We start from the raw sequence: 144,179 nt of genomic DNA, 5'->3' as shown, positions 1-144,179 counted from the left end.
GAATGATAAGAGTCTGCTGTCGAGGGTTGTGCCTCACAACGATAGAAAGAAAATAACACACACGTTTATGGTAAAAGCAGCACCATTAGTCATGCTGTCGCCATGCAGAGAGCAGCACGGGCCCTGTGTGAAGTAGATTACATATTCACTCATACAGTGTAAACATGAGGCACGCGGAAGGACATTTTTCTTTGTTCACTTTATTACTCACTCACATAGTCTGTTTTTTTCATGACGACACTTCACTGAAGCTGCTGACCGGCAATAGACAGTCAACCACTAAAGAACCAATGCAGCCGAGTATACACTTGTTTTTATGCTCAGCTTTGATTGACACTGTCATGCAAGTATTCATTTAATATTGGTGTTTTTATGTTTAAAGTAAGTGATGATACAGAGCCGTTTCACATATATATTTTTTAGTTTCCCACCCTTTAATGAGCTACGGCACATATTTTACACTACAAACATCTCCAACCCCCAAACAAAAATGGAGGTGAAGCGGCAGTAAAAGAGGCCAAACTCCTCATGTCAGGTGTAGACAGTCGCCATTGTTTTCGATAGGCCAGTGGATGACATCAACCATTATTTCCATGAAGCCGTCAAAAAAGATGCTAACATTGTTAAATTGACTCTGTAACAAATACTTTTTCATTACCCTATTGAACTACATGAGAGGGGTTTGTATTGGATCTAATCTTCCATCTATCAATTTTTTATGCCGCTTATCCTCATTAGGATCATAGGTGTACGGCTGGAACCTATCCCACCCAACGTTGGGCGAGAGTACACCCTGGACTGGACACCAGCTAATTGCAGGGTACATATAGACAAACGTGGACAAACAAGCATTTATACTCACATTCATAACCAAGGACAATATAGAGTCTTCAATGAACGTTGCATTCATGTTTTTGCAACGTTTTGTTTCTAACCAGTCGTCCTCCGTGCCGCCTGTATGTACTTTATAAAACATAAATTTATTATACGATTAGATTTATTGCATTAATATAATACATTGCATACATTCATATTTTATGTCACCAAAAATGACATACAGCGTTCCCCGCATATTTGCATTTCGCTGCCTGAAAAATCATCTATTTGCGGAAATCTTTTGGAAACCTTTCCTCCGTTATTCACTAAAAAACTCACCTACTCACTATTTTTGTACTCAGGCCAAAACCCTGTCTAATGCTACCTCAACACTACATTCCCAGCAGCCCCGTTTGCCTGAAACGTAAAGCAGCGTGGGATTTTGCCATTTTTACCCCCCCCTCTGTATTCAAGCCTTGCTAAGTTTAATTACTGTCTATCACGGTTAGATTGGCTTTCGAAGCGTTTTAAGTCACGAATGGGAGTTGTCCGTTTAAAAATGTGCTTCCCGTCCCATACGGAAAGATTTTGAGATTTTGGCTAGCACAGCAATCACGACCTGTCATGATTTCCGATTACCGCCCACCCCTCCCCGCCACCCCCCCAACGTGTTGTCTCAAGACCATCCAGTTTTGCTCACAGTGGGAAATAGTGTGAATGTAACATAATATAATATAATATGCCATCTTGTGGCGTCTTAGTGCCAAGGAACGATGTTGAAATAAGGGGTGGAGCTTCATTTAGACCCTGTCTGATAGAAAAGTAGTGCTTTGCCGCCATGTTGTAACACCCATAGGAAATTCTATACCTTTTTAGGCGTGTGTAAATTACTTGCAGATTTATGTAATTTAAAATTCATGATGAATCTCTGGTATGAAATTTCTGTATTTTATTTCATTCAAATTGGTGTCTTGAGTGACCACATATCGTCCGTCCCCTGTTCTGTGTTGTAGTAAAGGCGAGGCAATCGCCATCGAGACAGAACTCATGCGGGACTACAAGTTTGGACAACAGCAGCTCATTGAGATCTGGGGACACGCCTGCGCGCTCGCCGTCTCGAAGGTTTGCACTTTATCATGTTTCAGCAGAGGACCAAAACATCTCATTCATCATCCATCCACTCCCAGGTATTTATGTAAGAGTATGTTTTAGAATTGGAGACACAGCGTTACAAGTTGAATGGAATATCTTTTGTTTTAATTTTGAAATGATAAAGGTATAGTTAGAATTTTATCACCCCTATATTCAACATGGCACACACAGATTCTTCTTTTTAAATGTAAAATTTAAATCCCTTGACAACTACAATGGTGCCTTGAAATACACCTGACTTAAGACAAACCGTCGCTTGGCCGATTTTTTGCTTTTGTGAGCAAACATTTGAGGTACAAGCACTTCAAGGTGTTTACCGCCACTCCCAGTTAAAATGTACTGTCAAACTAAACAAAAAAGAATTTAAAACAACCATATAAAACTTTGCCTAAAGTCCGCTAGCTTAAAGCTAACACATAATCGGAAAAGCCATGGATGGGCGAATGTGGAGGTGTTATAACACTTTATGCAATGGCTGTTTGAACACAAACGATGCATCAACACTGGTAGACAGACAATATAACAATACTCAATGGTATATATTCTTTATACTCTGCGAAAAAATTGAAATCGGCAATTACTGCAGATTACTGAGTCAATTACAATAGTTGAGCGAAACTCTTCTTCGTCTCGCTGCATGAATTTATTATACTGCTGCCAGGTGGCCAAGTAACACACAATAAATTCATTATGTTATTACTATTTTTCAATTTAAAAATTCAGAACAGAAATAATGTAGTTGCATAAGTGTGCACACCACCATAAAACTAGGATGTGTTCAGAATTATCCAATCATATTCAAACTCATGTTAAATGGGAGTCAGCACACACCTGCCACCACTTAAAGTGCCTCTGGTTAACCCGAAATAAATTTAAAGTTGTTTTTGTAGGCTTCTCCAGTCCGGACCATAACAAAATCTCCCAAACACGTGGGAAAATGTGTTCTAGTCCAATTTTTGGCCATAATTCCGGAAGGTATCACATCACCAGATGAACAGCTAACCTCAGTAAAGAATGGTGGTGGCAGCATCATGCATTGGGGCTGTTCTTCTTCAGCTGGAACCGGGTCCTTAGAAAAGGTGGAGAGAATTATGAACAGTTCCAAATATAACTCAATCTTTCAGTTGTATGCTACAAAGTTAAAAAAAAGTCTGGAAAAGCCTACAAGAACACCTGAAATATATATTTTTTAAATATCACAAAAAGTCATTTAAACAGAGGTGTGTTTTTTATATCAACTGTAAATTAAAGGTGAAAAATGTCAAAATGGGCATTGCATCCTTTAATTTATCTATGAGGCCCCTTGAAAGTAAAAGTTTGGACACTCCTGGTGTAGGGAATAATGACAGTTGAAGATGTGAGTGTGAGTTAAGACAGGCACAGTGGCATCATCAGTCGCAACCAGACAGGAAGTGTGCGAGTCAAACCACCAAATCCACTTCCCCTCTTCATCCCGGTCCAGTGGCCAAGCTCGCCAGCCTAGCCTGACTGAACAAACACGGCCGGACCGCCGCCGCTGGCCGCAGCCACCCGCGGCACGCCGCCGCTCGGATGACATCACCGCTATTTGAAGACAATTACAGTCGAGGGAGATGCTAGACAGTCTGATTTGGCCGGTTTCACTGTCGACCTACTGCTGTTACTGTGTCCAGAAATACCACACCAATAACACACGCGCATACACCTTAGCTTGCCAGACAGATTATAGGTTCTCTGTAAATCAATCCCTTCACCGCCGCCCGCACTCAGCAGAACCAGACTATGGGCTTCTGTATCAGTCTGAAGCCGTTCATCACCTGAGTGCAGACAGCAGACGTTTTGTTGCGCCGCAACAATAAATCTGCGCTTTACACGAGCTCAGACGCTACACTTTCTCATATAAAAACCTCTAGGCCGGGCTTGAAGGATGACCATTTTTGTTATTTTAGGGGCCTGATAGTGTTTTCTCCAGACTTGATTGGAGGTGTAAGTGCATGCGTGGTATCCCCACGGCGGTGGTACAACCTTGCTGACATTCCGTCCGTCTCTTCATCTTCTCATCGAGGCCTCGTTAACATTGCAGTCGGACAGGCACTTCCAAGAAACATTAAACCTTTTTTGGTTTGAACTGTGAATACGTGATTGTTGTATTTTCTTAAACCTTATCTGTTTGCCAGCTGGCTGTGCTCACTTCTACCTGGAAGGCGATTTGACATATGCCGAATAGGTGCTACAAGATGGCTTTATGACTATAAACCACTTGTAAATCTTTTCAGTTATAAACAACAGTGGAACACAATATCTTTTGAGTCACTGGTCAACCTCCGATTTGTTCATATTTACAGTAGAATCAAGTTTCCATATAAGAAAATTAATTACAGTGAACAGTGAATTATTGTCGGGGGATATGTACCAGACCCACTCGCGATATTTGAAAATCCACGATATAAAGGGATCCAATAAATGTTTTCATAGTGTTACCCCTCCCATACACTTTAAACACATTTTTTAAAAGTATTCCTTAGTGCTTGCCCTCACTCTCTCACTGTTAAGAAATGGGAGACTATCGTATAACATCACTTTGAGGAAAGGGAAAAAAAAGGCTCTTGTCAAATAAGAAGCAAATTGTGCCTGCTTCAAACTGTCTATTTGTCACTACCAGCTCAAGTTTACTCTAAAGGCGAGCCATAAAACAAAAGAGAATTAAACGTATACTTCAACACCAAAATGTCACCATTTTGTCTAACAAAAGTCCACTAGTTTAACGCCACAGGTGGGCTAACAGAAATTATCATAGATTAATTATAAACCTTCAAACAACTGCTACTTTAACACAAATGGAGCAGTAATATGTACAAACACAACATACAATACAGTACTCACAGGCGTATACGTTCTCTGGGAACAATTTATATTAATGCATCTTAGTAGGGTACCTTCTCTGCCTCTTCTTCTTGCTCTTAATTACACAGCCTCTACATCCAGTAGAGCTTAGTGCTACCCGGCATGTTGCGGCACAGCGTGGTACTACACTGAAAGCGCACAACTCTAAATTTAGACTTGCCTGTATACGTATTGTACTATAAAAACCATTGTAACTGCATAATAATCCACAAATAGCATCGACGCGAAAAATGAATTGCGATATAGTGGAGGTTCACAGTAGTTCAATCTGTTGAGCAATGGTCTTTCGATGCAGTCAAGAAAATGCCTGAGTCTTATCATTAGCATAATATCTGTAAAACATCTACACGTTTTCCCAACTGTTCTCACGTGTTTAATAAACTCTGAAGGCCTCATGTTAGAATTAATCAGTAGTTCTGTTAGTTTATGCTGAGTTTATTTTGTAATTACGATACGACATATGCATTAAATGTGAGCTATGTACTCTGCTCCCTTTATAGCGGTTCACTTCCAACAATATTCGACTGATAATAGTTTCTCCAGTAAGCATGGAACGTTTCCACAGCCAATATCAAGCATCCTCCTGCTCGCTTGCTCGGATGAGATGTTGAATAAGTGCGTGCAATAAAAGGAGGCCGTAGCCTAAAGGGAAGAAACAGACATTCTAAAAGGAGCAAAGAGAGCAGCCAAACAAATGTAGTTTGATCATCCAAACACGCAACATTTGAAGCTGATATTATTGTTATTTTTTTTTTTGTAGGGCCGTGAACTGTGCAGCATGCGACTTCACCAGCTGAACACACAACACACGATACTTGTTTTTGTAAGGTTACTAAGCACTACTGGGCTGTTGACACATCCAAACATTAGCCTAGCATAATAATGAAAAAAAAAGTGTTGAGCGAGAGAAACATGATTGAAGTGTTCATTGACCACCAGTTTGAAGGCGTGCATGACGTTTTTCACATTGGCTGCAAATTTGAATGTAAACAAACAACTGCAGCTATCTAACAACTGTTACTTCGTCCGTTGGCGAGGAGCACACATACAGAAACAATGGTTCAAATCCATCCATCCCATCCATTTTCTGAGCCGCTTCTCCTCACTAGGGTCGCGGGCGTGCTGGAGCCTATCCCAGCTGTCATCGGGCAGGAGGCGGGGTACACCCTGAACTGGTTGCCAGCCAATCGCAGGGCACATAGAAACTAACAACCATTCGCACTCACAGTCATGCCTACGGGCAATTTAGAGTCTCCAATTAATGCATGTTTTTGGGATGTGGGAGGAAACCGGAGTGCCCGGAGAAAACCCACGCAGGCACGGGGAGAACATGCAAACTCCACACAGGCGGGGACGGGGATTGAACCCCGCACCTCAGAACTGTGAGGCTGACGCTCTAACCAGTCGGCCACCGTGCCGCTTGGTTCAAATCCCCTTTCCCATTTAGTTGTCTTGTTCTCTCTCTCTCTCTCTCTCTCTCTCTCTCTCCACTTTACTTAATTTTGGTGTCTACTCTCATCCCGCTCCATATCTCCTGCCAGTTCCATGTAGGAGCGAAGATAAAAGGCTAAAGTCCAATAGCGTCAATATTGTCTGCAAAATAAATATTGTGGCTAAGACGCTGTAATGGTGCAAACAGTTTAGCACAACGCAAAAAGAATTAGCGGGTGCAAAGTACAAATAAAGCAGACAACGAAGCTGTTACGCACGGGCTGCCAATTCACAGGCGCACGCAACAACAACAAGCGGCAATATTCTCCGCCGAAAAATGTCACTGCTAAAATGCTGTAAACAGTGCAAAACCGTTTAGCGCAACGCATGATTTTGGGAGCTGGAATGGATTAATATCGATTTAATTTATTTCAATGGGGAAAATTGATTTGAAATATCAGTAAATTGAGTTGTGACCATGGTAACGGAATGAATTAAATCTGTAAAACAGGGTTCCCTTGTATTCTAACTTTACTACTACAGACTGAAAACAGCCAGTTCAGTACGAAAAACTATTTACCAGTAACTAATATACTTGAACATAAACTCTACCACTAGAGTTATAATAATACTTGTCACATGTACTGTTAATTAGGTATGGGCTTACTAGTGCCTATTTTAAACACTCCATGATTATGTGTTCACGAGCTAGCCGCTAACTTAGCATTTTAGATCCTAGCATAGTTTCATAAAGCTAGTTAGCTGCCGGAGGGCTCTACTTATTGGAAATGAAATACATTTCTTCGAGTCTTCTGCTCCTCCGGCCTGACCGTGTAACACCATCTGCCCCCGTGGCTCCTGAGGGCCACGGGGGCCTCGTCTGTTTTTCCATTGAGACCGTGCCATGATGGAGATAGCGGCTGCCGTCTCTTCTGCTTGGATTCTCCGCTTGTGTAAATGGGATCCAGAGGGAGATGACCTATTTACCAAATGACCTTATTATTATTAATAGGTGGAGAAGTGAAATTCTTTTGTATCCCATTTACCGGTAGTGGTGAAAGCCAAAATGTGATGGCAGATTTTTTGGGGTGAGTTGAATCAAACCTGCATGAAAGCTTTAGATTTTTTTTAATTGGCGTTGAAAGGACTAAACAGGATTTCCCCTCAACTGAACTAAAGATTATGGTCCCGCTGCAATTTTCAATGGCTCATTCATAGACCTTCAGCCATTAATGTATATCAGAAACAAAAACAAAAAAAGACAAAAAAAAAATCCTCCCACAGGTGCATGGCTTTTGTTAGAACGAGACAGGCTTTGTTGGGGTCACACTGTTGCCTGCCACATTATATGACTTGATTTAATTGCTGACTGTGGTTATTTTTGACTACGGTATCACCATAGAAATTGTGATATCTACGGAAGCATCCCATTGTAAGGGCAAAGGTATTTCCTAGCGATGGCGAGCCTAGCATGCTGATGGGATGGCATGGGCGCAGATCACGATACAATGCATAAGAATCCTTTAAGCCTGATGGCTACAAACTGCATTCTTCTTTCTATTTTTCTCCCCTACAAGCCTTTTGTCCTCGTTTCTAAGCATCAACTTTCTATTTGTGCACTTCCTCCAGGCCTACCCTCTCAATTCTTTAGCGAAGAAGCAGCCAACAGTGCTGGTGATTTGCGGGACAGAGCAGAACGGCTCCATCGGCCTGGTGTGTGCACGACACCTGCGCATGTTTGTAAGTACAAAACATAACACGCACACCCCAAAAGTTGAACTTATCTGTTTTGTATGTGTACAATTCAAGACGAGAAATTATGGGTCACTGGCGAATTTGCACTTGGGGCAAGTGGGTCAGTGCCCCAGCAGATTAAGCAATGTTTTGTGATCATTTTTTTTTTTTTTTACATATATATTGACAACAATGTGAACAAAAACACACAAACAGACAAATGAATAATAAAGTGTAGTCAAATGCATTTTTGCCACTGATAGCCCCAAATTAATAATATCAGCATATGTATTAACCGACTGAGCCCGAGTAATTGTGTGTCCAGCATAGAGCCAATATGTTTTTGGCCACTGCGATGCCCGTAAAAAAAAAACAACCCAAAAATATTTTCCAAATTGTTAAATTCAGAGACGTGGTATCATTTAAGAGTAATACAATGGGGAAGCATGGCACAGACACATTCAAAACAAAACTTAAAGAAGCACAGATCTTTATACTCCCAATACATATGCATAAAGGTACGCATAAGCCAATCTAAGCAAATGTTACCGATCTGGGACAATATACACTTCATAAAGTAGCTCTTATGTGTAGTAATTTTGCTCCTACGGACAAAATTAATATGGGTCTGTTGATGGTCTGGATTTTTAGAAGACAGAACAATTGAAGACCGTATCTCATCCCAGTACAGAGAGTCACTGCAGATGTAATGCTTCAGTTCCTGAGACCACATTTGAGTAATACGAAGAGGTTTATAAGCAACATCCCGGAAGACTGCATATAGTCTAGCAACCAAACCACTTTTCTGACCCTTGTTTTACAAAATGGAGTTTAATGGATGGATGCTGAGAGGGGTGTTCCATGGAATAAGTTTTCATAAGGGGCTTTTCCACCAACCAGCTCAGGAACTTAGAGCTTCTCGTAGCAAAAGGTTCCTGTGGCCCATGTGGTTTGTGTTTCCATCGCACTTATTAGTTCAGGGTCGCTTAAGCAAATAAGGCTGATGTTTCTCAATACTGACATCAACTAGATCTAAAAAAATGCTGGTATTTCAAGCTTTCAAGTTCATGTCTTATTTTACATTTTAACAGTAATTAATTAATTATATTTTAGTTCCAAATATCATCATACCTTTACAACCTAAACATTTATCCAGGTGAGGCAATTGAAAACTGATCCACATTTGCAATGCCAACCTGGCTGCAGACAGTCTTCGAGGTAGGGAGTTTTATTATATACAGGTACATTTCAATAAATTAGAATATATTTATTCTATTATAGTGAGATGACATACCTAAATAGATTGTGCAACAGAAGCTTGCAGATGACGATAGCTGGAAAATGCACACAGTTCCACTACATATTTGAGAACAATAAATCACATCTATGGCCATCTGCAGCCTTCCACATTTATTTATATATTTATTCAAAAAGACATGTTTTTTTTTTAAAGTCTTGGCATTCAGGCTATTAGATTTGCAGTTTCTCCAGCTTTAGAGAACATCTGCTCATATGCCTTTTATGGACCTTTTATTCACCATGTGCTATGATGTGATGTAATATTTAACTTGTTACTACATCACATTGTACATTTTGTATATGTACAGTATTTTCTTCTGTTTTGCTTTGTTTTACTCTGCTGTCTGCAGCCAGGTTGGCTCTTAGTCAGTCGTTAAATACAGCAGTGTGAAATATTTAGTATCTGCAAATGTGAAAAATGTGGAAAAATAAAACAGACTGTACATTGCAAATATTCCTTTGTGAACATACAAACACAGACAAAAAGCCGGGCTTCATTTCCTTGTCTTGCACTATGCCAAACGTGGCATCGTTCAAACACATCAGCTCGCATTTAGTAGTCCAAGTTGGGGGCGAGAATGGGATTCCCTCATTAAGGAGGCGGTAGTTGTTGAAAAAGGGGACTATTTGAACTATGGGACCATATCATGATTTACTCATTGGAGTAATGAGATCCTCTAACCTGTGTGGGGATACCAAATAAACTTCCATTGCTTTCCATCAAGGAGCCGAACCAGGATTAAGCCAACGGTCTTAAAACAAATGACCAGAAATAGTTTTTGACTTTGTTAGACAAGGAGAGTCCACCATCGATTTATGTTGATAGTGTTGTCATCATAAAACGAGGTCGCGTCCTACCCGAAATAAAACTTGACACCAACCAACGAGTGGAGGTCATCAGTTGGAGGTGGTCATGGTAACATAGATGAAGGGAAATTTATCAAAATGTCCATTTTGATAGTCAACAGGCAGCTTTGTAATGAGTTGGGCATGTTAGATCGAGGTTGATTAGAACTCTGTTATAAATGCCCACAACATTTTTATTGACAACACTAGCTAACGAGGGAAAAATTACGATACCTAATTACAGTACTTGAATTGTTTGATGATTGCAATGTTTTGGTAGAAAGCTGAGATCCAATCGAGAATTTAGAGGAAATAGAGACGATTTCCACAGTTAAATTTGTAACAGGACAGAGAACTGAAATGATCAAAGGTATCCAATATATGTGGTATTGAAATATAAGCTTTAACAAAAAAATGATATCGTCAGCGTACAGTGATATAGAGTTTTCAGTATTGTTAAAGTTTTATGAGGAAAATAAATGGATGTTGATCGTGCAATGTTGGAAAAAAAGGGGGCGAAAAATTATGTAATTTACATTTATTACAGAGTTGCAATTCAATTGTGGAACTGACTGTAAATTAACTTGCCTCACAATCCTTATAGTGCTGTCGTTGGAGTCATTTCCTTAGTTTGTGTCTGACCGTTGCTGCCGACTCTCTTTGTTGTTCTGTGTGATCCAGCACAGTCCTCTGTCCCAAGTTTCCCCGATAACAGCATAGTGAGCATGGTGGCTCATGTTGTTGGTGCAGCATAAACTCTGCCAAGCAAACAAGAGGAAAAAGAATGGGAATGTCGTACAGCATTTTCTAGACATTTTATGCTAGCAATAATTTTTTGTGTGTGTTCAGATACATTTACAATATGTTTAAAAAGTGTGTTTTTTTTAAATGTATTTTTAAAAATGTGTTAAAAAGCATGTGGGTGGGGTAAAACTGTGAAGGTTTTTTTATGTGGTCTCTCTGAATCTCTGTATTGGAACGTAAGAACGGGTCAAACGGATTCACTGTCAAATTCTAAGCACACTTATACGCCGATGAAGGCTCTTCAATTTTTCACTTTTGGGAAACACAACGTGACATCGCCAACTTCTGGCCTGACGTACATATTGCAGCTTCTAATCAATTTTTGCACCGTTTTAGACAACATTGTCATCTTGACATGAACAAAAACCCTTATAATGTTACGTGTTCATTGATGTGTAAATGTATCCTAGGAGCGAGTACTGTAGTTTTCCTGCTGCGTAGCCTAACCAGCCTGCCTAAGTAGTTAGCTAGCCATATAAAAAAAACACCACATGATCACTCATTTTCCCAAAAATTAAGAACAAACTGTTCTCGATGATATCAATAAAATCGACGCTTAACTTGCATCAGGATTAACAGGCTGTCCCAGAATATAATTTGAGCTCCTATAAACGTCTCCGAGTAGTTATCCCATTACTCTCTCGGCAAGAGTGCTCAGACAGTCATGACATCACGCCGTTGTTACTCTCGTTAATGCTGTCTGCATGTGAACGTCATGAGCGTCATGTCTGCCCATCGGACCTCGCACTCACTGACATTTCAAAACAAATTATTCTTTTTGGAAGCTAGTTGGAGAATATCAAACACGAAACTGAAAACAGATATGGATCTTTGATTTTTACAGTTGAATGGATCTGCATACTTTTCCATATGCCTGTCTCAAAGCCACAATTTATTGGTGGTTAGAACTGTGTCAGATAGGCTATATAAAATAAACTATATTACGCCATGGTACCGCACAAGTGAATACTTTAACTCATCACTTATGTCGCCATCTTTTCTATATTTTCGTTTTTCAATGTTAGCATTTGTCCTTTCTCACATATGTTCTGCCCCTCTGGGTCCACACTCTTCCTAGTTTTCTCTAAGTGGAGAAACTTGATCACTTTGGCCCAAGGAACACTCCGCTGGTGCCAGAATGCGTGTTGCTCGTAGCGCGTCGTGATTCATGTCAGCTGGAAGACACACGGGCACACACGTGAGCGTGGTGCACCCAAAAAACTAAACAAAACAAAACAAAAACCACCACGATCTGTGAATGTGATAAGAACATCGTAATAAATCAGCAGTTGTAAGACGACTTTAGGATATTTGCAAAATCAGCTCGAGCCACATAATCACCACTCATCTTTCATTTTCACCTATTTTTTATTTATTCACTTTTACTTGCTTAGTAATTCAGAATTTTAATCAAAAATGAGCCTGGTGGTTGTCATTTTTGAAACTACGGTACCATAGAACATCTAAAGCTGTTATATCCTTGTATGATTCTGGGGATTCAGTATCATAGTTCCCCAACTGTGACACTGGTACTGTATATTTCCCGATTTTTTTGTGTGTGTGTGAAACGTATCTGCTTGTCTGTCCCGAAGATCTGCAGTTTAAAAGTGATAATTTTTTTTTATAGATTTTAGCTTTTTACACAAATATTTCTTAAAATAGGCGGCACGGTGGACGACTGGTTAGAGCGTCAGCCTCACAGTTCTGAGGACCTGGGTTCAATCCCCGGCCCCACCTGTGTGGAGTTTGCATGTTCTCTCCGTGCCTGCGTGGGTTTTCTCTGGGCACTCCGGTTTCCTCCCACATCCCAAAAACATGCATTAATTGGAGACTCTAAATTGAACGTAGGTGTGAATGTGAGTACGGATGATTGTTTGTTTGTACGTGCCTTGCGATTGGCTGGCAACCAGTTCAGGGTGTACCCCGCCTCCTGCCCGATGACAGCTGGGATTGGCTCCAGCACGCCCGCGACCCTAGTGAGGAGAAGCGGCTCAGAGAATGGATGGATGGATGGATTTATTAAAATAATTATTAAAATGCAGAAAATAGTCAAATTGTTGTAACCTTCTACTAATAACTTTTCTTTTCCCCTCCCCCAACTCTAAATCTGATAATCGACATATTGAATTGGTCAAAATGTATATTGGTCCATCTCAGGCAACTTAATTTTGTCATTGTTTTATTTTACTGAAAGTCTTTATTTGAGCATTAGCAAATACTTAAAATATACAGCCACATGGCATTCATGCTAACAGCATGTTGAAATTAAGCACATTACAGTGATTCAACTAAAACTAATTTCGTAAACTGAAAATAATTAAAACTCAGTTCTTACTCAGTGACGGTGCGAATGGTTGTCCGTGTCTATATGTGCCCTGCGACTGACTGGCGACCAGTTCAGGGTACAGTCCGCCTTTCGCCCAAAGTCAGCTGGGATAGGCTCCAGCGCCCCGCGACCCTAACCGGGATAAGCGGTGCTGTTAATGGATGGATGGATAATTAAAACTGTGATATGCTTCGGGAAAGATGGAGTTAGCCAGCTGTTGCAACTATAAAAACAAAGTATTCAGTAGTTTATAATGTCTCTCTCTACACCTCAGATTTTCACATTATTGCAGTTGGGGGCTGGAACAGTGATAAAAAGTGTGTGTGTGTGGGGGGGGGGGGGTCATTGTATATCATGTACTGTATATCAATATTATAACATTATGATCCACTATGTTACAATATTGCAATATTGTCTTCTCACTTCTGTAATAAACATTGGGAAACTGCAAGTGTTGTCTTTATTAGTGGATTCTTGCAAGAAAAAGAGAGGTTGCATAGAACAAACGCACGGAAAGCAGTGTTCAAGGTCCTCTGACTAATGCGGCAGCTGCTGTCACTCGTATACTAAACCTGAGCCACCCCATAACTACAAACAGACAATTGTTTAGTTATTTGGAACATGGAGTACAAAAATATCCTTGGGCAATGAGCCACATGCTGCTTCACCAAGTCTAGATACATTATCTGATCACATGTAAATTTCCATTACAGCAAAAGTTTAATATCACCAGAAGTTTCAATGATTTGATTGAAACTCCACTCACAACTTTTGTACAGTGCGAGCATACTCGTCCAAGAGACGGGCAACGTGCGTGTTTAAAGATTTGTGTCAAGGTGAAAGATCACAGGTGTTTCCTGCCGAACATTACAGACCTTTGGTTTTGTGGGCGTCTGGATTTCTACTCTCACTTCTATAAGGCAGACATTCACCCACGATCAGACAGCAGAAAACCGCAAGTGCCAAACATTGGTCAATGTACGTGTCTCGAGCTACCGACCCGATGTACAGTGCACCATTTGTCAAAAAATAATAATAATCACAGGCTGCTGGCTTGACGGTAACAGAATTCCCCCCCTCTATTTTCCTCTTTTTATTCTCCTTATACTCAGGAATATGAGCCCACCATCTACCACCCAAAGCGATCCCCTCACAGTCTGCATCAGGATTTCACGGTTCAGTGCGAGAAGATGGACATCCCTTTCCTTTCCTATCTCCCCACAGAGGTCAGCGCCATCTTCACAGCATTCATTTTACTGCTATGTAACAATTTAAATCAACATTCATCCATCCTATACTGCTTAACACATTCGGGATTGGCTGATTTAGGAAAAAGAACTTAACTTAAAATTGATTGCCAGTCAATTGCAGAGCTATGACAACCACTACATTTCCATTGAGCACATGAAAAAAAATCCACATTATATAAATAATCAGTCCCATAGTTTAGGTTGTGCTTCACTGGAAAATGCAAAAATTCCCTGAATGGAGTTTTTGCAAGCAGTTTAAGAAGCAGTCATGAACAATTTAGATTATTTCAGTTTTGTTCCAAGGCATGACCTGCAAATTTTTTTTGGAAGCATTTTTGCCTAATTCTTGTAGGTTACCTTTGTATTTTTCTAATTCTTTAAATCTAAAAACAAATTAAAAAGTTAAACTTTAAATGTGCAAAGACAAATGTAATAATGTCTGCTTTATGAACAGTATAATTTACTGTAAATTTAAATTGTCACGAAAACTTGCCAGATCAAAATACAAGCCAATTTCATTGCAGTTTACCTCGTTACTTCATCAATTGAGGTACAATTAACCCCGCATATTTGCGGTTTTGGTGTTCTCAATTTTTTGGTGGCAAGCAATCCTCCATCATCGACTGAAAAAACTATTTGCTGTTTTTGCTCAGGTCGAAGCCATGTCTAATAATATAATATTGTTTTGGTGCCATCTGGTGGCATTTTGGTGCCAAGCAGCTATGTTGAAATGAGGGGAGGAGCTTCACTTAGTCAGGCCATAGCCTTGTCTAAAAGGAAAAAAAGTGCTTTGCAGCCATCTTGTGGCATCCATAGGCAATAACAAACCTTTTTGTGTGGGAGTCAGTTACACACCGATTTTCCCAATTCGCGGCAGTGCTCAGTCCTTATCCTCCACAAATAGTGGGGGTTCACTGTACTTCATTCTGAACCCCTTTCTAGTGAAAGTATTTCCTTTCCAGCCTTGGAACTGTTTCATATAAGGAATTAAGTCATTCACCCTGAGGGAGGTGTGGTTTTCACAGGTCCAGCTGATAAACGACGCCTACAACCTAGTGATTGACGCCATGTTGGGCCCCGAGGACGACGCCCTCGACATTAAGGAGCCTTACGCCGGGATTCTGGTGACCCTCAAGCAGGTCAAGATCCCCATAGCCAGTGTGGACGTACCCTCAGGTGAGTATTAGCCAATGATAGCACAAAGGGCCTCCCGGCTCTATGGGGTTCAGCTTTTCCGAGTATGGAGGCGCATGTGGAGGATAAATCTGTTACAGTCAGCACAGTGTGAGCTCATCATACTTAACTGAACACAACTTGCTCTGCATTGGCTGCACAAAACCATTTGCCACTAAAATGCTGCTAAGGAGAGTGTAGACCTCTTAAATAAAGATAAAGTATGTGCACCATCATGAACATTAGATTTTTTTGGGGGGAATCTTTGGAATAGACCGTGGGTCCGCAAGAGACCTTGACTCGGTCTGGACCCGGACCGCGGTCTGCCATTTGAAGACACCCGACTTATGCAATGATGCTATGAGGCTAATGAAATGGAACAGTCGCAACATGATACCCTCACGACTTGGTCCAATTCGCGGTCAAATCATAAATGCTGGCTTTACCTCATATTGGGTAGTTCCTCTCAAGGAAGGTTCCAAAAAAGAGCAGTGATCCAAGACTCGCCTCAGGCCAAGAGGCCCTACACAGCACAGTAACCAAAAAAAAAAAAAAGGTTTAACCAAGGTATATTTGTAGTTCTTTTATCAGTTATATGCACTTAAGCTTATTTTATGCACTTAAGCTTGTGGCCAGACATATTGCTAGCTGACCGTCAGAACCGAGGGTATCCAATATCTCTAAGAATGGATAGAAGCTACAAGAGTCAGTATGCGGGAGTGCATTATATAGTCTTTATGAAGGTTCCCCATTTTCCTGGGCGGAGGACCTTTTTTTCCCTTGGTCTAGCCTTTACTGATGGTGGTGTGGGTGGGAAAAGTGGGTAATCTACTCCCTTGTAAGTCCTTATTTGCTTATCTAACCTCCTCTTGTTCCTCAGGTTGGGATGTCGAAGAGGCAGGTCAGGATGGGATAAACCCAGAAGTGCTCATCTCTCTGACGGCACCAAAGAAGTGCGCTATGAGTTTCTCGGGGAAGCATTTCTTGGCCGGACGCTTCCTGCCTTATGACATCCAGAAGAAATATGACCTCAACCTCCCAGAATACCCGGGCACAGACTCTGTCATTGAACTGTAAAGCACGAGAAATATTTTGGGAGCGTCTCTTGTTTTGCATCTTACTGATGAGAGCAAATAATGTCTCAGTCGTGTCTTTAGGAGTAGGAGGATTTAGAACCTGTGATCTGGTATGCTGCTTTTTAGGGGTATGCTGGAGGTGTTTCTGTATCAGTCTCCGCATATGAACTGTAGCATTATACATGTTGGATTTATTTAACAAAAGAGATTTATTTCACCAAACTTTTTCTTGTTTGATACTGAAACGTGCAACAGTTGGAATTTTTTTTCATTATAGCAATATTTTTGTCTCTCTTCTTTTGCTTTTACAAAAACGGTTCTTGTTGTCTAATAATAAAATATTAATTAAAAACTGAGTTGAGTTTTTTTCACTGACTTTGATATAATCAATGAAAAGTTTCATTCAAAGGCAGATATTTTCACTGCAGCAGGTTTAACACTACATGATTCCCCTGTGGCCGCTTTGCAATATCTGTCATGGCAGTGGAAACAGAACAAAACACATGGATCTGGACAACCACAATAGTATCTTCCAACTGCCAGATCAAATCTACGCTGTCACTGGGAAATACACTGACAAATAATATATGAACTAGTGGCAGGGACTAAATCTCGTGAATGAAAATTATTATTATTATTTATTTATTTTTAAACCCGTCCCTCTTCACTGCTTGATCATACAGAATGGAGGATCTGTATACCTTCTGTGCCAGAACAGTTTTTCTGTGTAACCGTGGATTTTTATACAGTGCCTTTGTGGTTATTTGCATTATGATGGATATCTATAGAAAAGAGAGAGCCTACGTCTTTTGGCTGGCCTGGGAATGCCTTGGGATCCCCCCGGAAGAGCTGGATGAAGTGGCTGGGGAGAGGGAAGTGTGGGCGTCCCTGCTAAAGCTAATGCCCCCGTGACCCGACCTTGGATAAGCGGTAGAAAATGGATGGATGGATGGCTCTATAAACAATTGCAGTCAGACAGAATGAGGTTTGAGAGGTGAGAGACAGACAAAAAAGAAAGGACAGAGAGAAAAATAAACATAAGACAGCTGTAAAAAACAAAACAGAAAAACAAACAACATATATATATATATATATATATATATATATATATATATATATATATATATACGATTACAATGTTACATTGGAGTTTGGTTATATATTGGACAGTAGTGCTATACACTGTGAGGGACAATATAGGACAGGACAGGGACAGGACGGGAAGAGAACAGGACAGGGGTCGTGAACCCGGCAGTCCATTTGGAGTATGGTGGGAGTGCCTATGTCATACTGTATCTAAACACATGTAGAAACAGAGTGCGTCCAGGAAGTTTGCAAAGTCATAAGAGTTGTGTTTCAGAATTAAGAAGTGGCCCCACACCAAGCAACAAAGTCCCATGGGTATCCGTCTACAGACATAATGCAAGGGAATTGACAGTGTCACGCATGCACAATACATGGCAGAAGTGCGCTGGATTTACTGTGCGGCCACGATGAGGACAGAGGACCTCACCCCACCCATCCAGAGCGAAGGGCGGACCTGGGCTCCCACCCACACGGACAGCACCCACGCCACGGGATCCAGGGTGGTCCCCACCTTAAAACCCTTCTCTAAATTGCAGTGAGGTGCTTTGAAGGAGGACTTGTAAAGACGATGCACGTCTGTGATGGATAGTTTGGGCTGGTCCTGTTACAACACCGCATGTGCAATAATGTAATTTTTCAAAACAGGAAAATACCAAGCTGTATTTCAGCAATGCGGAGACTATATGCAAAGACCCCATCGCTTCAAGACCTGATTCATCACTAATCCAATAATAATAAAAAATAATTCTAAATCTGTTGTGTTTAGTACAAGCACGTCTATCCAAACAATAAAACACACAATATCAGAATGGGGGTAATAAAATGGGTCACTGATGGTGTAGTGGTACACTCGCCTGACTTTGGTGCGGGCAGCGTGGGTTCAGTTCCTACTCAGTGAGTGGGAATGGTTGTCCGTGTCTAAATGTGCCCTGTGACTGACTGGCGACCAGTTCAGGGTGTAGTCCGCCTTTCGCCCGAAGTCAGCTGGGATAGGCTCCAGCGCCCTGCGGCCCTAACCAGGATAAGCAGTGTTGAAAATGGATGGATGGTAATAAAATGTATGTACGAATCCAATTTTGAGGTCAGGCTACATGTTTTAGTTTATTGATCCATACCTGGGCTTGATTTGCTAGTAAACTGGTGAGATCCGCCTATAAACAGCTACAGACAAAAAAATGTCTGTAATTACAAAGCTTAGAACTTCTGGTTTCAATAAGAATGACCAAGGGAAGCTCCATAATGAATGAGGTCATTGGTGTTTATTGTACGAACAGGAGCCTAGTTCGAACGCTAAAGCACTAAAACTAAGTTTATGTTATTGTGTACAAGACTGAATGTCAGTCGCCTTTTTTTCTCCTTACTCGCATTTTAGAAATATGTCTAAAGGTCCTTCATGGCTGTCAGGAAACAAGGCCTTTTCACCACTCTGACATTTGTGATTTTTTTTTTTTTTTAAAAGCACACTTAAACTAAAAGGGTTTGGCTCTCAGCTGCCCGAGGAAGTGACGCGTCAGGAGTTCTCAAGAAATGTGGAAAGCAAGTAAGGGATGGGCGTAATAATAATAAAATAACAGTCGATTTTTATTTGTGGTCAAAAGAACAACATGACGTTAGATGCGGGAAGTTGAGCTACATCCACGCAATGGCAAAACACCTCCGGTCAGCATTATTTTACACAATACGACACTAGCATGGAAATAAGAGAATGGAACATTCACACTGACTCAAAACCTATTTCAAACATCCAATTTTGGAATTTTCTCAACAACCGATCGAGGAACTGTACTCAAATGCCCATCCCTAGAACAAAAAAATAAATACAATTGGCTGTAGTCCCAATAAATTGCTTATTTTATCTCTAAAAATCTATTTAAAAATAACCCCTTTGGAACATTGGTTGAAAAGGTTGGCAGACTGCACATTTGGTACCTGGGCCTTCAGTTGGGACTTACCTGACTTGATCCACCTCTTCGAACACCACAATTACAGAAAACACAATACAACAAGCAAGCAACCATGTCACGAACCATCTGGTTTCTGGAGCTGTTCGGAATCAAGATTTATCTAAAACGACCAAAGCATCTATCTGTCCATCCATTCGTCTTCTTCCGCTTATCTGGGGGGCGAGGCGGGGGGGTCGGGGGGGGGGGCAGTTGCCTAAACAGTTAAGTCGTGACTTCCCTCTCCCCAGCCACTTCATCCAGTTCTTCCAAGGACACCCCGGAGCATTCCCAGGTCAGCTGAGGGACATAATTCCTTCAGCGTGTCCTGGGTCTTCCCTTTTGGATGTTACACCTCACCGAACAAGATGCCCGAGCTACCTCATCTTGCTCCTCTCGATGGCATATAAAACATATCAAAATAAATTAAAATACATCATACCCACCACATATGCTTATTATTAAATGTATTCAAGCGTGCACATCGCTACAAACGTGTTTTGCTAGTCAAATTTGGCTTGCTCTGACCGACCTTGTTCCACTGGTACTGACCAACGTTACCTTTGACCTAAACTACCGTGGCCGTCTTAGGCCAGATATCCTTTTAAATCAACAAAGGATGACGACAAAAGGAAATAATCAGTGAAAATGAGAAAAGATCACTGTCCAGACATGGACATGGTCGATTAAGGACAAATGATGCTTTCTAGTTCCAATAACAGATTCCATGAGGTGAAGACAATATAACAAAAAAAGCAAGTTAGTAGTTTGTTCCTGCGCTTTTAGACTTGTAAAAGTCCTCCATCGCGTCATTATTTGAAGTGCTACATAATGTTTTCAACTAAACATTACCAAGAAGAGAAAGATAATGCAGATGATTTTTCTAAACATTTCCTTGACTTTCAGGCTTCGTGTAACTCTTCACTGTCTACGTTTTTTGTCAACAAAGCCAAATTAGCATAAAAGGCCTTTGCCGGAACATTAAGACTGTAATTGGTCACTGTAAACATGACCTCACGTTGCATAAACAACGTACACATGTAAATAAATCATCTACTATCCACATAGCTGGAGGGTACAGGGATAAGCGCTTTTATTTACAAAATTCTGGTTCTGGATAGTAAAAGACTTCATCATAGCTTCGGTCTGCTTACACAGATGGACTTTGGAATGTCGGAGTCATCACGCGCAATGTGATCAACAGCCTTGTGTTTCGATAACGTAAGTAAGTGGAGAAACACTGTGAATATTACATTACGCAAAGATAACTGGGCAAACATTGTCTGAACAAATTGTTGATTGTGCCTTGGACTTTTGTTAGAACGGTACCCATCTGCTTTTGCTAAATTCATTTTTCTTTCCTTATAGGAGTTATGAAGTCTATGGGCTCTGTTTTCGGGACGGCGCATCTGCGTAAGTACGGCAGTAAGTGAGCGTGCCTTCTTGTATTTTTAAGTATTTTAACGGCGCTGTGCAAACAGTGCATTGCGTGCCGTTCATAACAAAACGACACATATTGTCAATACATAAAATACATTTACAGTAAATCAAGATTAGGATGTTGTACAACCCTGTTCCAATCCCTGAGGGTGTGTAAAACAGATGTAGTGCTTGCTGTAACCGAGGCTTTAACAAGCAACATATCATTAGCTGTGCTTCACGTGCCGCAAACGAGCCCATTATTACGCCTCATAAGCACATGTGGAGTCTTTGCCTTCGCTGGACTTTTTCCTGACTGGCGTGACATATGACGCCACTTCCATTCTTTTGGCAGCACATAGCCGCGCAATCAGCGACTGTTAAAAACGTTACGAACGTGAACCGCAAGTGGAAGCAGAGGCCGAGCGCAGACAGAGAATGTCAAAGAAGAAATGAACTGTCGGAATACAGCATATGTGAAAAAAAACAACAACAAAAAAAACGTCTGTCAGAAACAGCTGTAGCAACCAGATCACCAGATGAACACATATCTTCTTAGAGGATTTTGATTATGATACATACTTTACAAATAGGTTCGCATACTTTAAACCAGTGGTGGGAAATGTACGGCCTGTGTGCCATGTTTGGACAGTGAGAGCTTTTTATCTGGCCTATCATACAATTCTAAAAAAAACAAAAGAGCATCAGAGAAATTCTTTGAAAAAGCCCCGACATTTAAAGCAAAAATACTCATAATATGTACAGCTCCGGAAAAAATTAAGAGACCCCCCCCTCCACCGGGCAAAAATAAAATAAAAAACAAAAAAAACAAAACACTGGATCTTTTTGATATTTTGACCATTTGTCATGTTCTGCAAATAAATGCTCTATATGATAATATTTGTATTTGGAATTTTGGAATGTTGTGAGTACTTTATAAAGTACAACAAAAATGGTAATTTTGCTAAACAAATTATGTATATATACCTATAAATAGCAAAATCAGACAAACTGACAGTTTTGTAGGGGTCTCTTACTTTTTCCAGAGCTGTATATCATAGCATTATATTTTGTACTTGACAGGTCTTTATTACAATAAAAGTAGTCCTTTGCCACCATCTTGTGGCATCTTGGTGAACAGCATTGAAGTGAGTTGAGGAACTTCAGTCAGACAAAAGTAGTGCTTTGGCGTCATATTGCGGCATCTGAAAAGGAACCATGTCGAAGTGAGGTGAGGAATTCCATTCGGACAAAAGTAACACTATAACCATCTCGTGGCTTTTTTTAGGCAATTATAAATCTTTTTAGGGGGTATTTTTGCTATTCGCAGCAGGGCTCAGTCCCTGAATTAAAAGTAAAAAAAACAAACACAGACACACGATGAGCACACATGAGCTGCTGTTAGCCACAGCTCACGCCCAGACAGTCACACGCAATCTCGCCATCACATGCCACCCCACCAGGACCTTTTATAAGACGTACATCGAACACAGACATTCCAATTGATATATTTTATTATTTCATATATATATATATACACACACACATTTTATACTTGCAATTTTGGGGGGTTAAAATACGTTTACAATGTGTATAAGAAGTGCGGTTTGACAATTTTAAATGTGTTTAAAGTGTGTGGGAGGGTTAAAACTACATAACAAAATTGTATGGTATTTTCATATCAGAGATTTTCACCTATAGTGGGTGGTTCTGGAATATATTCTCCGCAATAAATTGGGGTTCACTGTATTTATTAAGTATCGTATGGGCAACTAAATATTGTTAACTTAAAAACAACTATTTTTAGCATCCACTCCCTCCCCCTCTCACAATGCTTTGTGAGTGTTCACCCCCCCGCCCACCACCGGTCCCCCAACCCCTCCTTTATACCTTTTTGTGGAAGATGATACAGGGGACCCAGATGTTTCCTCGGCTTGACCAATGGCGAGTAGAGAGGGGCCGGATTGGCGAGCGCCCACGTTGCTCCATCTTTTTAAAAACCATCGGTCTCCCTCCTCTGACTGGACAACTGCTGCCTGAGCAGTGACGACGCCTCTCAGCATCTCGCACACCTGACCAGGCGCCAGTGACCGGTTCACTCCGCTGTGCTTTTGAGTCACAGCGTGGCATCATGTCGGGATTAAAAACAACGGCCTTTCTGCTCTCTTTCCTGGCTTCTGTTGCTCTCGGTCAAGGTGAGTAGTGACTGCCATGGAAGAATAAAGTTTAATCTTATGTCAATGAGATTATGAGATGATAGATTTGGGAGGGGAAAAGGGCGAGAGCGCACGTGTGCATGCATGGTACTTTTAGGACCACCACTGCGGCTCGTGCGCTCCAATATTATGTCACGAGCACGCTCCACCGACAGGCTAATCCACAACATGTGCTGATAGCAGAGGAGGGGCTCACTAAAAGGAGAGCCCCCCACCCCACGACACCTTGGTGTCTTCACTTTTCAAAGGTTTAACTTTATAATACTGCAAAGTATCTTTTCCATCATCATTGCCTTCTTTCATTGAATTATTTCATTGATTAACTAGATCAACTACCTTAAAGTTTACCACATGATATCCATTTCACTCAATTACAAATGACCTAATATAACTAAATGAAGGAACACAAACGAGCATTTAAGAAAACACTGGAGTACTTTTGATCATTTTTCCGAAATGGACCTTCACAGTTGCTCGCCGTGTAGCTTTAATTAGGGGTGGGGGTGGTGGGGGGGAGTAGATTAAAAAGACAGTTCCTAAATCCAAGCGTGAGTGACATTGGAAAATGAAACATGCAGGGGCTGCAGAGCCCCACTAGATGTAGACAGTTTATTTGTACTATTATTTATATTCATTACTTGTGTCAAAAACATATTGCTTATGTTTCTTTTCCATTTTATATAGAGCAGTAAGTCAATTGGAAGCTTTTTACTACTTACTTCTTCAGAATATTTGGGTAAACCTTTGTGCCCAAGGGCCATATTTGATTTTTAAAACAGACAGATGGGCCAGGTCATTTGCAGATGATTTATTTATTTTTTTTAATGCTCAAATGTGTAATTATTTTATTATTTATAGTAAATCAATTCAGCAATAATTTACTAAGTGACATAAATAAATTATAAATGAATAAATATGTTTTTTTTAAAAAGGCAGCCAAAATAATGAAACAAATATGACAGGACTCTTGATAATGTAAATGCTTGTCGGGCCACATGCTGCCCACCTGGTCAAAGACATAAAGTAACTGCTGAGCTCATTTGACATCCGTTGCTAACCAAAACAGCAGTCTCGCAAGTCTTGAATATGAAAATGGAGACATCGTATAAAGTAAACTTAAAAGGAAAGTCCCCGTCGCAGTAATGATCTTATGTTATGTAACAATTAGGGTTTTATTTTGTTCTAAAATCAAGTTTCACTTGACATACTGTATACATACCGGAAACATTATCAAATATCATTCCAAAAATGCAAATAAAGGCCAGCCCAATAATTGACACTTTATGGTTAGTTGCAGTCGGGAGGTGTTCTCATGATTCATTAATCATTTGTGTTGTCTTTCAATTTGTAATATTGCTATTGCAGGATGATAATAAAAAGAAAAAGTTCCAAAAACAGGAGAGAATACTGTAGCTTATTTGAAGTTGTAGTGGTATATATTTAGATTTTTAGGTATATAAATGCCACTGATGTGAGTCCAGCTAGGCCTCAATAGGTCTCTTTGGACTGGATGACCTAAGTAAACATATTGCAGAAGCCATAAATGAAAAAAAAAAGAAAAAAAGAAAAAAAGTTCAGCAGAGGAACTTTGTCCTGAAATAGTGATGTCCTTCCAATTTATACATTGGCACCTTCAACAGGAACTCCACATTAAAGTTGCAGTGAAATTTGCTTCATTTGTCCTCAGTAGCCAGTAGCGCCAACTAGAATCATAAACTAAGTAGCCCATTTTTCCACCTGTTGGCTTGAAGTCCAGCTAAATGAGAGAGTCGAATAAAAAAGGGACAGGTAGTGTGGAGTTTAACCAGCCATAAGGTCACTAGCACTTATTTTGATGGCCTTTCTCACTCGGCCTTTATGCCTTGAAGCGTGGTGGTTTACGATTTGTTTTGCTATTTGAAGGCGGCCGGCTACTTGTGCTGCAGAGCTAAAAGAGGAGCACTGTGGCGATCGGGCCGTTTGATGCTACTGTAGATGGATGGTGACAACCAGTTGGAGGACCGCTGCGTATCCAGATGTTGACCAGCGTCTGCTTCGATACTCTTGGCCACATGACTTTATTGGCTTCCAATGGGATAAGAGAGGGCTCATTAGAGCTGGCACTATTGCTTAAGCCACAGGTGTCAAACTGGTGGCCCGGGGGCCAGATCCGGCCCGCAACATCATTTTATGTGGCCCGCGAAAGCAAATCATGTGTGTCGACTTGGTGTCTTGTATAATGTTGATATTACAAGCATTTTATGTTGCCAATCACCTTTTTGAAATAAATGTAATAACAGTGGTGGCACGGTGGGTGACTGGTTAGAGCGTCAGCCTCACAGTTCTGAAGACCAGGGTTCAATCCCCGGCCCTGCCTGTGTGGAGTTTGCATGTTCTTCCCGTGCCTGCGTGGGTTTTCTCCGGGCACTCCGGTTTCCTCTCACATCCCAAAAACATGCATGCAGGTTAATTGACAACTCTAAATTGCCCGTAGGTGTGAATGTGAGTGCGGATGGTTGTTTGTTTGTATGTGCCCTGTGATTGGCTGGCAACCAGTTCAGGGTGTACCCCGCCTCCTGCCTGATGACAGCTGGGATAGGCTCCAGCACGCCCGTGACCCAAGTGAGGAGAAGCGGCTCAGAAAATGGATGGATGTAATAACAGTTGAAATTTTTTTTTATTGGCTTCTGATTTTAAAACTAGTTATCCATCAATTTGTTGTGTATATGTCATTATATGAGACACTATTTTACATGGGTTCACAGTCATAACGGCCCTCTGAGGGAAGCCATAACTACAATGTGGCCTGCGAGAAAAATTAGTTTGACACCCCTGGCTTAAGCCATAACAAATCATTTAAAAAAATTAAATAAAATTCTGTGTTTATTACTTTTTCACTCATGCAACTTTGTCATTTTGTTTGTTTGTGTGCAACTTCCTGTCGTTTTTCACATGGCGAGTTTATTGCTGTACTTTGGTGCAATTATATGTTTCAGGGTTATTGTACTGACTTTTATTTAGGGTGTGCCAGTTCAGTATGGATGTTGAAGGTGGTGCGTGGCTTGAAATTTTTAGAAAAGACTGCTTGAGCACTAAGCCTCTTACCCTAAAGTACTTAAAATCATAAATATAGAGTGGTACGAGAGGTGCAACAATTAAACTAATTGATTATCAAATTAATCAACAACTATTTAGATAATGAATTCATCATTTAGAGACTGTTTAACTTAAAATTGTCCAAATTCTTGGAATTTCATCATCTCAACAGTAAATATTCTCAGATTTCTGCAGTCCTCCACGCAAGCAGGCTGATTATCTTCATGTTTGATCAAAATAAGACATTTGCAAACATCTGCATTTACTTTGGAAAACAATGATCCAAAACAATGACTATTGCCTATTTTCTGACAGGCTGCGGCCCAAACCATTTGTGCATTTTCTCCACTGCCAGTTGGAAATAATGTCGTGCTTTTAATAAAGGGATGGAAATTTAAAAAATGTTTTTTTATCCGATTGATTATTTGATTAATAAAAAAATGTATCAACAAAATACTTGATTATTAAAATTATCATTAGTATCTTGACTTATGACTTGATTTCATTGTGTGACCAAGCTCATAACTTTACTCATTGACTTATAAACAGAAAGCAAAAAAAGAAACTGGTATTATAAAGTGTAATTACTGTACATACTGTAGTATTTGTTTAAGGGGTGTGGTCTAGTGAGTGACATTCAGTTGGGTTGGCACGTTAATTCGGTGTGAGTGTCTGCGAGTGACATTTTGTATTTGTGTGTTTGACTGTTTATCCCGATAAATGGCTTAAAGTGCATCGGCAGCTGTGGCTCTCCTTTCCCACATGCGGGGGCATTAAATAACCTTAATTGCTCCATTTTCCTCCACTTCAACGAAAGCATTGTCGTATCTGAAGCTCATTCGTAACTAAAATTTGATGATTTCTATGCCAAGATACCACTGTATAGGGGGCCGTCAGTTTACAACGGTACCAAAATACGACGTTTCAACTTTACAAACTAGTTTTCACGGCGGCGTAAGAATAGTTTTTTTTTCTCCTACAAATATTTGCTACGTTGAGCGTAAACTAGCGATACGACTATGGCATGTTCCAACTTACGTACAAATTTGGGTAATATTCACTCCGCCGTAGGAATGGAGAGCGAGGACCCCTGTATAGAATTTTTAGTGCATGTTTTTCTAGTACTAAGGATTTTTTTTTTTTTTTTTTTAGGTGTGATTTTCTACTGACTTCTTATGTAATTTCCGTTTACCTGCAAGGAGCTTGGTGGGAGTAATTTATTTCTAATCGGATCCTCTTTGCTTTGGGCAATTTTTGGCTGTCGTGTATCAGTTCAAACAAGGACAATAAAATAGTTTGAATGTGCCCAATCATGTGTGAACGCTATCAGGAATGAAAGCACGGCTAATACTTTATCGTACAGTATAAGAAAGAAAGAAAAAAAAACTTGAAAAAAACATCACGCGGCTGATGTGCATCATTAGCTAATGTCAGGAGCGAAATTACTCGTCTTAATGAGGCGCAGATGCCTTAGGAGTCCAAATTTGGACATTTGGGGGAAAGGAAAAAGACTACTCACACCTTGATGAAGAAGCCAGCCAAATGCATAAAAGGCTTCCATACGACATGGCAAACAGTTCCTCCCACACACACACACACACACACACACACATGTGCCACAGTTGCCCGCACTCTCAAGCATGCACAGACAGCCAGTCCGTCTGAATCAATTTATGCTCCAACTGCAGTTTCGGCAGTCTAATCCAACAAGTTATGTAACATAGGAATGGTGGGTACGTCGGGGGTCGATGTCTTCTCCTGGAATATACATGTAATAAACAAGCTCCATACTTCTATACAGTATAAATCTGGCACAGTCATACCTGCTGTGACACCAAGGTCTTTTGTGCATGGTCCCCTTTTATTTATTGGCACCCGCTTAGGAGCATGATGTCACAAAGAGCCGCTGTGTCGCAAATGCAAGCGGTAAAACCTCTAAAATAAGAGTTGCGGTTGTCACGGGTTAAGACGTCAAAAGAATCGTAATCCGGTAGCTCGTGTGGCACGCGGGTGTCGCTATAAGCGGAACCGGGTTGCTAACCGGGCCCCAAGCGCCACATCATACCCTCCAGCCTTTGACGACTCTTTAGCATTGCTTTTTCCCTTCCTGCTTTACGAGGGGTCACCGCGGGGGTTAGCCAATGCTCCGTTTTAACACTTGACAAGTTGGTGGAAATGTCCAGGTTGAAGATAAACCTTCATGAGTGTGAAAAGCGTAAAAGCAGACGGAAATAGCACACATGAGAGGTTTAAGGACAAAGGAGACAAATTATATGCAAGAAACTCCTGCCGGCTTGTGTTATAGCTCAGTGAGGTAAAGTCATGTGACGCAGCACGTGCTAAAAACGCCATAACGTGACGACATATTACTTCACAACACAATAAAGAAAAGTCTTTCACAGCTGCGGTCACCATCGCAAAACAATTGGCCGTGGCCAATCTGAATTTCCTCTCTCAACTTTATTAAAACCATTAGGCACCTTGTAAAACTTGCAGCAATTGCCTAGCTTACAGCCTCTGTCAGCAAACATCTTGAAATGATGATAAACTGCTAAAATCCCCACAAATGAAAAGTAGAGGAAGGTTTTTTTTTTTTTTTTTTAATTAGCAACTTGTTTGGAGCACAACTGAAAGCTTGACTGATTAATTACAATATGTTGTAAACTGTAGCCAGTGGAGTCCCTAAGGTCAATCACATTCACGTTTTGAGAAAAAAATAAAAATAAAAATCCACTGGAAATAATTGGAAATCAGTCTTAACCTATGGTCAAAAGTCAAAACCTTGATAAGTCATTGTGTTTAAACTTTCTGTCCTTCATGGGAAAAAAACCCCAATAAAAGGCTACCATTGTTAAAGATGCAAAAAAAATTAAACACTCAACACTGGTAGGACTTTTTCAGTAATTTACTGCAAACTTGAATTGCAGTAACTTAATACAGTGTTAAATCAAGGTTATACAAGGTAAACGGAAGCTCTTTTAGGAGACCAAGTAATGCCTTGCTTAGCATACAGCAGAACTGACTGGGATGTCACTCTATTGCAGACAACCCACAGTCAGGGTTTCATGAAAAAAGTGCAACATACATCCATCCATCCATTTTCTGAGCCGCTTCTCCTCACTAGGGCCGCGGGCGTGCTGGAGCCTATCCCAGCTGTCATCCCAGATTGAACCCGGGTCCTCAGAACTGTGAGGCTGACGCTCTAACCAGTCGGCCACCGTGCCTGCAACATACATGTAAAATGTTAAATAAGACACACATTCAATGAACTACGGGTAGCATAAATACACGATTAATGTTATGTTAATCCTTATCGTTCATGAACATTAAGGATTCATGTCTTTATTATGGCAACAGATCAATATTTGATGGCGCAATGCATTCTGTAAGTTGGAATATGATATAGTCTATCACCAACCTACGCTAGCAAAGTATTAAAGCCATAATTACAGTTTATATTTGTATGAAAACACTTGTAGACCATAAATATTTAAAACATCCAATAGAAAACACAAAGTACGGCAGTAACTGAGCACGTCTTCTTTGACCATATGACGACGTATTCTTCTTCGTAACCCGAAAATGTCATATGCCAGCACCGTCGTAAACTGAGGACCCCTTTCTTGTTGCAGCCGCTGCTGTACCGATTAAATGCAGATATCAGTAGAAAGCATTTATTTTTCTGCAAATGACTTGTTTACGCTATACTAATGACCTGCGAATGATTGCGTTTGTTGTTCTGGGTCGCGACCAGAATGGAATCCAATCTTTAGTCAGTAGCTCCATTTTGGCTCATTGAGGCCAGAATGTCTTTTGATCGGTTGCGCTGACATCTCACTTTTCTCAGTTCATTGAGTAAATGTGCTGCTGGCATTGTAATAAAGGCTTGAAGCGAAGCCATAATAACCATCAGCCACTGGGAGTGATGTTCACCTCTGGAAGTGCGAGTTATAACACACACACGCACATACGGCACATAAGATCCTTTTTGTTTGCGCTACGGGCCGCGACATTTAAGTTTGCTCGCCGGTCTAAATGAAGTCTAACTTTTTTTCATGTTCATTCATTCTTGATGTCCTGTTTGCGCATGTGAGTTAGTAACCAGATGACTGTAAGTGTGTTAAGAATAATAAAGTTAGTGCATAGTTAACAAAAGTATTTTCTTTCTGTTTGCAGAATTTAGAAGAGAGAGTGCCTCAGTCAGGAACAGAAGAGCAACACCGAACAGTTTTACAGACACTCGAACGACAGGTATGGAGCCACTGAAAGCTAACCAAATAAAAATATCAATCTATTCTGAACTGGATCCTAACCAGCCAGTGGAGCATATGCACGGCAACAAGTTAAGCATTTCCAGTCGAAAGGTTGGGCGGGATCACCGTTCCCGCTGTCAATATGTTCCAGGCTACTGGGACGTCATCTGACGAAAAAATAACCTTCTTCGTTAAATGGATGATAAACTCGGATTGTGAAATAAGTGTATTCAGTGTTGGGAAGATTACACTGGAAATGTAGTTGGTTACTATGACAAATTACTCTGTTGAAAATGTAATAGCAGTGTACATATTTCAATTACTTTCTCAAAGTACTATAACTAATGACGTTTGATTACAAAACAAAACATGATGAAATTATAATACATAATATATCCATCCATCCATTTTCTACTCCGCTTATCCTCACAAGGGTCACGGGAGTGCTGGAGCACATCCCAGCTATCTTCAGGCAGGAGGCGGGGCACACCCTGGTTGCCAGCCAATCGCAGGGCACATACAAACAAACACTCACATTCACACCTACGGTCAATTTAGAGTCTTCAATCAACCTACCACGCATGTTTTTAGGATGTGGGAGGAAACCGGAGTGCCCGGAGAAAACCCACACAGGCACGGGGAGAACATGCAAACTCCACACAGGCGGGGCTGGGGATTTGATCAGAACTGTGAGGCAGATGTGCTAACCAGTCGTACACCGTGCCGAGTGCATAATATAATGTTGCATTATACATAACATACATGTGTACAGCATGTGGAAAACATGAAAACAGGTTGACCCAATGAAAAATGTGCACAATTTAGACAATATCGCTTCATATGAAAAACCAGATAAGTGAATGTTCCATAAAAAATTCCAAAATTATATATATATAAAAATAATAATAATAATAAAAAAATTTGAAAAGTCAATGTTCTTTTAATGTGTTCAAAAGTGTAACTATGAGTCTAACCTTTTCAAAATCTCAGACAAACTAATAGATTGCGCCACAAGGTTCTTTGAGGTAATGGAAAAATATGTCATGTTTGAGTCTAGAGCAGAATGGCACATGAGCAGAGAGAGTCAATCGTAATTGTCGACTTCAGAAGGAAGTGAAACGGGGAAAAAAAGAAAGAAATCTCAGCTTTTGTGGTGATTTTTCAAATGTAACTAAAATTGTAAATATGGAAATTTTGTGTTTTATCCCTCCTTATTCAATATTTTTGGGGGTTAATAAAAAAAAAAAAAAAAAAAAAAAATATATATATATATATATATTCATTTGGCTGGCATAAAAAAGTTTTATTAAAGACGAGGAGCGAGCCAACAATGCAGTGTGCCGCCTGCTATGTTCAGCGATCCAACTCAGCTGTGACTTTTACGATGTTTCCCAGTGACCCAGAACTACAAAGGAGATGGAAAGTTAATATTCACTGAGACAAATTTACCATCACAACTAATACAAGAGTGGGCAGCGGTCAAAGCTCCGTCTCCCTTTCCGCTCCGCTTGGCTCCGGCCGGCCGAGCCAGCCGCTACTGTCACGAAACTCCAGTCAAGGGGATCGAGAAACTCTCGAGCCGTGAGCACATTGATCCTGCCAATGCCACATTACAACAAACGCGGAAATAAACAAACCTATTGACAATTTTGAGTCTTCAATGAACCCAATATGCACGTTACATACAATACAATGCAGGAAAACTACTGTCCCTTCAAAGTAACAGAACAGGAAGGTTTTTACAGGCTTGCATGCTAGTCATTAGCCATTTTGTTTTCAACGATACTCTATGTGCTGTGTACGTTAGCAATGGCATTGTGCATTTAATTTGTGCATTTAATATGTATGATTAATATTTAATCTAATATTAATAATGATGTTTATATAAGGTTGAAATGTTAAAATGGACTATAATATGGTCAAAATTCTTCTTGGACAACAGACAAAACTGTATCTGATAATCAGCAAGTAATGCAAAAATACATCGTTGCTATAATTTATGTACTGTATGCTTCAAACAGAAATAAGGGAAACTTCCGGCTTCTCTCTCTATGGCACGTCTTGTGTGGGGCTAATTTGTTAGCAACATTAGGCGTTAGCAACATTAGGCGTTAGCATCACAAACTCACCAAGACGCTGTTAAAAATGGTTAAATCTTGCCATGTGGTCTCATACAGTATCCCTTTAAAGTTTAAGACTGACAAAGGTCCAACATACTGTAAATATCTTTCTAACGTAACTCTCGTGACGACCGACTCTCCCATGCAGGTGGGTGAGGCATGCTCAGTCACAGCCAATCAGATTTCTCTGTTGCCTACAACAACCAATAAGAACCATATATGAACAGTTATTTTGATTGGGACATTGACACAACATAACATATGCATGGCTATAATTATCTTGGATAAAATAAGAACAGTATTTGAATTATACGTGCAGATTAATCAGTAATGTAGCCCTTTTTTTTTTACTATTAATTTTTAAAAGTGGTTAAAAAAAAGGTTTTGCTAATTTAAATCATTGGAGAGAAATTCAGTGTATTCAATGTATTACATTTTGACATCTTGAGCTATGCAATCTCATTTAATCAGGTTATAATTTGAGTTTATGACATTTTCCTATCTGGGATCCAGAAATTCTCATTTGAATGAAACTGGAGCTCCTTTTAGCTATTAAGATCATGCTGTCTAGTCGTCCACTCATCGATTTCACAGGTGACAAATGTTTTAGGCCTTGAGCGGAGGCCTACGCTGTTTTCTATGAATACGCTACATTCCATGAATGGGTTGCCAATGCATTCATTTAGAGTCAAGTACTCTCATTTTCCTGCCTGAAGGCTCCGCAGGCCTCATCTGCTTCATAATGACTCCCTGAGGTGTGTTGGGCTTAAATGAGATGAGCAGATCTTTTCTGATATGAAGTCTGAGATCCATCTCAGATTTTGCCCCACAGATGCAACGATTGAATTCTTGCGTTTCAATTGCCTCCAGGTCTGACAGAGTGGACATCTTGGTTTAATATTGACCACCCCGGGGGGAACGGGGACTACGAGCGCCTTGAGGCCATCCGCTTCTACTACCGGGAAAGAGTTTGCTCAAGGCCCACGGCGATGGAGGTCCGCACCACAGACTGGGTGGCGGCGGTAGACACGGGAGAAGTGGTCCACTCCAGTCTGGAGAAGGGCTTCTGGTGCATCAACAAGGAGCAACCCTACGGACGAACTTGCTCCAACTACCACGTCCGCTTTCAGTGCCCACCAGGTAGTCCGAGCCCAGGAGTAGTAATTGCAAATACACTTATCCCTCGTTTATCACAGGGGTTAGGCTTCCGGACCAACCTCGCGATCCGAAATCCGCAAAGTAGCGACCACATTTTCTTTTGATTATTTATACATATTTTAAAGCTGTATGAACCTCCCCAGACTCTTATTCATTTCCCCACATTCTTTTTAGCCTCTACCATACTCTTATAAACACTTTCTATACATTTAAACACATTTTAAATTCTTAAACATACAGTAATACACTGTAGTACTGTACACTACAGAAATTGTATTCCTTGTAATAGGTGTTATAAAGAATTTGTACGCTAGGGAGCGTTTATTTTAGGACTAAAAAAATTACAGCAATTTTTTGGGGTGCTTTGTGTTGCGAATGAGCTTTAGATACTTCCAAAACTCATGCCCAGATGCTCCAAGTCAGGTTGGGCCAACCCGATTTCACTACCTGATGTCATTCACTAGGCCACACCCCTTAAATGCACACATACCAAACTACATAACAGAGTGCTATTTTTCTTTATTAAAACTCACACAAACATTTCTGGGGTGCTGGAACAGCACTAAATTTCAATAAGGAAAATAATTTTAATCAAATTGAGTTACAAGTCAAGTTACCAAGTTACCACTTGACATCTTCGCTCCCTTGTGACTGCACTCTTCTTCTTGTTTGTGCTCAGAGCAAAGTTTCTGGAGCGAATGGGGCGAGTGGGGTCCATGCACGACAACCGTTTGCAACGATGTCGGCATCCAGGTCCGCCAGAGGAGATGCATGAGCTCGCAGCCAATGCCTTTGCTCTTGGTTCCTGCCTGCCAGGGCCACCATTCAGAGAGGAGGGAGTGCTCCACCCCTCCATGTACAGGTGATTGCAACCTCTATTTTAGTCACATGAGAGCTAGTTATCTGTGGCACTAACAAGCTTAGATAGTTTATGTTACGTGCTACGGGTTGCAAGCGTTGTCTTCTTCGTCATGATGTTGCAAGAAGAGGGGAAATTGCACGACGTGGAATGCCGTACTCAAGGTCTTCTGACTAACGTGACATATACAGAACATGAACCACCTCATGATCACAAACTGTTCACCATAGCTTGGAACAGAGTGCAGCAATAACCTTGGGCAATGAGCCACAGGCTGCTTCACCAAGACATTATTATGGATTTTTTTTTCTTTTAAAGTTACTGTATTATACTAATTATAATCCCTCAAGGGTATGTAATAATGTCTTGCAGCGTGATTTGGTAAATTTCCCTTACAGTATTTCATTTTTCAATTGTTTGCGTGTGGGCAGCCAAGTGGAGTCCGTGGGGTCGCTGGGGGTCTTGCTCTGTGACATGTGGCGGGGGACGGAGGATCCGAAGGAGGACTTGCGTCAGGACCTCGGAGACAATAGAATGCACCGGACGTCCCGCTGAAACTCAAAAATGTGGCAAGAATCCATGTGCAGGTATGATGCAGGATGCCGATGTAGTTCATCGTCACGGCCAGCGCGCCTCTTTGACCTGGCCTCATTGTCTCGACAGTCAAATGTCAACGCGTGTGCGCCGAGGGCCGCCCTGACGACGACTGCGGCCGCTGCGTGTGCGACGGCCATGTTCTTCACGGCGACGTCCACAGTGTGACGGGGGTCCCTGTGGCGGGGGCCTTGGTGGCATTCGCTGGCCGTCCCAAAGTCATTCGTGCCCGGACAGATGCCAAAGGCCACTTCAGGCTGAAGGGAATCTGCTCGTCCAACGTCACTTCACTCATAGTCAGGAAGGACAAGTTTGCCCCCGTCACCGTCTCCTCCACCAGTAATAGCACAGGCCTATCCTGGGTGTCTGCTGTCCTCAGATCAGCTGGTGAGTAGCTATACTATACATCCATCCGTTTCTATCCCGGCTGTCCACATTAGGGTCGAAGGTGAGCTGGAGCCTATGCCAGCTCACTCCAAAATGTTTTGAAAATTACAAACCTGAATATAGGCAGAAATTCTGCCTAGCAACAAGTGTGACCAGAAAATAGAATCTCCTAAACACTTTTTTTTAGCCAACATTGTAGTTTTATAATGAATCACATAGACTGCTGTATTCGTGTTCTAGTTAGGTATAGTGCATTGCTATCGGAATAGAAATTGAAAGTAAAACAAAAAAGGATGAGACAATACTGTAGTTTTCCTACTGTATGTGGATGCCCTGCCACTTTCTTCTTAAATACAATACCATTGATTTCTCCACAACATTTCAAGTACTCTCATAAGGAAACTGAAAAACGCATCAAGAACAATTTCTCTACTCATAAGACCACACAGCAGCATTTATTTGGTTGCATGGAAACTACTAAAAGGCAAAATAAAAGTAAACCCCGTTGTGCTGCTTTAAAATGCCCAAATTCCCCTGAACAATCCTTCTCCAAAAGCACACGGGCAAAATGTGTGAATCACGTGTAATATAAATGAATGTTACGAGCTCTCAAAGCTGCTTCCTGCTTTCCCACAGAGAAGCCCTACATTGTGAAGCACCCCGAGGACAAGGTGCGTTACGAGGGTGGGCGCGTGCACCTGTGTTGCAAGGCAACGGGATCACCAACACCTGACAAATACTACTGGTGAGTTGAATACTAGTACCGACGTATTACAACCTTATCTCCTCAAATGGTGGCCTGCGGTTGAATTGGCAACGTCTAGTTTATATGTTAATTATACATATTTTTTACAGACATTTAAGGAACATTTTGCGATGTATTACATTGTTTATTAACATTGCAATTCTGTATGGTCAAGGTATCACAATGGCACTCTCCTGGACAGAAAGGTGTACAAGTACCAAGAGGAACTTGTACTGAAAGACCTGAAGCATGAGCAGGCTGGACAGTATTATTGCAAAACCAGCAGCTCTGCAGGCAGCATTAAGTCCTCCCCAGCATCCCTCATTGTCATTGGTAAGTCTTGAATATCTATCATGCCCCAGCTACTGTGTGTTTCTTTTCCCAACACATAAACCCAGCCAAAAGCAGCATCCAACTGATAATACTCCATTTTTTTTTAAAATCCACAGTGGTACAATAAACTTGAGGATCTGTCTGACTCCACAAATTTACTCTAAATCCTTCAGAGGATCAAGCAAAAGCACAATTCAGTCTAGGTCTTTAGAGACGGAATATTACAGTTGAAGTGACCTCAAGCTTTAGACCTCATCTGTGTGTCGTGTCCATGCATTAAGAGAACAAAAAAAAAAAGACATCTGAGAGAGGGGTAAAAACATTTAACGGCCAATTTCATTGGGGAGATACAGGGAAAATAAGCACACAGTCTGACTGCAGTTCAGGACCTTTTCTTTCATTGTCATTACTTTTTTTGAAAAAGCGATGCAGTTCAACAACAACAACAAAATTCACAAAGCAGCTAAGGAGCAGTTTAGAAGAGTTTCAAACAGCGATTCCCAACATTAGTGCACCGTAAGAGATCTGGTGTGCTGCGGGAAATGATCCAATCACATACAGTACTGCAGTTGGTCAGAAAATTATTATTTCGGATGTCAGTGGTTCTTTTTTCAAGTATCAGCTTTGTGTACAGCTCAACAGGCCCACATTTCCCACTGAGTAAGTCAATTTGTGAGTAATGGGAAATAGATCATTATTGTTTTAGTATACAACAATATACTTTTCTAATATAAAACATGTGCCTTGGCTTAATAAAGTCTGTGAAACACTGGTTTAGATTTATCAAATAGTATTATAGCACTAGAACGTTATTATGGCTTGAGGTTCAATGAGTTTGCAGGTCCATTTCTTTTAATATTGTGTATATTGCTGAATTTAATCATCCATACTTAAAGCTGATTTTTAAGAATGATGAGGCTTCAACTTTGACTACAGTATATATATTTTTCCCCTAAGTAAGAGTTGCGCCCACAAAACTTTGTTGACCATGCTACTCCACTGCATAGCAGATGCACACAAGACAGTTTCAGATTGTGTTTTTGTGCAGGGATTTTTGTCTGTGTGGTGAGAACAAGTAGTAATGTTTTATGTGTCTCCAATGTATCATTTTTATGTGCTGTATCAACATAACTTACTCTGGTTTATCGCAAATTCACAGCAAAAGGAGCTCCAGCGTGCAATTCCACTCCTGAGGCACATCTGATCAGACTGCCGCTGGATTGCGTACAACCCGGGACGAACTCCAAGTTTTACAACGCTGGCCGCTGCCCTCATAACAAATGCGCTGGCTCTCTAGAATTCGATATGCGCTGCAGAGATGGAGCCGGGTTCTGTTGTGGTGTCCAAGCGCTGGAAAGTCGGACAATTGATTGTGGGAGCTACAGCCTTCCAATCCGGTCTGTATCCGAGTGCGGCTGTCAGAAATGTGTGCAGCCAACTGTGCTGGTGCGTGGAAGAGTGGTCACAGCTGACAATGGTGAGCCACTGCGATTTGGTCACATCTACGTTGGCAAAGAGAGGGCAGGCACCACTGGATACCAAGGAGGTTTCACCATACAAGTTACTCCTGACACACAGAGATTGGTGGTGAATTTTGTTGACCCCACTCAGAAATTCATTGACACTCCGAAGGTGTTCATTTTGGACAAGAAGGGTGGATCCATTTACCACAATGTGAAGGTGATGAGGAAGCAGGCTCCGATTGATATCGAAGCAGGCGAGACCAATGCTATTAACCTGGGAGAAATGAAAGGGGAAGACCCGATTGGGCAGTTAGTCATTCCAGCCAACTCCTTTCACAAAGACAATGGAGAAGTCTATGAGGGAACCGTAAAAGCCAGTGTCACTTTCATAGACCCAAGAAATATCACCACGGCTTCTGCGACCCCTGGTGACCTCAACTTTGTGGACACTGAGGGTGACATGCTCCCTTTGAGGACCTACGGCATGTTCTCTGTCGACTTCCGTGACGAGAGCAACAAGGAGGTACTTGGAGCCGGAGCAGTCCAAGTCCTTCTCGACACACAGCATGTGAAAATGCAAGAGCACATTCCCAAAATGAAACTGTGGTCTTTAAATCCCGACACTGGAGTTTGGGAGGAGGAAGGCGACTTCTCGAGCACGACAACTACAGGTGGACACGGACGGAGCAAGCGTGAGGAGCGCACCTTCCTCATAGGCAACATGGAGATTAGAGAACGTAGACTCTTCAATCTGGATGTGCCTGAAAACAGACGGTGCTATGTTAAAGTCCGTGCCTACATGAGTGACAAGTTCCTCCCTGTTGAACAGCTGGAAGGTGTTGTGATCAGCTTGATTAACCTTGAACCCAAGCCTGGATATTCCTCAAACCCAAGGGCATGGGGTCGGTTCGACAGCGTCATAACCGGCCACAACGGGGCCTGTTTACCGGCCTTCTGTGATGCCCAGCGGCCTGATGCATATACAGCATATGTAACAGCAATGATGGGGGGTGAGGAACTGGAGGCTGCTCCCTCCTCCCCGAAGATGAATCCAAATATCATCGGAGTGTCTCAGCCATATCTGGATAAAATAGACTACCAGCGCTCAGATCATGAAGATCCAGCTCTGAAGAAAACAGCCTTCAGAATCAATCTAGCAAAGCCCAACCAAAATAATCTGGATGAGACTAATGGACCCATATATCCATATCAGAATTTAATAGCATGTGAAAATGCTCCGGTTGATGCGAATCATTTCAGATTCTTTAGGGTGGAGAAAGACAAGTATGAATACAACGTTGTACCCTTTGAGGAGACTGATCTGACAACCTGGACAGGGGACTATCTATCGTGGTGGCCTAACCCTCAAGAGTTCAGAGCATGTTTCATCAAGGTTAAGGTCCATGGACAAAAGGAAGTGATGGTCAGGTCGAGAAACTTGGGAGGATCACACCCAGAGACGAAAGGCCAACTTTATGGCATCCGAGATATACGCAGCACTCGGGACATGCGAGAGGCCAACACTTCAGCTGCTTGTGTTGAGTTCAAATGCAGCGGCATGTTGTTTGATCAAGCTGAGGTGGATAGATCCCTCATCTCGATCATTCCACAAGGGAACTGTCGCAAGATCGCTACCAACAGCCTTCTACAGGAGTACCTCATCAAACACCCTCCACTTGCACAAAACAACGACTCCCATGCCTTCACCATGTTATCCCCTGTGGATCCTCTGGGACACAATTATGGCATATACACAGTCACAGACCAGAATCCCAGGGTTGCTAAAGAAATCGCCATCGGCCGCTGCTTTGATGGCACCTCGGACGGTTTCTCCAGAGAGATGAAGACAGACTCGGGAGTCGCTTTGACCTTCAGCTGTCCAGAGAGGAAAATCAACAGAGAAAGCCTCTTCCAACGGCTGCAGACCAACCCAGGACAGACACTGTCACAGATGGCAAGGGACATGAGGGAGATGGAAGGCATGCAGGTACAGAGGTCAACCACTCGAGTGATGGCCTATCCCGCCGAGCAACAGGGCAGGACCCAGGGTCGTAGGGTTGTCACTACAAGCAGGAGGAGGACGGTTGTGCGCACACAACAACGCCAATGATAGAGTCTAGAGGTAGGTTTGAAAGAAAATTTATTCCTATTGGCAGTCATATCAGAGTAATTTATACTCTTTTTTTTAATGTAATTTCTAGACCTTCACTCAAGACTACTCATGTTGTGGAAGTAAAACCTGACATTCATTCGGCTGAAGGAACTTCCTCTCTACTGTGGAAATTACCAAACTCAGACACACAGCAAAATGTTGAGCCTGGCTGAAAATATCCAATAATCATATACTGACTTGAAAAGGTTTGCTATATTAATTTTTTTCCCCGTCCCTCCTGAAAGACATACATACATCTTGTGACTATATGAAAAGTAGTAAATGCCGTGTATCTACAGGCTCTGGTCACATTTTTTGTCTGAAAGTCGTATTTGACTTTTGAGAATGTACATTTTATAGGTCTCATTTGTGGTATTCGGTGGTATTTTTTTTTTTTTTTTTTGCAGCGATTGTCTCAAAAACATACTGTTTATGGTGGTGGCACCCAATTGTGTAAAAATTGCTTTCCAATGAACGTTTCTAAACATTACAGACACTGAGCCCTTTCTCTTCAAACAGAGAGAACCAAAAGAGACCATCTGTCCAGTCCACCAGGTAACAGAGGACGTTTTCAGACATTTTTCTCAATGTTGTGCATGGACACGCCACTTCGTCAGCTGAGATTCAGCAATACATCTGTCCGTACCAAAGCAAAATGACATCATCCAAGAGAATAATGGCATGACTTGACACATTTGCTGATTTATTCAGCTGTGTTGTGTTTACCATTTTTTTAAAAAACTTTAATCCTTGACAAAAAAAATCCATCCATCCATCCATTTTCTGTACCGCTTACCCTCACTTAGGTCGCTGGCGTGCTGCAGCCTATCCCAGCTGACTATGGACAAGAGGCAGGGCACACCCCGAACTGGTCACCAGCCAATCGCAGGGCACATAAAACAGGTTCTCAGAACTGTGAGGCAGATATGCTAACTAGTCGCTCACCGTGCCACCCAAAAAATGTTAATTGAAGCGGCAACTCTGTCGTATGGCCAGTGGTGTGGGATTCCACCAGAAATTTCATGTGTTAGGCGTTAATTTATTTGACTGCATCTCTGTGTGTGTGTGTGTGTGTGTGCATGTGTGTGTTGGGGAGAGGGGCTTCTATTAGGGAGGAGACCATTAATTGGAACAATATTAAACAAGACACATAGCTCCCCAGTACAAACATGGACGCACACAACATTGCAGAGAGTCACGTGTTAAGAGTCTACTGGACTCTGTGTCTACATAACGTAAGATCATCTTTCTCTGCACAGGGAACCTGTTTACAACCAGCAGCAAGGCTCCATAGTCACATACTTTAATATATGCTGCTGTTTTGGTTAACAACAGAGTTCAAATGGGCTTAACAGTTGACTTTAATGTCCGTGTAAAAAATAGCATGTAAAGAGCTCATTAGAGTTCCTCCCCCCTTTTTTTCTTTTTCTCACAGCGACTTTTAAGGTAATTTAATTTCTTTAACTACTATTACTTCTAATCTTGCTTCCTTTAACACTTAACTTTCAGCTTTCAACCACATTTAGACAACCCTCAGCATGATTTTTTACCAATTGCAGCAATAGTTTTACATGTTTATGTAAGTCAGAAGACAGTATATTAAGTGTACCTTTAATTAATGTCATAACTTCACACTTTCAAACTTGTTTATCTGAAAAAGGAACATTTGCAGCGCCAATAATAAGATTACCTCTCCAAACTGAACTAATCTGAAACCCCGCCAAGGGTGACGGGGGTCCACTGGGAAACCAGGATAAGCTGAGACGTAAACACACTTGTGCAGTTAATTAAAGAATAAACTGTGCTTTCCTTTGGGGGCCATTAGAACAATATGACCCAGACATTCATTAACAGTCAAACAAGCTCAATTATACGAGATTAAAAAAAAGTAATTAAAGCAAGAAGATTAAGTCCATCACAATGGCACCGGCCTTCTATCAGGTAGTGTTCACCTCAATATTGTCCATGATGCATGAAAGGTTTATGTGGAGTATAAACAGTGTCACATTGCTGAGGGTAACAATCTAATTGGTATTTGGCAGTTGTCTAATGGTCGCACTAGATTAGCCTCCAACTACCACCGACCCTAATGAGGACAAGCACTATAGAACATGAATGGATGGCTGGATACTAGCCAGTATATGGCATCATTGGTACATTTTGCAAAATGACAGAGATACCTGCACACACTCTGACCACAAGCACAGTCTGGACTGAGAACAAATATTGCACTGCAGCAGATGTACCATCCAACCTGCAAGGCAGATAATAATTGAATGCAGGAGCTATAGCAACAGTCTGTCAGGTCATCATGACATCAAACATCTGCAGAGCAACTGTCGGAAAAGTTAGACCTGCAGAGACATCCGCTAGTGACGGATGAAATGTTTGGTCAAGGAGGAAAAAGTGAAGTAATTGGGGTCTTCACAGTCCAACAAGCGGTTGCACATGCAAGCTGGAAAGATGCTTTGACAGCAGTGGCGGCTTATTCATGAGAACTTATCAGGGGGAGTTTGAGCGACAACGTAACAATAACAATAGCCCGGCCAAGGCCTCGCATGGGAAAGCAAAGCGTGCTGTTCAAAGTTTTGCTTAGAACATCAAAGGACACTTAAGAGGCAAAACATTTGCAGCATTTTGAGGATGAAATGATGCGAGTTTAAGCCCCATTCCAACAGACAAAGCACACAAAAACCAGATTGATCCTGTGTGGAAAGAAAATGTTGATCTCAGTGGGAAGGGTATTCATCGTAATAACATTTTCACTTGGCGGAGAGTCATACAATGTTAGCCTGACAAATCATTGGTTGGAGGGTTACTGTCTATTAGCGTTGAGAACGGGAATCTAAGAAAACTTTCTGGAACTCTACACAGCCTGACTGGCAACATTTTGAATAGTTGAACACAAGTTGTTGAGAAAGTGTTGACATTTAACTGCATAAACCTATTGTTTTCCCATGATCCAGTAGATCTATCTTCTTGCAAGCGCTGTCCTCTTAGATAACCAGACTACATGTTAAACACAGACACAAAGAAAAATACATTTTATATAAAAGTATATTTATATATTTTTGGGAGGTTAATATAATCCTTGACACAAAATGGTCAATGTAATTTCAGCTCTTTCGTACAAGTCATAACAGCCTTATTTTTTTCTGGCAATTTTCCACCGGAGGTGGCACCAGAGCTATAAAATTGGTTAATGCTTCATGTGAGTGTGAACCCAATGTTTTTTGAATGATTCGGACCCAATATGCTTGAAGTAACTGGGGCTATAGACAAATGCAACAAAATTAACATTCACCAGATACATATATATTTTAAATCTTTTGCACAGTCAAGCTGGTCTCAGAGAGATCATAATTTATTTCGGAGGTCATGCTTGAACATTTTCCCACTACTTCGAAGTGAAAATTTCCTCATGCCACTCTGCTTGCAGGAAGCCACCTTGAATTGCAGCTTTGATAGCATTAATGTTTGCATGGTGACACCAGTCACTCTTCATGTGTAAATGGTGTATTGTATAAACTTTGTATGATCAAGAGACTGTAAATAAATGTTTTTGATGAATCCTTTTTGATTGGACTTTGTCACATTCAAGAAATAACAGAAATGATAGTTTGCCATCATTTACTTATGTGCTGTGGATAGTGAATACATTATTGTGCACATTCAAAATTAAATTCAATGTATAATTCATGCAAGCCAAATAAACAACCACTGGTTGAAATGTGTTCTTGCTAACAGTTGGTTGCTTTTGATTCCTGTCTTGCTCAAAGCTCAATGTTCCTCTTCAGCTTTCTAGCAAAAGCCTGATGGTTTTGTGCTAACACTGATTGCTCTCGAACTGTTCATAGTTCCCTCAACTTGTCAAAGGCCCCAGTTCCAGCTGAAGAAAAACAGACCCAAAGCATGATGCTGCTACCACCATGTGTCACTGTAGGAATGGTGTACTTTTGATAATGAGCAGTGTTGTATTCGTCCCAAATATAAGTTTTGGAATTAAACCTTGGTGGCGTCTTAAAAAAAATTCCCCACATTTCTTTCGTGTATTTTGTACGTTTTTCCTTGTAAAATAAAGCTTTTGTCTTGCCACCCTACCACATAGTCCAGACAAGAAAAAGCAGAGAGATTGTTGTCAGGTGTACTAAACTAGCAGGTACTTGCCAGCTCCTTCAATGCTGCTGTCGGCCTCTTGGCAGCTTCTGTTTTCACATTTTTCAATTTTGGAGGGACATCTACCTGTAGTTCTTGCTAATGTCACACTGTGCCATATTTTCGCCACTTGATGATGACTGTCTTCGGTGTGCTCCAGGGTATATACTGCATGATGCCTTGGAAATTCTTTTGTACTCTGTTACTGCATAATAACTTTGAAGAATGCGATCCCTCTGATTGTGTGGAAGCTCTCTGTGGAGCATGACTTGTGCTGTAAGAAAGATGTGACTACAAAAATGTCAGGGTAATCCAATTACCAAGAGCATGCAGGCCACAACAAGCCTGCTTTTATATGCTTGGCAGTTTTTTAATCAATTCAAATTTGGCAGGATTATTAACAACACTTCTCTGTGGTGTGTCAAATTTACAAGACATTTTTATTTTGACTTTTCATAGACTTCAAGACAGCTGGTGCCCCAACACTGGCAGGATGAAGTAAGGGGTGCCTGGTTTAAAAAAAAGTTCGGGAAAGACTATTAAATAAAACAATCAATTTTATGCATCTACACAATTTAACACCATGTCAATTGTGTGTACCCATCACGGATGATTAATAAAGCCCACAGCAAGACCTGAAATGCTCACTCAAGTGAGGTTTATCCAATGAAATTATGATTGTAATAAAACAGGGAGGAAGGGCACCAACAAAATATAGCAACTGCACGCGCAGCTAAAGATAAGAAAAAAACCATACACAACCGGTGAATTATTTTTTTTCTGTCAATGATTCATTAGCGGTTGAGAACCTTCCCATGGTGCCATTCAAACCAGCCTTAAATCCCACTACATCAGTAGAATAGTTTATTAAAAAAAAAAAAAAAAAAAAAGGTCATCATTTTCAAAGACAGAGAACCTTATTAAGGTCAATTTGGAAGGGGACATGTGGGCTTTGTGACATCAGTGAATGTCTTCTTTAAAGGCCACAGGTCTCCTGGCAAATCATAGTAGTGGGGAAGAAGGCAATAATCATTGGACTTGAAGGGACAGAGACAGTCCGAGTTACAGCGAACATCCCTTAATTTATCACACATCATTTATTTCATCAGAAAGATTTAGAAAAATGCACACAAAATGTTTGGCATTATAATGATAATTTAACATTATTATTTACTAATAAAGAAAATCACAACAAAGATTACCATCTCCTCTAGAACAATGTAACTACACTCATCTTCAATTCAATGTGAATGCAAACGAACATCCATGTTTGGTACATTGAAGAGTTACATAATTGCCCATAAGTCTGAATGATTGTTCTTCTACATACCCTGCAATTGGCCACCATTCCAGGGCGTACCCCACCTCTCGCCCAAAGTCAGCTGTGATAGGTTCTAGCTCACCCCAATGCGGATAAGTACAACAGAAAATGGATGGATGGATGGATGGATACACACTCACCCAGAATATACTCTAACCTCAGGTTACTTGTTAAGTAGCTGAGGCAGTTATGGTCCAGATATGAGGTAAAAACACAAATCATCAACTGGAAAAACAATTTTGAATCCATCATTGTCTGTGGCAGTTGAGAACAGTAAAATATTTTTCTTCTGCACAGAGTTCAAGTTTTGTTCAAGTGTTTTTTTTAAGTTTAGCAAAAGGTTTTTCTGTCTATATGAAGCAATGTCTTGATGTCTCCTTCAGACAATTGCCTGATATCATCGTTTGATTTTACTTGCAATCAAAGTACAATGTCTGGGTAACTGACAGATAAGGCTTAGGAATGCTTTCAGACGGCTGGGCTTTGCGGGAAAAAGTCTTATAAATAGCCCCGAATGTGCTCGCTACCGGCAGGACGTCCCGTAATCAGTGACTTGGCGTCCCGGCCAGGAGGATGGAAGGTTGAAGCTCAGTTCTTGTGATGGACAGGAAACGGCTGCAAGGAGAGACAGCTTGCGTGCTTCACGTACACGTCACCATCCTCCAGCTTGACTTCATGCACTTGTTGCTGAACCAGTGGAAACATCAAGACATTAGACCATGGGTGTCAAACTCAAGGCCGGGGGCCAGATGCGGCCCGCCACATCATTTTATGTGGCGCGCGAAAGCAAATCATGCTCGTCAACTTCTGTGATTTTTGCTAGAATTTGTACCCAAATTCCAAATTGTCATAATAATAAACAATAATGTTGAGATATTGCATTTTTCTGTTACCAAACCCTTCTTCTACAGTAACTTAAGCAATACTCGAACAAACTTTTATCCTTGTCTTCTGTTTTCAATACTAGTTATCCCTCAATTTGTTGTGTAATGGTTACAGCACAAATGACACGCATCAAGGTTTCATGCATATTTATCTACCATGTCCAACATTTGAGGGTTCATACCTTGAGTAAAATTGTTTTACGCTTATATCTTGCTTTCATTACTGACCTTCAATGAGGTCCCCGACTTCCCGGTCCTGAGGTCAAAGTCGTAGTCATGCCATGGACAGAAGACTCTCAGAATTCCATCCCCCTCCTCGATGTCCCCCTCACACAAAGGACCTCCTGGGAAAGACAGATGTTTATTAGGCTACCATATTGCTTTATTAAAGGTCCCATATTTTGGATAGTTAGACCTCCATAGAGCGTCTCTCTCAGAATCAGAATCATCTTTATTTGCCAAGTATGTCCAAAACACACAAGGAATTTGTCTCCGGTAGTTGGAGCCGCTCTAGTACAACAGACAGTCAATTTACAGAACACTTTGGAGACATAAAGACATTGACAAAAAATAATTGTGCGAAAAGATGCAGAGTCCTCTCGCACTTAGAGCAGTTCGAATGACTAATATTGCAATAGTCCGGTGCAATGACTATTGTGCAAAGGGCGCTGAGACTTCAAGGAGTGTATGTGGTTTAAAGTGACGAGTAGTGCGATAATCTGGGACAATGTTGGTTGTGCAAAAGTTACAGATACTCCTCAATCAGTGTGCAAATGGAGCAGATGCTATTCTGGCATGAGTGGCCAGTATATGCAAATAGTGCAGCATGGCGAGGCAACTACAGTGAGTGCACCGTAGACTTACTGTAGTATAAAAGTGTCAATTTCATTTTTAAAAGACACTTGTACTAGTATCCAGAAAAGGCTCCCATGACAGCTAGTTTGACCCACTTTTGAATCCGCTTTGGCCATATTTGGCTAAGACCGCACTCTTTCCTCTGGTTGCCTCTGTGTAGAAGACCTAACCCTCACTACTTGTGAGAGCACACGTGTTTGTTATGTTGACAGCGCTGACTTTGGAAGGAGGGGTAGGCGGAGATCTTCGCTAGTGACGTAGATAAACTTGAGAAATTCGAATGACCTGATTTCAGGCCTCTCGGCAGAAAAACGTCTGGAACTCAGGAATGCATAGATGATTTTCATTCCTATTTCATGTTTACTTAGGCACCACAGAGCCAATATAACATTCATAGTATAAGTAGTAAAACTGATTCTGGACTTTCAGATCCCACTGAAATTATGACCTGTATTTTATTTCTGTTATTTCAATAAGAAAATACTTTCCCTTGTGTTGTTTTCATTGTGGAGACGACTGTAACAGTGAATGAATCAATCTATCTGGACTATGAACAAACCGGTGCTGAAAAAAAACCTGAATGCCGAGTCAGAATGTTTGGATTCGAATCAAAACAAATCAAAGAATATCAAATTATGACAACAGCTGCAATATTGCCACACCGCATTTACTTCCTTTGTTTACAGCCGCTGCCATTTTGACTTACTGAGCATGTGCATATGCACAGTTTTACAGTAGCTACTGTACTCATGCAGCTGATCATAGAGCACGAATGCACCTAACAGTCTCCCCCGAGACGCTAATCTCTGCGGAACGAGGTGTCCGAGGACCTGCACGGATGTTTATATCTGTGACCGTGGCCGAATGAATCAGAGAAAGTTGTGCAAGATTAATTCAAAACTTCGTGGCATATGATTGCTCGCGGCTAACTAGCGGCTGATGTTATCAGCCAGCGTGGATTTACGGATTTTACACCACAGAGACGGGTGTAAAACAGACCACGCCCATGATACGACGAGGGATCCTGGTTAAAGTAAGCCATTTGACATTAAAAATAAGCGTTTTGGTAACCTCTTTTTGACAGTTGCTAAATGTGTACCTTCCTTCTCGTGTTGACAAAATCTGCGACCCCACCCATAAAAGTTGCCAGGATGTACCCATGGGGCTATACATAGTTGAAAAAAAATCCGACTTTCATTTCTTTGACAGTGATATCTTTATTTTGTCATAGTACAAGGAGTAAGATTCAATTGTGATGCGCTAGTCATTTGTTACTGTCAAAGAGAATAGTAATTGGGGATCCAACATGCCATCTATCTATCTCTGTTCGCTCTCTCTCTTCTCTCTCTCCAAAATTTGGACAATTGAATGAAAATACAGTGCATAGTGTATAGTTTTATTTATTTATTTTTTTTAAAGACTGTAGGACTTTTATTTTGGTTTGCTGTGATGCATTCTGACAGAGGATTTCAAGAGACTTTTACTTTGAAATGCCACGTCAGAATGAAATAATAATAATAATAAAACCTAAACGTCACATTTTACTTTGAAATCCGCTTTGACAACGGGGAGGGGAAAAAATAGCCCGCTGTAACCAAGACGTGGCTTTTAAGACGAGCTTTTATTTTATTTGTATTATTATTTATTTTTTATTTTTTTTACCGGAGTGTGCACAGCGGGCATCCATGGCGAAGAACTCCCCCTTGACGAAGAAGAGGCACACGTCCGACTGCCGGCCGAGGGAGGAGTGCACCAGGCGGCACCTCTTGGCGGAAAGCTCCGAGGCTGCGCCGATGAGTCTCCACGCGACGCCCCTCGCGTTTCCTTCTCCCTCTCCGGGGGATGAAGCCATTTTAAAAAAAAACGGCGTCGCTTGCTCCCTTAATGTTATAACGTCGCACTAATCTGCATTTCCACCTTCATTTGTCGTGTTTCGTTGGCCTTTTACAAAGGCCGAGTGCCTCACAACAGGAATTCCCATTGTCGCGCGTGCACGCGCACGGTGCTCGTGGTTGTCATTTCCTGTCCATTTGCTCACATGGACGTAATATGCGTATTAATAATATCAAAAAAAAAACAACAAATTCTCATTTTTATTTGGATCTGCTCCATCAGTTAATAAATCCTGTTAGTAGTTGAACAAGGAAACAAAACTGCTTGATGACTAGATGAGCAGGAAGGTTTTTGTAGTCGATGCGAATGATGACAGCCAAGTCGGTGGCCGACTAGTTAGAGCGTCAGCCTCACAGTTCTGAGGTGCGGGGTTCAATCCCCGTCCCCGCCTGTGTGGAGTTTGCATGTTCTCCCCGTGCCTGCGTGGGTTTTCTCCGGGCACTCCGGTTTCCTCCCACATCCCAAAAACATGCATTAATTGGTGACTCTAAATTGCCCGTAGGCATGACTGTGAGTGCGAATGGTTGTTTGTTTCTATGTGCCCTGCGATTGGCTGGCAACCAGTTCAGGGTGTACCCCGTCTCCTGCCCGATGACAGCTGGGATAGGCTCCAGCACGCCCGCGACCCTAGTGAGGAGAAGCGGCTCAGAAAATGGATGGATGAATATATTATATATATATCCCTTTTTTGCACCACAGACCCTTTTCATAAGACATAGTTTGACAGACCGGTAAAGAAACAAATATTTAAATGAAGGATTGAAAATACAACTCAACGTTACGCTGAAGAATAAGAATTTTTATTGTGAACATGCATTTTTCCTCTGTATTAATCCCATCACAGTTGTGAACACAGCAAACAGTTCAGGGTATCGCTGCCTTCCTCAAGGACACTGCAACTGTGGGTCTGGGAGATGTTGGAGGTGGATACTCCTTAGCTGCATTCTCTCAAGGTCTGTCCATACTTGATGGAACTGACATCTTTTTCCCACACTGACACAGTTGATTTTAGTTGATAAAATTGAAGAAATTAGCGTTGGAAGCAACAGAAAATTGGATTAATGCGAGCAGTTCGATGGCTTTTCCAGTTGCAGGATCCAAGCATGAACAACACACGGACAACAGCGGATACACACATATATAAATTCCGTTCTTACAAGCACTGAAACGGAATAAATAGTAGTAAAACTGAACAGTAATTTAGAGCATTAGTCCATTCATTAGCAAATTCCTGATTTAAGATATCATCCATCCAGTTTTCTATACTAAATATCCTCATTAAGGGTGCCGGGCGTGCTGGGGCCTATCCCAGCTGACTCTGGACGGGAGGCGGGTTACACCCTGGACTGGTTGCCAGCCAATCGCAGGGCACCTATAAACAAACAACCATTCACACTCACATTCACACCTACGGGCAATTTAGAGTCTTCAATTAACCTACCATGCATGTTTTTAGGATGTGGGAGAAAACCACGGGAAGAACATGCAAACACACAGGCAAGGCCGGATTTGAACTCGGGTCCTCAGAACTGTGAGGCAAAAGTGCTAACGATTCGTCCACCGTGCAAATGACTAGTATCAATACGTTTTGCATGTTGGGTAAAAGATGTGACGTTTGACATTTGTTTTAAAAGCTGATCCTTCATTATTTGTGTGCGCGCATTGTCTGAGGTTGCTCGAAATAGGTTTGCAGAGTACGAATAAAAACAACTACGAACATATTGATGAAGCACAGCTGTCCGCACGATTTAAGCACAAAGTCGTGCATACGCACGATCAGTGAACGAGGCCCAATGTTCTTTTACGTGTTCAAAAGTGTAAGTATGAGTCTAATCTCAAACAAAAACAAAAATCATGTTTGAGACAACAGTAGAATGGCACATGACCAGAGAGAGCCAACCACAACCTTCGGCTTTAGAAGGAGGTGGCTATTTTTCAAATGTAACTAAAACTGTAATCATGGAAATTACCAAAAGAAACTGTTATTGAACTAAACATTTTTCTCCCAGTAAAGTAAGGCATTACAATTACATACATTTTGTAATGAAATTACATAACTTTGTGTCATGTAATAAATTACTCGCCACACTGTGTATGAAGATTGTCTTGAATTGTTGTTCATACATTTTGCTGCCTCACAGAATATTAAGAATTTGGCAGATTATCTTTCGCCAGCAACGGTAGCTGACGGGTGAGTCGAAAGCCTTCTGATTATTGGCCGATTGGAAGACGAGATGCCCAAAACACGTGATTTGCGATTAGTCGACTTCAAACTCTAAACTTTCAGGCGGAGTAGTAAAGTCGACTCGTCAACTAATTGACTAGTCCAACCCCTAATGGTTATTACAGTTGCCTCACAGTCGAGAGGTTCTGGGTTTGAATCTTTGAAAATTGAAAATTCACTCATGGATGGCTAGACACTTCGCCCAAAGTTAGCTGGGCTAGGTTCCATCTTTACCACGACCCATAATGAGGACAAGCGTGTGAGTGATGAACAATGAAATCTGTACCGCGCTCAACCATGCTTGATGTCTAAAGTTTGGATTGTTTGAATAGGCAGGGGAGGGAGGGAGACGTTACTGTCCATCAACATGGTATGGTACAATCGTCTCATGTGAGAACTTTCTTGGTGGAGTTAACAGATAAAAACTGCAATGGCATTCAGTTGAGCACAGACAAAACCAAAATAGGTTTCTACCTTTTGCATGTGTCTGAATTTTGTCATTACCATTCATTCAGTGAGAAATTGAAGTAAGGTGGCCAGACCTGACCTCCTTGATGGAGGTAATGATCAATACATACCAACTCCCTGACTGCAGCGACTACTTTGGGAAACAGCTGGTGCAGAAATCAAAGCAGACATCAGCCAAAACAAACGCTCATGCGGAACTTTGCACACCCGCCACCGGTCACAACCCAAATGCTGAGCCTGCTGCCGCTGATCAGAAGTGCACATGTTGCATTATTACACGCACACAGACCCTTTCCTGTTCCCTGGTGGAGGTCAGTCAGTGACACGGAAAGGCTTTCCCGGTGGCCTGCTCAGATAAACTGGCCCGAGTGGCAAAGAGTGAGGTAAATATGGAAACATTAGTTATTCAAAATGTAATTGTGGATATACAAACATAAAGCCTGTTATTGTTCTGTTGATGGCAGGCTTGCGTTTGAGGGGGTTTAACTTTCCACAGCGCGGCTTAACATCACAGTTGTTTTGGAGCTCTGCGTCTTCTGTTGAGCCTCACTGTCAAATATTTTTTCACTGGGAAAGCATTTTTTTTCCAAATAATACTTGACCCAATAGAGCAAAACTAACCTCTTGAAGATGCAGCCTGTTAAAGGAAATCAGCCATGTGAGACAAAATCAACCACTTTAATCTTCCAATGACTGTAATAAATCCTTCACTGTGCATTCAAAGTAAAACTAAATCACTTTAAATCCATTTTTACTCATTTCCCCACCACAAATGTGTTTGGTGTTGGTGGCCAGAGTGCAGGCCTGACCGCTATTGCCAAGACAGCTGTCAGTAGACTGATGCATAACAGAGACGGCTTTTTGGACTGCGAGAAAGCAACCTGTGCAGCTGGAGTGCAGTCAAAATCTGAATGCTGCTTCAATATGGACCGTGTTTACGTGGTCAACCAGCCACATTGTGCGAAATGACTAATATCAATATGAACAATCGTGCATGGGTGAGGTTTGATACATGAGGTCTGTGGACATACTTACAGTATGTCACCCGCATCTATCACCAGCTCATATTGTATTTACGTAATCATGTTGTCTTTTGCCACACCGGCCAAGAGGTGTGACAATACTCCAGTCACGCACAGAAGGCTCAATTAATGCAATAAATGCTACAGGATTGAAAATGTAAATCCTCGGTGGCCATAATGACACATTCAAAAAAAGAAATAATAATAATCTATTCTTTTCACATATATAGGTTGAATTTCTCTTATTTTATAATCTCATTAAGTTCCTCATGAAGTTGAGTGTTGCTTGTGTTAACATCTGACATCTCCATCTAGGCTTTCCGGTGAAGTGGAGTGAAATATCATTTAGTGATTTAGTGAAGAGTGAGACACAAATCATTGTGACTCACCACATTACTGCAGAAAAGCCTTGAAAAAAGAATAAAACATTTAGCAAACAATGAAAAACATCTGCATTGGTTGGCTTCAATGGCGCAGATTAGACACAATTTATACAATCCTGCTCAATTTGGAAACGCACCAGACATGTTTTTTTCCCCATAAATGTATTACATGTTGGACGTGATCAAGCTGCTTGAAGAGAGCTGAGAAAAGAAAAAAACCTACATTGGTTTGTCATTGGCAATTAGCAAACATGTTGGGCAATAAATTAAATGATTGTTCAGACAGAAAACAAAAACAATTATACTAAGATAAAAATCGGAGAGATGGTGTTGCGGGAAAACTGAATCAACACATGCTTGATGGGAATAATAAAACAGCACGATATTGAGGACATCCCGGAATGATCACGAGAGTGCTGCGCAACTACTTGCGGTAATACGAGCTGTAGACAAGCCATTTACTTTGTAATGATAACAGTTTAGACAGCAATTTGGGCCTGATCTCATTACTTTGTTGACTACAACCCAGCAACCACACAAAGGTGTCTCTTTAACTTAATCAGCAGGGGCCATTTGAGGACCAGACCTTCAGGTGGACAAAAGAAATTCAAGCACAAAAACTCAACCTGGTTGCTTAACTCCAATTGTGTAACTGTGGTCCCGGTCTTAACATCTTTCAGAACCATATGAAAAAGAAAAAAATTCCAGGGTCAAACTGTTTCAATCCTAAAACCTTTATTAAGTGTGGAGTTGATTTTAAGTAACATCATTAACCGTCTTACAAGTGTATACAGTACATAAGTTAACCATTGTATACAAAAGTTAGCCACTTTTAGCAAATGTAAAGACAATAACAAAAACTTAACTCTATGACTAACGACGGGAATTACACATAAAGTTCATTCTAGTCGCAGATACACACAACGCATCTCACGCTTTTCTTAATAGTTGCATGAATTGCTTCATTGTAAAAATACTGCACCACTGCAATAATTCATCATCATTATCATCATCATCGACATGTACGTACAGGTACTGTAAACTGTGTATGTGTGTGCTTAGCTGTAAGCTGTTTACTGTACTCTATTTTAAGATGTGCCCGAAGATGATTTGTAAGAGTTTGAAATGCTATTATAGTGTTTTGGTTTCTTAAATGTGCGAAGCCTACAGTGAAAACAGTCAAAAAGTGGACAAATGAAGCCAAGATGGAACTTCAAAGCTGTTTAGACTGCACAGACTGGAGTGTCTTTGAAAATTCAGCTGGCAGCCTGGATGAATATACGGACACTGTCACATCCTATATCAGTTTCTCTGAAGAGGTCTGTGTACCAACAAAATCATTTCGCACATTCAACAACAATAAGCCATGGTTCACTGCTAAACTTAAGCAGCTTCGCCAAGCTAAGGAGGACGCATATCAGAGCGGGAAAGGGCCCTGTATAATCGAGCTAGAAACCAGCTGACTAAAGAAATTAACATTGCAAAGAGGATCTATACAGCAAAGTTGGAAAATAAGTTTAGCGCAAACGACTCTAAATCAGTCTGGCATGCATTCCAATCGCTGACTAATTACAAGCGACAATCCCCCCAAGCTGAGAACAATAGCACACTAGCCAACGACTTGAATACCTTCTACTGCAGATTTGAAAAGGACAGTTTCACACCACACACCCACCCGGCCGCACCCGCGACCACAATCACACCTCTGACCTCTGCGTTAACCATCCATGAACAGGATGTGAGACGCATCTTCAAACAACAAAAGATTAACAAAGCGGCAGGCCCGGACCACGTGTCCCCATCCTGCCTCAAAGTCTGCGCGGACCAGCTCGCTCCAGTCTTCACTCAGATCTTCCACAGATCTCTGGAAATGTGCGAAGTTCCATCCTGTTTCAAACGCTCCACCATCATTCCAGTCCCCAAGAAACCTGCAATCTCAGGTCTGAATGACTACAGGCCTGTTGCTTTGACATCTGTGGTCATGAAGTCCTTTGAACGTCTCGTGCTGAACCACCTCAAGAGTGTTACAGGTCCCCTGCTGGACCCCCTGCAGTTTGCCTACCAAGCGAACAGATCTGCGGATGATGCAGTCAACATGGGACTGCACTAGAACACCTCGACAGTGCAGGGACCTACGCGAGGATCCTGTTCGTGGACTTCAGCTCAGCGTTCAACACCATCATCCCTGAACTCCTTTCATCCAAGCTTCTCCAGCTCAGCGTCTCACCTGCCATCTGCCAGTGGATTTACAGCTTTCTGACGGGCAGGACACAGCAGGTCAGGCTGGGGGAGGCCACCTCATCCATACGCAGCATCAGCACTGGGGCGCCCAAAGGTTGTGTCCTCTCTCCGCTGCTCTTCTCTCTCTACACGAACGACTGCACCTCAGCGAACCCGACTGTCAAACTCCTGAAGTTTGCAGATGACACCACTGTCATCGGCCTCATCAAGGACGGTGACGAGTCTGCATATCGACAGGAAGCGGAGCGGCTGGAGCTGTGGTGCGGCCGACACAACCTGGAGCTGAACACGCTCAAGACTGTAGAGATGATCGTGGACTTCAGGAGGCATCCTTCGCCACAGCTGCCCCTCACGTTGTCCAGCTGCCTTGTGTCAACCGTCGAGACCTTCAAGTTCCTGGGAATTACAATCTCCCCTGACCTGAAGTGGGCGACCAACATCAACTCCGTCCTCAAAAAGGCCCAGCAGAGGATGTACTTCCTGCGGCTTCTGAGAAAGCACGGCCTGCCACCGGAGCTGCTGAGACAGTTCTACACAGCGGTCATCGAATCAGTCCTGTGTTCTTCCATCACAGTCTGGTTTGGTGCTGCTACAAAAAAGGACAAACTCCGACTGCAACGGACAATCAAAACTGCTGAAAGGATTGTCGGTACCCCCCTACCCACCCTTGAGGACTTGCACGCTGCCAGAACTAAGACAAGGGCGTGAAAAATCCTCTCGGACCCTCCACACTCCGGTCACCAGCTCTTCCAGCTCCTTCCCTCAGGTAGGCGCTACCGATCAATGCAAACTAGAACTAGTAGACATTCCAACAGCTTCTTCCCTCTTGCAATCAACCTCTTAAACAGCTAACCTATAATTCCATTACAACAAGGTGGCAATTTTTTGACTTGAGTTCGTTGTCACATTTCTGTGGGGCCAATTATGTATTACTCGTGTACTTGCTGTAGTTGTCTCGCCAGAAAATAATTAAAAAGGTCTTATAACACTAGATAAAATAAGATAAGATACGATAAGATAAGATGAGCCGCCTCATGATCACAAACAAATTACCTGGAACAACAAGGTAACAACAACATTGAACCACCTCCTACTTCACGTCTTCAAGCACTATTTGCATATACTGGCCACTCATGCCAGAGTAGCATCTGCTCCATTTGCACACTGTTTGAGGAGTATCTGTAATATTTGCACAACCATTGTCCCAGATTATCGCACTACTCGTCACTTTAAACCGCATACACTCCTTGAAGTCTCAGCGCCCTTTGCACAATGGTCATTGCACCGGACTATTGCGATATTAGTCATTCAAACTGCTCTAAGGGCTGGAGGACTCTGCATCTTTTTGCACAATTGTTTTTTGTCAATGTCTTTATGTCTCCAAAGTGTTCTGTAAATTGACTGTCTGTTGTACTAGAGCGGCTCCAACTACCGGAGACAAATTCCTTGTGTGTTTTGGACATACTTGGCAAATAAAGATGATTCTGATTCTGATCATTTGTGGTACATCTATGGTTTACACTATTCCATCCATCCATCCATTTTCTGAGCCGCTTCTCCTCACTAGGGTCGCGGGCGTGCTGGAGCCTATCCCAGCTGTCATCGGGCAGGAGGCGGGGTACACCCTGAACTGGTTGCCAGCCAATCGCAGGGCACATAGAAACAAACAACCATTCGCACTCACAGTCATGCCTACGGGCAATTTAGAGTCTCCAATTAATGCATGTTTTTGGGATGTGGGAGGAAACCGGAGTGCCTGGAGAAAACCCACGCAGGCACGGGGAGAACATGCAAACTCCACACAGGCGGGGCCGGGGATTGAACCCGGGTCATCAGAACTGTGAGGCTGACGCTCTAACCAGTCGTCCACCGTGCTGCCGGTTTACACTATTAATAGAGGCAATTCATATCACTTTCAATCAGTGATTTGTCAAAATTCACTATTGGTGGTCAAGCTCGGTCCCTATTCCCTTCACTGTAATGCCCACTGGAATAGGAGCAAGTAAGAAGTAGAAACTTAAGAAAATAAAACCAATAATCATCCGACTGGCTCCTGCCAATGATCTCTAACTATGATGACACTGATACGGTAGAGAAGAATATCCTTTCAGAAAAGTTTAAAGAAGAAGCCAACGGAAAAAGCAAACCAAACACAAGGTAATCCTTTGATGCTGGCTGAAGTGAGGGCTACTGAGATGCGTTTTTTCATCATCTTTATTGAACATAGCAAAAAGGTGCAGCAAATGTAAGATGAAAACGCTAGAATCAGAATCAGGTTAATTGGCCAAGTTAAAACACACAATGAATTTGTCTCCCGTAGGTGGAGCTCATCTAGTACTACAGCAAACAAGCATTAAAACCCGAGTATGGAGAGTCATTGAGGGATGTAAGATACCAAAAGAAGAAGTACATCCATTGCTGGGCCTTTTTAAAAACACAGAGACACATTGTATCTTGTTAACAGGAAGGCCTCAGGTGTCTTTTGTTCCATGGACATTACACATTGGGGGCGTCAGAAACCAGTATTACATGGTATGAATTGTGTTTCGACCTTTCTGCACTCATTTTCTGGCGATGAACTGACCACAAGCAACAGCCATTAGACACTCTGATACACAGGGACAGCTCACAACATCACACAGCCGCAATATAAAAGTGTTGGCAGACTGAATGGTTTCCTTTTCTTTTTGAAACCAGAAAGCTGCTTGAGGGAAGGGAAAAATCAGTGAAACATGAGATCGTCATTCGCCAAATTGTATCCTGGGTTTTGGAAAGTTGGACTAAACAAGACAATGACCAGGCCTTTTGCTGCTAATTGGCTTTCAATTAGGTATCGGTTGTATGATTGATTTTCTTCTTTTAAAGGGGACATATGATGCAATTTTTCCACAAATTCCCAGGTGTCTTTAAATGTTTATCTGACATTTCACTTCGGTCAAAATACCCCAAGGATCATGATCAGTTCTCATTCTTGTTTGAATGCAGTGGTCTTTGTGGGGAGCCAGTACCAAGAGACGGAAGAAGAGCCTAAAACTTCGCCCAAAAAAGGAAGTTGCATTTAAGAGACAATATCAGCAGTCCTACTAAATATACGGGTTTATCGCTATTGGTCATTCTTACTCCTGCTCTGGATCATATGTGGCAATAGGCTTGCAAAAGAGCCAATGAAGGCTTCAAAACTGTGTTCTGTGTTAAAATAAAAAAATCAGAGAGACAGCCCCCCCCCCCCCACACAAAAAAAAGAAAAAGCACTAAATATCTTGCTTCAATGGATAACATCCTATGTTTGTAAAGCAAGTTTTTTTTTACCCAATAATGACTGTGACCAAAACAAAATTACAGTAATGTGGACAAAAGTAGCACACTTTGGGTGTCATTGTCTCCCATTACCCAAAGATGGTACCGGCTCGTTGAAGAGAAATAAGTGCAGTCCTCCTACTAATAACAACTACATTCAGCGTAATGGTGAGTTGTAGTTTTAATCATTTGTTTCTTTGCTAGTCCGTCAAAATATTGCTTTATGTGAAACCAGTCCATGATGCAAAATAACCCGGGGACTGCGAATATACAGTAAATAGTGTGTTTACTGTATGTGCCTGTTATCAGAAGCTAACGGTAGTTGCTGACACTAATCTCTGCATCCAACAACATGATCATGATCATGTAAACTGACAGATCTTTGCCCAGGTACAGTACATCACAATTGTGGCAAAATCTTAACGACTTGCTTATATACCCATTTTCTGACATCAGCAGCTTACAAATTTTTTTTTACTAGGTTGTGTAATTTTACACTTGATGATTGCAGGCACTCAGAGACCCAAATAAGTCAGCCAGTAGAGGTGAAGATGGCGTTGATTACTGCTTTGAAATGTTAGTAAAAGCATACACTTCTATACTTCCTCTCCTCCAGGTCAGCCCAATCAACCTGCCAACATATGTGGGTCTTTTTCTCTCCTATTTTAACAATCCTTACCACTTCGGATCTCCACAGGTTCATGTTGAAAGGCCTCAACATTCTGGAAATGTCATACAACTGGGACTTTTGCAGTATAGCCCAATTTGTGGGTATTTTGCTCACACAAAGAGAAGAAAATATGGGCGAGAGGGTGCAAAATTCAGATGTATTTTCCAAACAGTGTTGCTAAGTGAAATACAGCTGACTGGACTCGCATGCATCTTAAACCGCAGAATTTTTTTCTTCTGACTAACATATGCGGGAAAGATAACGTTTTCTCCTTGCGGCACATGGAGGGCATGACACCCATTCTCTGGTTCACTTGCTGCAAAGTCCGCCATGTGTCCGTGACTTCCATCGGATGCTAGATACATTCCTCCCCTTGTGATTTTGTCCACATGCATGATACATCTTGTTTCATCTGAAAATGTCGGCAAGAGGAGGTTTTGAAAGAAGCTTGGAATGATCCATTAACTATGTGATTAAATTGGCATAACACATGTCTCATAGTCTTGTTTAATGATTAGATAAAAAAACCTCTTAAACAACAAAAGAAAAACTGAGTGAAAAGAAATTCCAGGATAAGTCTCTTCCACATTTGTGATCCAATCATATAGGATTAGCTCTCTGGAACTAAAATGAATCAACTACAGATTCCCACATCTTAATCCCTAATGATGAATGGTGATGCTGAACCAGCCCTTAAATGTATGCAGAAAGAAGAAATTCTTTAGGTGAGTCAGCTATGGAACAAGAACCTGCGAGCTCTGATGACATCGGCTTCAAAGCAGCAGAATCATAGCTGAAATCCACCAGGTCGGGAATTCCATCGTAAAACCAGAATGGAGATGCCTCAGGATCGCAGGTGGGAACTCGAGGGAGCCTTTAATCAATGATCCCAAGTTGGAGTCTAAAGCCCTGGTGAAACAGGTTGAAGCTGGACTCTTTGAAAAAAAATGTCAGAACGTGGCCTCTCAGTCCACTGAGACTAACAATAGAGAGGCATTAGGTGTTAGTAAAACGCCCTTGCGCACTGCCTTCTGCTCAATGAGAAACCAGGTGAGCTTCAGCAAATGAGTTGAAGAGGAAGAGGCTGATGGTAGATAGTTAAAGGATTCCCAAAAATATATGAGCAAATAGCTTTTACATTCAAAAACTTTTGGAGTCATGTGATGGGACAAAGCTGCACGTAATACACAAGTAGCGTGACCAACCACGGATGACAGGAAGCGTCCCTGCAATACTTCAATCCTGACATGCAAGTAATTATGTTGCCGCTAGCAGAGCGTGACATTGTGCATTTTGGCTGGATAAAATAAAGACAACACGTCTGACGCAAATCTACTGCCAAGAGAACAACCCGAAGACGCCACTTACGTGACATGGATTCCGGCGTTACGAAATGCAAATTTCAATTAGAGATCTGAAAATAAAAGAGATTATCTGTAGACGGAACACAAAAAGAGCCGACGCAAACTGATTTTTTTGCTGCTTCAATCCTCGGTTTGTAGCAAATCTTATTTTCTCTCTCAGGGATGCCTCAAACCTCAATAATCTGCATTCGTCCCACAGCAGGGCACTTAACTGTACTTCCTGACCTCAGGAAACAAAGCAAGGCTATGATATGAGACAATATTACAGTCTAGGGCACGGGCGATCCGGGGCTTTCTGACAAGGTAAACAAGAATTTCATCTGGGCATGTCTTTTTTAAAATGTTTTTATTAGACACAGGTAATAAAACAGTCTATTTGATTGGAGATACCTTATAGGCTATAAGGTTGTGCGACGTTTCCGTTATTGTTTAGACCGTGGGGACCGTTGGATTTCATCTTTAAATCATCTTTCAGCGTCATGATCCGTTATATCATTTGCTTGAGCCTGTCCTGTTTAATTTAAGGACTCAAGCGAAGAGAGGCCAGGTCTATAAAGGAACACTCGATACATTATGAAAGCAGAGATGGAATCTGTGCTGGCTCACCGCATCCAACCACATCACAGCCCCTCCAGCCAGGCCGTCTCAGTGTGGGACTTAATGGGAATGAGGGGATCCATCCGTCTGGGAAACCGAATATTCAGACACAAAAGGTTGTTGGCTGTTTTTTGTGTCATCTCCCTGGGGAATTATTTGGGGTTCACACAGGTCTAACACATATGTTGCAGCTATTTTTCTGCCTCTGTCAGATATCAGTCAGAGCGTTATCACTGATGTCAATCGCGGATGTACTGTATATTAGTTTGTCTGCTTCAACGCAACCAATGGGAATTACGGTGTGTATTGTGAAAATCGTTTTACTGGGCTAAGTACATACAAACATTCCAAATAACTGCTAAGTCTTATTGTGGAAAGAATGAGTGCAGCTGCCCCTCTCGCTTTCTCTTTCCACTCTTTATTTTTCATCGGTACCAGCCACCTCCATCATCTACACAGCATGTGTGCACCATTTGGCCACTTCATTAGTTTAGAGGATCGACCACTTTGTGCCATTTTCACTCGAATAAAACACATTATCAGCGCAACTTTGCGGAGTTGGTATAATTTAACAAAAGATGACTTTGGCTCCATCTTCATTTTCAGACCAAAAGTTGAATTAAAAAACGGTGGAAAGCTTGTTGAGGAGCGCTTCGTTCACTTTGGTTTAGTGCGCACAAGGGTGCGAAGGTTAGCAATCAAATAAATGTCACTATCAAATGAGAGTTTGTTTTAATCAAAGCAAATCTCGCAGAGTCTGAGTAGAATAAGTCTGTGAACGCAGGGAATACAGTCATCTGCTGTAGTCTTCTGTGTGTTCTATCTGGGAAAGTTCCGTCTGCTACTTCCAATTCAGATAAATCGCACTCGGAAGAAGTGGGTCAGGGCACGAGCTACCTGGTAGGAATTACCTGCACGTGGCACAGGGTATCCTCAGTGTCATTCCCGACTTTCCTTCGAATGGTGAGGTAAGCACCATTGGAGCTGCAGCTCGACACCTAACGAGGTGCTGCATGTCTTTCCAGGCTCAGGCCGGAGGGGGAAGAGGCTCCAGTAATTGTCCAGAAAAGTCGGAAAAGTGAAGGGAAGGTGATCCCAGCGAGTCTGGTTCTTGAACATATATAATCCATGACAATTCCAGAAAGAATGCACGACAATTATGTCCTTTTTTATTATTCTCCTTGGATTCCAACTCAGAAGTCAGACTTGGTTTGTTAACAGGTTGAGTTTATTCCAGTGGCTGCAACACCTTGCATCCTTCCTCATCTGAGTGTTGTGAGTGAATAAACCCATTTACTCTAATGTATACCCATCCATCCATCCATCCATGATCTGCTTATCCTGTTCAGGATCATGGGGAGCTGGGGCCTATCCCAGCTGACTTCAGACTTAGAGTAAATCGGACTACACCCTGGACTGGTCGGCAGTCAATCTTTAATATATTATATATTGCTTTTACATTCCAGAACAGTGGAAAAGCTCACATAACCAGGACCAAAAGAGACAGATTACACTCTGGACTGGTTGCCAGCCAATCGCATGGTACATATAGACATAGAGGTAGATGTATAGAGTCCCGGTACAGCATCACAACCTCGGGTGTGATATTGCTTTTATACAACAGTTCTACAATCGCCATTTGTTAGTTAACAGTAATAAACAACAACAAAAAAGATTTGTTTTTTTGTTTATTTAATCAGTTATTCAACCCTGCCAGCACAAATAGTTACTTCAACTGCTTCTATTATTAGTACAACCAGTAAAATATGAGTCTGCTAACAGTCGCTTTGGCGGACTGTGTAATTCGGATGTTAGTTTTGTATCAGCTGGCTAACAACAAACTGTTTAACACCAGTGATGTATTGCAGTCTTTGCTATCGCTAGCCAGCTGGCTGATGAGGTAGCTACATATCTGCTTGACTTGAAGATAACGGCGTATTCTCATGCATATTTTTTATCAACACCTCGCGTTTTGCCATATTTACCATCGTCTACACCGTATGCTGTTTTAAAATGAAGTGCATTTGCCGTGTTGTTGATCGACTGGCAGTGCTAAGTTGCTAACTAGTCTCTACTCCAAGTTGCTTATTGTCCAATCAAATTGCTTGGTCGGGACTAACTGTTGTATCACACATTTTACATGAAGGCTATATGTGAAGAGTGTCAGTGATAAGCAAAGTCTTTGGTGCACAATTTGCACACAATCGTGCTCTTCTGCTTCCATCAAACGGTTGTTAAAAAAAAAAAAATTCCATTCAGCAGGCAATGAAAATATTGCTTCTTTCATCATGTCGTTAGCCTGATCGCACATTACGTCTGGTGCATTAGTGCTATAGATGGGCTTGGAATTAGGCCACTGAGTAAAGTTCAGTGTCACCTGGATTCAATTACTCCATCCATCCATCCATGCATGGAAGTTAAGTGAGTGAACTACCACACTGTCAATGACCGGCCCACAATTCCAATCAAATACAGTATTATTCCATCCTGATTAACAATATACAGTAGAATTAATTGCATTTTACAGGTAACTTTAGTCGTCCTTTCATTTACACTCTTATGATTGGTCAATACTGGGGTAAGAGAATGGAAAAGTCGCTTAAATGACTTCAACAAATGTGCATGATACGAAATTTCAGCTTCCTCCTGCATGAATTTGCTGAATGTGTGCTTCATATGCGGTTGTCTTAGATTACAAAAAGGTGCTTTAATTTTAAGAGCTGAATTTTAACCCTCTGTTTTTGTCCCAACCCCCCGGCTGAATATTTTCTTTTTCCACAGGTTATTCGACTTATGCAGTATGGCCATAATATCTTACGATGACACTTTATTCCTTTTCCCCATGCAGTATGCCAAAAGGTTATAACAGCATTATAATGTCACGTTTGTAAGACAGGAAACACGATCACTGTGACAAATATGAATAACAAAGAATCATTTCATGCTCATTTATGATTTTTTACATCATGGCTCTTGCATTTGATCCGCAGCTGTATTTCACAACATGTTTTTCCCAGGTAACTTGTAATACAATGACTACTGTGTAACCTTGAAAAGAATGTCAAGGGCAGCCTGCTTGAGACTTCTGAGGCAGAAATCATTGTGGTGAGAAGGGAGCTTGGTGCAGCATGTGGTTCAGTGCAAAAACTGTTTTGTTTTTTCCCCCCAAGCAATCCTATTAAAGCGCTTGAGGCTGGTCAAGTTGCACCCAATAATGCACACTTACAGAGTGGTGTGCATTACCTTTATGAGTGATGGTGCATTAAAGTCATTAGATGAGTCATGTCTTTAGAGTTTGAATGGGTAAGCAGAATGTAGGCTTTAGTGAGCTAATTAGACATCATCAGTGCAGGGATGAAGTCACACAATTACAGTAACTATTAAATTTTGCTGTAATGCAGGACTGTAACATTGTAACATTTTTGTTGTAAGTTGTAATGCATTTTGCTCATGAAGTGTCCACAAAAGGCATCACCCTGTGGGATTCGCAAATCATCTATGATTCAATTCACTCAGTCGGCATGTGTTACTCCTCTCGCTTTGACTTTTGGTTTCCAGTTAAGTCCCACATCTTACTCTTGTTGGCCAGCTTTTCATTTGACTGTTGCTACCTCAGTGGGCGAAATAGATGTCAATCATTATTGCGGTATCACTAATTGGGAGCGAGGTTACACGGACTAAAAACAGCACTAAGGAATAATTGGATTTTTTTGAGATTCCATAGAGATTTGAAATTAAATAAATTCAGGAACTTATCAGTTTTAATATTAATATGCTGATCTGCAAGCATATATCCATTACAGTGATGGATTGAGATATGAGTTTAATTTGTTCGGTGACCATGCACATAACTCAAAACACGTAAATCCCAATGTTTTTAAATAAGGAAAAAAAGCACACTATAATTAATGTAAAGTATTTTATATAAAAAACACAGTAATAAAATAATTAAATAGAATAAAAAGAATTAAACAGTTTGTACATCATAATTAATTGGGACTCTGTGGCTCCCTGGAGGCAGTATAATACAGACATAGAGATAAAAACAGAGACAGTCAAATCTTAGCTCAGTAAGCTGCCGTAATATTATATATATTTTTGGAAGAGAATAAATAATATATATGCCTGTGAGTATTGTTATGCCAGTCTACATGTGTTGCTCCACCGTTTGTGTTGCAATATCTGTCGCTTAAAGGGTTAGAACACAGAGACACTGATGCTCTTCCTTAGCCCGTCTATGGCATTTTGTATTGGTTGTTGGCATGAAGCAGACTTTCCTAAGGCAAGGGTGGGTCACTCAGTTGGTATACATGTGAATCACATAACTTCTGGCAAACAAATGTTATTATTTTTTTTTGGAAAGTTAATTACTGACTGAAAAGCTCAATTAAATCAAAACGCAAATGTAAATGATTGAATAACTGGAAAAAGTAATTAAGATTATCCTGTAATTATTATTTTTTTTGGTCATTGTTGTCTTATGAGTTGCCATCAATATCATCATAAAGTTAAAAGTCCGGAAAGCGCCTTCTTGTATTGTAGCGTTTGAACTTCAATAGCCACCATCGATCCCCAAACAGTGTTTATTTGCTCTTATGTGTATAACGTGTTTAGTTTTTGCTCAGCGGTGAGACTGATGGGAATCCCATCCCCAACATCTATTTTCTTGAACTCAAGGCTGCACTTCATTGACTTCTCACGCTCCTTCCCAGTGACTCCCTCATTTTCCCTCGTGTGCTTACAACAAAATAGCCTTGATGGCTTTTTTTGTTTTCAGCAGCCAGATGGAGTCAGGGCCAGGTCAGTCAACAGTGGGGTTGGAAATAAAAAAAATTGTCCAGGCCAGGAAAGAGAAAATACAGGCTTGCAGTATTTATATGCCACAATTTAGGTACACCTGTATAATTTAACTCCATCCATAAGAAAATACAAAAACTATATTAAAAATAAACAAAAAACTTTCCAGCAGTGGTGAGCAAAGTATGGCGGCGGTTAGAGCGTCAGCCTCACAGTTCTGAGGACCGGGGTTCAATCCCCGGCCCCGCCTGTGTGGAGTTTGCATGTTCTCCACATGTCTGCGTGGGTTTTCTCCGGGCACTCTGGTTTCCTCCCACATCCCAAAAACATGCATGGTAGGTTAATTGACAACTCTAAATTGCCTGTAGGTGTGAATGTGAGTGCGAATGGTTGTTTGTTTGTATGTGCCCTGCGATTGGCTGACAACCAGTTCAGAACTGTGAGACGGATGTGCAAATAAATTAAAATCAATTATCTATCCATCCATCCATTTTCTGAGCCACTTCTCCTCACTAGGGTCGCGGGCGTGCTGGAGCCTATCCCAGCTGTCATCGGGCAGGAGGCGGGGTACACCCTGAACTGGTTGCCAGCCAATCGCAGGGCACATAGAAACAAACAACCATTCGCACTCACAGTCATGCCTACGAGCAATTTAGAGTCTCCAATTGAGGCATGTTTTTGGGATGTGGGAGGAAACCGGAGTGCCTGGAGAAAACATGCAAACTCCACACAGGCGGGGCCGGGGATTGAACCCGGGTCCTCAGAACTGTGAGGCTGACGCTCTAACCAGTCGTCCACCGTGCCGCCTTAAATTATCTAATAGGACATATTTTTTAGTTAGTAATTATCCATCCATCCATTTTCTGAGCCGCTCCTACTCACAAGGGTCGCGGGCATGCTGGAGCCTATCCCTATCATCGGGCAGGAGGCGGGGTACACCACCTGTGAGGCTGACGCTCTAACCAGTCGTCCATCGTGCCGCCATTCTATTATTAAACTATTTTAAATATTTTGCAGATAATTTAACAATTTCTTTGACCTTATCTATGAATGACCTGGCTTGGCATTCTATAAATCGAATTAAAATAGTTTGTCCACCCTGCTATACAGCGATATTAATAATTCAAACATATTTTTAGCAATACAGTGGTACCTTGAGATACAAGTTTAATTTGCCACGACCACTCTCGTATCTCAAAACGCTTGTATCTTAAATCTCTTTCCCAAATGAAAAAAAATGGAAATGCAGTTCATCCGTTCCAGCCACTCAAAGAACACTTACATTGATTTTTTTAAAATTTGTTTTTTTCAAAGAAAAATTACATCCAACAGTATCGTACTGTATAAAATCATACTATAATAACATTTGCTCTCTACGTAACCTGCAAACCAGGGAAATGTGAGCACAAAATATGACTGTACCTAATTTATAATCCTTCCTTTTTCTTCTTCTGTGGGGCATATTGGCGGTTGGCAAACCATCTTAATGGCGCATTACCACCACCAACTGATATTGTCCTTCCCATGATATAAGATTGCCAAGATTTTTTTTTTTATGAGATCTGGAATGCATGACAATTGAACCCAACAATCAGACATAACTGTACGGTAATCACTGGAATTTCGAAGAAGAGCCGTTAAAAAATGTGGCTGCTAGAGTGCCGAATAGAAGCTGTAGATGTACACACCTATGACGTCACAAAATAAAAGCATGTACTGTCACATAAACACACTGATGTCCCTCGTGTAATTGCTGCTGTCGGGAACAATCCTGAATCAGCACACGTCTGTTTTCTCACTTGAAAAATTCCCATTAATCACAAACACAGAGCGTCTGAGTCTTCCTCCATCTTTATTTGGGTCACTTAAGACACACTCTCTATTGTATCTGAGACATCCTCCAAATATCTGCTTTTCCCTCATGCCAAATACCACAGATACCAGTTGTTCTTTTTCCATCTGGTGCGAGCAATCAATAAATCAAACACTCAGAGAATTGAGCAACGGGACGCTTCGCCCTATTAAAAACAAGGGGAAAATAAATTCTATAAGTCAATAAACGCGAGCGTCCAAAAGCATCTTGTTTTACTGTGTCATCCGGTCACAGTGGCAAAGAAGGCTGTTTAATCAGATGAGGTCAGTACATATTAAATGTGTGGGTGTCAAAGCAGACGCTATAAATCTACAGTGACTTTACAGACTGCCGTAATCTGCTCCTTAGACATTTGTTTAGTCACAGGAAATACTGCTTTAAAGACTGTGCGGGTACCATTAATAAAAACTGACCAAAACCAGTGTGCACTCACATTAGCCTTTCCAAACATAATAATGCTCATGTTTGATTAACGTGGAGCGACCAAAGTTGAACACAATCTGTTCCATGACCCCGGTTGTCTTTCAAGATCATACATCAAATGAACATACAGTATATAAAATGAATGTTTTGCAGTATTAAAAACATCAGCATCATAATCCATCCATTCGTTTTCTATACCACTTACCCTCATTTGGGTCGCGGCAGTTAAGAGTTAAGATCCAAATCCAAGTCCTATAGTCACCGAAAAAAATAATGATTGAGAACTAAAAATGCTTCTGAATTTGATCCATCCATTTTCTACACCGCTTATCGTCACTAGCGTCTTGTGCGTGCTGGAGCCTATCCCAACTATCTTCGGGAGAGAGGGGGCGTACACCCTGAACTGGTCGCCAGCCAATCGCAGGGCACATAGAAACTAACATCCATGCGCACTCACATTCATACCTACGGGCAATGTATAGTCTTGAATTAACCTACCATGCATGTTTTTGGGATGTGGGAGGAAACCGGAGTGCCCGGAGAAAACCCATGCAGGCACGGGGAGAACATGCAAACTTCACACAGGTGAGACCGGATTTGAACCCGGGTCCTCAGAACTGTGAGGCGGATGTGCTAACCAGTCAAACACTGTTCCGCCTGGCATTTCCTATATTATTGTAAAAACAAAACAAACAAACAAAAATCTAGTGTTAAACCGAAATTTTGATGTATGTAATTTCTTTTTTATGTATACTTCGCAAGATAGAGAACATTTTTTAATCAAGCAAGCACACAAAATGCAGTTTCCAAGGTCCTCTTATTGAGACAGTAGAACTGAAAGAAACCTGCCTAGTGATCACCACTAATACAATTGTTTACTGGTACCTGGAACAAGGTGTGCAAAATAAAGAAGGTGCTTCACCAAGTCTAAAGACATTTGTCTTTGTAGTTTATTCCATGAAAGGAAAGGGAGAAATTGCATACTGCGGATGCATGCAATAGCGGTTGACTGATTAGTAGACTAGTTGACTTTACTACTTTGCATCGACGTTTACCGTTTGAAGTCAACGCATTTTTTTGGCATCTCGTCTTTAAACTGACCAATTTACAGTTGACTTTAAACCTGCCGGACTATAATTCTGCTCTGTGGGGCAGCGAAATGTCCGGCCAACAAGGCCACACAGTCATCATACTGTACGGTCTGTCTGCACAGGTCAGAGTATGAAAATACGCTGGTTGCGGAAGAGCATAGCTGTTTGGTAACTCAGGACCGGCGGTGAGGAATGAGGGCACCGACGCGAAGTGAAGGTCTGTCTTCGTCACCAAAATTTTACGGACAAATAATGCACGGACAACAACCGTGTGCAAATAAGAACTTTGTTCATCACAGAAGTTGCGGGGTACAACATGCACAACCATCACTACTTGTCACTTCATGATACTGACGTCAATGTGTACTCATGGCCGATTAGCCCAGTTAGCGAGGCACTAGTGACGCTAAGGTTGTGGATTCGGGCTCCGAATGGGCCATCTCTTTCAAATTTCCCCATTGTAAGACAAATGAATCTTATTTTACGGCCGCATGGATACTGGTGATCGATAGCACGGTCACTTGCTATTCTCAAATACATTAAAAATACAATAAAAGCTCAAGTGAAATAGAAACAGAGAAATGCTTCTTTTTTTTTTTCTTTTTTATTTAGCCTGGCTACAATGTCATGTCCTACAACATGCTATGCTATGGAACACAAGATGAGACCCGCCAACTCACTGAAGAGAAACAGGGGCAAGTCTTCCATTTAATCATCATATCTGTCAAAACGTGTCCGTCAACATTTGTCAATCAAAATGTTGTCTTCATGTGAAACTAACTACAACTGTGGTGCTAAAAAGGTTTCACCTATTTGTGGAATTGTTTCAATGTTTTTTTTCAATGCTTTATTATTATTATGTATTTATTTTATTATTTTTTTTTTTTTGGGGGGGGGGGGGGGACCAGCATCCTTTTTGTTGGAAAAACACTTAGTAGCTCTATATCCCCACTTATTCAATAATTTTTGGGGGGTTTAAAGAAAACACTTTTTTTTTTTTAAATGCAATTGTAATGGGCGAAAATTAGTCCATATTACAAATGGTTAAAAAGCGAAGCGTGGTAAGTCTCTGTCACCGAAATGCATGAGTGCAGTCAATGAATGGAGCGATCATTGCCATCAGCCTCTCTAACATCTACACCCTCTCCTTTATTTCTCATCAGTTTCCTCTCTTTGTAATATCATAATAAAGCGACGGCAGCCAGGGCAATCCTCTTTTACCTTGACCATCGCACCATGTTGCCTTTCTTTGTGTGTGAGTGTCAGTCGCCAGGTGGGTGGGTGTGAATCGCTGACAGTAATTTCTTCGCGATTGTCCCGCTCAGGCGCTCAGTGTGTGGTGGGCCTAACGAGGGATGCTGTCACACTTCTGCGAAACATAAGCTACCTCCTGATCACAAACACGCAATTGTTTACTGCTACTCGGAACATAGTATTAAAATGAACTTGGCCAGTAGACCACGTGTTGCTTCATAATGACCAAAGACTAAGACATTAATATCTGATCTCATGTAATACGCTGAACTGTTAAATTTCCATTACAGAGATCATCAAAAATCTTTGGTAAAGCATTGAAAGCTGGAAGAAGATCACTTTAAAAAATGTTGCTACTTGAGTGCTGAAAAAAAAAGCACATACTGATCATTTTGACCTCAGCTGCATTCTCTATCTTGTGTTTAACACACCCACGCACGCAGGCACACATGCACCCACACAAAATAATCTTAGTGGACTGGTGGGGTTTCCAAGCAAAATCCGACTTAGTGCAGTGGCTTCATAGGGACTACAATGAATATCCTTAACAATTAGATGAGCCATCCTTGAAAATCGTACATCTTCAATCAATTTTGAGGTTATGATATGGTTATGGACAGATTCATTCAACTGCATTTTGAAATAGACCACCATGCAAGTCTTGTTATTTCTACTCTGTATTGTATTCCCTTCTTCTTCCCTTCTGCTGAAGAGCAGAACCTTTAGTTGCTCGTGTCACGTTTCATACCAAAAAAGTGTTCTGTCGGGAAAAAAAAAACCTCTCCCCAACGTGTTATTATGGGAGTTTAAATGTGATACATCCCCCAAAAAATGAATCCCATGTCTAATGCGGATAGACACGCATATGTTTTTGTGATTGAGCGGGATAGAAAAACGCGAGCGGAGCTAATTTATGTAGTTCAAGGCTCAAATTATTTGTCTAGCTCTGTTACTTGAGGAAAGCATCCATTTTGTTAATATGATGCTTGCTGTCCAACAGAACATTTTCATTTAGTAGGTGGTGTGTGATTTGACCAAAAATAGAACTCAGTTTTATTTATGAAAAGCATCAGTTTTATTATTAAGATGCTTGTCTGTCACCATATTTCCATTATTTAGTCAATACTGTTGTGGGCAACTTGACTTAAAGCAGCGATGAACGATAATTAGATTTTTTTTTCAACCTGGCTAAACTTACAGAAACGTAATAAAAAAAGTTTAATAGCATATCTACACCGAAAAAAAGTCCTTAATTTGATCATGCTCATCTATGTTCATCTGATGAATCTATGCGTCACAGAATTGCTCAAGGTGAAGAAGTCAAAGGACACGGTCGGTCCCTTGCCAATGTATGCAATGCAAAATGTGTAGAAAGTTACGGGGGGGGAGAAGAAAAAAAAGCACAAATTCAAGCTTCAATTGGTCTATGCAGTCTATGGCCTTACTTGGACCAGACATATTTTATTGCAATCACAGGTGCACCTGAGAATGTGTTCAATCTGCATACACAATTTCTACAGGCATGGAGAGCCAGCGCTATTTGAGCGGCCTCAATTTCCAGATGTGAAATTATGGCAACGGGAACCTTTAAAAAAAAAAAAAGAAATCAAAAACAAAGGAATAACTTTGTATCTGCAGCATTTTCAAGCGACATGTTGTGGAAAATGGTGGTCAGCATCTAAACATGGTTTGTTTCAAACCTCCAGTTCTTGGCAGCGATAAGGATCCAGGTTTGCTTTTTACACGTGAGGCGAAAAGAAAGCGCAGATGTGCGCTCACGCCCTCTCCACGAATTAAGTTGTCAGGGCTGATTGCGTCACTTTTTGCGCCTGACCGCAAAGACCCGCATTGGTCCAAGTCTCCTTGTCAACATCAAGATGCTAATAAAGATACAAGTCGGTTGTGGTCCGTGTCGCCGCGCACGTGTGGAAAATGTTTTATGGAATGAATGCTGTGGGCTCTTGGCCAAATCTGTTACATCAAATTCAGGAAAGTTGCTAAAACATATTGGGAAGGTTATTAGTGCTTTGTATGATTTGATAGTAGATAAGCAGCATTAAGACATTTTTTAAAATCCAGCTATTCATTTTCTATGGCGCGTGTCCTTATTATAGGGTTATGGGTGAGCTGGAGTCTGTGCCAGCTCACTGGCCATGAGAGGCAAGGTACACCCTGGATCTGTAGACAGTCTTGTTTTTGGAGTATTGAAAAAAGGAATTTAGGAATTTACTTATTGTTAAAATTACATTCGCATTACATTATGATCCATCCATTTCATGTTACACATGTCCTCATTCGAGACACAGGTGAGCTGGAGTCTATCCCAGTTGATTTAGGGGGGATTGGTGGGGTACACCTTGGACCAGAACCCCATCCACTGTCTAAATTTGAAAAAAACTTCTGGTATTAATCCAGAGTCAGTAAAGAAAACAATGCTAATTTGTATTTTATTCTTGTTTAAATGTGTTTTGTTGTTCTATGTCACTGTCTCACATATTTGATATAAAGATTTTATTTATTAATGTACTCTATATCATCAACTCAAAAGTTTGAGAAAATTATTTTTCCTTAGGAAGACAAAATTCTTAACATTCTTCTTGAGGATTATTCTCTAACAAGTGAATCTTCTCTATGCTTTTACAGTAATTGATAAGAATATTAGTGAGCATCGAATGTCTAATATTTTGACACTTTAATGCTCACATCTTTCTGAAGAGCATCCCTGCAGCTTCCTTGGCTGACACTGACAGCAGTGCTACTGCAACTGGCAAGAGCGTCGGACTCTTGCTGTCTATTATGACCACTCACTATCACTGTGAAAGGTTAAAATTTTTGGTAATTTTGATTTTTTTTTTTTTTTTTTAAAACAGGTTTTTTTTGCCTTTTCCTCTCCATTTCCCTCACAACGCACCAACAAGTTTGTTTTGCTAATTGCTGCCATCTTCCTAAATCAAGTCTGCACATGCACAGTAAGGAGCTAGAATAGTCCATTGCACGAGAAGGGAGGGGGGGAAGCACTTGCAATGATCATATTTGAAGCATAGTGATGGGTTTTTAATGTACATGTATGAAATAATACTAAAACAATAGTGAATGTTTTCAATTAAAATATTTATTTTAATCAGTTTTTAATAAGACATTTGGGGACCCCTGGAAATCTTGAGGCCCGAGGCAATTGCCTGTGTTGACCTAATGGGAAGTCCGCCCCTGGCACTGATGGTCCCCAGCCAAACTGATAGAGCTTGAAAGGTGACACAGAGAGAAAATGGCCAAATGGCCCAAACAAAGGTGTGCCAATTATGCGGCATCATATTAAAAAAAACTTTAAACCTATAGTTGCTGCAACAGATGCATCAACAAACTATTGAAAAAAAAAAAAAAAAGCAGTCAACACTTATGTACATAGAATTTCTTAGCTGTTTTAAATGTCATTTTTAACACATTTACAAAAACCTACAAAAAATAAAAAATAAAGAACACGTGTATAATTTGTAGGAAAAATAATTGTAAGTTTTGGAATAGGGCAATAAGATAACAAAATGTGACGACAGATGTGATGTACCTGTATCAGTAAATAATGTCATTCTAAGCAGTTGATGAAATAAACCCCATTGAGACGAACAGGCACTGTCAACAGTACGTGAATAAATAAAGGTCAACAGGTGTCATTTAACATCAAGCGCAACTGCGATTTTGCAGTGGGTCATGTATGTTTATGCGCACGTGTGCGCTGCCTGCCCACTCGCTGTCCTCAGTCTGGGAACTGTTCTCCCATTCTTCCAGAAGGCGATGATGTGTGGCCATCACAGACGCTGAGCTACGGTCTCGGAATCCAGCCTCGTCGTGTCCTTTGTGTGAACAAAAAGCGCTTCTGTTTGGCAGCTCGCGGGGCCCCACTCGGGACGCCCACTGAGTTGAAGTACTAAAAGACCATTTGCGTCGCATGCTATCCGTGATTGCCTGAGGAACATTTTGTGCGTTTGGTGTTGCGTGTCAAGGGAGGGGTTAAAACTACTGTATGTTACTCTTTTTTTTTTTTTAAGCTTGCCTATGTGACACTTAACTCTGAATTTTCTATTGAATCAATAGCTATTTTTTTTTAAGTCTTCCAGATAAAGTCAATCTTTCAAAAACAACAATGTAATTGTTTGAGAATAAAGCCAACATTTTAGGATGCTAAACTATGCTTAAATATGAAGACAATTGTAACGCAAGTTCACGAGAACAGTTTGCTCCATGTAATCCTGCATATACAGTAAGCCGGTTGAAATTTATGATAAAACGAAACAAACAAATGTTGAGAATTACATGCGTGATTAAAACCACAACATACCTTTGCTTTATGAACATCTGTTTTGTTTTATACTAACAAAAAAAAAAAAAAACAGAACGCAATAGATGGCTGAACGAATAGCATCGTGCCACAGTGTTCTAACCCTTTAAGTAACGTATAGTTCTACAATTTTATGTTTGTGAACACATGGCATTTCAACGTGTAGTATAAATGTTAGTGCTGTGTTAGTTAGAGACCTCGTACTGCATACTGCATTCAGTGAGTTTGCACTGTTCAACTTCTCCCCAGTCTTGCTGGGAAGAAACTGTTACGGCTACATCAAACACAATATATTTGGGCCCCAAAGCAAAACAACAGAAGAAGCGCGTTTACGGACTTTATTCAACAAAGGGAGCACGCTGATGTGAAAAGATGATTATAAACACAAAGTGACGTGACAGAAGGGCAACGTGAAAACCATCTAGCCGACCGGTACTTAAATAAGGACGGTGGATGAAGAGCTACAGGAGGAAAACACTAAAGGAAGCTAGGAGAACAAACTCTAACTTACACGAGGAAGAGAAACAAGAACACAAAAACACAGTAGTACTTACTAGAAAAACAGCAGACGAAAAGAGCTACTGGCAGGACAGAATGGACGTGGCAATGCGCAAGAATGTAAAAAAAGCTGGCAAGGTAATGGCAACAAGCGAGGTACAATTTCTCAGCATTTTCCTCATGCGTCTCCCATGCTTAAATACACTGCTGATGACGAATGACCAGCAGCTGCATTGCGAGAGACTCAGCCCACCGACCTGCACCCAGGGACTGCAACACAACAGAACATTCCACACAGGAAACAGGCAAACAAAACAGGATATGACAGAAACAAGACAAGGACAACACTTGGGGCCCTATTTTTGTGAATTGCGGAAGTGGGGAAACTGTGCGTCAGCCCGGTGGATCCGAGAGCGGGCGGACGATGCATAATTGCAGCAATCAAAGCTTGCGATAACAGTTGGTGACTTACATTAAATGGGTCAGCGGACCTCAGTGTCGGGCATCCTGTGGCCTGATCAAATCCACCAAAATTGCATTAGACCAGCGGTATTCCTTGTGTCGAGATTTGGACGTGGTCTTAGCAGGCTTTAGTTTAGACCGACTTTGTTCCAAATTGTGACTCTGTCGAGTGTATGTCAAAGAACACACTCTCACTTAGCGTAGACCGTCCATCCATCCATCCATTTTCTGAGCCGCTTCTCCTCACTAGGGTCGCGGGCGTGCTGGAGCCTATCCCAGCTGTCATCGGGCAGGAGGCGGGGTACACCCTGAACTGGTTGCCAGCCAATCGCCCGGTCTGCCAAATTGGCAAACACGTGCAGCAAGCCTTGCTCTGACACGAAAATCAGACTCGGCCGGCATTCGTGCCCCACCGCAGATGTGCTGTCGATGAAAATCGAGCCCTTGGTGTTTTCCAGTGTTTAAGACTGTAATATCAAAAATATTAAGGAGGAGTGTCAGGAAACAGTAAAGACTAGCAAATGAATGAAGAATTACAAGTGCAATTTTTCTCACTTAATCCCCTGGCCCCCAAAGTGTCTGTGCAAGTACCTGATAAGAAAAGTCGGAGGGGTGGGGGCAGGGTGGCATTAAGACCCCGATTCTACCAGGCTCAGTACAACTTCGCCTCGCCCTGTGATTCCCATTACTGCCCTGTACTCCAGGAGCTCACCTCCGTCTGTACGCCCCCACCAACTCCTCATCCTCCTTTCCCCTTTAACGCTTATAAAGACAAACTCCCACAAATTGACCGCCACCTTCCAAAAAGATGCTGTAGTCGGCGTTTCACAAGCAAAACGACACTCATTTTTGTTTTATTGCAACTTACGCAGCAAATCTTCATGGCCAGCCTTCATTCCAGTCATCCAAATCCTGCCTTTTTACACCCCAAAAGTGTATTTTTCCTTTATTTCTGCCAAAGTCAAGCCATGAGCAGACGTGAATTACACTTGATTTACGTCATAAATACGTATTCCTCCTTAAAAAAAAAATCATTTCATTTTCCATTTCATTTTTAATATTTCAGTTACTTTCCAATGGCATCCCTCATTGCTCCAGCAGGTCTAGCTCAAATGAAGCATCTTTACAACGTGATAATGTCATAAATCATGGCGATGCGACACTTTGAATTAGAAAAGCCGTGAGAGGTCTCAAAAATATGTCATTAAATTCCTGCAAATTATATTACAGTTCATTACACGCGCTTTCATTTACATTCTAAGTGTTGCAGCTCGTAACAACAAAATGTGGCCGAGTAAGGGAAAAAAAAGAAAAGAAAATGAAAGCCTTCCAAAAGTGTAATACTCCGTCTTTTTGAGACCCAGCATAAGCAGAGAGGGGAAGGCGCTATTTGCGGAAATACGGTATGCGAAAAGGAAAAATGATGATAAAACAAGCTATCAGTTTTAGTTTCATGGCTAATTATTATTGTGGTTTACATGGCTGACGTTAGTGCTGTGGGTTCAATTGTCACCCATGTTTGCTACTACTCTCGACAGGATAAGCAGCATGAAAAATGATTAATGGTGAAAAATGTTGGGGTTTTTTCCCCACAAGAAAACAAGTCAGAATCTTACAAGATGTTGTAAATTACAACAAAAATGTAATAATAAGTTTATTTAATAAGAAAAAAGTTGTAATTTTACATGGATAACATTAAGCAAATATCTCCAGAAAAAAACATTGTAATGTGAGACAAACATCTTGGGCTTTTTAGAAAATGGGTTTTTTGTTTTTCTTTTCGAGACAAGAATCCATCCATCCATTCATTTTCTATAGTGCTTTTCCTCATTAGGAGCCTATACCTGCTGACTTTGGGGTGAGAGGCAGATTACAGCCTGGACTGGTTGCCAACAAACAACATGTCAGAGTTCCAATGGCGGAGAAGACCTATAAAACAAATGTTGCACACATTTGATGGAAAGGTTGTTTGACCGTAGGGGGACAGTTGCTGGTTGATGAAGGGGTCCGTGAGCTGGGTCTGGGGACAATGCGGCAGGCTGGGGACAAGGAGCAAAGACAAATCAGGATTGGCATTGAAGTTCTCAAGTACAAATTGACTGACTGGCTGGCTGTACGAACTCCACGTTGCGTATTGACAATCTGGTGGCGTGACGGAGTCCAAGGGCAGCTTAAGAAGGGCAGCTGATCGAAGGTGGGATACAGCTGCTGAGTGACTTCAACTTGCCACACCTGCAAGGACTCACAAACATGCACACACGTACACTCACACGCACACGCACACACACACACACACACACACACACGCACACACTGGGATGGAGCTCAGTGCGCTGAGACAGCAGACCTGACAACCATTCACACTCACATTCACACCTACGGACAATTTGGAGCAGTGGCCGTTCAGCCGTCGATTTGTGGCCCCCAAACTATTTAGCCCTTTTTTTCACACTACAGTTAGACTGCTATCTCACTGGCCTGGAAACTAGTTGGAGACCTGTCGTCTCCTGGAGGTTCTTGGAATCGCGATGAAAAAGAACACGCTTGATTTCATTGGAGACCCTCGGGCGACTCCTCTATATGCTCACTGTAGAGAAAAAAGGTTAATGTAGTTTCATGTCACAAACATCTCTACTTATGCCTACTTCAAGCTCTGAAAATATCAGAACAATCACCCCAATATTTTGGATTTTATGGACATTAAGCATTTTCCTGGAGGCCGTGATCCAGCAGCTAAGCGCAGAGCACGGACCCGATCAAACTTCGGGACACGTCAACCTTGCATTTGAGAGTTCGACAGGAAAAGAAAAGAATATTCTACTTAGGTCACTAATAAATTATTAGTGACAGTAAGTATTCTTTTCTTTTGCTGCCGAACTCTCAAATGTGGGCTGGGCAGCACCTGCATGCAACAAGCGTTATATAATTGTGAAACGCCAAAACATAAATCATGATTAAAAGTAGATTAATTGTCCAGCCCGTACATTAAAAGTTTGGTTTCGTCTTAACTGCAAGCTGTGAAGCCTGTGTGGACAAATTAGATGTGGAAACCAATGTCTCAAAAATGGCATGTTCCAAGTTGGCTGCTACTGTAAAGCAAAGTGGACAGTAAGCAAACCCCCCTCTCTGTTTTATTTAACTATTTATTTTAATTAATTGCCCTGCGATTGACTGGCGACCAATTCAGGGTGTAGTCCGCCTTACGCCCGAAGTCAGCTGGGATAGGCTCCGGCGCCCCGCGAGCCTAACCGGGATAAGCGGTGTTGAAAATGGATGGCTGGATTTTAATTAATGTCAGAATGGTAACAACATTTCATTTTCGTTGGTATTTTTGTTGTTGTTTTGAATGAATATCACAATATTATCTATCACACTTGGCCTGACCGACCTCAATAAATGGACCTTGGACTCTTGGACTCTCTCCCTGTAAAAAATCTTTGTGGCCCTTTGAGATTTGTATTTGAGTACCCCTGCTCTAAAATTGCCCGTAGGCCTGACTGTGAGTGCGAATGATTGTTTGTTTCTATGTGCCCTGCGATTGGCTGGCAACCAGTTCAGGGTGTACCCCGCCTCCTGCCCGATGACAGCTGGGATAGGCTCCAGCACGCCCGCGACCCTAGTGAGGAGAAGCGGCTCAGAAAATGGATGGATGGATGGATGATTTCAAGTCTTTGATGAACTTGACATGCATGTTTTTGGAATGTAGGAGGACATGTACAGGGGGGGACATGCAAACTCCACTCAGGACGGCCTGAGATTTAAACCCCAGAACCTCTCGAATGTCTTGGCCCATGCTGAAACCACCTTTAACTTTTGTTTGATCTTTAAACCAGAAATAACTATTATATATCATTATATAATTATTACCTGATGATACAGGGAAGCTCTTAGGAGAGCAGCTGCTGGTCTCAGTCTGTTACGGTTAAGTTCGTGAGGGAATTTGAACAGAATTAGACATTAATTTAACTTAATTCTTGTATGGTTAGCTGTCTACGTGGCACGGACAGTGCCTAAGCATCGACTTATTTTAATTCTGCACTTTGAGTCTATATATGAAGTCTACTTGTAAATCTTTGGAGGACACGCAGATGCTGCCTACATCAAAATTCTTTCTTTTATATGAAAGTGAGTGCTTTCCCTGCTTCACATTTAAAATGCCAGGAGTTATTGTAAATATCTTAATGCCATTTATATTTAAGTTTTTATATTCCTATTTTATTCATACATGGTGTACACATATGCTTTAGATTATAAATTCACAATAAAAACAACGAACTATATACAAATCATCGAAAATAAATTCCAATGCTATGCATGATGAGATGCATTCATGCACATCCCTGCATAATAAACATCTGCAAAACCCATAACAGTCCTGCATGCCAAGGTCCTTAACTGTGAAAAAAAAAGACATTTGCAGGTCTTTTAAGGTGAAGGGGCGACTGTCTGCCTCAACCAGGTGCACTCTGTTCTGACCAAAAGGAACCAGAACACAAAGTGTACATTCATCATTCATTGGCTACTATAGCGGGAAACAGCTGCCATTACAATATAGAAATATTGTGGCAATCGAAATTGAGCATTACTATCTTTTTGAGTGCTTAACTTTTATATTGGATATTATAACCTTGTGATTTTTATTGTTGTTGTTAAATTTCTTCAAGGTTACTTTTTTTAAATTTTTGCACAGATTGACCAAATGACAGGCAAAATTCACAGCGAAGTTTGATTAATGTTTTCAATTAATTCAGTGATGTGAGAGGTAGATATCATATGCGTATTAATATATGTGGTTTGCTTGTATTGTTTTAAGTAACATATGAACACACACACATACATATATATATATATATATATATATATATATATATATATAAAACATTTTAGTTTATCAAATAAAATAATCTTGCCGTGTTGGATGTGACCACAAAGACGACACTGCCATCTAGTGGAAACAACATATTAATGCTGAAAAACTATTTTGATAAATCCACCGATAGATAGATAGATAGATAGATAGATAGATAGATAGATAGATAGATAGATAGATAGATAGATAGATAGATAGATAGATAGATAGATAGATAGATAGATAGATAGATGGAGTGTTTTTTCTACTGCTGTCTTCTACTTCTGCATGACTTTTTTTGCACACTAGGACAACTTGGGCATACTAGTAGGACAACTACATATTACTAGTGAGGCAAAGCTGTGCACTAGTTGACATCTGTGTGCTACTAGTACTACTGGTGAAGTGCTACACGTTATCTGGTAGAATTATTTCAATGTTACTAATTACTAAGAATTCTAATAGTAGTAGAGGCATCCAATTGTCCTCAATATTAAAACAATTCGGTACACTAGTAGAACGACTGTCATGTTTTTACTGAAATTTTATTTGTATTTTTTGTACAGTACTGCTGTATGACAAGTCTGCACACTAGCAGGACAACTTGGGCTTATTCGTAGGCAGAGGTGGGTAGGAACCCGTTACAATTACTCCGTTACATTTACTCAAGTTGCATTTTGGATAAATTGTTCTTAGTTTTAATGCAGCATACGTTTTACTTTTACTCGAGTAGTTATGTTTGCTTTATGTATGTATGTATGTATTAAGAAGAAACGGTACTTTTACTCCGTTTATTTATCAATTATTGCTTTTTATTCGTGTGCGATGTGTTCAGACTACGGCTTCCGCATTGGGCTTTTTGCTTCAATACAACGTAATTGCTAGCGACAATCACATGACCGAACAAAACGTCTTCTATTGGGCTTCGCGGGCACATGTACAAAAAGTAGATATGGCAACCTGGTAATCGACGTACGTATGTGGCGGCCATGTTGGGGAGGTCGTCGTTACTATGAAGGCAATGGCGCGCCACTAAGTTTAAATTTCACACAACAAAAACAGCAGCTTTCATGCATTGTGTTAATTTGGATGGCACATTCTGCCCAAACGTGGATACTACAGCCCACTTCTAAGTTGAGAAAACAGCTTGCGGTAAGTTTCAGATGTTTTTGTTGTTATTTTGGCTGCGCATGTTAGCCCACATGAGCTCTATTTTATGATAATAAGTAACTGTAAAACATGCATCTTTTGGGGTGTGTGCTAGTCACGCACACACACACACGGCAAATTCACGTTATTTAGTTTTAGTTGTATTTTATTTGACATTCATGCTCTGACAAATGAGAAGTTGCTCACCATTTACTCAGGATTTGATTAGTTTCTGTGCTGAGTACTTTCTTAATCTCACTCAAGTAATTTTTTGGAGGACTACATTTTACACATTACTTTCAAGTAACAGTACTCTTGAGTAATATAGTTGGCTACACTACCCACCTTTGCTAGTAAGACAACTCCATATTACGAGACAAATTAAAGGGCATTTTGGTTCTACCAGTCTATATATGAGGAAATGTGCACATTTGCACGATTTAGGATTGTTTGGTTTTGGTGGAGGTTTGCACGAACCTGTGACCTGAGTGAACAGACGCGAGAGTTAAGACAAAGGGTTTTTTGTTTAAAAATAGAAGCCCTCACGTGTGAACTGGCCTTCTTTTCTCGACACTTGCACCTCCCACGCGCCCTCAGCACTTCCTGCGCCTGCGCCTGCGCCGCCGCACGTTTCCATTGTGGTTCATCGGGCCATTGAGCAGGTGAGAATCAGCACGCTCGCCCCTCTCGAACACGTCTTATGTGACAGTATGATGCGCTTATGTCTCAGACACACGGGCTGCGATAACCACATAGGACATCAATCAAACTAAAGTCAAGTGTTTATTTATTTATTTATTTATTTATTTATTTCAGTTTTCTGCATGGCAGTGGATTGTGACACAAGAGGGCGCTTTAAGCAAACAAAGCCCTTTACCATGCAAGGTGGGCTTCTCTGTCAGGTTCATTGACTGTGTGTGCGCGCGCGCGCTTGACAATCTGTGCGTGTGCAGTGCTGATTGTTATTCTGCGGCCGCAGCTTTGCAGAGCCTTGGTGTTGTCATGCACCCCATTGGGCAGAAATATGGACCTGTACAACGATATAGATATACAGTAGATAGACTTGTACTCTATATATGCCGTACAGTAAAATCCAATGGACTCCTTGCAATGGTACCATTTCCACTGCATATATAATAAATTATATTTATTAACTGTAGACTCTAAATTGCCTGTAGGTGTGAATGTGAGTGTGAATGGTTGTTTGTTTGTATGTGCCCTGTGATTGGCTGGCAACCAGTTCAGGGTGTACCCCGCCTCCTGCCCGATGATAGCTGGGATAGGCTCCAGCACGCCCGCGACCCTAGTGAGGAGAAGCGGCTCAGAAAATGGATGGAGGGATGGATGTTAATATTTAGAGTAGCTGAAAAGAAAAAACAGATTACGTAACAATACATTTAGAAAAAAGAGATGTAAATATGTGGATTTTAATTTGAGTAGTTATTTAAATATTGTAAATCTCTGACTATATATTTTAATATATTGTAATGTGTTAATTTATGTTAATATTTAGAGCTGTAGAGAAGATGCCTAATTTCTTTATTTTATTTTTTAAGCGTAGTATTTAATTAATATTTAAGTGTATGTGTTTGAATATTGAAATTTGTTTTTAAAATTTAGATATTTTAACTTGAAAAATAAATCGTTTGTTTTTATATAATTTCCTAATTATAAACATTAACTTTAAAAATATTTCAATGCGTTTAATGTGAGGAAAGTCATGTACTTGATAAAAAGTACATGTGCAGTGATGATGAGTCAGTAAAACTGTTACCCAAATTTAAAAATAACAACATAACGACATGTAGAGTGTACAGTACATGTTGACCTACATAATATCTATTGCATATTTATTATTGATGGGGTGAACTATCAGATTACCTCAGGCATGCACAGAGCTGTTGTATAATAAGTGTCTTGAAATGGTATGAATGCGATATATACTGTAAGATATGTGCAGTGCAATGATGAGGTGTGCAAGGGTACGTCTTTAAGAGCATCACATTGTTATTCTGCCTTTGTCCACAAGCTGACTGTGGAGGTGGACAGATAGTGGTTGTGGGGGAGGGAGAAGGTGTGTCTGCATGTGCGTGTGTGTGTGTGTGTGTGTGTGTGTGCGTGCGCGCGCCTGTGTGAAATGTGTTTGGAGGAGTCTCCTCCGCTGAGTCTCCAGAGGCGAGTATGGATCGGAGCGAAAGAGAATGAGAACGAGAGAAAGCGAGGGAGTACCAAGAGCATATAGGGCGTCCTCTGCATCCCGCATGTTTTAAGACCCCGGCTCAAGGAGTCAGACATTGATCTTGTTGGGCCATGTTTCTCTGGGAATGTTGTGTTGTGGGGACTCCACACTGGTGGGCTACTAAGCCTCCCATTAAGGAGCCAATAATGTGTGTCACTGTGTGAGGAGCGCAGCTGCCGACGCCGATCCCTCTCGCATGTCAAGCCAATGGAGTGAGTGTTATGCCTAGATCAGACTAGAGGATTTTATCTCCGATATTGGCCCAATTAGCCGATTTCCCAGATCGGGCACGACATATTTTGTGGGGAACGACAAAACTTCTTCTCGTGTGACATAATCCAGGACCAATGACTTGGCCCTACGATAGCCCTACGATGCAAAAATGAAGTATAGCATGTTTGATTTTTGGGATATCTTCCGTGTAGTGTGACATATCAACGACAACTCTCTGACAGCGCACCTTGACGTCAACCAATAGGATTGCGTATGATGACTGGCGCATCGCCTCCTGTTCCTGCTGGTGTCAACATACTTGCTCGCCGTTGTCAACCTTTATTCACGCGCACAAACCAATGTTTACCGAAACATTAGAGCATGATTCGACAGAACGCCGGCATGTTTACGTACAAATGTTAGTGCTAGCACTAGCTTGCTAGGCTACGTAACGTTTTGTTGCCTGCTTGAGAGCCGTATCATATTAAAAGTACGTGAACATACCTCAAGCAATCATTGAATGAACGTCCTCTCCGGAGCACACGTTTTTCCTCGTTTTGTTCTTTTTTTTTTCTCTCCACACAATACATTAGCACGGATAGTTGTTGTCGTTGCCATGGTAACGAGTGTATCCGGTAGTGTTGACCAGTGTTACTGGTATCGGAATACATGTCGTGTAGTGTTGCCACTGTCCGCCCGAGATACGGCAAGATTATATGGCAGTAGTCTTGACATAGTGCAATCACGAAAGACCAAATTTGTCTTGTCGTCTGATCCAGGCATTAGTTAGCCTTGTCATGTCAATACATTTAGTGTTTTCAAAAATGCAGAGCTACAAACCTTTGTCACTCTATGGATATACTGTTGGATATGATTGAAGCTAATTGGGATGACTGAAACGCGTCTGCAGCGGTGATGGTGGAGTGAGGCAAGAAAACATCTAACACATGGAAATAGAGGCTTGGTGAGTCATTCCCTACTCCTACTCCTATACAGACGTGGAGTATAGCTATGTCCATCCATCCATCCATCCATCCATCCCACCCACTTTATTAATTATTTAAAAAATTCATTTAGGTTTTTTAATAATTTAACGAATGTAATAAATGGCATAAATCTGAATTTTAAAGGACTGCCTGAGGAAGAATGACAATGAATATGCAACTCATGTCTAAGGTTTCTATTTCCACAATATCGATAAATTATGAACAATCGCTGGGTGGGTCATCATGCATGTGAGCTTAGCCTCCCGGCGCAAATGCCACACGTGGATGAGAGGATACATTGCTTGCGACATTTAAAAGGAGTCATTACTGCGTGTCCATTGTCAGCATCCTCTGTGTCCTATAATGAGAAGGTGCACACTCAGGACATCAGAAATAGAATATATCGCGCTTAAACATGACACATCTCGTCCGGTGCTATTTGGACCCCGTCAGTCACTGTGATTCACTGTGTGTGTGTGTTTTCTCTGTTCTTCTGCACAGATGAGCTGAATAACCGCGGAGGGCGGTGGGTGAGGGGGCAACAGCAACGGGAACATGGATCATGGGCATGTGTGTGTTTGTGTGTGTGTGTGTGTGTGTGGTCTGTGCCACGTCTATAAGTGGCAGATTGGGCTAAGAGAGGAAGAGATGGAATACTGACTCATGAAGAAGTGCCACATTTGTCACCTCACTTTTAGAAATAGATATATCAGGCCGCTACTTGAAAGAGGAAGGCAGAAATATCACATGAATTGTCACAGCCAACTGGAGGGGTACATCGCAGTGCGTATGACTGTGTGTTTGTGCGCGTGTGGATTTGTTCTTGTTCAAGTTTTATCAAATTTTGAGAAGTGTTTTCCTTCACTAATCAATGCAACTTGTATTATTTTCAGTCCTTTTTTAAGATAGAACCAGATTAATTTACTGTATGTATACTACACTTAGTAGTGCAGATATGCAGTGTTTAGCCTGTTTGCATCAAAATCTATGTAGGAGTTTATACAAAAATAAATCCAGTCTAAAGAGCAAGAAATGCAATTTTTCAGATTGAATTTGATAGCAAATTCCAACAATATAACCGCTTTTTTTTCATAGTATTTCACGTTATATAATATTAAATTTCAGTAAATAATTCAATTGCTATGGTTTATATTCTTTTATTTTATTTTTGTGTAGCTTGGTAGACAGTACAATCATTATTTCATATCTTTTTACCTTACATTACATTTCAATAAATAACGTAACCACCGCCGTAGTGGCACGGTTTTATATTATTTTATTTTTCATTACGTTTCCAAAGATAATAGAACCACTATGATTTATATTACATTATATTACATTGTATATTAAATTTAAATGCAAGAAATAACCACTGTTTTTACTATTTTATTTTTGTTTAAAATTTCAATGAACATAATAATGTCCTTTTGGAAAAGTACCGTATTTTCGGCCCTCTGTATGTTTCAAATATATTGAGGACTGACAATAACATGCTACCTTATCATACCATCTGCTTTAAAGAAAAACACATTTTATGTAATTAGATTTAGTCCAATGTGATGTAATGTTTTAAATACATTGTACAATGTACTGTACAATAAATTGTTTTCTTTTAAAAAAATTTATACAATATTATTTTTATAATACTATAATACTTGACTTTAGAGTTGAATTCATTCTGACACTCTCAAATCATCTTTCCCCATCAAAGTGGATGGAAATGCCATTAATCTGTTCCAGCCCGACAATAAAGCACCCCCCAAGAATGTGTTGCGTTTTTTTTTAAAGGAAAAATAGCACTCTACAATATTGTACTGTATGATAACATACAGTAATATCATCATAGGTTGAAGTGCCACTGTATTGCTACATAAGTATAACAACTTTTAGAATAATAATTTTTACATTGAGAAGTCTTATAGTGTCCATTTTGACTTGTTACTAAATATTGTTACTTGCCTCATAAAGAACCACATGCTCACACTTGAATCCATGCAGTGTTGTGCAAACGAGCCCAGGCTGCACAAGTTAATAAGTTAATTGAGTGACACAACACTTATGTTACGTTCATGGGTCATACATGCTGTTGTGCACGGGTCTCTGTGCAAGGTAATACTGCACGCTGCCTTTTGTTTAGCAAAGTAATGCTTCATTTAAACTGGTAGTCCTGCAATTCCAAGCAAGTTTTCACCATCTCCCAGTGACCTTGTGGGTGTGTGGTGGGTAGTTTTGAGCTGCATTAGTAGCCAGAAGGCATTCAGGGAGAGACATACAGGAAGGGGAAATACAGTTTACTGGTCGCCCACCACTTCCTGCGTCTCTCCCACACTTGCAAGTCCACGGATCCGAGTCGAAAAAACTTGCGTGCTTACTCGCAACAAAACAACAACAAAAAAGAAGTTAAGCCAGAGCAAACAAAAGGTTTCAAGGAGGGTTGGCAGTGTGACATTATTGCGGATGCTGCCCACACGGCCCGCCCATTTTGTAGCTGCCAAGTATGCAGTTACAGGTCACGAGGCTTCAATGTTAACCACAACAAACAATAGAAAAGAGATCAGACTGATGACCTCCAATCCTGACATTCATGATGAGTCAACAAACTTTCATTTCACGTACAGTTTCTCCAATGTGTTTCACTTTGTCACACAAGAATCAAATGAAACCATCCGCTCATATATTGTAACACAAGTGAGTCATATAGCAGCTGGCTGGCTTGCGACTTGCACGAGAAGCTAACTTTGCAGTGTCAATCCTTACTCCGTGCTTCTTCTCGTCAAACAGCACAATTGGATGGACACAGCAGTTCCAAAACGTTTGATTACAGAAACTTGGTCAATAAAGAGTTCCATCAGGAATAGGCTCAGCAGTTAGGCATACACTTGCCGGTGAGATAACTAGAGCCCCTAGACGAGTGACGCGGGAGCTGAGAAATGCAAATCGGGACGTGCACGTTTGCCTCCAAGGTCCAGGCGGCTGTTATGCATACACTTGTTGGCAAGATGACAAAAGGCAGCTCGTGAAGCCTCTCTCGTAGCAAAGCTCAGTCCCTGTCCGAGGTTGTCATGGTAACGATAGCTGTACTTGCCATTGTCCCCAGCAGTGATAAGGGCTGAGTCACTTGCAACAGCCCTTAAAGTGTTGATTTCAGCTGGACAAGAAAACGGGTCTGTGATATATCTGTTTTGATTAAAGCATGTCACAAGTGTGTTTTTGTGACACCAGGGAACTGTTTTTAATTGTTAAAAAAAAAAAATGAAAACAATATCTTCTTGAAGGCGTTTGGTCGAGGTTCCACTTGGCCCCCTTGGAAGAGAAGAGCAAGAATGCAGAAGGAGGATGTAACCAGCAGAGGTCCTTCTCTCACCAAATGTCGCTTCCATATGCAGCCCTCATTGAAGTGGGAAATGTTTGAGCTGAGGGAAACTATGCTTAACAAAACAATAGTAAGGGGGAGCAGTCTTTCAAATTCTATTTAATATTTTGGTCACATTTGAATGCAACGTCGCAGCTATGCAGGGAGAGAGTGACTCATAAGAGGCCCCTTGATTTTCACACATACTCTTGTTCTTGGAAGAGGTAACCACCCACCCCTGCCCTTCAGGGTTTCCCACATCCCCATTGAACTTTCCACCCACTCACAGAGGAATGCACAAAGAGGGAAGAGTGTGGGAGGAGCAGGGGGGTCTGCGAGAGGCAGTGATGGGGCACTAATGGAGAGGAGAGGAGAGGAGAGGAGAGGAGAGGAGAGGAGATGTCAAACAGGGGTGTTAGCTGGCTTTTTTGTTTGCTTTTTGGGAGGTGATGCTTTTAAAGTACATATAATATTTGAAGTAGTCAACATTAAATATTGTTACTCATTAATGTCAATCACTTCTTAATGAGAACTCACTCTTTTGCCAAAAGTTTCACTTTTACAGCCCACCATTTTAACCATTTAGTGCCATCATACCTCCCCATTCACATACACACTACACATATGAGGCTCTCGTTTCGTGACTAGCGCAAATCCAACGCTGCGCTTGATGTAACTCTGCGAGGAGGCGAGCTAGACCAGGTTTTGGTCATTTCGAGGACCTCAACTCTGTCAAGCACATCTCGAAGGGGCACACACCCTTGTTGCGCGGGAACACCCAGCTTGTCGCAAACCGGTCTGCAAAACTGGCAAACCCCACAAACTAGAGCCCATAATGTGAAAAATCTTTCTATGAGACAAAAACTGTACACTGACGTCCAGACGTCATAGATTGTCATGTAATGCTGGTGTGGGCCGGTTGTGCGAGGGCACACCAGCAGATTGCTGATGACAGATGTGCGTTGTGTGCTTTTAATCTAATGACGAAGGCGTGACCGTGACTGACACGATATGTTGCGTTCATGCACGCATGGCTGCGCCTCGTGTGTCAACACTGAAAAATTAACACCTGTTTGCGTCACTTGACTTTGCAAAAACCCAGAACACCTCGTTGCATTTTGTTTTTTGAGCTTCCTTAAGGACTGAATGCAGATTTTTTCACAGTGTTAAACTGCAACATGACTGATAAATATTGAGCCTCTTTCCAACTGAAAAGCCCCCTCCTGTTGGAAAAGTTCCACTTATATTATTAACGCTTTTTAACCATCTAGGGCACTGGTGTCAAACTGGTGGCCCGGGGGCCAGATTCGGCCCGTCACATCATTTTATGTGGCCCACGAAAGCAAATCAAAATTGTTCATTGTGTTCTGGTGTAATACCTTTGAGATATTTGCAAGCATTTTTTTGTTACCAACCCCCCTTTGAAATGTAAGAAATGTAATAGTTGAAAAACATGTTTTTATAGGCTTCTGATTTCAAAACTGGCTATTCATCAATGTGTTGTGTATACTCTATGTAATTACAGTATCTGAGGTAATCTTTCATTTATATGGGTTCACAGTTGTAGCAGCCCTCCAAGGGAAGTCATAACTAGATTCTAGGGTCTTCATGCACTTCACTCATGGTAAAGTTGTGTTCAATAAATTTATTTTGTGGGCCACTTGGACCAAATCACAATTTATGTGTTTGCATGTTGCAGCGCACCTTTGAATACACGCATAATGTAATATCTCTAATATATCTGTATACCTGTACTATCTGTCCATTCAGATACACACATAAGGTAGTTTTATCTGTGCATGATTAAGTTAAACACCTTTCATTGACTGTGGACAATGTACTGTAATATAAATATTGTATATATTCTGTCAACACTGGAAAAATCCCTGTTTGCATCATGTGACATTGGAAAACCCAGAAGACCTTGTTGCAGTTTTAAACTATTTTTTTTTAGCTTGCTTAGAGGCTCGAACGCAGAATTCCGCAGCTAGTGGAGGCATTGCTTATAAAAGGTGATCACTGAATAGCTTCCTGCTTTTAACTATAAACATTTACAGGTCTTCACATTTGGGATTGGACTGGCGCTTATAAAAGGTGATGACTGAATAGCTTCCTGCTTTTAATGATAAACATTTACAGGTCTTCACATTTGGGATTAGACTGGCTGGTTGAACTTGAGTGTGTTCAAGGGCACAGTGCAGCATTGGAAGCTCTGTGACTGGAACATGAGGAAGAGATTTCATAAGAGGAGGCAGGTGGCAGTGACACGAGATATTAAAGCTGACGCTCGCGCTCTCTCCCGCCTTTTGGTGACTCTGAATTTGGGACAGTGACCCATCAGATGGCGCTGTGCTCCCTTTCTTGTATGCAATTTATATTTAATGCAGAGCAGGGATTAAATTGTGAAATGTAAGCATATGAATGAACGTCTCACATTACTTGAGTTCAGATTTTGGAGTAATATTATTGTGGCTCGGGGCTAGAGTGACAGTGCCCTTCTAGATGGTGTTGTTTCCCTATTCTTTTCAATGCGGTTTATATTTAATACGGAGCATTGATTCAATTGTGAAACGTATGTATATGAATTAAAGCATGTCTTAAAATCATATTTATTGTGGTGTGTCTGGCGCAATTTCACTGCCTTAGGGCCAAGAGTGGCATTGTGTTGCCCTTCTTTCTAATATACACTTAACATATACATAATTTACATTAATTGCAGTGCAGCAATCCCAATTGTCAAATGTATTAATTGACGTGTGCCATAAAATTATGTTTATTGTGGTGTTTCTGAAGTAATTTCACTATATTAGGGGCTAGAGCGGTTTTTACCGTCTAGACAGGGCTGTTATCCCTTTGTTTCGAATATGTATTTCATATTAAGCAGTAATTCAATTATAAAAGTAATATATATGACTTGTCTTAGCTTCCGATAGTGTTGTTTTTGGAGTAATTTCACTGAATTAGGAGCTAGAGTTGCAGTGCCCCCCTTGATAGTTGTTTCCCCCTTCTTGTGTGTTTATATGTTTTATATTTACTGTAATACAGTACACTGTTTCAATTCTGAAATGTATGCATATGAATTAACATGTCTAATATTCCTTACCTGTTGATTCTGGAGTAATTACACTGCATTAGTAGCTACAGCTGTAAGATGTCAATGCAACATTTTCAGGAAAAGCCCACTAGAACATCTGAACTTTATTTGGGGTTAATCAGAGACATTTTTAATGGAGGCAGGTATGTGCTAACTCCTACTTAAGATAAATTGGAATATAATTGCCAAGTGGGTGTGCAAACTTATATTCATTGATTCATTCATCTTCCGTTCCGCTTATCCTCACAAGGCTCGCGAGGGTGCTGGAGCCTATCCCAGCTATCTTCGGGCTTCGTACCTAGGCTATAGTGCTGTTTTTGTCTCTTTATGTTGGCCGACCCTTAGTTAATGCCATTTATAGCATTCTAATATTTCCATTAGCCTATGGGGCACAAATGATCATATGCTCCATGAACTCTGCCTAGCAACAAGCGGCTGGGCAAATTCTGTTGATCTACATGGCCGAGTCCATTAGGTAGGTTTTTAAAATGTGACATTTTTTTCATGAATTAAAAATGATTTTCACCAACCTTTACAATTTTAATATACATTTAATTTGATTAAATAAACATAAAATGTGAAATTCCAGTAGTATTTGGTGCAATAATGAAAAACAATAAAAATCACCATGACCAATATTATTTATTTATTAATGTTGTTTTAATTTTACTTTACTCCACCATGTAAGAATGACACTGCAATAGCAACAAAAACAAGAACAAAACGGGGGATGGGAGGGCTTGACCTTTATTTTCAAGGCCCTCTGTGCAGGTCAGCCAGTGTGGCTGACAGTGTGTCCTAGTGCCTTTCAAGCCTGCAGGTCACAAAAGGAAGGCCAGAGGTTCATCCGCGTGAGAGGTTATCACAGCAACATGATGTCCAAAGGTAAACTCCATGCCCGAGCAGGCAGACTGAGCGGGAAGGCAAACAGAAATGGCGTATTTGCCTTTTCTCGAGAAAATCAATGGGCCCAGATGGCAGCTTGTTTCCTTGCTATTTACTCCGCGGCTCCATGACAAGTGTCCTGGCGGCCTCACTTCCTGGCCTCTCGCCCCACAGGTAAGCAGAACGTCGGCCCCTCCCTCGCTCTAAACTACAATGACAGTTTTCACACACGTGAAATTGTGTCGTTCGTAGTTTTGACTAACGTAGTGAAATTCTGTCGTTCGTGCCGCACTTGTCAGCTATCCGGTAAACCGAATAAGGTGATTCCCGCAGCTCATATGAAACCAATTCCTGTCATTGAAGAACCATTTGTGTTTGTGACATGTTTATTTAGACGTTTGCTTGAGTGAGCTATGTTGTGGAATGGCAGGCAGGCAAACGACACACCTCTTTGTAACTGAAATAATCAATCAATAAGGGCTTGGCTTGGATTCCTGAGTTCAATCTTATATATATATATATATATATATATATATATATATATATATATATATATATATATATATATATATATTAGAGGTGGACTTCAATGCATTGATCGTGATTAATGTACAACAAACAAATGAATTACTTGGAAAAAATGTACACATTTTAATTCCATTTTGTGTTCCAAACAACGCACAGTGCACGATTTCCTGGTGCACCGATTACGCTGACGTACACGTGAGAGCTCGGCTACCAAAATGGAGGAGTTGTATGACACAGAGTTGCTAAGACTGATGGGAGGCACATTTTATCCATCCATCCATCCATTTTCTTCACCGCCTATCCTCACTAGGGTCGCGGAACATTTTATATATATTTAAAAAATAAATAAAAAGACCTCAATGGAAGCCTTGATAACCTTGTTTTTGTGCATATGGTGCAAAAATTAGTTTTTGTACCACCGAAGCACAATTTAAAGGCAATACTGTTCTAAAAAAGATATATTTATATTATTATAATCAAGATTAATTAATTACAAAGCCTCCAATTAATTCGATTTTTTTTTTAAATTAAATTTTCCTTTAGTATCAGGAAAAACAAGTCAAATGCTGCATGGGGCACACCATCATATCAATAATAATAATAATCAATTAATCAATCAATCAGGGGTTAGGCTGGACTCCAAAATCTTTATTCTTGTTCTAAACAATACATTTCAGTGCTTCTAGCGCAGCACTTCTGCCTCGCACTTTCGGGGTTCGAGTCTCTGCACTGGCCCGCCTGTTTGAGAGTTTGCCTGTTCTCCCCGCGCTTGCCTGTGTTTTCTCCGGGTGCTCCGGCTTCCTCCCACATGTATGTACATGCATGCCTACTATTAGTTTCAATAAATACTCTAAATTGTGAATGTGAGTTGTCGTTTGTTTGCTGTGATTTGCTGGCGTCCAGTCCAGCGTGTACCCCGCCTCTTGCACAAAGTCTGCTGGGATAGGCTCCAGCTCACCCGTGACCCTATTGAGGACAAACAATAAAAAGTCCTGCGGAACATTGGTGTGAAGAAGAAAGGAGTAAATTATGCAATTTCACTTAATTGGTCCGAAATTTTTTTATTTAATGCAAATAATGAGTCTCGGTTGCTCTATCCATGTCGGTGATGTATTGTGACAGGCAAAACAATTACATGCGCGTCTAGTAGCTGGCAGAAGGTACAAAAACCTGTACATCCACATTTTGTTTGGCGGTATGCTGTGACATTGTGAGAAGTACAGTATGTGCCTTGGCTCAATAAAGGTTGGGAAACACTATGGAAGGATGTACTGTATGTTTCCTTACAACCTCCAAATTTTCTTCCATGGTCATGTCCTTTACTGGTGTCCCAATATATCTTACCATACAGTGTATGCTGTCTTTCTTCCAGCAACTTGCAACAAATTTGTTCATCTGAGACTAAAAAGTAGTCTGAATGTTTTTTTTGTTTTTTCCATGAACAAAAATACATAATGCCCAATGAGACAATGTGTGAGTATTTTTAGGAGTGAGGAGATTCCAGCTTGTTAGTGGAGTCTGGTGTGGAACCATACTTCCCTATGCTGCAGACATACTGTAGAAAGATATTTTTATTCCGATAGTGGCACTTCCTCTCAAGTGCACTAAGAAAGAAGTCTTTTTTTTTTTGTTTTTTTTTTTTTAGTTTTGCTACTGCTTCCCCATTATTGGAAGGAGGAATAAGCCCAGATGGGGGTGGGCCTGGAAAGTCAGCTTTGGAGCGAGCAGGTCAAACAGGCGTGGAGCGTGCATGGGTGGAGGTGTGAGTGGTTATTTTGCGGCGGCGGTATTGCTGTGGGCGTCGCGGGGCGGGGAGCAAAGAGAAGTTCCTGATTCCTCAACCTTGAGCTCACCACTTTTTCTGTCACCACTCCTACCCCTTCTCCCCCTTTTTTAACACTTATTAAATACACATCTTAACTACTGGCTAAGCCATCCTTTCCTTCTCCTCCCTCCACTATGTCAATCCAGCTGTTAAGTCCTTGTTGGGAGGCGTCATCGGCATTGGGAAGAGGTGGGAGCGCGGCTATGGGATCTTTACTGGAAGCGAGGGCGCGTTTTTGCAAGAGAAGTGATTCACTGCACATGCCGTGGCGCTATATAATTTTCCCGGCGATTCATCCGAGAGCTGGCATGACAAGTGAACGCATCACTGGATCAATCATCCTCCCCTCATGTGTGTGAGCTAGATTAAGTACTGAATATTAGCTTTATGAGCGCACGGAACAATAGAAGATTACTGCTATCAAGCCAACTATTAATGTGTCATCCCATTGAATATGGAATATGAAAGGCCTGTCAACAATGGTGCATTATCACACGCACACAATAATAAAGGCATTAAGCCGGGAAGAAAAGGGTGACACACACAAACACACGCACACACAGTGCATGACGGTGGAGACAATAACATCCTGTAATGACAAGCCATTGTTATGTTTTTATTTAACTGCGGTCTTTATAGTTTAATGATTGAATTAATTAAGGGCTCTGCATAGTACAATACCCAAATAAGTAGTACCACGAGGATACAACACAACCATCTGCTGGACAATTTAAGAATCAATAGAAATGGTTACCAACTGGTAAGCACATCTGCCTCACACTTCAGATTGTCGTTGGTTAATATCCGAGTTTCCTGCATGGCGCTCACGTTTGCCCCGTGCTTGCTTGGTGTTTCTTCGGTTACTCCAGCTTCCTACGAACATTTTCAGTATCACAGTTCGCCTCACGTCTCCAGCTTCGGCTATTCCAATTGCTGCCAGTCTAAAAATATTCATACAAGCGGGACCACTGGACTGACTGCGAGGAACGAGGGCAGTAATGTGAAGTGAAGCTCGATTTCTGACGCCAAATTGTTATGTCCAATAAAAACAACTGTGTGATAACGAGAACCTTATTCATATCACAAAACGCACCAGCCAACATCACGACACTTGTGTCGAAACTGTCGTGACATTTGTCAGTATACGGCATTAGGGCCAGATTTATCATAGTAGTTGTGTGTTGATGCACGGCCCTTTACAAAGTCAATGTATACTCGCAGCCGATTAGCTCAGTTGTGTGGTGCAAACAACGCCAAGGTCGTGGGTTTGACCCTCTACTGGTCAGTTGTGCAGATTTCCTGATTTTTGGGCTAATGAAGATTATCTTACTTTACAATACTGTATGGATACTACAAGCATATGGAAATAATCTACTGAACATGAGAGAAATACCACAGTCACTTGCAAAATATGCATGTCTTTCACACAAGCACAAGTGAAACAGAGATATGCTTAATATGTTTTAGTTTGGCAACGATGCTTTGGAATACAAGATGAGACTGACCGGTTCGTTGTGCGTGGCTCCCGCTAATTACAGCAACTACGTTGAGTATCATGGTGGGATGTAATTCTAATAATTTGTTTTTATTTGTTCCTATACTTGTCTGTCAAATATATGTCTTTATGTGAAACCAGTCTGGTGCAAAAAAAGGTTGGGGACCGCTGTACTGAGCTGAAAAAATTCAACTTGACTTTCATCACATTATTGTCTACCACAAAATATCGTAACCCCCCCCCAAAAATATCTCAACCTTAACAATCAGCCATTTGCACCTTACTTGTATAACCTTCAGTCTGTGATTGAAGTAGGTTGTGCCAGTAAAAAAAATTAAAATAAACAAAGGAATATTATATTATAAAATATTATATTTTATAGTATTTTTAAAAATTATATGAAATGTAATATTACAACTGTTTTTTGGTTTCTTTGCTTTTCTAAATAAAAATAAAGAATGTAGTTTGGCTTTTGCTCATAGACGGGGCTCCAGCTCTCCATAACCCTGTACAAAATAAATGTGATAGAACAGAATTTTAGTTGTGGGCCACATTGGAGTTGTGTTTTTTTTCTCAGAGGGCCGTTGTGACTCTGAACCCATATAAATGTTGCATCGCCTCATCATATTATTACATATACACACAAATTGATGGACAACTTGTTTTGAAATCAGAAATCAAGGATAATAGTTTGTTCAACTATTGTTCAAGTTACTAGTTGAAGATGTTTAGTAACAAAAATACTTTCGTGGGAGTGTATTACACAACGTTGTACCTGCACAGGACTGGGTTGGGCTCAGCAGGGAGATGCAATCACTCGCCACACTGCGTGAGACACAGACAAGTATGTGTGTCTGTGTGTGGTCAGCGAGACGTTACACAATGCAAGCAGCAGACGGTGATATTTGAATGTGCTGAGTGTTCTTTGGCGACGCAATGTGCAGGTGGCGCGTGTGTGCGCACTGGAAAGAGATGACCTTATGATAGAGCAACGGACTGAAACACTTGACAGGTCGCTCACCCCAACACATAAACACAAACTTGCTATCTGCTTGTCCTTCTGTCAAGAACATGGTTAGGGCGACGGCGAGGAACGCAAGGCAAGAACATGGTGGACCCAATTGCAGGGAAGCAGGGAGGCAAGGCAGGAGTGCGGGAATCTCAAAATAATAATATTTAATCACAATGATAAAACAACAGGCGACTATGACAAAAACAACAGGCGACTATGACAAAAACAACTGGCGACTATGACATGGCAAGACATGTGACAACGACAATGAACCGACGAGGACTGAAAGAACCCAGGGAACTAAATACAAACAAATTGACGAGACAACGAGGAACACCTGGACAAGACACGAGTGGCTGGAGAGAGCTGATTGGTCGACACAAAATAGACGAGAACAGGTGGACACAACAACCTAATGAGCACACGACAAACATGGAACACAGGAAAACATGGAACAAAACTAAACACAACCCAAACCCAAAACACAGACCATGACAGTACCCCCCCTCTAAAGGAACGGATCCCAGACGTTCCCCAAACAACAACCAAAAAGTCATCAACCCAGGGTGGGCGGAAGGGGGCCTGGAGGAGGGTACAGAGTCCACCCCTCAGGTCAGTTTGGTGGCCATCCAGGCCACCCGAGGTGAGGTGCTTGGCTGAGCGGTTCAGGAGGTCGTCCAGGACGCCAAGCACCAGGGTCTTTACAGGGCCATTCAGGCGGACGGCCACGGTGCCGAACCCAATGGTAATGCAGGGGCCAGGCAATAGGGTTGGGTGGCGGCCGCTGGAAGAGCGCCGCCGGAGCGTGGTCGGGTGGCGGCCGCTGGACGAGCGCCGCCGGAGCGTGGTCGGGTGGCGGCCGCTGGACGAGCGCCGCCGGAGCGTGGTCGGGTGGCGGCCGCTGGACGAGCGCCGCCGGAGCGTGGTCGGGTGGCGGCCGCTGGACGAGCGCCGCCGGAGCGTGGTCGGGTGGCGGCCGCTGGACGAGCGCCGCCGGAGCGTGGTCGGGTGGCGGCCGCTGGACGAGCGCCGCCGGAGCAGGGTCGGGTGGCGACCGCTGGACGAGCGCCGCCGGAGCAGGGTCGGGTGGCGGCCGCTGGACGAGCGCCGCCGGAGCAGGGTCGGGTGGCGGCCGCTGGACGAGCGCCGCCGGAGCAAGGACGGGTGGCGGCCGCTGGACGAGCACCGCCGGAGCAGGGTCAGGTGGCGGCCGCTGGACGAGCGCCGCCGGAGCAGGGTCGGGTGGCGGCCGCTGGACGAGCGCCGCTGGAACAAGGACGGGTGGCGGCCGCTGGACGAGCGCCGCCGGAGCAGGGTCGGGTGGCGGCCGCTGGACGAGCGCCGCCGGAGCAGGTCGGGTGGCGGCCGCTGGACGAGCGCCGCCGGAGCAGGGTCGGGTGGCGGCCGCTGGACAAGCGCCGCCGGAGCAAAACAACTGGCGACTATGACAAAAACAACAGGCGACTATGACAAAAACAACTGGCGACTATGACATGGCAAGACATGTGACAACGACAATGAACCGACGAGGACTGAAAGAACCCAGGGAACTAAATACAAACAAATTGACGAGACAACGAGGAACACCTGGACAAGACACGAGTGGCTGGAGAGAGCTGATTGGTCGACACAAAATAGACGAGAACAGGTGGACACAACAACCTAATGAGCACACGACAAACATGGAACACAGGAAAACATGGAACAAAACTAAACACAACCCAAACCCAAAACACAGACCATGACAGTACCCCCCCTCTAAAGGAACGGATCCCAGACGTTCCCCAAACAACAACCAAAAAGTCATCAACCCAGGGTGGGCGGAAGGGGGCCTGGAGGAGGGTACAGAGTCCACCCCTCAGGTCAGTTTGGTGGCCATCCAGGCCACCCGAGGTGAGGTGCTTGGCTGAGCGGTTCAGGAGGTCGTCCAGGACGCCAAGCACCAGGGTCTTTACAGGGCCATTCAGGCGGACGGCCACGGTGCCGAACCCAATGGTAATGCAGGGGCCAGGCAATAGGGTTGGGTGGCGGCCGCTGGAAGAGCGCCGCCGGAGCGTGGTCGGGTGGCGGCCGCTGGACGAGCGCCGCCGGAGCAGGGTCGGGTGGCGGCCGCTGGACGAGCGCCGCTGGAACAAGGACGGGTGGCGGCCGCTGGACGAGCGCCGCCGGAGCAGGGTCGGGTGGCGGCCGCTGGACGAGCACCGCCGGAGCAGGGTCAGGTGGCGGCCGCTGGACGAGCGCCGCCGGAGCAGGGTCGGGTGGCGGCCGCTGGACGAGCGCCGCTGGAACAAGGACGGGTGGCGGCCGCTGGACGAGCGCCGCCGGAGCAGGGTCGGGTGGCGGCCGCTGGACGAGCGCCGCCGGAGCAGGGTCGGGTGGCGGCCGCTGGACGAGCGCCGCCGGAGCAGGGTCGGGTGGCGGCCGCTGGACGAGCGCCGCCGGAGCAAGGACGGGTGGCGGCCGCTGGACGAGCACCGCCGGAGCAGGGTCAGGTGGCGGCCGCTGGACGAGCGCCGCCGGAGCAGGGTCGGGTGGCGGCCGCTGGACGAGCGCCGCTGGAACAAGGACGGGTGGCGGCCGCTGGACGAGCGCCGCCGGAGCAGGGTCGGGTGGCGGCCGCTGGACGAGCGCCGCCGGAGCAGGGTCGGGTGGCGGCCGCTGGACGAGCGCCGCCGGAGCAGGGTCGGGTGGCGGCCGCTGGACAAGCGCCGCCGGAGCAAAACAACTGGCGACTATGACAAAAACAACTGGCGACTATATGATTGTGTCTTTGAGGCAACTGTGGGGAACCTTTTTCAGATCAGGGGCCAAGTCCTCAGAGGGTCACACTAAATGAATGAAAAAAAAATATAGCAGCAATCCTTGTTTCAACGTACCAAAGTTTTGTTATGGTTTCTTTTCAAGTCACATTTGATCCACAGTCGGTCCGCAGACTGCTAGATAAAAATACATTACAAATATGTAAGTTGTGTTCCTTTTTAAATTTTTGTTTTACTTTCAGCTGATTTTATTTCACTTTCATACAAGCAGTTGTTAGGTTCCTCTTTAGCTTGTGCTCAATACAGAGAAATAAGTGAGGTATAAACTTGGGTAGCCTTATTTGGTACAACAGTTAATTGAAATTCAATCCAATTTAATCCTTTTTTTAAATTGAATTTCTTCTTCTTTTCCTTTCGGCTTGTCCCGTTAGGGGTCGCCACAGCGCGTCATCCTTTTCCATGAGAGCCTATCTCCTGCATCCTCCTCTCGAACACCAACTGCCATCATGTCTTCCCTCACGACATCCATCAACCTTCTCTTTGGTCTTCCTCTAGCTCTCTTGCCTGGCAGCTCCATCGTCATCATCCTTCTACCAATATACTCACTCTCTCTCCTCTGGACGTGTCCAAACCATTGAAGTCTGCTCTCTCTAACTTTGTCTCCAAAACATCGAACCTTGGCTGTCCCTCTGATGAGCTCATTTCTAATTTTATCCAACCTGGTCACTCCGAGAGCGAACCTCAACATCTTCATTTCCGCCACCTCCACCTCTGCTTCCTGTTTTCTCTTCAGTGCCACTGTCTCTAATCCATACATCATGGCTGGCCTCACCACTGTTTTATAAACTTTGCCCTTCATCCTAGCAGAGACTCTTCTGTCACATAACACACCTGACACCTTCCTCCACCCGTTCCAACCTGCTTGGACCCGTTTCTTCACTTCCTGACCACACTCACCATTGCTCTGGACGGTTGACCCCAAGTATTTAAAGTCCTCTACCCTTGCCATCTCTTCTCCCTGTAGCCTCATTCTTCCCCCACCATCCCTCTCATTCATGCACATATATTCTGTTTTACTTCGGCTAATCTTCATTCCTCTTCTTTCCAGTGCATGCCTCCATCTTTCTAACTGTTCCTCCAGCTGCTCCCTGCTTTCACTGCAGATCACAATGTCATCTGCAAACATCATGGTCCACGGGGATTCCAGTCTAACCTCATCTGTCAGCCTATCCATCACCACTGCAAAAAGGAAGGGGCTCAGGGCTGATCCCTGATGCAGTCCCACGTCCACCTTAAATTCTTCTGTCACACCGACAGCACACCTCACCGCTGTTCTGCTGCCCTCGTACATGTCCTGTATTATTCTAACATACTTCTCTGCCACTCCAGACTTCCGCATGCAGTACCACAGTTCCTCTCTGGGTACTCTGTCATAGGCTTTCTCTAGATCTACAAAGACACAATGTAGCTCCTTCTGACCTTCTCTGTACTTTTCCATCAACATCCTCAAGGCAAATAATGCATCTGTGGTACTCTTTCTAGGCATGAAACCATACTGTTGCTCGCAAATACTCACTTCTGTCCTGAGTCTAGCCTCCACTACTCTTTCCCATAACTTCATTGTGTGGCTCATCAACTTTATTCCTCTATAGTTGCCACAGCTCTGCACATCACCTTTGTTCTTAAAAATGGGCACCAGCACACTTTTCCTCCATTCCTCAGGCATCTTCTCACGCACTAGAATTCTATTGAACAAGCTGGTCAAAAACTCCACAGCCACCTCTCCTAGATGCTTCCATACCTCCACAGGAATGTCATCAGGACCAACTGCCTTTCCATTTTTCATTCTCTTTAATGCCTTTCTAACTTCCCCCTTACTAATCATTGCCACTTCCTGGTCCACCACACTTGCCTCTTCTACTCTCCCTTCTCTATCATTTTCCTCATTCATCAACTCCTCGAAGTATTCTTTCCATATACCTAGCACACTGCTGGCACCAGTCAACATATTTCCATCTCTATCCTTAATCACCCTAACCTGCTGCACATCCTTCCCATCTCTATCCCTCTGTCTGCCCAGCCTGTATAGATCCTTTTCTCCTTCTTTAGTGTCCAACCTGCCATACATGTCATCATATGCCTCTTGTTTTGCCTTTGCCACCTCTACCTTTGCCCTGTGTCGCATCTCAATGTATTCCTTTCGCCTCTCCTCGGTCCTCTCAGTGTCCCACTTCTTCTTAGCTAACCGTTTTCCTTGTATGATTTCCTGTACTGTGAGGTTCCACCACCAAGTCTCCTTCTCTCCTTTCCTGCCAGAAGATACACCAAGTACTCTCCTGCCTGCTTCTCTGATCACCTTGGCTGCAGTGGTCCAGTCTTCTGGAAGCTCTTCCCGTCCACCGAGAGCCTGTATCACCTCTTCCCGAAAAGCTGCACAACACTCGTCCTGTCTCAGCTTCCACCACATGGTTCTCTTCTCTGCCTTTGTCTTCCTAATTTTCCTCCCCACCACCAGAGTCATCTTACACACCACCATCCTATGCTGTCTAGCCACACTCTCCCCTACCACTACCTTACAGTTGGTAACCTCCTTCAGATTACATCGTCTGCACAAGATGTAATCCACCTGTGTGCTTCTACCTCCGCTCTTGTAGGTCACCCTATGTTCGTGCCTCTTCTGGAAAAAAGTGTTCACTACAGCCATTTGCATCCTTGTTGCAAAGTCTACCACCATCTGTCCCTCCAAGTTCCTTTCCTGGATACCGTACTTACCCATCACTTCTTCATCACCCTTATTACCTTCACCAACATGTCCATTACAATCTGCACCAATTACGACTCTCTCTCTGTCTGGGATGCTCAGAACTACATCATCTAGCTCCTTCCAGAATTTCTCTTTCACCTCTAGGTCACATCCTACCTGTGGGGCATAGCCACTAATCACATTACACATAACACCCTCAATTTCAAATTTCAGCCTCATCACTCGATCTGATACTCTTTTCACCTCCAAGACATTCTTAGCCAACTCTTCTTTTAAAATAACCCCGACTCCATTTCTCTTCCCATCTACACCATGGTAAAATAATTTAAACCCTGCCCCTAAACTTCTAGCCTTACTGCCTTTCCACCTGGTCTCCTGGACACACAATATATCAACCTTTCTCCTAATCATCATGTCAACCAACTCCCGAGATTTTCCTGTCATAGTCCCAACATTCAAAGTCCCCACATTCAGTTCTAGGCTCTGTGTTTTCCTCTTCTCTTTCTGACGAAGAACCCGCTTTCCACCTCTTCTTCTTCTTCTTCTTCTTCGACTTCGACTTCGACCCACAGTAGCTGAATTTCCAACAGCGCCCTGCAGGTTGACGGCACCGGTGGCAGACGTTGTTAACCCGGGCCACGACCGATCCGGTATGGAATTCTTTGGATGAACGCTCATATTTGTTTGGCAAGGTTTTAAGCCGGATGCCCTTCCTGACGCAACCCTCTGCATTTATCCGGGCTTGGGACCGGCCTACAGTTTGCACTGACTTGTGCCCCCCATAGGGCTGCATTTTAAATTGAATTTGAATTACTAAAATAAGTAACAACCAGAATCTCCACTGAGGGATTACAATGAGTATACTAATTTAAAATAAACAAAAAATTAAAATAAACTAAATTCAAATTCTACTTTATTTGATTTTATGTTTCTTTATAAAGTAAAATTGCCATGTAAATGCATCTACTTATATTAAAACGACATTCATGTTTTCAAAGTTTAGTCTTGAAAATGTGGGTCCCAAAACAAGACCAATTGAAAACCACTGCTTTCAAATTCAAGCGCTCCTCAAACCTTCAAAATTAAAAAAAAGACATTTATATACTGTACTCTTATTCGTTGTTTGAATATTCTACTTCCCAAGCTGTTGTCGCCATAATCTTTTCATTCATGCAAATATGCTCCATCAGCGACCGTAACTAATTGTCTGCTAGTTACTTTCCATTTCTGTTATTTTAAGCGATTCAGTGGCAGCGGAGGGAAAATAGTTAATGAACTTGGCTTGTGTGTTGTGGATGTACTTTTTCGCTCTTGGGTTTTGTGGTACAGAGGATCTCGAATGTAAACATATCCAGTCAGCGCTGAGGAATGTCTGAGGCAAGCAGAAAAAAGCCCTGAGGCAAAGTACAAAGAAGGGAGGAGCCGAGAGGGGTGGGGGGATATGGAACATGAGAGTGGGTAGAGAGAAAAATCAGGTGAAGCAGAAAATGATGTGAGGAAGGAAACGTGACATCAGGAGTGTGAACAAACTCTTATGGAGTACTGTCCGAATTGTGGAGAGGACAAAAAACAAGATGTAAAATATGATTAAAAAATAATACACTGAAACATCAGGAGTATGAACAAACTCTAATGGAGTACTGTCCGAATTGTGGAGAGGACAAAAAACAAGATGTAAAATATGATTAAAAAATAATACACTGAAACATCAGGAGTATGAACAAACTCTAATGGAGTACTGTCCGAATTGTGGAGAGGACAAAAAAACGGATGTAAAATATGATTAAAAAATAATACACTGAACTACACTGTAAAAACCAATTTGTTGGCTCAACTTAAAAAAAACAAGCAACCTGCCTGCCTTAAAATTTTGATTTACGAGAGCTAAGGATTTCTAGTTCCTTACACTTCCATGTGAGGTGATGCCACTTACGATAATAAGTTAAATGTATTAATATGAAAGTGATAAACAGTTAGCTCAAATTGATATTCTAAGTTCTACTAACAAGGAATTTTAAGGAAATTTAAGTTGTATGAACTAAATGCCTAGTTGAGGTGACATTGCATTACAAGTCCAACCAACAAACATGTAGTTCTAAATTTGTTTCTCAAACAAGGAAACATACGTTTTTCCAAGTAAGCCTATTAGTTGAATCAACATAAAATTTTAAGGCAGCCAGGTTACTTTTTCAGTAAAAGTTGACCTCACTGACAATCTTAAGAGTGATCAATACCTCCAAATTGCATTATTTGTCAGGTCCACTAAATCACTTATTTTCTAAAAAAACTTTTTTTACAAATAACATTTGATCACAAATCTATAAATTCATAAAACAATGAAAATATAATCAAAAAAATAACAGTTGCAAATTTCGAGATGCTTTTAACAGCTGCACTCCAAAAATGGTGAAATTTTTTTAGAAGTATCTGAATCTTACAATTCAAGTAATGTCTATGTATGGAGAACTGACACAGGTACACTTTGAAATGCATTAACACTCATTTTGGCATATTATGTTGATATTTTCTCTTGTCAACGAATGCTGTTCTCTCACTCCTCTTCTTTATTCTGGTAACGTACAAAGAGGGAGACAGTCTTACAGCAAATGGCCAGGAATTTGAGCTATGCAATGTTTACCACAGAAGAGTATCAAATAAATGAAAATGTGTAAAAAAAAAAAAAAAAGGAGGCTGCAGAAGTCGCAGGAGCTTTCAACAGATGTGCAAACCAAGACTTGAACAGAGTCAGGTCTCATTTAACAGTTGCAGTCCAAAAATGAATAACATTTGAAGTGATCCCACCTGTCTGTATCCATAAACAATGAAAGATGGATCACTTGAAGAGATCTGATCAAACTGTTTGTTGCGGAATCTTGTTCTTCTGCAAGAACTTTGGATGAACATGTCGCACTGCCAACATCCATGAAAATTTTCTGGATGATCTCACAGCTGTATTTCAGTCCCTTTGGATAGCCAATGTTGAGACTATCCAAGAGGCGAATTAAGACAGCAAAGGCATTTGGAACACTTTTTAGCTGACGGATGATGATTTTGTTCTCCAGTATCACTGTAACACCCAGAATGTCTGTGAGCATGTCGCCATCCTCAGCTTCTCCGGTCATGAAGAGTAGGCCTACATCAAACCCTCTTGCTATTCCCTTCTCTGGATCAGAAGCCTGAAGACAGAAGGTGAAAACACAAGAATCAGGTATCCACATTGAAAGATTTTAGTCCGCAAATTAACGCAAGGCCCTTATTTGTATAGCCGTTTTTTACAAACGGTTAGTCGCAAAGGGGTTTACACAGCATCAACGCATCCTCTGACCTTAGACCCTCGTATCAACAGAGGAAAAGTGCTGCCTGCACTGCTGTTGTTAACACACCTTTCTCACCAGCGCAACCAGCTCATCTGCTTTAGCCGGACAGCAGCTTTTACCCTGACTGACCTGTTGACGCTGGGTTTTGTAGTCTTTTAATTGCAGCCATGATGGGTTGTAAGTCCTTTTTGCAGCTACCCAGAGGGAATGTAGTTCCCCTCTATGGCTGTGTTCGGAATGTCATGCCAACATACTATTAATACTAAGTATGATGTCGAATTGAGTATGTGATCTTCACTCTGTACAGTATGGGAGAAATTCCCGGATTTAAACTAGATTATCAAGAATTTCTGAGTATGTGGTGGGAGGTTTTTGCACATAATTAGCTGCCCGAAAATGCATTGTCTCTCCAAGCTACATGAAATGCTGCATTATGGGACACCAAATGCTGTTTGGTTATATATTTGGTTATAAATAACCTCCGAACTATACATTATCCCTTACATATTTAACATGTAAGGGAAAAATTCGGTCTATATGTCTTTCTTAGTGTGCCGTGGAGAAAATAGCTGTGCTGTGAATGGTTGAAGACTCTTGGCATGTTGATAGCTGCTCTTTTATTGGTCTGTACATTACGACTGCACTGTCAAACATTACTGTAAATTCTACAGTTATTTACCACATAATATACAATAAAATACTTTAAAGTGATACTACCATGATTAACTAGTTTCCACTGCATCATGGAATTTTGGTTGACGTCACACAGAGAGTTACTGTATTTTGTAGCAGAATCCGCGTGGCTCCCAGCATGCATTGCACCATGTAATGTTGAACTGTTGTCGTAATAAAGACAATCTTAATTTTCATAAATGATCAGAATAAACGTAACATGAATAATGTGTGCTTACGTTACCCGTAGTTCGTTGATTGTGTCTTCTTTAACTCTCGCGTCACATTTATGTTGCACTTTGTATTCATGAAACCCTGACTGTGGGTTGTGTGCCATTCCGGTCAGTTCAGCTTTATGCTAAGCCAACTCTTATCTGGTGACTTATTAACTGCATCAGATATAAGTGTGAACTTCCTTCTGTTGGCTTATTTTAGCCTACTTCTTCTGAAAGACAAAAGAGCTCCCATTTTCCTTGTGTGACTCATCAGCACAACAAAGAATAAATGATGTAAAGAATTATATAGTAACTCTCTGTGTTATGATTGAGAAAGTACAGTACGCTACACCATTTTTACTTGGTGTGAGAAAGATGGAAGGAGGCCAGAAGAGTGAGAGGAAGTTTTGACAGGGAGCAACACAGTGGGGGGGTCTTCACCCTGGAGGCAGGGATGGAAAGAAGAAGGAGGAGAAGTTTGATAGCAGAAAAAGGGGGTGAGAGGATGAACGGAGGGAGGGTGGGTGAAGGGCAGCAGTCCATCACTCATTGCGAGTCGGCTGGCGTTTGTGAAGGAAAACCCACGGGCGACTTCAAAGGCCTCGACGGAGCGAGGGGGTTAGGGTTCTGTAATCCAAGCAAAGGTTAGGGGTCTGCAACTCTGATCCCTGCTGCTGCTGCTGAAACTAATTTAGCCAGCGGGCCCCACGGAACCCGTGCAAGGCCCGCTTGTAACTGGAGCAGCTGTGAGTGACAAAATGCAGGCGGAGACACACAGCATAACACGTCGCTTCCACAGTGCAAGGTGGTGTACTCCACTTTTACCCACTACAAATACTTGGTTCTTGAGTGGGTGCTGATCAGGGACATACCCATCATTTCAGAAGGGGGTAAAAAATTGTTCATCAGTAAGCCAACTTTTAAAATCAAATTATCATCATCTCACGTTCAACTGTTCTTCTCCCTAGTGGCCATGGAGCTAAATAACCAAATTTGCAAACTGGTTGAGAATGGGCCTGATTTATTAAAGGTTTAGGCAAAAACATGCCCACCCTGGATTACATCTGCCAAACAGGCAATGTTGCCGCGCAGTTCACTTTGTGCCTTCAGGAGGATGTAATTGCAAATAAATTAATTTAACACCGGCAATGTGATTTGTAAAACCTGAAACTAATTGCAATGGCTGATTTTGTGTCTTTTAATACCACTTCTGATAGGCAGATGCAAACCGTCACATGCAACGGTGCCAAAATGAGAGACGGCAGCGAGAACTCTGCCCCTTGTGTAAACATTTTTGAAATGGCAGAAATGAAAATTAGTGCAACATATCACATATTGAGCAATACAATTTGGGAGCTTCTGAATGATCTAAACGCTAACTTGGAGCCAGTCACAAGAAGGAGTCATGCCATCTGACAAAACTCACTTTGACTCTGCCTTGCATATGGTTCATTTGATTTCAGAGCATGGTGGCAATTGGTGCTGGCCTCTCACAAAGTAGTTTTTCGGGTGTGCTGACCTAAGTTTTAAACACAATATTATGCAGTATGGGCAGATACATCTAATTCACATGCACCTGAACGACTTCAACAAAACATGGCTTCCCAAAAACGATCGGACCAATAGATTTATTTTCCGTAACTCAGCAATATGTTTGTTTGCCACCTCCACTAACACTTCTATTCCATCACTTCAAATTTCATTTTGCACTTGTGGTGCACTCCTAAATTTTCCATGGTGAAAATCATTAGCGCTATTTAAAGCGCAAAACCGTTTTTTATATACAGCAGTGTCCACCACTATTGCACATGTTGCAAACAGCGCTCGCAATATGTTAACATGAGTGAATATGCAATTTTACATTTGGTAAAACATGGTTGCAAAAAAGAGGTTTCAAATGTTCCCTTTGTAATTTCCTTAGTCCTCTATGAAAGAGGACAAGTTAAGTTTGTGTGCAAAACAAAGAGACATTTTATGGACATTAGTTGGACTCTTGAAAAACTATATCACTATAACTATACTCTGATATGTTTCAAATCAAACACTAACCGAGTCCTTCCAAAAGTTAAAGAATCCTGCAACCCAAAATGAAATCAGAAAATCCTCTGTGAGCCACCAAAATCAGACCACAACCTTAATCTACATATGAGCGTAAGATCTATAATTAGCAAATATGTCGTTCTCGTGACCATGTTCCATAAAAACGGCATTTGCGAAGCAGTGAGCACAAATTCTGAGCAGTAACTAAGGAGTGGGTTTGTTTCAACCATTCAAATATCTAGCAAGCAAGATAACATACTGTAGGAATCCTACAGTATAAGTATACTTTTTGTGACCCTTTTGTTTGGCGGTGTGCTCTGTGTGTGCTGTCAACTACGCCCATGGTGCCGATATGTGAGTTGTGGTCCAACAACAGTCAGACTTTGTAACTTGACACTGATGATTATGACTCACTAACTTCTACTTTCAACAAGTGAGTTTACAGCTTTCACAACAAACTTTGAAGCCTAGGCAGGTGTTCTGTCGCCTAAAGATGGTCATATACTGGGCCTGTAGAAACTAGTTTAAACCCCGATTCAGAACTTTGCCTTGTAAATAAAATACCCCCATCACAATCACCCTGAGATTGACAGGCGACCAGTCTAGGGTGCTGTCCGTGTGGTTGTAATAATGAAAAAAAGTCATTGGTAGTGATGCAATCTTCATAAATGACTGCCGTGGGATACATTCACACTAAACATTCCTAACTAACATTCCCTGTGAATAACTGGCAACCTCTCCAGGGTGTAATCACTGTGTGGGTGCAAGCCACTAGCATTGTAATGGTTCACATAGTTGCCTTTGGTGGAGCTGCTTTGGGATCGGTTTGCACTAAATGTCCCATTCACAATTGGCCTGTGATTAACGGGCCATTAGTCCAAGGTGTAAGATGTGTGTGGGTGCAATTTTCTAATGAAAAAAGCCATTGGCAGTGTTTTGGTTGACTTGCAGGCAGCTGCCACGGGATAAATTCATACTAACTTTTCACATTCACAATTTAAAAGGCTATTGTCAGTGTAGCTGTTTTCGAAACAAGCTGACACATATGATGAGATAATAATAATGTTTTTTCAGAATCAGAATCATCTTTATTTGCCAAGTATGTCCAAAACACACAAGGAATTTGTCTCCGGTAGTTGGAGCCGCTCTAGTACAACAGAGAGTCAATTTACAGAACACTTTGAAGACAAAGACATTGACAAAAAACAATTGTGCAAAAAGATGCAGCGTCCTCTAGCACTTAGAGCAGTTCGAATGACTAATATTGCAATAGACCGGTTCAATGACCATTCTGCAAGGGGCGCTGAGACTTCAAGGAGTGTATGCGGTTTAAAGTGACGAGTAGTGCGATAATCTGGGACAATGTTGGTTGTGCAAATGTTACAGATACTCCTCAAACAGTGTGCAAATGGAGCAGATGCTACTCTGGCATGAGTGGCCAGTATATGCAAATAGTGCTTGAAGACGTGAAGTAGGAGGTGGTTCAATGTTGTTGTTACCTTGTTGTTCCAGGTAATTTGTTTGTGATCATGAGGCGGCTCATCTTATCTTATCGTATCTTATCTTATTTTATCTAGTGTTATAAGACCTTTTTAATTATTTTCTGTGCATCTGTTTTGTACAATCTCTCGTTACTTGCGAAGAATAAACTAAAAAGACGTGTTCCCAGTGTTTATTTCAAGAATATAGACCAGTTCTTCTGCTCCAATGTGTCATCTCTGTTTAAAAGAGGCAATACAATTGAGGTTGACCTCTATACAGAGAGGCTGGAAAGACCAAAAACATATGCTTTTCTACTACAAGTCATTCGTCTCAAAGCCTGGTAGTTTGGGGTGGGGTCGGTGGGGGGGGGGGGGGGCATCCAGTAACAGTGTATTCACTTTCTCCAAAAAGTCGATGTTTAAATAATTATGCGTCTATGATCACCCACATCGAATTCTTTCTTTTGCTGACTCGTGCCAACTGACGGCACCGCCTCGGAAGCATCCCAAAAATGACAGACCGCTGTAAAATATGGGACAGTCCTGCGAAAGCAGACCTAGCCCAGGTTGAAAGGAGTTTAACATCAAGCGTCGACATATTAAATGCACAAAAGGCATTTGACTTTTGACTGGGACTCCATGTGCGTTCTGAAACGCGTGTGTGGGTGCGTGCAATAAATACAGATATGCGATGATGTGCATGAGTGATGTGAGGCCACGATGGGTGAGTCATCTTGCATTAATCATACAAGAAAATGCTTGGATCTCACTCACGTCTTTGTCTGGCTGCCTGTATTGAGCTGTCCTTATATACTGCGTTTATGCAAAAATCAAATGGGCCTCACTGTGTGGAGATGATAAAACCACAATAAAAGTAAGGAGTTGACTCAGAAGAGTAGTCATGGCACAGACAATATATATGTAGATTAAAGGTCAGGGATCATGATAAAGGCAGGCTGTGTAGTGGATGTGGGTGTCTGAAGTTTTGAGGACTCCAAACTCACCAACTTTAAGTTAAAGTGAATGCGAATTATTTTAACGACTGCAGATAGTGTAAGTTATGAACAACATAGAAGAAGAGAGGGACCACGAGTCACCTTTGCAAGTTACACTGGATGACCTAGAACTGACACAGACATGAAGAAAAAAAAAAACACAATTTCCATATAATATTGTACTTTATAAAAACATTCAGTAACATAATTAAATAGAATGCAAACATTAAATATTTTTTTATTTTAATTTTTTTGCTTCAATTCAATGGACATTGGGCTCTCCTTCTGTTTTTGTGCCTTGGCCACCCAGGGGCAGTATACTACTGACATGGAGTCACAACTGGCTCAGTAATCTCAACTCAATCTCGACTCAACTTTATTTTGCACTAATATTTGTCCTTTTTCACAATGGCTAAAGAGTGCTATATGCCTGTGAGTATTGTTATTTATTTATGTCCAGGTTGTGTAACACCACCACACCAATGCTATTCATTAGCCCATCTATGTCTTTTTGCATTGTTTGTTTGCATTAAGCGAAAAAGCCTTTCGAAGGGCGAAGGGATGTGGTGGTTTTGAATACATTGTAATTAATAAGTAATTGTCTTTGTTTTGTGTTTTTTTTTGTTTTACAGTAAAGTTCAACCGAAAGTATCAGTAAACAGTGTGAAGCCTCTTTTTTGAAAAGGTTTTAGTAACTATCTACCAAACTGCTGTTTGTGTTGAGTTCACCACCGCTTTATAGCGCTTATAGCTCCAATTTCTTTCTCGCAAGTCAAAGCAAAAAATCAGTCAAGCGATGCCTCGTATCTCAAAAACTTGTTGGATCACTCGTATCTCAAGGGACCGCTGTATGTAAGTTAAAAAATGACTTAGGGAATTATGCTATGAGGCAAACAAAAAGACATTGTCTCCACCTGACGTAAGATTATTTTGACTACTGTGCAGGGATCACCCTTTAATTAATCCGATCGATAATGTAACAGGCCTTGGTATGTGGTGCTGTTTTGGTTTGAGCTCAAACTGAGATCATTTCTAACCCTTTTTTTGTGGGGGGATCTATTTGCAGGAGGCATTAATTTGTCTTAATCTATTGCGATTTCAGAGCTTATATTGGATGAGCGGTACGGAAAATGGATGGATGGATATTGGACTAAATCAAATGTAATGAAAGCCTTTCTAACAAAATGTTGTTTTTTTATGGTAGGCAAATGAAAAGCAGGGCTAGTAAAGTCACACAGTCTCAAGACTCAACCCAAAAAATTAAAAACAGTCTATGAAAGCCCTTAATGTCTCACAGGTCATGATCTGTCCTAAAGATTAACTCAAGAGCATCTGGAGTCTAGATTCTTGAAGACCTCTGATCCAATGGGGGCTTCATCAGTTCTGACAGACTTGGCGGGGAGTAGGAGACACAGATATTTAACCTTTTGCTATAGGACTTATACATCCCCCCGCAGTCCCCCAGGGGCTTTGGGGTCACATGTGGTTCTTCAGTAGTCTGACAGGGGACTTCTGAGTTGTTGGGAATCACTAGACAGAGGCCTTCGTGAAGGTCTAACGCACCTTACAGATCTTTAGGAAGGGGTCTCACAGGTATGGCAATGATAATTTGCTTAATATTGGTTCCACCACTGTTAATTGGTTTGTTAGTTAGCAGGATGGTGCAAACGGTACATTTTCCCTGAAACTTGGATGGATGGCACATCTGGATCGCAAGAATTCATGACATTGTGGTGCACATTGGAATAATAGCAAACAAGGTTCTCATTCATTCAAGTCTCATTCAAACTCCAGCACACACAGTACTCTGTGGAGAAAGGGGGATTTCATTATTACATTTTGGTGAGGAGGTGTAGAAGATTTTACAATTTGGACAACTTCAGTTTCATATAGACTCTACACAACACAATAAACTTCAGCATCTCCCAGTGTTCCATAGTGTTTGCTCACTTCATAATCCCCATGACTTGGCACTTTGATATAATTCTTCTTAATACGTACACTTAAATAAAATACTATAAACCAAAATATTAGTTTTAAACTGCTCTTTGCCAGGTACATATTGTGTTGACAACAATCTTTCCACCCAGGGGGAGGTCTGCATTGTATTAATTTCTACAAATGTCTTTACTAGAGTCTTCCGAAGAATCAATCACCTTTTTGGGGGACTCAACATACGTGAAAACCAGTTTTTGCAAGCTTGTAAATGCTGGTAAAAATATTCGGATTTGAGGGGATCTCAAACATGCTCCCCTAAAAATGTCAGTAGCACTCTCCGGAAAGTATGAAAAACATTATCCTCGGCACCAGTTTCATTGGCCTGTGCTAGAAATTGAACAGGAAGTGAGGCAAACATTTTGGGTGAATTCGCGGGCTCGGATCAAACAGAAAGCTGGTATCCTAGACCTAGACAGACGGGCGATGCTAAATTTTAAAACATATTTGCCTGCACAATCTAGATAATGGTGTCAAAGTTTGGTGATCAGATTCACCATGAAAAACAGACTGCCAGAGCAGCTTTAATTATGATTCGTCTGATGAATTAATTTTATTTTTGGGGACGTCAACTTGCCTGAAAACCCACCAATGTTTGCAAGCGTGTCCTCGTGAAAATGTTTGTGTATTAGTGGTCCCCAACATGACTCCCCTGAAAACTCTCTAAGTAGTGCTGCCTGGAGAGTTAGGAAAAAATTAGCCCCAGACACCAGTTTCACCGAGAGACAGAAATTTGGTGGACAGGTCTTTCATGAAAAAATGCCCCGTGCCTGAAATTGAACAGGAAGTGGGTCATTTTGGTTTTAAGCAGACATTTTGGGGCTCGTACACTCAGATTCAGGAATTTGCCCAAATGAACCTCAATCAGAAGCAGGTATCCGAGATCTAGACAGATGGGCGACGCTAAGTTGCAAAGCATGATGTCAAAAGTTTGGTGATGATTTTGAGGACCAGGAAGGGGTTGTGAGGACTCCTTCATTCCTCCTTGCAGCGTTCCTTCTTTTTTCCTTTGTAAGGTAGAAGGAATCTTTTATACAACTCTTGGAGATCCTCATGTTTACTATCATTTGGAACCAACATAGATGAGACTGACTAGTGTGTGTTTCCAGCAGTTGAGGTGAGTCTGGTCAAAGCGTATCATGCATTTCCAAAGAAGCACTTCTTTGTAAGAAGTCAATAGGGACACGTCGACCTCATTCTCGGGCTGCACACGCTGCAAATAAAAGTGTTGGCTGAGGTGAGCGTAAGTGTTTACCTAGGGAAATGCAAAGACTTAAAAAAATGATCATAGTGTTGGGATACTGCATAATGAGCATCCCCTTGGTGGCGATTAATGTGGACATGAATGAGCCCAAATGCTGCCGTAATGGAGAGAAGTGGGCCCCCATCTTTGAAAACTGCAGTGCTCGCTGAGACACCCGAAGGTACTGGGTGACCTAGTTAATACGTCCTCGTGGTGGGTGTTAATGGTTACTCTGACAGTCTCGCCTATGGTTTTTTCTTAGCTACTTCACTTCCTGTCTAACTCTAGTCAACCTTACACACTCCTACATGCTTTATCTGTCCACTTAGTATTTATTTATATTTATATCATCTGCTTCCCATCTACCTCCTTTTACAGCCTACTCTTCATTCATCAGCACAAAAGTTTGCACTTTATTCTAATACTGTATATGCTCTCTTTCCATTAGTGTGTACATATTCTAACCTACGCTGATTATAAGCACCTCTACTCTATGATGAAAGGCATGTATTTAAAGGAAATGATGGAAATAGAATTAATCCATTGCAGAGTCAAACTGTCGGTATCATTAAAGTGGCAGTATTGTCTATGTTACTGTACACTGGGAAACACCAAGGATTCCTTTTTAGTTGATGTCTTGCAAGGGGAGAAATTGTGTAGCACAGAATGCGGTATGAAAGGTCGCCTGACTAGTCCCTCAACTGCTGTCACACATGTACTAAACATAAGCCATTACATTTACTGAGACATTAGAATGTTTAGCACACTCAGGTCCTGATTTACTAACATCCCAAATAGTGGGTGCAAAATTGTGCATTCACTCATTCTAACAAATTGCATACATTGTTGGCAACAGGTGAAAAGTGGTGGAGAACACTCTATTTAAAACAGGGTTTTACGATTACGACGAACGTAAACTGAAGTTTAAAGCAATGGAATTGGAAGTGTTAGTGGAAGACCGCAACTGCTTAAAAGCCATCCTTTGCTTGGTAAAACAATTGGATGTATCTGCCCATCCTTTGTTTGTTGCTTTTATTTAATCACACTTGCATTTGTGTAAATTAGAAAATGGCAAGATTAAACAACCCAAAAAAAGGTTTCCATTGTAGCACATGACCAAACAATAACATTTGTTGAGACAAACTAGTGGGCGCAATGTCATGAGACAGATTTAAAAAAAAAAATCATAGTAATAGATAAAACATTTATGGCGTTTTTAATAATACTTAGTCACATTACCTCCAAATAATTTCAGCAAATTTGTTATTTCAAAAGTGTGTATCAAACTGTGTAGCCCTTTACATTAATTGATACCCAAGAACTAGCTCTAAGTTTCATAAAGGTTTGTGCTCCAAAAGCTCAAAAATTGGTAGAATTGATAATAATAATAATAATAATAATTATTATTATTATAATAATTTTTGTTTCTGGGATTTCCCAAAAGTTTACACGAGCAGAAAAGTGCCTCTTATTTGGCCTATGCTACACTGGCACTGCTGATTTTAGTAAATCAGGCCCTAAACTATCATACAAGTAACAAGTAAAGTAACATTTATCCTTATCCTACTTCTTTTGCAATAATTGTAAAAAAACAAAAACAAAGAAGAAGTAAAAGGTTTGGCTTATGCCTGGATCAGACTATACGTCAAATTAGGTTTTTCATGAGGATAGCGGAACGGAAGAGGAATGAATGAATGATTGCACTATGTCAGATTACCGGCATAAAATCTTGCCGTATCTCAGTCAGACAGTGTCAAGGCTACCTGACGTGTTCCAATACCACTGTCTTTTACGATCACTGGGCTTTATCTTGTCAAATCGAACACTGTTGGAGAGGTGGAACCGGAAAATGTGTCACTGGTCAATGCGACCGGATATACTTGTTACCATGGCGACGAGAACAACGCGCCGTGTCAATGTCGTGTGTGTGTGTGTACGTTCGCGTGCTTTTAATATGATATGGCTCGCAAGCTGGCAACAAAATGTTAATTATCCTAGCAAGCTAGTGCTAGCATTAACGGTTGTACGTAAACATGCCGGCGTTCTGTCAAATCATGGTCTAAAGTTTCGGTAAACATTGGTTTGTGCGCGTGAATAAATGTTGAAAACGGCGTGCAAGTATGTTGACAACAGCAAGCACGGGAAGCGATGCGCCAGTCACATTACACTATCCTATTGGTCGATGTCCAGGTGCGCTGTCGAGTTGTCGTTATGTCAAACTACACGGAAGATATCATGCAACATGCTAGACTTTTCATTTTGGCATTGCAGGGCAATCGTAGGATCAATTCGTTGGTCATGGATTATGTCACACTACAAGAAGTTTCGTCGTTCCCGAGAAACTGTCGGACCTGATCGAGGAAATCGGCTGTGATAACTAATCGGACCAATATTGAGGCGAAAATCCTGTAGTCTGATCTAGGCACTAACAGAAATCCGAAAAGTTCCACTGAATTTATATGACATGATCTTTCATTCACTGCGGCTGGCGTGCCAGGCACGTGTTAACGCATGTGTTAGTGTATCAGTGTCATTCACAGCCGACTTCTGATGAAGGTGATTCTCAGAATGGTGCATTGAGGTCACGACAGCGGGCGGCGCCGCACGTACACCATGTGTGTGACTTGAAGGCAAGCGGGCTAAAAGTCACATTTGGGAGGGCCGTCACCAAGAAGACACAGCGGCTCTTGCCAAACGTTTGCTTGCTATTCACTTTTTCTTTTGTCACTGATAAACGCACTTGTCATGCCTTCACTACCCCACTCCTCTCATCTCTCTGCTTCTCTTCCTGCATCTACTTGTCTCTCTTTTTTATTCCCTCCCTTTCTTTCTTTCTTTCTTAAATCTTCAAGTTGTTTTTACTACCTCTCCATTTTCCTAACTGTATTCTCTCTTTGCCTGTTCCTCTACCATTCTTTCGTTCATTAATTTTCCCTTTCCTTCCCACAGCTTTTTCAACCCCCGTTCCTTCCATTTGGTTTTGCTTCCTTCATTTTATCATTCTTTCATTCCACCTCTTCTTCTATTGTAGCATCTCTTCATTCCTTTGTTTCATTCCTTCCCTCAGTCTCCCTTCCTTCCAACTCCTTTTCAATATTTATTTCCCAATGCCTTCCTTTCGTTCCTTCTTTGTTTCATCGATTCAATTTCTTCCTCCTTTCTTCTAGTCTTTCATTTCTTTAATCTTTTTTTCCTTTCTTCTTTCCATATTTTTTGTTTGTCCTCACTGTAAATTTTCCTGCCTTCTTTTTACAGTCCATTTTTTGCTTAATTCCTCCCGTTTTCCCTTATCTCATTCTTTCCTTCTACCACCATGCTTCTTTCTTTCCTTCAATGTTTCGCTCCCCTTTCTTCATTTGTCCTCTATTTATCTTTTCCTCTCTTTCCTTGCCGCCATATCAGTTCGGGCTACATCTGTTTATCCATCTTATTTTCCTTCTTGCTCTTCCTAAAGCTTCTTTTCCCACCTTCTTTTCATTTCTACATCATGTTTCCTTGCTTTTACTTTCATCCTCATTTCCTTCCTTCTATCCTGTCCTGTTCTTTCATTTACCATTATCTTCTTCTGTTCTTCACTGTCTTTCTTTCTTTACTTTCTACACTTGCATATTTAGGTCATTTTTTCCCCCATTGATTCCTTCATTTTTCCTCTCCAGCTGTTCCTTTCCCACACTTCTTTCTTTCCTTCCCTCCATCTCGCTGGTCTTTTGACCTTTTGCTTTGCATTCTTCCAGTCTTCCTTTACTATTTTCTCCTTCCATCACTTTCTTTTCCCCTTCCTTCCACCTCCTCTTCTTTGTTTCCCTCCATTCCTTTACTAACATCTTTTTTGTTTGACCCTCTTGTAATGCCCTTTCTTCTTTTTTTCTTCTTTCATTCCTTCAATCTTTCTCCCTTCTGTTCTTTTTCTTCCTTACATCATTTATTCCATCAACCCATCTACCATTATCTTTTTCTGTTCTTTCTTTCCTTCAATCTTTCATCTGTCCTTTTTTTCTTCTTTACATCTTCCTCGCATGCCTTCTTTCGTACCCTTCCCTTGGCCCTTTTGTCCTAACCTCTCTCGTCTCTCATTTTCTCTTCATTTCCTTCATTGCCTCCTGAAAACCACAGACAACCTTCTTTTGTTCATTTTCCCCTTCTTTTGCACCTGCCTTCATTCTTACCATTCTCTACATTCCTTCATTTTCCTCTCTTTCCCCCCCTGTTTTCCATCCTCTATTTCAGTTTTTTCTTCCTTTCCTTCTTGCTCTCCTTCTTTCTCCCTCCCTCCTGTGCCATGTTCCCACACAAGTTGATTTTTAATAGTGGCTCCAGGGTTAATGACTACAAAGATTTAGGCACAAACACCATTATCTTTTACCCATGAAGTGTAGTCATTTCATAGCTGTATTATAAATACATGTATGTACACTGGTGCACTTGGTGCAACATGCATGCGAAGCAAGATATAAGAAGTGCAGAGGAGAAGGTGCGAGTGGGTAGCTGTCAACTGTGGGATGTGATGAATGACAGATAGTGGGGGGAGGGGGGGGGGGCTTCATCCCAGAGCTTGTCGTGACTCCCGTCCTGACCCGTCCAATGACCAGAAGAGTGGGAGGATGAGTAGAGAGACAGATAAACACAGACAGGGTCTGATGTGGAGGAAGCTAAAGAGGGACAAGGGAAAAAGAGAAAGAGAGAAAACAAACGTGGGCCGAACTGTTCGAATTTTTCTCTGCAGTGAAACGGAGGACACGGCAGGTGGGGTAGGTGGGTGTCAGAGTGGGAATGGAGCATCATCTATTTGTCATCTGTCTTTCTCGTTCCCAACCAGGCAACACATGCATTTTCCCTCTTTCCACGCCTCTGTCCTGCTGTTTGCAGCTCGTCGTGGGAGTGTGGTGCAGGCAAATAAACAGAGATTGGTTCATTCAGCCCGTGGGGACTAACAGGACATTATTAACCTTGTGGCACCTTGCCTTGGGTTAACCCGTTGATTTGTGATGAAGAACATTGTGTCACGAAGCCTCCTCCTCCTTCTTGGCTAAAATCGGCTCAGCACAGACGCATGCAATGATTTATTTATTTATTTTTTTCATGCAATGATGATTACCAGAAAATGCTACTGCCCTGTCAATGCATGGATGCACGCACATATACCCAAACACCTTGACTTGACATTTGCTTTGTTGGTGGTTACCAGATTTTTGGTCTCTCAAAAGTGTTTGTTCACCACACTGATTCATGTTCTCAGAAAGCATAATAACACATAATAATAACGTGCCATCTACATTAAAGGACCTACAGCATCCAGATGGCAAACTGTATATTTGCTGAACAAGTTCCCTTTTATATATATTTTTTTTTCTCAAGAAAATTAACCCCACAGTGAGTTACAATAATTAAATCTATTTTGGAGCAATTGGTAAATGACGAATTGGCCTGGGAATGCCAATTTATTATATCAACAAATCGCTACGCCGCCATGTTTTGTTATGACTTCAGCGACAGAACTGGAGACCAAATTCATTACATAGCCGGTGTGGACAAAAGTATGTACTATACTCTAAAGTGGAAATATTTACTAATGTTTTATATACAGGGTGATTGAAAAGTAACTCCCTATTTTAAAAAACTTAAAATAATTTATTCATATGTTGTAATATTCTTCTCAATTTGTTTTGTATATGTTCCATGATTAAAGGAGCAAGTCTATTCTACCAAACCGACGACTTTGGAAGAACTTGAAGGGCGAATAGGAGAAGTTATGTCTTCCATCCCACAAGAGTTCCTTGTGAAATCAGTTAATGCTGTTCCCAGGTGGCTTGAGAAACTGGTGGCTAATGCTGGCACCCATATCGAATTTTAAATAAAACTCCATGCAATACACTCTTCTCAAGTTCATTTCTTGTAAGAATTATAGTTCAGAAATAAATTACATGTACTTACAAATAGGGAGTTACTTTTCAATCACCCGGTATTATTGCTGTCGGGCGGAATCCCTCCACAATCAAAATGAAAACTTCCATCAATCCATTTTCCATACCGCGTATAATGACTAGGGTCATAGGGTCACGGGGGTGCTGGAGCCTATCCCAGCTGACTTTGGGCGAGAGGCGGGGTACACCCTGAACTGGTCACCAGCCAATCGCAGGGCACCTATAAACAAACAACCATTCATACTCACATTCCCTTCAACGTCTTCAATTAACCTACCATGGTTTTGTCCCAATTCATTGTGATGTAATGTTTCTAGTTTGAGCTTTGGTGAAGTTTTAGCTCAATTGTAAGCTTTTATTTTCTGTCATCGGCTCTTGAAGACTAAAATAAACGTTAAAAACCATCAGTGCAAATGAGCAACCCACTGTTCAACTTGTTAGCTGCCTCAATGTTGGCATAGACGTATTTTATTGTTTCATTCACCCAATTTGACTTGACTGAAGTTGCGAGCACGTCAGACTTCTACACATCGTGAAAGCCTCCTTTGCACAATATAATCTTATTCAAAGTGTTGCACTGAGGCGACTGGTCATGTATTATACCAAAGTTAAGACACCTTTTTTTTTTGCCACAAGCACATCTTCGTGCGGGTTCTTCTTCATTGGTTTTCGCCACTTTCTTCTTCAGGGTCGGTGGACTGTAACTGGGAACCGAAATTTTTAAATTTGAACAATTCCGGGAGAACCGGAATGTTAGTCCCGGTTCAAATCGATTCTGGATTATCAATGCCCAACCCTAGCGCCAGCCAGCCATGCCCATCAAAATCTGTCACAGTCACATGACGCCACCATTGTACAGAAGGCCTTTAACGTCACAAAAACAAACAGCTATGTTACGTCATGTTCCCAAAACATTTTTTCAAAGGTGAGCAATGCAATCAGTACAATAACAAGTTGACAAAACCCATGTATATAGGCAGAAAGGAATTTGCACGCACTTTTATCATGTGCTGCCTTTCTACAACGAAGCATTACAGTGATCGATTTTAACAAAACAAGCCTACTCAAATTTATCTAATATCGCTATTTTCACTCGTTATTGTCTGGAAAAACATCAAGACTTTTAAAATGGGGGAAAAATTACACCACAGAACATGTACAAGTTTAATAAGGAAATGTCCTCGTCCTCCATTGCTGACATCAAAAGGCTCACAAAGGCCAGTATCTGCCTGAAAAGAAAATATGTCATGAGAAAACAAGTCTATTATTATTATTATCTATTTTGGGGAGGTTTTTTTCTGCAGTTCAGAACTAAGTAATATTTCACGCCTTTCCATGTTTGTTCAGACGGAGCCCTCTGCAGTGGGAGTTGCGGTGGACCGTGGCCATGGTCTTCCCTTGTGGGGTCCCCAGTCGCTGTGTGCAGGCACTTGCTTTGCCGCTGCACTGGGGGCTCCATGCTGCTGGTCTGTGTCAGCAGCCCATGGTAGGGCCCTGGTGCAGAGGGCTCCTTCGTCACCTGGATGCTCTGTGCCCAGCCCCATGTTTCGTAGCTCATTACTTGTATTATGGTATTTAAAAAATATATATATTTTGACGAGTATGTGTGTGATTGTGTGTGTCTGAGGTAATAATGAGATCTTTTTTTTTTTTTTTTACCTGTATGTGTGTTGTGTCTGTGTCCTTGTGGTGGTGGGGCGTTGATTTTATTTCATGTAAAGCACTTTGGGTTGCATTGTATGCATGAAAAATGCTATACAACTAAAGTTTGACTGATTGATTGATAACATCATTTGTTTTGTTGGTGGCTCCCAAATTTCTTGATCAGATTCATGTACAAAGAAAGCATGACCATAACAACGTGCACACACATGCACCTTGACATAATTAGCTTTTTGGTGGTTACCAGATTTCTGGTCCCTCAAAAATACTTTTGGTCCCCACATAGTGATTATTATTACCAAAAAGCATGTGTGCAAACAACATGTGCATGCATGCACATAGACACATGCGCGCACACATGCATACAGGCACACACACGCGCACACACACACACACACACACACAGGTTATTAGCTTCCAGTGTGCCAGATGTGCCACCCACACACAAACACGTGAGGCCTGGTCGTTTGTGCTTGACAATCACAGGAAGTTTGTGTGCGTTTACTCGTCTCCCAAAGGACAGCATGTTGCGACAAAATGATGGCAATCTTTGTAGTGTACACGAATAAAATTAAACTACCTTAGTCAGCATCTGTTATTTAGATGTGAGGGATGGCACATTTTGTCAAATTTATGAAATAACAAGAAAGATAAAATTATCTTAATTATCATTGTAGTGCACATCAAATTGGATTGCTACTGTGATACAAGAAAGAGAAGGCAGACACAAACAAGTATTGTGTGAAAATGCATTTATTTAACCCTATGATTATTATCATAATTGTGGTTTGCTTTGAGGTAGAACATCCTTGTGACATCGCCAACCATTGGCCCAGTATACAAACAACATCCTTTGCAAATGTTGTTTTTACTTGACGTGATAACACAAACATGCACACATGAATGCGTTGGGTGTGTACCTGCCACCTCCCTTCCTCGCATGCAGACAGTTCCATACAGAGGTGATAATTACCTCTGGCTGGATGTTGTTTGACTCAACATATGCACAAAACATGCCACAAAAGAAACAACAGCCTGTTTGTCTTCCAGGAATCTTTTTGTTGGCCATGTGCGTGCATGCCCACATGGGCGTGTGCGTGTGTGCACATGGTGTGTGTGTCTGTGTGTGCCTCATACCACCCTCCCTCCTCTACAGACCCGCTGAGATTCGCACTTCCCTTCCCGTACCGTCTCTTCGCCTCTGACCCAGTCTGGAGGTGGCAAGGCTGCAGTGATCTCACCTTCCTCTGGGGAGATTGGAATGAGTAACAGCACAAGCTGCCAGGCACGAAGCTGACGTCCAGCCTGCTACAGCAGCAGCTCCCACACGCGGGCCGCTGAACAAAGAGCCTTACGAGCCACATTGGCTCATCCTCTACATACACGGGTGATTCTCAAGCACTGTACCTTGAGAGATCATCAGGGAAATGATCCAATTTCACCAAATTGGTCTGAAAATCTTTCTTCATCTATCTATGCCAGTGATGTATAATGACAGGCAGAACAATTAAATGCTCTTCCACTAGAGAGCAGAAGGTACATAATTATTATTTACTGTATTGTATTGTTTTTATTTGGTTGTGTGTTGTGAGCTTTTTCTGAAGTAAAATATGTGCCTTGGCTTACTACAGGTTGGGAAACACTGCATTATGCACAATCAGATGAAGATCCAATACAAGAGCCGAATCAAAATGTCTGTCTTTATAATAATTATTATTGTGATTGACTGTCAGAGGTTGTTGAGTGGAACCTCAAGGTTGATCGAAGTTGAAGTGGAAAAATTTGTTGCTCACCCAGGTTTTTTACCATTTCCTTAGCTTTTTTTGGAATGTCACCACAGATGTACCAGTGATGCCAATGAGGAAAAGTGTGAAGAGATTCTGAGAACTGGAAACTGGTTGTTGGAACAGAGGAGTGTCTTTAACTCATTCACTGCCAGCCTTCCCAGCTAACATGGATATTTGACTTCTAAAGCCGTCAATGGCAGTGAATGTGTAAACTGCTCAGTATAAAACAAGCAACGCCTCTTTTTTAAAAATTATATTATATATACACAACTGGGGTGGCATGGTTGTGCCTGGTTAGCACATCTGCACACAGTTCTGAGGACCGGGGTTCAAATCCCAGCCCCGCCTGTGTGGAGTTTGCATGTTCTCCCCGTGCCTGCGTGGGTTTTCTCCGGGTACTCCGGTTTCCTCCCGCTTCCCAAAAACATGCATGTTAGGGTGATTGAAGACTCTAAATTGCGTGAATGTGTGCGTGAATGCTTGTTTGTTTATATGTGCCCTGCATTTGGCTGGCAACCAGTACAGGGTGCACCCCGCCTCTCACCCAAAGATAGCTGGGATGGGCTCGAGCAAGCCCGCAACCCTTGTGAGGATTAAGCGGTACAGAAAATGGATGGATGGATACACCACTGGTCAAAAGTTCATCCCAATTCTTGCAGGTCAGTGTCTCGTTGTACTCTGAAAGGTATCACAGAGCAAATAAATAATTCAAACTACAAAAGAAATCTATAAACCAAAATGTATTCTGAACATTTGACTCATTGAAGTAGCCACCTTGGGAAGATATAACAGCTACAGTAAACTCTGTTGAGAGAAGTTCCCCAAAATTTGTGGTATTTATAGGTTGCTTTGCTTTCACTCTTCCATTAAGTTCATCCCAAACCATCTTGATGGGTTTTCAGTCTGGAGACTGTGCCTTTTTGTATAATCCTGAAAGGCACATTATTTTTCAGTTTTTGGTAAATATACTTGCTTTTAACAGCTATTCATTGGACTTGAACTTCAGAACTTTAAATGCAAAATACTGGAAAAATTGGTGTGTTCTAAAACTTTAGACCTGTAGTGCATGTACATTACATTCTTCCATCCGTTTGCTATAGTGCTTGTCCTCGTTAGGGTTAGCGGTGAGCCAAGACTAGCTGACTTTGGGCAAGAGGCAGGGTAAACTCTGGACTGGCCGCCAGCCAATCGCAGGACACATAGACAAACAAGCATTCATAATCACATCCTCACCTTCAGAATGGACAGTTTAGAGTCTTCATTGACCCTAACATGTTTTTGGAATTTAGGAGGAAGCTGGAGTATCCGGAGAAAATCCATGCAAGCACAGATCTTCTAACCATTATGCCACCATGCTGTCTACATATTACATTCATAAATGCATTTCACCAAGCAGATGCCAACCTACACAACACAACAAGACCTTATTTTCATCAATACTCATAAAATGCCATTCGCGGACAATATCACCCTTCAAACACCTTCCTGTCTGTCCCCTTTTCTTTTGCATGTCAGTCAGGCATTTAAATAATGAGTTTTACTTTATTTTAGTTTTGTTTTGCAGTGCACAACTTGTTTTTCTTGTACAGAAAGTGAAAGTTAAGAAAGTTAAAATGTTGCTTAAAAAAAAAAATTCCTGTACAGTTGATAAAGGTTTTATAATGGGGACAGTGTGACCCTGGAATGCGGCATTTATATTCCTATGGGAATCCATTTTTCATTGTTGTTTGTAGTGCCCTGCATCATCATAAGAGCTGTTTGGACACGCTTATTACTAATTCTGGTAACCAAATGATTAGAAACAGCATTATGCAGTGCAGTTCCGTCCACTTGAATAACAGTGTCAGTCATATTGTCTTTGAAAAGGCAGTTTTCTCTTTGGAATGTTGATGTGTACCTAATGTTGTGGCCGGTTGATGAAGTGGAAGCATGAGTGCATCGATTTGTGTGTGTGTGTGTGTGTGTGTGTGTGTGATCAACTCAGAAAAAAAAAAAAATTCCTGAAGAAATCTGACTGAATTATTAATGTCTTTATTCAAGTTTGATGCCTTTTCTATTGTTGGGGAGGTTCCTGAGCGATGGCCTGCATATAAGACCTCCTCCGCTACTTTCACATCCACACATCTGTCCATCTGTCTTTCACCTCCATCACCCCATCCTCTCTGGCCTGTGTAGGACCCCTGGCAAATTGGATGGGAAGAGCGCTAGAGAGGGGAGAATTAGATCATGTAATGGGAGCTGCTGGCAGTGTGACTAAATTGGCTAACTATAGCTAACAACATTACACACTGTCCATCTGGGGCCTGGCTTGTCCTCCCTCTGCTCCTCTTTGTACAATCAGCTATGTGAAGGACTCCCTTATTTAACAAGGGAGGAGGGGGGTCTCTTCTTGGGAATCATGTACAGCCCGTAGTGAAGCCAATGAAATCTGGGAATGTGATCTCCTGAAAATTTGGTTGGAAATCAGACAAGAAATTAAGATCGATATATTACATGCCTATCACTGGATAATTTTCGCAAATGAAAGGATTACATTCAGTGATGCAGGAACAGTGGTCACATGCGATGCATGTGATGCAATGCGATTCCATGGTTGACTTCCAAGTAATTCTAAAACAACTGACTACACAGAAAATGATGTTGAAAGTTTGCAATTTTCCCCAAAAAACACATTTGTTAAGCCTTTCATCATGACCTGACAGTAGTACTTAAAAGAACATGATCTGTGAATAGGTATCTTTTGCCCCATCTTGTACCTCTGAATTCGATTTTTAAGACACCAGCACCCCCGAGAAATAAAAACAACCAAATCAGAGAAAGAAGGTGTAACTGACAAGGTGTCAATCATTTGCTGTGCACTCGTGAGCTCTCGCCTTCCTGTGTGGAATTTGTATGTTCTCCGCCTGCTTGAAGATTTAAATTGTACGTAGGTGTAAATGTGAGTGTAAATGGTCGTCTATTCAGTGGTTCTCAACTGTTGTCACCCTGACACCCGCATTTTCCTATCGTTACAAGGTCGTGAGCCACTTTTATAGAAGTAGAAGTTTTTTAAATAGGCTCTAAAAAGTCATGTACAGTGTATTATATTTTTAAATACGGTTTCAAATGAGTTTGCTGTATCGCCAAAATCGTATTCCTCACCAGGACATCCTCCAGCCAGAGACTGAGCTGCACTGTATTTTTCTTACAGAGTAAACTAGTGGCGAGAGTGCAAGGAAGCAACATTACATTTCTGGTCACTTTCCAACTGTGTTCCATGTGGGAACCTGGTATGCTACTGTACTGTATTAAAAAAAAAATCTGAATATGAATAGACCGACATTTAATTTTTTTATTAGCTGTTCCCAACCCACCCAAAATGGGTCCGTGACCCGCTTTTGGGTCCCGACCCACCAGTTGAGAATCACTGATCTACTGTATATGTGTCCTGCCGTTGACTGAGGGTGTACACCGCCTCTTGCCTGAAGTCAACTCGGATAGGCTCCAGTTTATCAATGACCCAAATGAGAAGTGCAGTGGAAAAAAATATGGATGGATTCTTAAATATCCCCATAGTTGATCAACTAAATTTCCTAGTCAAATGGCTATCCCTGTCCTCTGTGTACTTTCCTGACATTTTATGAGTTTTGAAAAGGTGCGATGTAAAAGTGTGTTAGATACTTGACGGTCCCTGACTGCGTCGACAGCTGGCCACAAGCCCGGGTTTGAGGCCAGGCAAGCTGTTCTGCCCCGTAAGAGCGTATAGGCGCCGCACGGGCAGATGCTGGGAAGGATGCCACGCAGGCGTCCGTCGACAGGCGGACGTCAGTGGCTCTCCAGAGGCGCTTTGAAGCCAAGTTCATCACGCACGGCTACCGGATTAGAAGCTTAGAGCGGGTCTGGTTTTCTAGTGGGGGTTATTTTTGAATGTACAGATAAAACGAGCAGATGGAAGGCGAAGGGATGGGAATGTTATCCTGCAAAAACAGTGGGCGGGGGGATTTTTGAAGACCGACTAATGGATGGGGTTAACGCAAGCATGGAGGCACATTGGAGGTGAGGTGGGAAGAGGGGAAAAAACAAGAGGAGAAAGAATGAGCAAGAAGGGATAATAGCTGCGGAGTAATACCACAAGGCTTCCAGGCAAAGATGAAATATTTGCAATTCCGTTGGGTCTCTGGGCTGCAGGCTCTCACCCCATTTGTATGGAAATGAGTTTGTCTTTCTATGCCTCAACACTGAGGAGACCGTCGAGAAGGAGGAGGAGGCGACGCAGGGAAGGTGCGCAAACTGTCAGCGATATTTTGATTCCTGTCAATGCTTTTGGAAGTCAGGGCGCCTCGGTTTGTTTCTGGGCTGTACATATGGATAAAATAAATCCATGCCGCGATGACACACTGATCAATGCGGCTGTCGCCAAGGGAGTGAAGGCCCTTGTCTGTTATTGACACTTCTGCTCACCTCTCTCTCGCTCGCTCTTTCACCCAGCGTCAGTGCGCCACGCTGCCCGGGCACACGAGGCCCACAGCTGGGACTACTCCCATCCCTGATCCTGCTGCTGCTTTCCAAGATAGCGAGCAGATGCAGCAGACGGCTTTCTGTTCGACTATTTTTAGCATGAGGGGCAGCAGTGTTGAGGTACGCTGCCACTCATGGCCAGCTGCTCATCTCTGTTAGCGAGTCTGAGAGTGAGGCAAGGGGGGTTAGAGGTAGGAGGACATCTCATCTCGGCCACCCTTTACTAGCTTCAGCTCCCTCCCTTTACACCTTTCCTCCCTCCCTCCCTACCTTCCTCTCTGAGTCACAGCCGCTAGCCACAAGTCTGAGTCACGCAGCAACTCTCGTGACATGTCTGTGGATGCACCGACATGAGGTATGAAAAGAATGGAAAATGAGACCAAGCGTTATATGAGGTTGTGTTCTTGGACGAAACAAGGAACATTCATGGGTGAACCATCCAGACAATGAACTAGACTAATGCTGCATTTTCCTCATTGTAATGTATGTACGTGACTGTGCTCATGTGAAGACATGCGAAAGACAACCTCAACTTCTCACACTACAAAGTGTGAACCAAAAAGGCGCACTACGGTTCGGCCCGCCGTCTACCACGGATGCCATTATGTTGCCTCCTGACCCATCATGTTCTGATAAGGTCAAATTTGTCATGTTCTGATCAGGGTCTGACATTTTGCACCTTCCGTCAAAGCTTTCTACAGATGAAACATGGACGCCAAACAGTTTTGAAACAAGCTTATTCTTCAATGAACCTAACTGTATGTTTTTAGAATGATGGTGGAAGCCAGAGTACCCAGAGAAAACCAACACAAGCACTGAGAGAACATACAAACTCCACACAGGAGAGCCAGAGCTGAGAATCAAACCCAGGACATCTGAACTGTGTGGCAGAAGTGTGAACCATTATTTCACTATTTACTCTCATTGGTTTATATGCATGTATTATCGATTTAAATAATTACTTTTGAAATCAGGTCATTCGAATTTCTTGAACTTATCTACGTCGTCACTAACGAAGATAAGATAACAAACACGTGTGCTCTCACAAGTGGGTCTTCTACACGGAGGCAACCAATCAGAGGAAAGGGGGTGGTCTTAGCCAAATATGAACAAAGCGGATACAAAACTGGGTCAAACAGAAGTAGCTGTCAGTGGGGCCTTTTCTGGACACTTGTATGACATAACGAAGGTGTTTTTGGAAATAAAACTTTTATACTAAGTCCATGTGAGAAAGTCACTCTATGGAGGTCTAAATAGCCAAAATAGAGGACCTTTAAAAGAGAAAACACTCTATTGTACGTTCAAAATGTTAAGTCATGCAACTTTTAAAAAACATTTACACTCAGTCTATGGAAAATCTATGGAAAATACTAATTCTAAATGTATCCAGTTTCGTTTATGAAATCATCACCATTACTAATGTCTGTGTCTGTACTACTATTTACTACATTAAAACAACAAAGCTTGTGGTGGTATAAGGTTTTTTCAGTACATGGATATGTACTGTATACCCCGATATTCTTTCAACCTATTGCCCCTCATCAAATACATTTAAAAACAAATCCCCATCATCATTATTAGGCAGTGGACCTGACCTGCAGCGTCAGGTCCTAGTGCCAGCCTGTACCCCACTTCCAGTCCCCTTCGATATTCTTGCCTCACCCTCAACGCTCCAGTCCTGTGGTCCTCGAGGTGACAGTCAAGAGTTATTGATCCCCGGAGATGAGAGATCACACGGGGGCAGCCTCGCCACGGGTGAAGGGTCAAAGCAGAGCGGGTCAAGAGAGATTGAATGTGCCCGCCTTGTTGCCAGGAGCCACACGGGTCAGCTGGAGCCAGTTCATTCTGTGACCCCTCCTGGTCAATATCGCCCCCCTGTCCATCATTGAACTGGAATTCAGCATTAGATTTTTTTTTTATTTGTCGCCCGCGTGCATAATTCCCTTGAAGACAGGAGAACGGCTGCATACCTCCGATTGATTGACGATCGTCTTGACCCGCAGGCGAATAGGGGCCTTACTCTGGATCGTTTCTTGTCGATAGCGGGCAAAGCTGCCTGATTTGCTGCTGTTCGCGGGCGTTTAATGCAGAGCTCATCAGCTGGGTCAGCAGGCCAATTGCAGGTTTGTCTGGGTAGACACTTCCCTCATCACATCTTTTCCCAACGTGATGATCACAGGTGAGTAAAACTCTACACAGGGCTTGAATAAAGAATCCAGTGAACGCTGTTTATCATGGGGGATTTGTTCTAGATCCACAAGCAATAGGTAAAAGTCTGTACATTAGAGACTATCTAAAAAAAAGATTGTTTTAGTTTTACCCCTCCCATATGCTTCACACATATTTAAACTTAGACTATTCCTTAGTGTCTGTTCTCATTCTCTTGCATGCACAGTTCTTTGAATCCAAGATGCAAAGCAAGCTGGCTTCAAGCTGTTTTTTTGTCACTCCCAGTTGCAGGTTACTGAAAAAGTGACACATAAGGAGAATTAAACACTGTCCAGTATATGGAAATCTGTGGTTTATTGCAATGTTTTATGCGTTTTTGCAATATACTTATTTTTTACTTTACATTATTTACTGTAATGCCCAAGTGGGAAAGGTGAGCCACAGTCGCCGATGCACTTTCTGTTTTGTTTGTGCTAAGAGCATATGGGTGCGGTAAAACTAGAATAATTTTTTATATGCTCTCTTTATAGCGCCAATTTTCGCCTATTGTGGCTGGGTCTGGAATGCATTCCCTGCATTAAACGGAGGTTGACTGTACTCCTGATTCCCGTCAGAGGTGCATTTTGGCATAGACTCTGCAGGCCCTGGCGCTCCCCTGGAGGAAGCCAGTCATCAACGGAAAGTCTCCGGCTGTGCTCTGCAGCCACCCAAACACACACCCACAGATACACATTCAGGAACACACACACACGCACACAACAGTGAGGGATGCTCGTACACTACATGCAAGGTGCTGGCCTTGGCACAGGACTGGGAAGCAAGACCGGAAGCAAGAGGAGGGAATGTGGGAGGTGAAAGTTGCACACAGAAGAGGCTTCTGTGTGAGTATTATTGGGCAAATGTTACTGATATTGTGCATCAACAACAACAACAAAATGAATATAATGCAATCAAATGGGGCAGCACAGTGTTGGAGTGGTTAGCACGGATTCGAATCTCAGCTCAGGCCCTTCTGTGTGGAGTTTTCATGTTTTGCTGTTTTTAGGTTCGTTGCAAACTAAATTGTCCGTGGGTGTGAATTTGTAAGTTTGAAGGGTTCTTTGTGTGTGTACATATACATATACATACATACACACACACTGGTATTATAAATATAGTATACTGTATCGATATGGTTTGAGGCTGCCGGCTGGATCTCAGTAGGTAACCGGAAACGTAATTTTGTTGCGAAAGCTCATGTGATACAACATGGCAATTCTGATTGGTCATTATTACACCTGCAATATTGCGATGCCGTTCACCTGAGATTCAAATTTTGAATTGCAGCAAAAGTAGTGGTCGACCGTCAGCCACTCACTAAGACTAGTTGGAGAACCGCGCACACTGTGCGACTGTTCAGTCGCGTTTGGTTGTGTCGTTTGTTGTGTGGCGGCCTTGAATCTTCAGTGAATGTAACATGCTTTTGAAATATAGGAGGAAGAGAAGGAAACACCTAGAGAAAACCAAAGCAGGCATGTGGAGCACAAACACCACTCATGTAGGCCCGAGCCATGGTTTGAACCAAAGACCTCTCAACTGTGTGGCAGATGTTAACAATTACTACACCATCCTGCCATAATTTTTTGTTCACATGCATGTACAGTATTATCAACTGAAATTCATTACGAGGGGCCAAGACCTTAGAATTCACGTCATTCCTGAGAAAAATATATTCTGTAGTTTAAGTGATCTTTTATGCTCACAGCAAACATTGTCTTGAATTAAAGACAAAGTGAACCATTACTTTTCTGAACACTATTGTTAGGACAAACGTGCTGTACTACTTACTAAGCATCCAGTCAGATTTTTGCACCGGGACTGCTCATCTAACCATTCAAGTGTAATTTCTGAGCATATCCTTCTTTTAGTTTCTCATGTTTCAATCATGTGTCAGCAAGGATTTCTGTCTAATTAAGGCCCCATGAGCTGTTACTTTTTTCTTTTTTCGCAAATATTACTGGACCCGAGACACAGTACTGGACTCGGCATCCCGTCAGATTGCTGCTGTCCTGTTCACAATCCCTAGGAGGCATATTTGTCTGTTATGTGGGGTCTACTATGACACACTGTGAGGTGCCATTACAGCATTAAATACAATAAGTATAATCAATCTGAATTCAGTCCATTTTTGGAGGCATATTTTGGAACCTGGCCTGCTTTTCTTAGCATTTACATTGGCTTTCTGAGGAAATGCATTCCTTAGTTTTTCTTGTCACTGCAGGGAGTCACACAAAAACTAAAAATAAAAGGAGTATTTTTGTTTTAATGTTTCTGAGACAAGTGCAATTTGTAATTTTCACTGAGGCTGTTTTTTGTAGCAATAATAAAAGCAACTCCTCTTCTTTCCTCCTGAAATCATCTATTCTCCATCTTCCATGCCACTTGTCACTGTGAGATTTGTGTAGGCAGCATTGTGATAGGACTAGATGCCCCCTCGCCCAACGCCCCCCCCCCCCCCCCCCCCGCCCCCCAGCAAGAGCTACAGGAGCCATTTAAAGAATAACGAAAATCAGTTTAATGGGGAACAGCAGGTACGAGTGGGCATTTGTGTACTTTATTTCCTATTCAGTTCGCCTTCATCTTCAACTACTCTTTCTCCATCTATCTAGCTTACCTGCCTCTTTCTCCCTCTCTCTCTCGCTGTCTCTCTCTCTCACTCTCTCGCTTTCTGTCATCTCTCTCTCTCTGTCCATCTCTCACACTCTCCGCCCCCCTCTCTTTGCTCTGCTTTTCTTTCACTTTTTCTTTTCTTTTATCTGGGCACACATTCCTCTCCTCCCACACTCGAGATTCTCACTAAATGATTCCAAGTGTCTGGGCCCTGTGCCTCCACAAGCCATACACAGGCACACACACCTAAAAACACACAAATGGATGCACACACACACGAAAACACAGTTACACCCACAGAAAGATGTATGCAAGCGTCACACTGGCTTCTGCAGCAAGGGGATAACAAAGTAAACAAAAGAGAGAGCGAGAGTGAGAGAGAGAGACAGAGAAAGGGACTGGAGGTCTCTTTATTCCATTCTGCAAAGAGAATCACAGGCTAAACATCATCCGTCCTTCTATCAAGCCGTCTATTCAGCCAACAAAAATACCCTTTTATGCTCCGTTGCTAGGTCTCAATGCCATATACCACGGAATCTCTCCAAGCCGAAGTGCAGCACTTTCACGCCGAAGATGGGATGCAATTGAAGCGCATACCCAAAAACAAGAGAATATAAATGTACTTGTTTATTTGTTTGTGTGTGTGGGGGGGGGGGGGGGGGGGCTGTGGACATACGCTACAATCCACAAAGAGAGGAGCTGCTAAATGATATTAAAGAGAACATATGGATGACAGGTAAAATAAAAATATAAACTAGCACATCTTTTGTTCTGTTTATTCATCAGAGCAGCAGCATTAATATTATATTACAGTACATCCCTGCGGGGCTTTAAGTAGAATTAAAATGCTGACATAGGATGTTAGCATGCTACATATAGCCTGTATGAAATCCGCAATATTAGGTACAGCTGCTCTATCCTGGTGGTCAACTATGTGAACCGCTAAACAATGACTTTTTCTTCAGTGAAGACTATTGGACGAGTGCGATGTGAACAGCTTACTACTAAGCGGTAATCGATCCGATGCGAGCTGCACAAAAGTCAGCTGTCATGAAATCAAATTATCCCATATCCCAGACGCACAAATGTCATCTATTTGAACAACTACACTACGAATTTAGTTTTTGTCAAAATGTTTACCGTTACAAACCACAACCAAATATGGACTAAAAGCTGCCCTACGCACATGCCAGCTGCACAAAGGTCATCTACAGTATGTGAACCACTACACCATCAACGGCTGCTTTCATCACAAACTAAACCCGCAGGCAAATCAAGTGGGCCACTAAAATGGAACAGTACGTATTGATCTAGTGCCAGCTCCACATAAATCAGCTATAAAAACCACTATACTGCCAATCACGTTTTCATAACAAATTAAACCCAGATGCCGACTCCACACCCTGGAATGATCATCAGTCAATCATAGGGCGATTATGAATGGCAGCTAGTGTGAATTGATCCAATACCAGCTGCGTTAAGGTCAACTATGTGAACAACTACACTACTAATAGCTTTATTAAAATTCAATATTAAACCCACTCACAGAGAATACAGTGGCCTGTCGCCAGTCACTCGCTGGGGTGAACAGCTCACTGTGTTAACTGATCACACGCCTGCTACACAAAAAACAAAAAACAAAAAAACAATTCCTATGAAAACTGTGGAAATACAATCTCGGAACTCATGTACACATATAAAGTGGTGGGTGAGGCAACTGAAGAGCTCATTCAGGTCACAAGCAGTCAAACACAAACTTATCTTTCGCAGTACTAACCAACTGTTTTATATCTGATTATATGTCACAATTTTCAGTTGGTGAATATCTCACTTTGCAAGAAAACAGTACATAATGATGAAATCGATATTCTTTTCTCCATCTTGCATCATGCTTCCTGCACGCCTTTGTGTTTTTTTTTTTTTTAAAGATATCAATAATTCAGACATGAAGTTGAGGCTGAATAATTCATATGCCGATGTCAAACATAAACCCCACTTTTAGCGAGAAGCTACTATGGAGCCAAGTTCAACTCATTTTTTTAAACCCTGTTTTTCCCCCCTCTCTCCTGCCTTCCACCTCTGCCCATTCTTCTCCCCGTCATCCCATTTCTACTGCCTTCATCCACATGGAATTCTCCTTTCACTCTTCCTTGTCTCCTAGATTACATGCATGTAGATCGAGGCGCTTGTGCCTTAAAGAGACAACACGGGGACATGGATAAGTAGTGGTGGCTGAAAAAGGGATTTGACTGCCTATCCTGTCAGCGCACAATGTAAACCAACAATCCCACCAACTAATCCCATCGCTGCTTCAAATTGGAGGTGTGAAAACATTGAGGGGGGATCCGTGCATGCAGGCGAGTCACAGCGGAGCAATTTATTTTTCTTCTTGTCGTTCTTGTCATTTTCAGTCTGTTGCACTCTGACTTCCTCGGCCTCCTTCTCATTGCAAGGGTGACTCACAGGCTATTATTGTATTATAGACCCTTGGGGTCTATTTAGGCACACACTGCCTCCTTAACCACAGCCCGCATTCATCGTTTGATTAGGCGTGACACTAATTAGGATTCATCAATACCATTAATCTGCTCATCCAGCCCGTGGATCAGAATATCTGACTCATTTACATGAAGGTGTTTATCCACCTATTGAGCTTTCTTGTCAGCCCGTTCTCCTCCCATCTTGTCATGCGGTGATGCTTTGTCACTGCTCTTGGCATTTGGTAGCATTTTTTTCCTCTTTTTTTTCAACGGCACTCGGTGGTGACTTTCTCTCCGCGATGTAAAGCCATCTGCGGTGAGTCATTTCAAATCTGGACAAAAGTGAATCATTTAACCCTGACCTCGATCACTAGTGCACAATTGGTGCACAAAAGCCAAACAGGACCAACAATTTACAACTGCTAATTTTATTAGGAATCAAAAATGTGGAATACATTATAGATATTGAATATTAGAGATTGCTTAGTTTGCCCGAGATCGTATTTCCTCATATTTTCTTCCTTCTTGTTGTAGTGCACAAAGTACGGTCCATAAAGGCACTGTGAGGCTGATGTGCTAACAACTATTTCAATGTGCTACATGTGATGACATAGCAAAAGGAAGTGGCACATGCGTCTACGGTGCTGTCTCAGTACAATATGGCTACAATAATAACGAAAAAAGCTTTAGTGTTAATGTGAAATGACTCACCTCCATCAAACAGTAATTCTTCCCTCTCCATGCATCATCAAATGTAATGGCGAGTAGATACAGTAAACACCTGTAATTCTAAGCGGATAGTGAAAACCCCTGTGGAATTGACACTGCACCTATAATGTTCGTAATTGCCTAAATTAATAGTTCAAAGCATATTGTATTATACAAACTATGGTCCCCAAGCACTTATATAATTTAAAACTCATCTTACAACTTTACCCTTGAAAATAAACTCTCATGATATGATGACAATTTAATTAAAATACAATTTTAAAAAAATCACTGGAAGTGCGCATGTAGATGCGCTTGCGACAAAGATGCTCCGTAACTTCCACTAACAACCAAAAAATAAATCATATAAGTGTACAGTTGGCTAAGGAAGCACAAAGGTATTGTATTGTAAGTAAAACACAAGCCAATGTTCAAGGAATTCATAATAAAAAACATGAAATAATTAAAAGTAAATAGCTACTCCAAGATTGTTGAGTTTACCTCCAAGTAACTGATGCGCATTTTGGGTAACATTATTATTATTATTATTATTAAATTGTTTATTTCTGAGTTAAAATTGTTATTTTATAGCGAAAAAACACTAACCTTTTTATTTTCTGGAAAAAAAATCTATCTTGGGCGAAACATATTGTAAAAGTGTAATTATGAAACCTAACACTTTTGACAGTTATCCCTGCTCCAAATAATACCAAACATTTCAACATCCCAATGTTGAAATGTTCATACTATATCCAGTGAGTAGTATTTTGACTCAATACTACACTATACTAACATGTCCGCCAAAAAAGATATTAGGTAACTATGGAAGCACTGGAGAAGTAGTGGTGTAAATAAAAAATGAAGAGGAACAGAGTCAAACAGAGCTGAGCAGAAGCTGCACAGGAGATGAAAGACCCCCAAAAAATCTTGTCTGAAGGCTTGTGTGATGAGCTAGTTTTAAAAGCATTTCATTCCACAGACCTGCATATCTTCAGGGAGAGGGACTTTAAACAGCAGCTAGGCCAGGTTAGATGGGGCCCAGCGTGGGAGACGGGAGAGAGGCTGTGGGATAGAGCCCTGTGTAGGCACCAACTTAACCCTCCACTCTCCCCTTATCTCCAGTCCTGTGCTCACCCACGCACTGGCTCCTCCATCCCCCAACTCCCCCTCGCTGCTCTCCGTTGTATTCATCAGCCTCTGCCCACACTGTAAACTTCACGCGGAGACCGAAGAATAAGAGCGCTGGCTTGCGCATTTGGCTAAAAAAGTGTCACGGAAGAATGCGCTGCGCAGCGTTTCCATTGCCACTTCAAGGAAACTGGGGTGAGTAAAGTACATGAGCAGACACATACAGTACATACATAGAGTAGTGGTGGAAATGAGCACTGGGCCAATGTTTAGTCAATGCAAAAATGTGAGAAGGGTCAGTTGTGTCAAAGCAGTGTGGTGCCTTCAACGTCACAGAATTAAGTGCGACAGTGCAAGTCTAATATAAGCACAGGGAAACTTTTTTCTACCGGGCTGTTTCAATTTTTATGAAGTTGTCTGAGGGCCATACTAAATGGATGAAAAAAAATATGACAAAACAATTGAACATATATATATTCAGGTGCATCTCAATAAATTAGAATACTGTGTCATGGAAAAAAAATGATCTCCAAATCTCCATAATTCGTGCCAAAGGAGCGCTGACCAAATATTGCCTGCATAAAGTATTGCTCAACGTACATTTCAGATGGCCGATTCTGACCTAATTTATATATTGTCATAGAAATAATGTTTCTTGTTTTTTTATGTAATATTCTAATTTCCCAAGACAGTGAATTTGGGGGATTTCACTCGCTGTCAGCTAAAACCATCAAAACAATAACATTAAAAAAATTGAATTCAATATTTCACTATGCCTAGTGAATTTATATAACATGGGTTTCACTGTTTCAATTGAACCACGTAAATAAGTAGTTTTTCTGTGATATTCTAATTTATTGAGCTGCGCCTGTGATGAACCCAAGACGAACTATAACATCTACAGGTGCACTTCATTTGACCTTTTCTAAACTTCTGAATGCATGTGACCAACTGTTGATTGTTTCAGGACTTTTGGCACAACTTGCTTCTCTCTAAAAGGGAGCTGAACAGCAAAATCCACAACAGGTATTTCAACCATGAATCTACCTACACAATTCCAAGGACGCCCACTTCTATGCCTTTTGGTGACTCTTCTCGTTTCCCTGTAACTGTTGCAACCTGCTGATGATACTGCAACACTCAGGGCAGGGGCTCTAACCGTTGAGTCGATTAGTCGTCTTTACTACGACGCGTAACGCTTCAATTCTTAATATTAAAAAAAAAGAACTTAACTGAAATGTCTTTATGTGAAACCAGTCTGTGGCATAAAAAAAAAAAAAAAAAAAAAAAGGTTGTGCTGTAAAAATATCAATGATGCCATTGGTTCATTGACTTCGACTCGACTTTCATTACATTATAGTCGACTATAAAAAGGCTTTCATCTTTCAAACCCTACTTTAAGCTTAGTGGCCACTTTCCTCTGAGAATATCTTGCTTGACGCATCACAATGGGGAGGCAATGTTGACCAATTACACGTCATCTTGGTCTAATAATGTCAAAATGTGAACAGCATGATCAAGAGGACTGTTTAGGCTCAAATAATGTTGTTTTTCTTGTATTCTTGGTTAAAAAAAATAAAATACATAAATAAAAGAAGACCCTTGTTTACATGTCCTTGAATTCTCGTCAATGGGACAACATAATTCCATCTATCCATCCATTTTTTGTTTTGTTTTGTTTTGTTTTTATAGCGGTTGTCCTCATTTGGGTCATGGGCGAGCTGCAGCCGATCCCAGATGACTTTGGGCAATCGCAGGGCCCATCCATACTAACAATCATTCACACCTATGGACAATTAGGGTCTAACATGCATATTTTGGGGATGTGGGGAGGAAGTTGGGCTACACGGAGAAAAACCAACGCAAACAAGGGGACAACATGCAAACACATAGGAAGGCCGGGGCCAAGATTTGAAATTTGTGGTTTGCAGATAGTATACAGTAATTATGCCTTTAAATTGCGACACCTCAGAGGAAAAGAGTGAATTTATTTCCCAAAAAAAAACCTGATGATTAATAATTGGACTGTTTCTTGTAATTGAATGGCACACAATACAAAAAACTATAATAAAAATCCTGTCTGCTGAATTTGAGGCATAAATTAAACAAATAAATGAATGCAGTTGTAAGTTGTAACTGCACTGTATCATACTGAGAACTGTTGGCAGTATCAGCCAAATGACTAAGATATTAGAAGCAGCAATTGCAGATGCAGTTCCAGACCACTGCAAACTCCAACCACAATAATAAACATATTGTTAAATGAACAACCAAAACGGAGACTTATCATGATTGATTTTCCGTCACTGAGAACAAAATCACTCTGAACTGATTAAGGCTGCAAATGCTGTGAAACTGGCATAATTGTATTTTCGAAGGACCTTTGAAAATCTATATTTTTCATTTTATGTATTATGCTAATTATCATCTTGGAGGGGAAATTGGGTATTTATGCCAATATAGCAATATAAATAATATGACGGCAAACATCTCGATTGATTTTCTTTTCCCACTTCAAGCTTTTGCTCTGCAGGCTATACTATAACTCTGTCTTATCTTCTTTTGTCTGTTTCTTTTTTTTTTTTTCATTGAAGAGCTTCAGACATCCGTTGACAGCTGACCTAATACGAAGGTCAGGTGTGAAGGAAAGTGCTGGCGTCGTGAGTTAAAGGCCTCTGGTCGATGTGGTCAGCACTTCTTTCTCTTTTGAACCCCACATAAAGGGCAGCGTGCGCTCTCGCGACGGGGACGCTTCCCTTACTGTTGCTGTCTGCTCTGGTGCATTTTCAACACAAGAGCTTATCTAAGGCGCATTCTTTGCAACTTTCTGTTGGATGCTTGCATCACCAGCCAATTAACAATTCTCCTTTTTCCACCAAGTGTTTTATCTAAAATGAATTCTATATTGGTCTGTTTGTGTTCGGCAACTTATATTCACAATCTAATACAGTGAATAGTGAACTCGTTTATCACAGATTCATTTCAGACCTACCACAATGAGTGAAAATCCATTTCATAGACAGAGAATATAAAACAACAGCTTAATGCTAACATAAAGTGAAATGCCATAGAAATTAGATTTTATTAAAAACCTTCAAACAACTGTTACATTAACACACACAGAGCAGCAACACATACAAACAAAGCATTAGACAATACTATATTTTTTACTCCGCGGGAACAATGACCATAACTAGTTGGGGACCTTCTTTACCGCTTCTTCTTGTGCTTAAATATGCTAACTTCGGATTTGCCTGTACTGTATACTGTAAAAACCCATAATAAACAATCACTTAAAAATCTGCCATACAGTGGGTAAACACTGAATGTATTATCAGCGCTTGTCCTCGTTCAGGTCGCGGGTTTGTGAATGTGAGTGCGAATGGTTGTTTGTTTCTATGTGCCCTGCGATTAGCAGGCAACCAGTTCAGGGTAGTACCCCGCCTCCTGCCCGATGATAGCTGGGATAGGCTCCAGCGCTCCCGCGACCCTTGTGAGGATAATGGATGGATGGATGGATAGTTAACAAACATAATAAAATACAGTGGTAGACCCAAGAGTTGGTCAAAAACTAGCCAGAGGGTTGTTTTGCATTGTATATTTTTGTTAGTCACTTTAACATTATGCACATTTTAAACATGAACTTATTTTTTTTTCTTTTCCAACACCTTCTCCCACTAAACGGCAGGGTCAGCTGCCCTCGTTTTTAACCTCCAGGAAATCCTGTTTTGAGCATACTCTGCCCTTACTTAGAATTGGAGAAAATCCTGATGTACATTATCTTTCCATCTCTTCTTTGACCTTCCTCTTGGTCTTTGAACATTAAAAGCCTTTTCACATTATACTTAGCAATGCGCAAGGTGGGCTGGGGTTGCTGCAACGCGACATACCCCTCGAATTAAAAATATGTTCAATTTGACGTCAGAAGGCGCATCCAACGGGAAAGGGGCTGCCAGAGTGATTTCAGAGTCCTAACAGCATTAGACCAACCAGGGGGAAAAGCCACCCTGTTACTTCGTGGTTGGCAGCTCTGCAAACACTTCCAAATATGGGCACGCTTGTACCGGGGCACTGTCGTCCTTGCGTGCTACCCCGCAGTAAACACCAAGAAAACCAAGTGCAGTGTGAAATGGCATTAACACTGCACTTACCGGTAATATAAGAAATGAAGAACTGTACTAAAATAGTAATTCAATTAAAAAGTATTGCACATAAACGGTCGATACATTTTTTACCTTTATAAATGATTAAATGCAAATGTTTTCTTCTTAAAAGGTAAACACAACTGAACTGTACTTAACTATACTGGCTTTAAAAAAATCATTGAAGCCACTGTAACATTATGCAGTTTGAACATTTAATGTAGTGATTCTTTCGTGTACCACAGGAGGTAACCCGCGTACCACTAGTGCTACTATTGCTGCACTTTGAGTATCGCTGATCCGAGGGTATGATTCTAATGAAGTTTGTAAAGTTTTGGAAGGGCTGTAGTAGTGGACTTGGTTTGATCATAGATTTGAGGCTTTTTATGGATTGTGAAAAAAACAAAACATCAATAGAGCACCATAGCATTGTTGTTTGGGCTAATAGACGTGATCGGGAACCTGTAGCTAACTGTTTACCGGTCGTCTCAGATTCCTCATTTGACATCAAAAAGGAATCAGCCTCGCCGTTCTAATACTTTTCAGCTTCGGCCCATCTTCTTCTACAATGTAAAATCCACATAGCTCTATGCATGACTGGATTTCATTCATTTCAGCTACACAAAATTGGCAGAAAAAAATGCATTTCTGCGTTGCTTTGTCGTGTGTCTCGATAATGTTTGCTGCAGCTATATATTTATGTATTTTTAGTAGTGGACTTTTTAAGGAAAAGGTTTGAGAATGACTTCACTGGGAAATGCATTATGTCAGTTGACGTAGTAGTAGACCGCAGTTACGAGTCGCAGTAAATAAGGAAGGACAGGAATATTTGCCGGCAAACGTGTATAGACTGAGGCAGACAGATTGCTGGTTGTTTTAGCCCTCACTGGCACGTTGATTTTCCTCTCCAGTCTGAAGCCTGCTGTCTAGCTGTCAACACAACACTCCCCCTTGTACAATCTGCATACACCGAGGCGACGGCAAACCCGAAATGTGTCAAGACGCCACTTGCACACGTCACAATTCCCCCCGACCTGCATCAGCAGCATATGCCTCTGACGCCACACTACCAGCGCACGTGTCCTCGCGCACTTCCCCGAGCATACGCTGTGCCCAAGGCAGGCAGAAACCCGCGTCACCCTGAGCGAAATAGCAGGCCTCGCACATAGCAAGGCCAGGGGAATAATGGAGTGGAACATAAACAGCCAAATCAAGCACAAGAGGAAAGGATGA

The 144,179-nt window shown here is 41.7% G+C and overlaps 3 protein-coding genes and 4 long non-coding RNA genes across 11 annotated transcripts in view; 4 read left to right on the top strand and 3 right to left on the bottom strand.

The window, feature by feature from the left end:
- The window catches only part of yjefn3 (YjeF N-terminal domain containing 3), a 43,722-nt gene extending 26,576 nt beyond the window's left edge, over positions 1–17,146 (top strand). For 2 of the 3 annotated variants that reach the window (XM_061779188.1, XM_061779189.1), the window contains exons 2-6: positions 1,830–1,938; positions 7,912–8,022; positions 14,404–14,517; positions 15,567–15,717; positions 16,595–17,146. In XM_061779188.1, coding sequence (XP_061635172.1) covers positions 1,830–1,938; positions 7,912–8,022; positions 14,404–14,517; positions 15,567–15,717; positions 16,595–16,791 — 682 coding nt within the window. In that variant the 3' untranslated portion in view covers positions 16,792–17,146. Of the gene's footprint in view, positions 1–1,829; positions 2,004–7,911; positions 8,023–14,403; positions 14,518–15,566; positions 15,718–16,594 lie in introns of those variants that run through there. The other variant, XM_061779190.1, reaches the window with a different exon arrangement.
- Positions 17,147–23,206: 6,060 nt separating this feature from the next.
- Positions 23,207–44,336, top strand: cilp2 (cartilage intermediate layer protein 2). Of its 2 annotated transcripts, XR_009789409.1 has the most exons (11): positions 23,207–23,430; positions 30,703–30,777; positions 33,770–34,039; positions 34,737–34,919; positions 35,348–35,503; positions 35,580–35,897; positions 36,534–36,642; positions 36,818–36,975; positions 38,135–40,560; positions 40,640–40,796; positions 41,110–44,336. XR_009789409.1 is itself a non-coding variant. In XM_061779762.1 (10 exons), the coding sequence occupies exons 1-9, from the start codon at positions 23,367–23,369 to the stop codon at positions 40,546–40,548; spliced, it is 3,747 nt and encodes a 1,248-aa protein (XP_061635746.1). In that variant the 5' UTR covers positions 23,207–23,366; the 3' UTR covers positions 40,549–40,560; positions 40,640–44,336. The 2 variants fall into 2 exon arrangements, 1 of the variants encoding a protein (XP_061635746.1); XM_061779762.1 differs by having other exon boundaries at positions 40,640–44,336.
- A 711-nt stretch (positions 44,337–45,047) lies between these two features.
- si:ch211-212d10.2 (uncharacterized protein LOC557710 homolog) lies at positions 45,048–50,016 on the bottom strand. The gene is made up of 3 exons (XM_061779763.1): positions 49,468–50,016; positions 47,179–47,294; positions 45,048–46,753 (listed from the first exon to the last, which is right to left on the bottom strand). The coding sequence occupies exons 1-3, from the start codon at positions 49,655–49,657 to the stop codon at positions 46,655–46,657; spliced, it is 405 nt and encodes a 134-aa protein (XP_061635747.1). The 5' UTR covers positions 49,658–50,016; the 3' UTR covers positions 45,048–46,654.
- A 28,414-nt stretch (positions 50,017–78,430) lies between these two features.
- Positions 78,431–83,375, bottom strand: LOC133480816 (uncharacterized). Its single transcript, XR_009789373.1, has 3 exons — positions 83,240–83,375; positions 78,817–78,927; positions 78,431–78,734 (listed from the first exon to the last, which is right to left on the bottom strand). It is a non-coding gene; the product is annotated as an uncharacterized LOC133480816 (long non-coding RNA).
- Positions 82,148–87,897, top strand: LOC133480815 (uncharacterized). The gene is made up of 3 exons (XR_009789372.1): positions 82,148–82,696; positions 83,230–83,355; positions 86,633–87,897. It is a non-coding gene; the product is annotated as an uncharacterized LOC133480815 (long non-coding RNA).
- Positions 87,898–98,202: 10,305 nt separating this feature from the next.
- LOC133481352 (uncharacterized) lies at positions 98,203–127,124 on the top strand. Its single transcript, XR_009789534.1, has 3 exons — positions 98,203–98,322; positions 123,072–123,295; positions 124,543–127,124. It is a non-coding gene; the product is annotated as an uncharacterized LOC133481352 (long non-coding RNA).
- Positions 127,125–127,181: 57 nt separating this feature from the next.
- Positions 127,182–134,199, bottom strand: LOC133481351 (uncharacterized). 2 transcript variants are annotated; one of them, XR_009789533.1, is made up of 4 exons: positions 131,641–134,199; positions 131,333–131,560; positions 127,463–127,617; positions 127,182–127,377 (listed from the first exon to the last, which is right to left on the bottom strand). It is a non-coding gene; the product is annotated as an uncharacterized LOC133481351 (long non-coding RNA). The 2 variants fall into 2 exon arrangements; XR_009789532.1 differs by having other exon boundaries at positions 127,185–127,617.
- Positions 134,200–144,179: the final 9,980 nt, after the last annotated feature.

The sequence above is a fragment of the Phyllopteryx taeniolatus genome, chromosome 7 (genome assembly GCF_024500385.1).
Source record: "Phyllopteryx taeniolatus isolate TA_2022b chromosome 7, UOR_Ptae_1.2, whole genome shotgun sequence".
In the NCBI taxonomy this organism is placed as follows: Eukaryota; Metazoa; Chordata; class Actinopteri; order Syngnathiformes; family Syngnathidae; genus Phyllopteryx; species Phyllopteryx taeniolatus.
This window is presented reverse-complemented; position numbering and strand designations above follow the sequence as displayed.

Excerpts from the sequence above, each read along its gene's own strand:
- cilp2 (XM_061779762.1), top strand. The coding sequence starts at position 23,367 with ATGTCGGGATTAAAAACAACGGCCTTTCTGCTCTCTTTCCTGGCTTCT. Across the intron at positions 30,778-33,769 it reads TACAGACACTCGAACGACAG|GTCTGACAGAGTGGACATCT; the intron begins GTATGGAGCCAC and ends AATTGCCTCCAG. Across the intron at positions 34,040-34,736 it reads CCGCTTTCAGTGCCCACCAG|AGCAAAGTTTCTGGAGCGAA; the intron begins GTAGTCCGAGCC and ends GTTTGTGCTCAG.
- si:ch211-212d10.2 (XM_061779763.1), bottom strand. The coding sequence starts at position 49,657 with ATGGCTTCATCCCCCGGAGAGGGAGAAGGAAACGCGAGGGGCGTCGCG. Across the intron at positions 47,295-49,467 it reads TGCCCGCTGTGCACACTCCG|GAGGTCCTTTGTGTGAGGGG; the intron begins GTAAAAAAAATA and ends TGTCTTTCCCAG. Across the intron at positions 46,754-47,178 it reads AGTCGGGGACCTCATTGAAG|CAACAAGTGCATGAAGTCAA; the intron begins GTCAGTAATGAA and ends CCACTGGTTCAG.